This window comes from Aythya ferina, assembly GCF_964211825.1.
Source record: "Aythya ferina genome assembly, chromosome: 21".
NCBI lineage: Eukaryota > Metazoa > Chordata > Aves > Anseriformes > Anatidae > Aythya > Aythya ferina.
The window spans coordinates 1,344,580-1,449,945 of NC_140319.1; the positions used below are offsets into that span (position 1 = coordinate 1,344,580).

Consider the following 105,366-nt stretch of genomic DNA (forward strand, 5'->3'; position numbering starts at 1 on the left):
GGGGGAGAAGCGTGGCCGCGGCGTGGGGAGGAGGGCACGCTCGGGAGCCCTGTGCCGAAGCCCTGGTGCTCGCTGGGAGCCAGAAACCACCATCCTCCGCCTGCTTCCAGATTACAGACCATAACAGCATGACCCCGTGGGGATGTAGGTGTGTTCCCTGTCCAGCACAGGGCTCAAACCAGCTGAGCAGGATGCGGTGCCAAAATCACAGCAGGAGGCAAGCTCAGCACCGTGCCCAGTCTAAACCAGCGCAACCAGCGGCCGCAAGTGGGAAATCCAACTTGCAGCCTTACATAATGATCTTCTTTGGTAGACTTACAGGCAAATTCTTCCATGGGGGATGCAAGGAGCTCGCAGTGATTCTGCTTGGCAGCAGCTTTATGAATTTTAGGGGCATGTGAGCCCCTAAAACCCTCCTCTAGGATGTCTCAAAAGCCAACACGATTCACAAATCTATGAACCTCATGAGTTTGGCTCCTGATGGGTTTCAGGACATGGAATTTTGCTTAAAATCCCAAGCCAAGGTCTTGGAGAGGCTGGAAACACCTCTAGTGTTCCTCTCTCTCGAGCATCCTGCCCGCCCCAGCAAACTCTCATGATCTTATTAAAGCTGTGCTCGCGTACGAGACACGGTGCTGCTTTGCTGCTGCAATTAAGGTCGGAGCCCTTTAATGTAGACTTGCTTGGAGACGTTTAAAGCAGCTGCCGTGGTGCTGGTTTGATCTCACAGGGGAAGGTGCGTGCAGGTGGTGGCTCCCAGCTTGCCTCTCCCCCAGCAGAGGACGTGCAGCTCGGTGCAATGGTGGGGACCAGTCCTCCTTGCTCTGCTGAGCCTGTTCCAGCTCTTTTGGCTTGCAAGGGGTCCTGCTGCAATGAGGACTGTGCCATCCCTGTATCGCCCTGCCCCTGTTGCAACGAGATTCGGGATGAACCACAGCGGGGTTGTCAGCGTGTTGGGTCAGCGGTGATGGAGTTTCCCCATCTCCCTTTTTGTCTCCATCCGTGGGACATGCAGGGCTGCTGCCGCCTCCATCCCGGGTTGGCCCCGAAGCTCCTTCCCAGAGGAGCAGCAAGATCCATCTCACCCAGTTTTCCTCTTTGCCGTCTAGCGAAGTCTTCTGGGATCGCCTGGAGAGAGATGACTATCTCCTGAAAGCCATTTCTTCCAGCGACCGGGGCATTTCCCGTGGGAGCTTCACGCGCATTAAAAAAAAAAAACAATTCCCCAAATGCCGCATCCAAACAAAACACCTGAGAATCCCTAATTTCCACGGAAAGCCTCTTGCCTTGTTTTGCTTTCTTTTTTCTTCCCATCCCTGCTTGCCAAATAACCAGTTTTCCCTGCACCCATTTCTGTCCGTCGCGTTCATCAGGAGTTGTTATGAAGGGAAGGACCAGCCTGAGCAAACATTTCCTTTTGCAGCTGCAGCGGTGAGTGCCTTGTGCAGGCATTGCCCTAATGGGGTAGCCGAGGCCGTGAGTCACCTGTAGAGAGCCTGCGTGGAAAATTTGGGTTGTTTTAAAGAAAATGCTTCATTTTAATGATACCGTGTATTATAATAAGCCTAAACTACCATCCTGCATAACAGGAGGGGTAGAAATGTTTAATGCATAAAGCTTTGGAGTCCTTATATGGAGCTGTAAGGGAGGTGAGGGAAAAAGGGGAGAAGGAGCCCCGAAAGGGCTGGCTGCTGAGCATCCAGGGCAGGGCTGTGCATCCCCACCCCGTCCTGCCCCTGTGCCCCCTCCCTGGCCCCGCAATTGCTGCCTGGCCCTGGGGGCTGCCTTATCACCCGCATCTCGCGAGCGGGGCGGCAGCTTCGCGGGTGGCGGAGGTGGAGACGGCAGGGTCCCTGGTCCACCCCGTCATCGAGGGAAGGGAGGAAGGAGGAGTTAAATTCCCCTGCCTTTTAATCCAGTCATGCTGGTTCACCTACAAAGCCGGGCAGCCAGGCAGCAGCTTCCTTCACATGCGGCCGCCGTCCACGGCACACCATGCCCCAACGCCAGGTCGTGAAGATGTCCACCAGCCGCGCCAGCTACGGCGTCTGCGTGCTGGGCACCGAGGTCTTCCTTGACACCCACCGGTAAGGCTAGGGGGGGGTCAGGGCACCGGTGAGCATCCCTAGGGATGAAGGATTTTAGGGGGAGCCTAAAGGTGTTGGGTGGTTTTACTCTTTGCTTGGAAGCGATGGGTGTTAAGGGGGAAGATCTCTGAGCACGCGTGGAGTTTTCATCCAAGCTTGGTGCGCGGGGGACGTGTGCCCCCAGGTCTGCTTCAGGCGATGCCTCCCATGGGGAGGTGCGCCCGAAGGAGGGATGTCGGCCCCAGCAAAAGCAAGGCGTCGAAGCGTAGCCGAGCAATGACGATGTGCAGGCAAAGCCCATGCACACCCCGGCTAAGTGGGATCTATTTCTGGCTGCGAGAGCATTAGGCAACAGCAATTCAAGATGAGCAACTTGTCCGGAGCTAAACTGGGTTAAAGAACAAATGTGTGGCTCAGGCAGAAAAAATCCACGAGCGGGTTTGCACAGGCGACGTAACAAGAAGAGATTTTTCTGACGTTAAACATAGGGGTTGCTTTATTGGCTAGATATGAGGCTGTATTTACTCTCCTGTGACATTGTCATTATTTAATAAATCACGTTTATAATGATAGCGGCTACAGGCTGAGCCAGTCGGTGCAATTATTTGGGTTGTGCGTTGGAGCCGGGCCAGGAGGTGCTGACGTCCCCCCGATGGGGCTTGGACCCAGCCTCAGCTGCCCTCAAAAGCATTTCATTGTTACCTTCAGCCAGGTGGGAATACAAAAACCCTGTTATTTGCATTGTTTTTCTCAATCTGAAGTCACAGCAAGCATTTAAGCATGGGGCCCAAGACCCAACACGGGCTGATTTGGCTCCTTGGTAGCAAATCTGAGCTTTGGTCCAAAAAGACATATGGCAGATGCTTTTTCAACATCAGGGCTAAAAAAAATAGGAGTCCCTTCATGCCCGCAGGGCACTGGTGGGAGCGACAGCCCTCTCCATGCTGGGGGAAATTCAGTCATGGATGTTTCAAGCTTTGACCATGGCTTGGTTTGGTTTTGTTCAGAAAACCAAGCTTGGTGGGGATCTCGCAGAAGCTTGTGTCTCCGTGGGGTGACGCAGAGGAGCAAGGGCTGTGAAATCAGGGTGAATAGACCCAAATTTGAGATGTCATAACATGCAACAGCGTGCAGGTAGACTGCGGGTAGTCTTGCAATGTTGCACCCTGGTAAATGCGTGGGGTGACAAACGAGATGATACTTTAATCTCCCCATACAAGCTACTGCAGGAACTGGGGCTGCCATGCCAAGAGCAACGCCGGGAATAAATCCCTTCTGTGCTTTTTTTCTCCCTGGTAAAATTTACTACCGTGTCCCTTTCCGCGTGCGGCTGGGGAGGCTGGCTCCCGATGGCAGACAGGTTGGAGCACTCGCGCACCCCGGACGGAGGTGCCGGGGCTGTAATGAGCAGGTAGGCAGCACTTCAAAGGCGAGGGATGTCATACAGGTGGGGTGCAGGCTCTCCACGCTCGGCTTGGGGTTCTGCTCCACTTCGGGCATCTCTCAGGTCAGGGTATGCAACAGCAAAGAACCAGCTCCCCGATGGGTGACAGCCCAATGTGGTCCCGCTCTTGGTCTGGGTGTTGTGCTGGGATGCTGACGTTTTGGGGTTTTTCTCCCCGTCAATGAAGGAGGTTGGGTGCCCCAGCTTCAGAGATGTGCAATCTGGGCTTAACCACGGACGGACGTGCCAGAGCTCCAGTGGGAGCCCTGCTTGCTCAACAACGCCACAGAGATAATACTCGTAAAAATCAGACGACACATTTCGCCACCTGGAGATGGTTTCTTAGTCCCTGAAACCCAGCTAAGGCTGGATTTTAATTCCAGGAAACCAAGTTTAACTATTTGGGTCCACTGAGGATAACAGGAAAGACAACTCATGCTCTGTTTCAGATCTACCCCCAAAGGTGCCACATCATTTGATGTCCATGCCACCTCTGCAGTTACGGTCCACATCATCCACAACCCCATGACAAAACCCATGTTTAACTCCAGATGGCCACTGGATCCTGATATAGAGGTTGTAGTTACCATCGATGTCACGAGCAAGACCGTCAACGACAATAAGGTTAGTTCCTTTTTTATGAAAAATTGAGTCAAAATTTACAGGAAAGCAAGGCAGACTCGACACTTCCAAGCAGTGCTAACATCAGCCATGTTTCCTTAGAATAAGCTCAGAAACCTAAACAGAACCGTGTAATCATTGTGTACGAAAAGTGAAACTAAGAAGGAGAAGGAGATGACATTTTGTGCCCTAAAAAAGAGATAACAGTGATTGCAAAAGCCAGTGTCAGAAACTCCATGCCTGGCAAAAAAAAAATAGTCTTGCCTTGGCTTTTTCTATACCAGTTTTTGCGTTGAAGCATGCAGAAATTGTTTGGTTGAGCTATGATTAAAGGAGCAGAGCTTTGATGAACCTTCCAACACCTTGTTGTATGGCATTGCCGGGTCAACCCAATGAGTGGAAAGACCTACTCAGCATGACAGGACATGGGTCATGACGTGGTGATGTCTTCGCAGGTTAAGATTTCATACTACGGACAGGAAGAGAATGAGCTTTCGGTGGCTTGGTTGTATCTCACCTGCGTAGGTGCGTATTATGGCAACACTTGTCCGAACGCGGCCAGCCCATCCTGACGCCACAATCTAGTTGGGTTCAAGGGATGGGAGGTAACTGGGGGATGCAGACTGCCCATCTGCAATGTGCAGTGATGGTTTGGGTGTTCACGGCTTATGCTGACAAGCAGGAGGGAAACAATTAAAATGTTATTGTGCTGCCTTATATGGTGCAAAAAAGACGCAGGCTGGGCACTGTCCCCACCCAACGCACGCAATAAGCAGCCTCCTCTGACCGCTGAGACGATTTTGCTGATGGAGGAGAATCCAAAGATGACCATGTCACCCACCCTTCACTGCCGAGCCCCTCCTCGACCTCCAGTGCAGCTGGTGGAGAGGAATAGGCACCAAAGTGTAGTTGTCTGACCTATTTCAAGAGTTTAGGATGAGATGAATCATTCCCTTGAAATGCCTATTTTCCTCTGCTGACTACAAAGGGAGTCTAGACAACTAGTCTGGATGCAGAGTCTTCCACTTGGATGGATTAATTACCCTAAATTTGGGATTTTCTGAAGCACTCACATGATACTCAGACCTGTGTCCTCAAGTCATGTGCTTGCCTGCCAAAATTGCCCCTGAAGAGGCCGATGGTTTCCCACATCCCATGGACTCCACTGGAGCCATCCAGGGCCACCGCTGTCCACAGAGCTTTGACCTTACAAAAGCTCTTTGCTTGCTTAGATTTAGGACTTCATTTCCAAAATTACAGGCCCAGCTTCTCCATGTGCGCCTCTCTGCATCAAGGAGAAGGCCAATGTCAGCTCCAGCGCCCACATTTTACACGTGCTGTATATATCTCCTTCTCTCCAACTCAGTGGATATGTGTCTTAAGATAGGCTTTGCACAGATTTATGTAGGATATAGATGAGATCTCTGGCAGACCTCCAGTTTGGGCCCAGAAGAGCTCTCTAAGGGAAGTCCTTCTCAAACTTCACATCACCCCTAGCAATTATATAGTGTCCACTCACCCATGGTGAAGGCACTTTCGTGCCTTTGTCATGTTTAGGCTTCATGAAAAAGTGCTATGGTCAACATGCAATTGGTGAAACCACAAAAAAATGCCGTGCAGTGGGTATGTCCCTGCTGGGGGATCCGTGACGGGAGAAGACGGGTGGAGACCAAGTGGGGAAAGCCTTAAAAAAGCTGTTGGGTTGCTCTTCTATTGGTGTTTTGTTGGCAGCGTTGGGTCTGGAGCCACGCTGGGACATGAAGGTGGGGTTGGCTTTGGGTGACTCAATGCTAGCACCGGGGATGAGCCCAAAATGTCCCCGAGAGCTTGTTCCCATGCTGACGGCTTCCTTTTCACTCTGATGTTTCAGACATATCCCTGGATGTGGATGTGAGCCGTAATGGCAGAGTGAGGAGCAAAGGGAAGGACAAGGTAATGAGAAACGCTGCGTGGCTTTGGGCGAAGTGTGGTGGGTAAATGCGGGGAGCTTCTCTTTGCAGCCTCTTCCCTGCAAATCTCCAGGAGGGAGAGGGATTTGGGTGGTGTCTGAAACAGGGAAAATAATGTGGCAAGTTCTCAGCCTTCTAATTGAGGAGGAAAACACTTTATTTTTTTTTATTCTGTGCCAAAATCTCCTTCCTCTCCAGTCCAGCCCCAGGGATAGTACAGAAGAAAACACTTTTTTTTTTTTTTTTTTTTTTTTTTGATTTGAAACGTGCCACTAAATGACTCATCTGCAAGTTTTGCAAGCAGCAAGAGATTTACCCCCTTGGCAAGAAATCTGCATATGCCCAAGCACTTACGCCCGGGTAATTGTCTGCAGCCAGATCAGCAGCACAAATTGTACATCAAGATGAGATGCGTTTCTAGAAATGGGATATTCTCTTTCAAATGAGGGCTGGCAGATATACTCTGGCTTGTTAGAAGATAAGATCTGTTTGAAATAGTCCTTGCTGACCTGGCTGGAAGCTGAGGTTAGGAAATTTAGTGGCTTGAAAACATTGCTGCCCTCTCCTCACCAGCCCTGAGTGCACTTTGTGGGATCTCCTCCGAGCATGGATGTGGCTGTAGGGTTTTCCCAGTCCACCCACTACTGGGAGGAGGCTGGGAGGGAGAAATCTTGCTGGCTCTGCTCCCATCCCCGTTGGGTGCTTCTCCTCCAGGCCAAGTGGACATGGGGTCCGGATGGGCAAGGTGCTGTGCTGCTGGTCAACTGTGACAGGGACAGCCCCGGCGCGGTGGGGACAGACAGCGGCCAGGTGGACATACGGACCAATGCAGGTAGGACATATGGACCAGTGCAGGTAGGGCGTCATCCGCAGCACCAGGGGACCTGTAAGGTCACACCAGGGAGCTTTGCCTCTTGCAGCACCTCCATCCTTCTCTCTCCTGTCTAAGGCGCCATTCACGTGTCTGGCGATGGCGAAATGGGTGGCAAAAATAATATCTAGTGTAAGCAGAGCAATTAGAGATAGCAACAGCATTACCTGTTTCCCCATTGCAACAGAAACTGGCTCTTTTCCACATCTCCTTCCCCATTTTATTTTCCTGGACATCTCTATAAAATCTATAAGCGTCATCCCATCAGGTTTGCCCTATAAATCCATGCACAACCAGAGACTGCGTGGAGAATAATTAGCAAAGCGCACAGGCAGTGCTGGAGGCTGGAAACCTCCCCACATCCCCTCTCCTTGTTGCCTTCCCCCCATAGACCTCCAGGACATGTCTGTGATGCTGCTGCGGACTCAAGGTCCCAGCAATATCTTTGCTGAGTACCAGCTGGTCCTGCACGTCCCCGAGTCGGACGCAGACAAAGTGCGTGTTTTCCATGCCATACGTGAGTATTTCCTCCTCCCTTCCTAGATATCCAGGCCAGCCCATCGTGACCCTGGGGTGGGCAAACCCTTTATTTTATTGCTCGCTCTGGATAAGGGCTGCATGCTAGCACATGCTAGAAACACTTGTTTATCCCCAAAGTTCCTCTGCAGTTTTAGAAGATGAGGCTATATGGGGAGCTTAAAAATTGTGCAGGGAAAAAATAATTAAAAAAAGAAAAAAAAAGCTCTGTTGAGTGAGATTGCTGAAGTTTTGAGAGCTTCACAGGCAGATAACCCCCCAGTGGCTGCTGGCACCTCTGCGGTGCAGGCAGAGTCCCAGGCGCCAAAGCAGCCCATCTCGTCGGGCTGCACACTTTGCCTTTGAACACCCCGGTTGGTGGATCCCAGCAGTTCCCTGCCGAAAATCAGGTCAGAGGAGCCAAGTATATCATTAGATGCTTAACTTGAGACACGCACCTTGAAAGGGTTTGACCTGAGGGCATAGAGTCCTCTTTGTACAAGCAGATCAAGTGTGTTCCCCAGAGAAGAGCAGGCACACCCGCTCCTCTGCAAACCACGCTGGCATCAGCCACCTCCTCGCTGGTGCCTCTTTCCAGCCCTCTGGATGGGGTGGCCGCCCCGTGCCGGGCTGGCTATTTCGGTGTTTCTGCAGGGAGTGACTCACACCCCCAGTACAAACCCGTGCTGGGGCCGGGTAAGCTCTCCTATGTGCTAGACCGTGTCGGCAGTGGAGAAAACACCTTCTACGTGGAAGGGTTGGCTTTCCCTGATGCGGGCTTCTCCGGGTTGGTTTCCTTCAGCGTCAGCTTACTGGAGGTCCCCCATAAGGTACGTGGGGCCTGCCCCGTCCCTGTCCCATGCAAAACACCTACAGGGGTTTTCGACTGCTGCTCTCCAGCATTTTGCCTCTTGCAGTATTCACCGGGCACCCCGATTTTCACGGATACAGTGGTTTTCCGCATGGCACCCTGGATAATGACGCCCAACACCCAACAGCCTCTGGAGGTTTTTGTCTGCAGGTAGGAGGGATGGCACCCCATCGCTCCCCAGGCTTGGGGACTCTCCAAGGAGAAACTTTTGACCCTTCCTTGTTTTACGCATGCCGTACTGGAGCCTAATGTTGCTGTTGGTAGCCCTCTGGCACCGCCGCGCTCCTTGCATCCCCAAGGAGAAGGTTGAAGGACGTTCTCCAAGAGCTAACCTCGTGCACAGCTATTGCCCAGTGCACTAGGGATGAGAAATGCGCTGCATGGTTGGGATGAGAGGTCTTCTGTGGCCCCTCCTTACAGCCTTTGCTCCTTCCTCTCCCTCCAGCGTCAAGAGGGGCATAAACTCCAACGACGTCTTTCTGGAGCAGCTCCAGGCCCTGTTGAGGAAAGCCAACTGCAAGCTGACCATCTGCTCAGAGGTCGAAAGCCGGAGTGACCGCTGGATCCAGGTCATCCCTCGATGCTTGTAATACGCGTCTCTTCTGGTGCTTCTTACGGGCTCACGGGGCATGCAGGGTGTTGTCCCCAGTGCTGACACCCCGGGAGGGATGAGTTGCGTTGCTCGGGGGAAGTACATGGATGCTAAGAGATGAACTGGACAACCATGAGCTAAAAGATGGGGAAATGCTGCTGGTGGTGGCAACAAGAGTGTTGCCTGGGCCCTGGGGACATTGCAAGAGGGACCCCATTACAAGAGGGACCCCACTGCAAGACAAACCTTGTGGGGCATTGCAAGGGGGACTCCACGGGGCATTGCAAGAGGGACCCCTTGCAAGAGGGAACCCACAGGGTGTTGCAGGGGTGACCGTGTGGTGCCTCGCCAGCGGGACACCGGGTACGCAGGTGGATGGCCACATGTTCCCCCAGCAAGCCCCAGCCCTGCTCTGCTGGTCCTCGTGGCTGTGAATTGCTCACGTGGAGGGGACCTGTCCCCGGCGCCGCGGTGGCGGGCAGGGCGTCACCCGCGGTCCCCCCGGCACAACCAGGGAGCTCTGGGGTTTGGGCAACAGCCGAGTTGTGCCAGGATCTCCCCGTTTCCTGCTCCACCCTCACCTCATGCTTCGCCCAGATGGCTATCACCCCCAGGAGCCTTCCTCCTCCTCCTCCTTCTCCTCTCTTTCCCCAACAGGATGAGCTGGAGTTCGGCTACGTGGAAGCACCACACAAGACCTTCCCCGTGGTCTTCGACTCACCCAGGAACAGAGGCTTGAAGGACTTTGCTTTTAAAAAGATCCTGGTGCGGCAGGGCATTGCTAACTCCTTTCTCCCAAAAACTCCTCTCTTGGGGCCGGCAGCAGCTCCCATCACTGCTCCCCTCTTTTCCCAGGGCCCCGATTTTGGCTACGTGACCCGCGAGCCCCCTGGACATGAGGCCTCCAGCCTCGACTCCTTCGGCAACCTGGATGTGAGCCCGCCGGTGACGGTGCGGGGCAAGGAGTACCCCCTGGGCCGCATCCTGATCGGCAGCCCCCTGCCCTGGTGAGACAGGAAAGCGTCAAAAACTGTGGGGAGTGGCTGCAGCGAGTGGAAAATTCCAGGCTAACTCCCACGAAAGCGCAAATTTCACATGCAAACCGCGTTGCTGTTCCTTCTCCCTGTGCAAAATCCTTCGTGCACTGCTATGATTATTTCCCCCTCCCAAAATGTTGGTGCTTTCACTCTGATCCTACAGTACCCTAAGCACCATGCCTATTTTTCTTGAAAGGAAAAGCAAGGGAGTTCAGAAAAGGGTAAAACCTTGAATAACTGGAAATTGTTTTTGCTCTGCCCTCGGCAGCAGCTGTGGGCAGGGAACAACAGCACCCTGCAAAGCCCGCACAAAGGCGGCTCTTCATCCAGATAAACAACAACAGGGCTGAGCCCGGACAGGATTTGAGCCAGGACAGCAAACGGAGCAAGCTGTGCTGCTGCAGCACTCAGTGCCTCGCTTACCCGGACGGGAAAATGGGATTTTCCCAGCCTCGCTGGGGCCATAATTATCCCTTATTACAAGAGGTTTTAATTAATGTTTTCTCAGCCTGCTGCTGGCTGTCTAAGAAAATGTAGGGAGGGATTTAAGGCTCGCAAGGATGGGGTGAATTAAGCCTTGTGCCCATTTCAGGGGGGAATGTGCCGAAGCAGAATGGAGGAATGTAATGCACATATAGATATACACGGATAGGTGTGCGTATATTTATATTTATATTTATATTTATTACATTTATATGCAAACGTGTATGTGTATACACCTATATGCATATATCTATGTAGCAGTACAGTTATATGCATTTATCTTTGTAAAGGTACATCTGTATGTATACATCTGTACACCCCATGCGTTGTGTTAGCAGATTAGTGGGAGTTTGGGATTCGATGATTCGCTTTGGCCATCAGATCTGCTCGATTTCCCACCTCTTCCCTCCTGAAAGGGCTACAAGTGGGCAGAAATGCTGGCATTTCCCATCAAAATGGGATGTGCTGGTGTGACTTCTCCCCTTTGTGTCATGCGTTTTGGGGACAGATCTTACCAAGATCTCCTCTGTCTCCTCCTCCTCCTCCTCTCTCTGCCCCCAGGGCCTCCGGCCGGCGGATGTCGAAGGTGGTCAGGGATTTCCTTTACGCCCAGAAGGTGCAAGCACCGGTGGAGATCTACTCGGAGTGGCTGAGTGTGGGCCACGTGGACGAGTTCCTCACCTTTGTCCCCGCATACGACAGGAAGGTAGTGTCCCTGCATCCCCAGTGTCGCATGTGGCATCAGCTGCTGATGCAGAAAGCCCTTTATTTTGGCAAATCAGCAGAGAAAAAAACAAAAACAAAACAACTTGGCTTCTGAGCAAAAGGCAAGGCCAGCCCTGTGCATGAATCTCCTTCCTTTTGGGTTGGCTTCCTGGAAAAGGATGGGTGCCCCGTGCAACCCCTGGGGCTGGGTTTGGGCACGAATGGGCTAGAACATGAAAATCTCCTCTTTTCATGAAAAAACAAAACAAAAACACCAATCTTCTGGGCTCATCCACACAGGGTTTCCGGCTCCTGTTGGCCAGCCCCACCGCCTGCTACAAGCTCTTCCAGGAGAAGCAGAGGCAGGGCCATGGCGAAGCCACACAGCTCGTGGGTAAGGCGGCGGGCGAGGGCGTCCCGGCGGCAGCGGGTGCCGGCGGTGACCCTCACCGCGGCGCTGCCGTCCCTGTGCAGGGATGTCGGGCACCGAGCGGAGGAGCATCGATGACATCCTGGCGGATGAGGGGCTGAGGAACGACAACAGGCACGTGCAGGTGCGTGGGGGTTTAGTAGCCAGGGGTGGATTTGGGGAGCGCCCCTCTGCTTGCATGTGGCTGCCGGGTGGTTGATGCACGCAAGGGGAGCAGCTGCAAAGGGGCTGAGCACCCTTGGGTGCTGGCTGGGCCTCGGCTTTTGTCCCAGTGGGAGGTGTGAAACTCAAGGCAGGAGGATGCCTGGGTTGGGGGGGGTTCAGGAGGTCTCTCAAAAAGAATGCAATGGAGAACATGGGGCATGGGCCGCAATAGGGTCCACAGGGGTCTGTGTGGGGGGTTTTGGGAGGCAAGTCAGGGTCCCTGCTCTCTGCAGCGCTGCATCGACTGGAACCGTGACCTCCTGAAGCAGGAGCTGGGGCTGAGCGAGCAGGACATCATCGACATCCCCCAGCTCTTCATCCTGAACGGCTCCCGCGCGGACGCCTACTTCCCAGACATGGTGATACCCCCCCAGTGCCCCTTCTCCTTCCTCCCCACCACCTCCTCCCTTCCACACCCTCCTTTTTCACCTTCTGGGTGAAAAAAAAACCCTGCTTTTTGGTCTGTCCGCAGGTGAACATGCTGGTGCTGGGCAGGCACCTGGGCATCCCCAAGCCCTTCGGGCCACTGGTGGCTGGGCAGTGCTGCCTGGAGGAGCGCGTGCGGGCGCTGCTCGAGCCCCTGGGGCTCTCCTGCACCTTCATCGACGACTACTTCTCCTACCATGTCCTCTCCGGTGACGTCCACTGCGGCACCAACGTCCGCCGCAAGCCCCTAGCCGCCAAGTGGTGGCACGTGGTGCCCTGAAGTGCCCGGGCAGGGGCTCCGGTCCGTCCCGATGGTGGATGAGGGTGGATTTGGAGCATCTCAAAATAAAGTGTTTTGCCAATATGAGCACCGAGGTGCAGCATTTCCTCGCGGCCCGTCCTGTCTCAGCTTGGTTGAAAAAGCTGGGAAGCTGTTTTTGTTATCAGAAAGGTCTTTGTGAGCGTGCTGCATGCGAGGCAGCAAACATCATGCTGCCTTGGGGTCTGGGACCCCATCTCACCTATCCTACTGTCCCTTGTCCCAGCTTCACAGTGAATCAACCCCCAGAGTCCCCAGATCAACCCCAAATTCCCCTCCCATTTGTTGGGACACCTCTTACCCCGTGCAGCACACAAGTGAAGCCCGATGTTTGTGCAAAGCATTTCCCAGATGCCCATGAGCGCATTTCTGTTTCCCCTTTACGTTTACCCATTGCAACAGCTCCTTAAACATCCTCCTGCTGGTGCACCAACACTTCATGCACCTGATCCTGTCCCCTTTTGCAGCTGCTCCCTCCTCTGTTCCTCTCCATGTTTTCTTTGCAATCAGCCGCGGCGCTGCCCCGTGTCGTGTTTGTGTCCGTGGTCTGGGCCAGCAGGAAGTGGCAGCAGGAACCAAAACCGGCCCCGAGAGGCTCCAGCACATAGCAGTGCTGACCTGTCAGCTATTGTGGGGCTAAAAACACTTTTATGGGGCAATTTGCAGGCTGTGATACACGGTGCAAAGCACCAAAAGGGTCACACGTCCTGTTTCAGGGCCCTGGTTTTGGAAAAAAGGTGATTTCTTGTCCCTCCAACCCGATTTTCCCCATGGATGGGGCTTGGCTGAGTTTCCCAACTTCCCCAGCCCCAGCACGGAGGAGAAATATTGAATTTCAGCAGCGCGTGACCCCCACAATGCTGTGAGTTGGAGGGGGACAGGTGCATCAACAAAGGCCTCTCCTACGCCCCAAAGAGGATTTTAATTAAAACAAAGACGGGCCAAACTGCAGCGGGTTTTGCTGTCCCTGATGCAGGTGACGTCCCGGCTGCCATCCCGTGCAATGGATGGGCGAAACGCCGAGGTTGCACCCAAAAACCAGAAACATTAAAGCAGTTTTGTTGATTTTTCCCAGCCGGGAAAATAAAACCTTTCATTGTTGTCTGTGCGAGGAGCCCTGGGAGGAGCGTGTCGCGGCGGCACCGGGAAATAAAACCCCTCTGAGCCCTGTGCTGGCACACCACCAGCTCGGCTCTGGTGTCACACTGAATATTTTATGGCGTGGTGTTCTCCAGGGTGGCAGCATTTCTTTGTTATGTTGGGGAAAAAAAGCACCGTTTGGGAGAAAGCAGAGGCTGGGGGCGTTCTCGGGGCGCGTTCCCCTGCCGCTGATTCATGCTTTGTCGCCAGAAAGCTCAGCAGTGCGCACCCAGCTGACAGCCCAGAGGTGGGATCAGGCCAGGCTTTGGTTAATCCCCTCCCCGCGGCCAGGCTTTATAATCCCCTCGTGCCGCCCGTCACAGCACCCAAGGGTGCCCGGTGCCGCCGGCATGGCCCAGCAGCGCCGTGTCCACCTCTGCACCCAGCGCCCCACCAGCACCGTCTGCGTGCTGGGCACCGAGCTCTCCCTCGACGTCCTGGGGTAAGTGGCCAGGGTGTCCAAAAACCTGCTTTTGGCTTATTTTTTCCCCTCCTCCTGGAGGAACTAAAGGCTGGATTAGGTGAGGAGAGGGTAAAAATAGTGGTGGGTGGGCTGCGCCGGGTGGGCTCCCCAGGGGCTCTCAGCCTCTGAAGGAAGGGGATCGCGCCCACCGGTGCTCGCTGTAGGATGGGATTGCACCCACCAGTGCCCGTGGCGGGGGCACAGTGCTTGGGCTGCACAAGAGGAGTTTGCAAACACCAAGGAGAAAGAGCTTTTGGGTGCAAAAACCCCCAGGGAGCTCCAGGTGATGCATCCAGCTGCACTTCTCTTCCTCGCTTGAGCATCCCATGGCAGGGGCTCCTGCGCCCAACGATCGGGGTGAAGTAGAACGATTCCCCTGTTCAGGGGAGTCCAGAGAGTTAAACTCTGGAGGCACTGCTCACCGGGGCGTTACCTCCAGCCATCCGTGTCTTTTACCAGCTTTGCTGGCCCCAGCCCAGTTTCAAGTTCTTTCCAGCAGCAAGTTTTGCTTTTTTTTGTTTTCCAACTTGGTTCGGTTCTGCTTTTTCTATTGCTTCGTGCATCTCCACGCTGCCCAAAACACGGCTGCTGACCCATGGGCACCAGCAGCAGCAGGAAGGGGGGGTTCTCCCCACTCCTCACAGCACTTCAGCAGGTCCCTGTGAATGGATCCTGCCCCGGCCATGTCCTCTGCACTGGCACGAGTGATGCAGGCTGCAGCCTGCCTGGCTGCCGGCACTTCCCCCCAGCCCCGTCTTGGTTCTTGCAACTGTCATGACTCTGCTTTGCTCTGACGGGGACGTATTTGCTGCTGCGGGGCAAAATGCAAATGTTTGGGAGACCCCATGCAAAAATATTAATAATAAAAATGCTCCGAGTTTTTGTTGCAGTTGAATATAAAAGAATATTACAGCGCTGGTGGCATTTGGCAGGATTTGTTGCAATTGCATACAGCAGGATTTGACACAACTGAATGCTGCAGGAGTTGTTGCTGTTGCACATTGCAGGTTTTGTTGCATTCGGCTATGGCAGCGTTCGTCACAGTCGAATATTGCAGGACTTGTTGCAGTTTGCAGCGCTTGTTGCAATTGAATATGGCAGGATTTGTCACAGCTGGGCACTGCCGGCTTTGATTCAATGTTGTAGGACTTGCTGCATTTTGCAGGATTCGTTGCAACCAAACACTGCACATTGCCAGATTCTTTGCATTCTGCAGGGTTTGTTGCAGTCGCACCTTGCAGGACTTGTTACGCCTGCACACCTATCCCTGTAGCATGCAGCAATGCCCAAAGCACCCCTGTGGCTCTCACCGCTGCGCTCCCCCGCAGGTCGGCGCCCAAAGAAGCCGTCGCCTTCCACGTGCAGGGGACGCCGGGCGTGAAGGTCTATGTGGTGCACGAGACGCAGAGCGTGAAGCTGCCCTCCAGCGTCGGCCGCTGGCCCCTGGCCCCCAGCACTGAGGTGCTGGTGACCATGGAGGCACTCAGCAAAGACGTTGGTGATGAAAAGGTTGGTGCCGGCCATCCGGGAGGATCTGGGCCCCTCTCTGGATGGCGCTGAGCTCGCTGGCTGTGTTGCAGGTCAGGATTTCCTATTTTGGGGAGGCCAGCGGGGTGCCGGTGGGCAGAGCCATGCTGTACCTCACCTGCGTGGGTAAGTTGGGCTGCTTTGTCCCTAAAACGTGGTGTCACTGCGGCGCCCGCCCCGATGAGCATCCCTGTCCCCGCAGACATCTCACTGGATGCTGACACCAGCCGCAGCGGGTCGGTGGGCAGGACGCTGGTGGACAAGGTAACGTGGGGACTGCAGCCCCCGACCCCATTGCTGTCCCTGATGGTGTCCTCAGCCCCGCTTTGCTGTCCCCAGGCCACATGGACGTGGGGTCCTGATGGGCACGGCGCCATCCTGCTGGTGAACTGTGACCGCGACGACCCCAAGAGCGGGGTGATGGATAACAGTGACACCGCCGTGCGCTCCTACGAGGGTACGGCCGCACGCCCGCCTCCCTTTTTCTGCTTCTCCTTGCTTTCCATGACTTTCCTCCCCAACTTGTCCTCGCTGTCACCCTAGACCTGAAGGACATGTCGCAGATGGTGCTGCGCACGCGTGGTCCCCGCACCATCTTCACCGGCCACCGCCTTGTCCTCCACGTGGATTTCGGCGAGGCTGACAAAGTCGGCGTTTTCTACGGCGGCAGTGAGTGCCGGCACCAGGGTGGGGGGCCACGTAGACCCCCCTGTTAATGGGGTGGGGGTAAAATGAGAGCAGACACCTCTCAGTCGCACGCCAGGGGGTTGGATTTGGTGAGGGTGCTGGATGGTGGTGTGCTCACCACAAGGCTCCACGTGCATGCCCGATGCCCGGAGCAGTGGCCGTGGGGCGAGCTGCCCCTGTCGCAAGGCTTTAAGCGAAGAAGCAGAGGTGAAACCCTGTAGGTCGAGGGTGGGCACTCAAGGATGTTGCTTGTGTCTGCAGACAGCGTCTCGCTGGAGGAGTACAAGCACGTGCTGGGGGGTGAGAAGCTCGCCTACGCCGTGAAGCCCAGCCGGCACCAGGAGGAGAGCATCTTCTTCGTGGAGGGGCTCTCCTTCCCCGACGCCAGCTTTTCAGGGCTGGTGTCCTTCCACGTCACGCTGCTGGAGAGCCCCGAGAAGGTAACGCCATAAATCGGGATGGGTTTTTACACACAAAGAGGGGAGCGATGGCCCATCCTTGTGTCCCCTCGTCCTTGCAGGGCTTGCTGGAGATACCGATCTTCACGGACACGGTGGTTTTCCGTGTGGCTCCTTGGATCATGACGCCCAACACCCTGGCGCCGCTGGAGGTCTTCGTGTGCAGGTGGGTGGCAGCACGCGGTGGCCGCATCCTGCCCGGCTCCACCGCATCCTCAGCTCTGTGCTGCTTCACTTTCCAGTGTGAAGGACAATGAGGACTTTGTGGCGGCCGTCAGTGCCCTGGCCGAGGAGGCCAAGTGCCCCGTGACCATCTGCCCACTGCTGGAGAACCGCAACGACCGCTGGATCCAGGTGGGTGCGCGAGGGGGCTGAGACCCCCCTGGGGTGCAGCCCTGCAGCTCCATGGGGCTCCCCCCTCTTCTCTGCTGCCTCCACAGGATGAGGTTGAATTTGGCTATGTGCAAGCCCCCCATAAGACGTTCCCTGTGGTCTTCGACTCACCCCGTGACCGAGGGCTGAAGGATTTCCCCGTCAAGAGCATCCTGGTACGCACGGGACGTGTTCTGCATCCACCTACCTTCCTGGCATTAGTGAGGCATTTCACTGCACTGAGGCAGTCTGCAAGATGATGATGATGATAAATCACCATGGTTTAGTGGTGGGACTCAGAAGGTCAGGTTGATGGTTGGATGTGATGATCTGGAAGGTCTTTGCCAACCTTGATGAATCTGTGCCTCTGTAATGGATACATCTCTGTTTTTGCACTTATGGGAAGAGGATTAGCTGAGTCAGCAGGCACATTTGGTAAAGAGGTGCTGTGCTTTGGGGTTTTAGCATCCCTGAGAAGGGTTTTTAAAGCCATCCTTGCTTTTTCCCCCCCCAAGGGCCCTGATTTTGGCTACGTGGCTCGGGACGTGCAGAAGGGCGCCTCCAGCCTCGACTCCTTCGGCAACCTGGAGGTCAGCCCGCCGGTGACGGTGGGGGGCAAGGAGTACCCGCTGGGCCGCATCCTGATCGGCAGCAGCTTCCCCAGGTGAGGGGCCGGGTTTTTTTGGGGTACGCCGCCGAGAGGCGCCCCTCACCCTGAGGCTGTCACCCCCCAGGTTCGGCGGCCGGCGGATGGCCAGGGCCGTGCGGGATTTCCTCTTGGCGCAGCGGGTGCAAGCACCCGTGGAGCTCTACTCCGACTGGCTCCACGTCGGGCACGTTGATGAGTTCCTCAGCTTCGTCCCCGCCCCTGATCGGAAGGTGGGCAGCCCTTGCTCGGGGTGCATTTTGTAGGGTGCGGCCATCACACTGCTGCCCCCAAATCACCCCTCTCCATCCCCAGGGTTTTCGGCTGCTCCTGGCCAGCCCCAGCGCCTGCTACCAACTCTTCAAGGAGAAGCAGGAGCAAGGTTTTGGGGAGGCAGCGATGTTTCAGGGTAGGGAAGCTGGGGGACCCTGCCAGCCCCCCCTGCCATGTGTCCTCCCAGCATGGGGTGACAGACTGCTCCCCCTCTGTGCTGCAGGACTGCAGGCGGTGCCCAAGCCAACCATCAACGAGATCCTGGCTAACGAAGTGCTCCGGAAATTCAACAGCTACGTGCAGGTGAGGAAGGGGAGCGGGGAGATGCTCTGCACCCCCCCGGCTGCCCCACTGCCCCTCTTTTCCCCACCCACCTCCCTGTCCCTCTGTCCATCTCCCCACCTCCCCATCCTTCTGTCCATCCATCTGTTCCTCTCCCAATCTCCCTGTGTCTCCATCCCCATCCCAACCCTGTCCCCCCACTCCCCCACCCCTCCCTCTCTCCCCATCACCCCTCGCTCTCACTCCCTGCCCCCCGAGCCCCCCAGGCTCCCCCCCGACCCCCTTTCCACCCTCCCTCCCTGGCAGAACTGCATCAGCTGGAACCGGGACATCCTGAAGCGGGAGCTGGGGCTGGCCGAGCAGGACATCATTGACATCCCCCAGCTCTTCCAAGGCAATGAGCAAGCCGGCGCCAACGCGTTTTTCCCTGACATGGTAACACAAAGCTGCAGGGATGGTTTGGGGAGGATGGGGGAGAGGGCTCGCTGTGAATTTAGGGTTGCACATTGACGTCCATCCATCCGCAGGTGAACATGCTGGTGCTGGGCAGGCACCTGGGCATCCCCAAACCCTTTGGGCCACTGGTGGCCGGGCAGTGCTGCCTGGAGGAGCGCGTGCGGGCGCTGCTCGAGCCCCTGGGGCTCTCCTGCACCTTCATCAATGACTACTACTCCTACCACGTCCTCGCCGGAGAGGTCCACTGCGGCACCAACGTCCGCCGCAAGCCCTTCGCCTTCAAGTGGTGGCGCATGGTGCTCTGAGCCACCCTGGCTTTCCTCCTTTTTTCCCCCAAATCCTTCTCCCCATTCCTGCAAGTGCCTTCAGCAGCGGTGGCCCCCCCCCCAGCTCCCTGTTGGAAATAAACCAGGGCTGCGGCTTGCTCCCAGCTTCCTGCCTCTTCCTGGGTGCTCAGGCTTGAAGTTTTGCTGTAAATGGGGTGATTTTTTTTTTGTATTTATTTTTTTTGGACTCTGTGGTGCTCTTGGCACGATGCTGTGGGCTGACAGCAGGTGGTGGGACACTGGCATTGCTCTCCCAGCACAGGAATTGAAGACCTATCTAAAGGGTGCAGGAAAGAGAGTTTGGTGGGATTATGCAGTCCTGCTGCAGTGGTGCGTGTTGGAAAAGGCGTGTGCATGTGTGCAAAAAATGTCCCCATACATGCATGTACAAAAATGCACTTGCAGGCTCATAAAATATGCATGAATGCACCAAAAATATGAATGCCTAACACATGTGCATGTAGACAAAATACATGCACACAAGCACCCATGTAAGCACACGTATACATGCATGGGAAAAAATGCACAGATGCGTGCACAAAAACGAGTGCGTGGACAAGAGTACAGACAAAAACACATGTGTGGACAAATGCACACAAAGAAATGTATGCACAAAAATAAATGCACGCATGCACACACTGCTTTTTGCTTGCAAAATCCCAGGCAGATAGTGGAGAGCTATTCTGGGACTGAGCACCGTGTCAGCAGCAGGATGGTGCCCTCTAACGGCTGCAGATTTGCTTTTGGCGATACTGGGGCAGGGCCCGTGTTGCATTGAGCATCCCCGTCCCTTCTGGTTAAAAAGCCAAAGAAAAAGGGGGCAGGCAGAAAGGAGGGGAGATGCCAGGGCAGGGGACTGCTCCCAGCCAAACATTTGGGACTGGGGTGTGCATCGGGGCCGAGGAGCGGAGCCAAGGGGTGTACACAATGACGTTGTTTATTTAAACATTTACTCCAAGAAATATAAAAAAAAAACATGAAGAAGACAATTACAGCACTAAACCAGGAACCTGTCGTCTCACCTAAAAGGAACGTTGCTCAGAGAGCCTCGTGGTTTATTATTATTTTATTCTTCCAGCCTCCTCCTTCGCTCGCCCGCTGCCAGGACACAGCGGCACATGGGGGAGAACATTACCAGGAGCATCGATCCGAGCCTCAAATATTTTGTGTAAAAGCAGGACAAGCCCAAATTGCTTCTGGGGGGTGAAAGTGGGTTTTTGCTGTTTTTTCCACCCCTATCATGATAGGGTCTGCAGCATCCCCTCATGCCCATTTGGGGTAGGCAGCTGATGGTGATGAGCTTGAAATATTCATCGCAAGTAGAAAAAAATTGGGGGATAAGGCTAGAAAAGCCCCGTTGTGGGGTGCTGCATGCACCCACCTCCTCACCACCCATTTCTGGAAGGGCTGGGTGCTTGCAGCAAATGCTAGTATTGCTCAAGAAAACAGAATATCCAACTCTCCACCCTGCTCTCTCCCTGTCCTGGAAGTTTTGACTCTAACACACTGAAACAAACCCCAAAATAAACCCCAAAGCAAACATAAAGAACCCCCTTTTAATTCTTTTTTTTTTTTTTTTTTTTTTTTCCATAAAGTACTGCAAAATTCCCCGCAGGGCCACGTGGCGCACCAGCAGCAAACTGCCAGGGAGAGTGGAAAGGAATTTAAAAAAATCAAAATAAACCCTAAAAACTAAAAAATAAAATAAAATAATAAAAAAAAAACCACCCTTGGGTTTTGTGGAGGCAGAGCCGGGCTCTGCGTATAAAGGCACCTCGTTTCTCCAGCACAGTGCACAGCGTTGCCTGAGGAGGGGCTTTTGGCAGATACCAGGCAGTGGAAATAATAATAATAATAAAAATAACAATAATTAAAAAAAAAAAAGGAAAAAGCTTGCACAACGCTTCAGGGCCCGCTCTTCATACCTGAGATCGCCCTGGGATGGGCAGCGGGGGGGCTTGGGGGGCGCAAAAGCGGGGGGCAGGCGGCTTGGGGGCATCCAACCCCCAAATGATGCAGGGCTGGGGAGAGGACCCGCTTTGTCCCCCAAGAGTGAGGGGACAACAGGCTTGTCCCTAAATCCTCCTGGGAAAAAGGGATGCTGGGGATCAGAACCTCAGAATTACAGCACCCAAGGTGGAGGCTGCTTGGGAGAAATGCCAAAAAAATGCAATATTGTGGGGCAAAAAGGCATTTTGCAGTGTTTTGCTTGATTTTTGCTCTGAGCCCGCAACTGGGTGCTTGTGGGGAAATTTGTGGCTAGGAAAAGGAAAAATAATAGTAAAAAAAAATTGGACACCTGTTCAGGCGAACCCGGCACCTTCCTTTCTGTGCGAAACAGCAGAAAAAAAAAAAGAGAAAAACAAAACAAAACAAAACAAACAAACTACAAAACCAAACCGATAAAACAACAACGAAAAAGCCTGGATGTGCCAAAAGGTCCTGCTAGGGTCGGGATGGGAACTCAAACAGCCACGGGGGAAGGTCTTGGCCGTGGTGGTGAGGGAAAAACCCAACGCTTTGGAAATCGTAGGAGAACAGGTAGTTAAAACCGCGGATCGCTTGGAAAACCGGGGCGGGCGGCTCGGCTGCCCCCCGGCCCCTCAGAGGGTGCGGGGGTTGTACTCGGGCAGCTTGCGCAGCTTCTCCTTCTCGGCGTCGCTCTCGTCACGGGCGATCACCAGCGAGTGGGCATAGCCCATGGCCACCTGGGGGCAGAAGGGGAAACTGAGGCAAAATCATCTCCTGCTGACTCGGGACCCCTTTTCGTTATCCGGGGCCATGCTTGAGGAGCGTCCCATGGGTGGGAGCACCCAGTGGGGGGCAGCACCCAGTGGGTAGGCACAGCCCGTGGGTGGCAGCATGGCATGGGTGGCAGCAGCTGGGAGCATTACACGGGTGGGGACAACCCAAGGGTGGCACTATCCCATGGTTTGGCACCCCAAAGGTGACAGCATCTCAAAGGTGACACCCTCCCATGGGTTGGAAGCACCCAAGGGTGCACATATTCGGGTCCCTGCTCACCTGCTCCGTGTAGATCCCATCCAAGGTCTTCACCTCTTGGGCAGCCGTCGATGACTTGGGCTTGTGGTCCCCATAGCCCTGCAAAACGCAAGCACGATCCCTAAATAATTGGCTGTGGGGGGGACGCACAACACCCAGAGCCCCTGCACCAAATGATTTGGGGGGGTGGGGATGGGTAAATCTGGGTGCTGGATGGCTGGGTGCTGGTCAGTCCTTACCAGCTCTCCGAAGGTGGGAGATGGCCCCCAGCTGATGGTGCTCTCATCTGCCGCCACGATGATGCTGCTCTTCCTACAAGTGAAGTGCAAGGCAGTGACCCCCAGCCCCAGCAACACCCGCCCCTCCCAGCATGCCAAACACCAGGAAAAAGATTTGGGGAGTCCATCACTCACCCACAGGCCAGGCTGCGGATCTTCCAGCCGCACAGATCCTGCACGGCTTTGGGGTACATGGTGGACTCGCGGGAGGTGTTGGTGGCACCCCAGAAAAACAAGCCGCCTGCAAGCCCCAAAAACACACGGTCAGATCCGTGCCTCCCACCTCGAGCATCCCCACAGCGATGTAAATAACGGTGGATTTGCTTGGATAGACCAAAATTAGGGGCTCGGGGCGTGCCACCCACCCGTTTCACTGACGGCGAAGGAGCAGGTGTAGCCGGCGTAGATCTGCGCTGCCCCACGGCCTGGGAAGTCAAAGAGCTTGACCAGCCGTGGCACCATCTCGTCCTTCTGCTCCGCGTGGCCCAGCCGCCCGTAGCCACCAAAGCCCCAGGAGAAAACACGCTTCTGCGAGTCCAGGACGAGCTGGGGATGGAGGGACACCCATGGTGAGCTGGGCAGCTCGGTGCAGGAAGAGCTGCAGCAGCTGCAGCGACTGCACTGCAGCGCGCGCTGCAACCCCTGCTGCAAGCATCATCCTTAAACACACGCTGCAGTTCTCTATCCCTAAATACACCCTGCAAGACTGTGAGCCTACTCACACTGCAACTACTTGTTCCTGAGTGCACACTGTAAATTCTCCGTCCTTGAATGCACACTGCAAATCTGTCCTCAAATGCATGCCCCAAGTATTTCCTCCTAACCCACCCTGTGAATCTGTCCTTAAATAAGACACAGACCTCTACCCATAAATGCATGCTGCAAGTACTTATCCTTAAATGCACCCTGCAAATCTTTGTCCTTAAATGCCTGCTGTAACTATTTATCTTTAAATGTGCACTGTACTTCCTCCTAAATGCACTCTGCAAATCTGTATCCATAAATAAACACCGCAAATACTTACCCTTAAGTGCATGCTGCAAACCGTTATTCTTAAGTGCATGGTGAAAGAACTTTTCCTTAAATGCAGGCTGCAAAAATTTACCCGTAAACGCACCCTGCAAATCTGTCTGTAAATGCACGCCGCAAACTTTTTATCCCTAAAAGCGCACCGCAAACTTGTTATCCCTAAATGCATGCTGCAAATAGTGAGGGTGGGCAACTGCAGGGCACAGCTGGGTTTGCTGAGGGGATGTGTGGGTACAGAGGCCTGAATCTTCGATTGGCACCCCAACCTTTGTCCACACCTTCCTGCTCCTCCCCAGCACCAAAAAAGCCAAAGGGACGGGCTTAAGCCACAGCTTAGGAACACAGATTTGCAGAAAAAGGATGCGGTGACGAAAAGCAAAGCCCTCGGTGCAAAAACCCAAAGGAAAAACCCTATTTCTGACTCCTCACCGTGTGGTTGGCCCCGCACGCCACGTCCCGCACCACCACGTTGGGGACGGGCAGGATCTGCCCATCTTTGGTCTTCTCGATGAAGATGGCCACGCGGCGCGGCACCAGCTCGCAGTCGTACTCGATCCGCTGCGCGCGGGCGATGAACTTCCCGTCTGAGTTGTGCCCTGTGCGGGAGCACCGCGTTACAAAGCCAATCCCCTCTCCGCTTGCAAACCCTACATTTTTAGGTTTGCACCACACTTTGGGATTCACTTCTGCTGGCGTTACAGGGGAGCAGCACGGCGCAGGTCACGCTTTGCTGCTGCGCCAGCTGCATTTCAGCATTTCTGCATTTCATGGATGGGAAAACGGAGGCAGGGAACCCCCCCACCCCCTTGCACAGTAGCTCGAACCTTTAAAAACAGTCCCCAAAATGTTACCGTACCCAGCTGCCCATACTCAGGGCACCCAAAGGAGTAGAGGTTTCCTTTGCAGTCCATGATCATGCTGAATTCGGCCCCGCAGGCCATTTTGGTGATGGGCTGCCCATTGTACATGATCTGCAGAAGAAGAAAGGGGATAGAAAGTCAAGAAAAAGGCAAAAATATGAATTTCCTGCGGGAGGAAACATCTCTGGGAGCTCACCCCTACCCCAGCTTCTTTTCTTTGGCCACCAGTTTTCATCTCCAGGAAGATCCAGACCTAAAGTCCCAGGTTTTCACCTCAAAAAGGGAACCAGACAACCCCCAGGGTAGAGGTTTGGGCTGGTGGTAACGGGGAAACCCCCAAATCCTTCAGCATTTGTATCAAAGTTTTGAAAAATATTTCTTTTTCCATGTTGTGCTTTGTCCACCCGATTTCAAAGCCAGCTGCACCTTCAAGGGGAATGTCCTTGCACCCTACAGGGGTTTGGGCTATGCTAAGGGCTTTTTCAATGAAAAACCAAAAATATGGTGTTTTTCATCCCTCAAAAAAAGGGGAAGGCATGGAGAGGAGTGGATTTACCTGTGTAGGGCTTGGAACAGCATCCGTTTGGTTGCCAAGCCCCAGCTGCCCCATTTTATTCTCCCCAAAGGCGAACACGGAGCCATTCTCTGCAAGCCACGAAGAGGGGAAAAAAATAAAATTAGGGGAAAATGCGGCCGTTTTAGGGCATTTTGCAGGAAGCAGGAACTTCTCCCTTACCTGTGAGAGCCAGCGTGTGGTTCCGGCCACACGCTGCCAGCACGATGGCCTCGTTGCCCAGCACCTCGATGAGCTTGGGGGCTTCCACGCGCTTGGTGTCCCCGTGGCCCAGCTGCCCCTTCTCGTTGCGACCTGACAAGAACGAGTGGTTTGGGGGCTGCACATGGGGAGGACGAAGCCCCCCGGCGTGGCCCCGCCAGGTTTTGCATCATTTTTTTCAGGGGTTTCGCTCACCCCAGCTCCAGAGCTTGCCCTCGGCGGTGATGAGGAGGCTGTGAGCCGCGCACGGTCCCGAAACCACGCTCCGCACCTGAATCCCTGAGAGACACCCATACCTGTGTGGCCCCCACAGATTCTGGCCCAGGTTCCGATATGCAACTGGTGGGAAAAAGGCAAGAGATGAGGACGCACGGCACTAAACACTGCTTTGGGGCTGCTCTGCGACAGCTTCGGTGCCGCACACGCGGGGGCCGCAGCCGTGCCCATCGCTCACCTTGCTGCTTAGGCACTTCTTTGCGGCCGATCAGGTCCCAGTTGGTGGCTCCAAAGATCAGGAGCTGCCCTCGGCACTTGGAGCCCTCGAGTTTCTGCAACGGGCAGGGAGAATTCATCAGCCTTCCCGCGGCCACCTCGATCTCGTGGGGATTTTTTGCATGCGGGGTAGGATAAGGCTACAGAACACCCCAGCTTGCACGTGCTCTCCCCTTCAGTCCTCATTTTTGCATCCAAGCTTGCAATCAAAACTGCATTTCTGAGCTAAGTGGTAGGGGGACAAGGGAGATTTTTTGCAATTTGACATTAAAGCCCCCGCCGTACACTGCACAGCGCTGCAGCCGCAGAAGGGAACAGAAGCAAAACGCTCCCCTTTTTTGGCTCCCCCTCTTTGCACGCTGGCAAATGGGTCTGAAACGTGGGGTTTTGCTCTTTGCAGGAAGGAGCGGGGATTTGCACAACGCCCAGTGCTGGTTAATTATTAATTATGGTTTTTCCCCACCTAAAAGGATGCTGTGACACGAGGCAAAGCTGCGAAGAGGAGAGCACGTGCAGCATGAGCTGTCTGCACGGGGCGGGGGGGCAAAGGGTTAATCTGCCGGGTTCAGTGCAAAAAAAGTGGATTATTTAAAAAAAAAAAAAACAAAACAAAAAAAACTGCTGCCAGCTTGCCTCCCCATGCACGGGGTGGGAAGGAAAATATACACAGGGCTGCAAAAGGAACAAGAAAACCGGCGTGGCTGAAAACCACTCGTCTAAAGCCACCCAGGTCCGGTCTCGCACCAATTTCTGCAATTTCTGCTTTTTGCAGCAAGCGAAGTTAGAGGGAGCTATAAACAGCAGGAAAAGCGCAGGGCGTGGGGACGGGCAGACGGGTGGATGCGGGGTGTAAAAGCACCGCCGGCTTTGCAGCCGCTGGGGGGGGGTGTCCTATGAAAGCCCCCCCTCAAAATAATGGGGGGCTGCCTGGGGCGCATGCGTGGAGCCGTCTGCCCGGGGCGGCCACGCGGGAGCCTCCAAGCGCGTGCTCGGCTGCGCGTGCCCGCCCGGGGAACCCCCAAAATGAGGCGGAAAAGGGGAAAAAAGGGAGCGGAGCAGCGTGCTTGAAATGCAAAGCGGGGGGGCAGGCTGGAAGGGGGTGCAGAAATACGGGGGGGGCACTGCACGTGCACGCACCCCCACGCTGCACATGGGATTTCTCAGCGCTGCACTGGGTTAAAAATTCCCCAAATGGGTCAACTCTGACAAAACAACCCAAAAGCTATTTTTGGACTTCCCTTTGGCATGAATTAGGACAAAGGAGGGGGGGGGCTCCTGGTGCTGGAAAAAAAAAAGGGGAACCTGCACCCCCCAGGGCTGGCACACATTAGGGGTGCGATCTGAGGGGGGGAGTTGGGGGGCAATTTAGGGGATGCAAATAGGATGCAGCTTTTGGGGGGGCAATGAAGTGATTTTAATAAGGGGGGGCAAGCTGCAAGCAGAAGTCGAGGGGTACAATAAGGGGGGGGTGACTTTAGGGGCGCAAAACACATTTAAGGGGTGCAATCTTGGGCAGTGATTTGGGGATGCAGGTAAAGGGGCGATTTGGAGGTGCAATAAAGGGGATGGGATTGGGGGGGGTGCATTTAAGGGGTACAATTTGGGGGCATTTCCTAGAGGGGGTGAGGTGGGGGCATGCAATGAGGGGTGCTCCAGGGGAGTGCAATGAAATGCTGCGTTATTGGGGTGCAATGGGGGGGGTGAAGGTCTTAGGGGGGCATTAAAAGGGGTGCAAGGAAGGGGTGCATTAAAGGGGCGTAACGGGGTGCAGTGGGGGCCATTAATGGGGTGCACTGGGGATGCAATGGGTGTGCAGTGAGGGGGTGCAGTAAAGGGGTGCAGCTGGGGGGTGCATTAGGGGCTGCAAGGTGGGTGTGCAACGGGGGGCACTGAGGGGTGCCAGGAGGGGGGCCAAAAGGGGGGTGTTCACCGAGGGGGTGCATTACGGGGTGCCACGGAGGGGAGCAGTAATGGGGGCAGGGAGGGGTACAATGAAGGGGTGCCACTGGGGTGCAATGGGGGGAGCCCAGTATGGGGTCAGTAAGGAGTGCTATGAGGGGGTGCAGCGGGGGGGGGGTGTCCAAAAAGGGTGCGGATTAGGGGGTGCAAAGACGGGGTGTATTGGGGGGGTGATGGGAGTTCAAAGGGGGGGCGCAACGGGTGCATGAGGGGGGTGCAAATCGGGTGCATAAGGGGATGCAATGCAGGGAGCAAAGGGGGGTGAATGGGGGTGCAAAGGGGGGGGGTCCTTTAGGGGGCACAACGAGAGGGTGCATTAGCTGCAGTGGGGGGTGCGGAGTGGGGGGTGAGTTGGGGGGGACACAAAGGGGGGGATGCAAAAGGGGGGGTGCATTGAGGGTGCAAAGGGGGGGTGCAAAGGGGGGGTGCAAAGAGGGAGTATGCATTGAGGGTGCAAAGAGGGGGTGCAAAGGGGGGTGTTAAGGGGGGTGCAAAGGGGGTGTGCATTGAGGGTGCAAAGCGGGGGTGCCGGGGGGGGTTCTAGGGGATACAGGGGGGGTGCCGAAGGGGTTGCCCCGCTCACGATGCGCTCCTTGCTGTGCTCGGGCTCGCAGATGACCACGGCCTGGCCCCTCGCCGCCCCAGCGGGCCCCGTGCCCCCGCCGTTGCCTCCGGAGCCGGCCCCCCCGGGCCTGCCGGGCCTCCTCCCGACGGGGCTCCCGTCCCTCGGCCGCCGTTCCCGGGGCGCCTCCTCCTCGCTGCTGCCTCCGCTGCTGCCGCCTCCTCCTCCTCCTCCTCCTCCTCCTCCACCACCACCACCACCTCCTCCACCACCTCCTCCTCCTCCTCCTCCTCCTCGCTCGGGCCTCGGCCGTCGCCTCCCTCCCGACGACGGCACCGCCGCAGCCGCCCCGGGTCGCCGCCTGCCGGGGCCCGGCTCCCAGGGCGGCCCCGCCGCCTTCCTGCGGGGCATGGCGCCTGCCGAGGGAGCGCCGCCGTCACCCGTCGAGCACCGCCGGCCCGGCCCCCCCCCCCCCCATCACCACCACCACCACCAACCACCCCCACGGCCCGGCCCAGCCCCCCCCCCCCCCACACACACCCCTCCTCTTATCACCCCCCCCCGCTCCCAGCGCTCGGTTACAAAGAGGGGGGAGAGGGGCACGGAGCCGTCGGGGGGAAGCCCCCCCCCCGGAATGGGGATGGGGTTGGGGATGGGGGGGGTGTAAGGGGATGGGGGGGGTCATAAGGGGATGGGGGGGGTCAAGGGGGGTGGAAAGGGGGAGGAAAAGGGGTGCGAAGAGGGGGGGGTAAAAGGGGGTGCGAAGGAGCGGGGTGCAAAGGGGGGGGTGCAAAGTGGGGGGGTGCAAAGTGGGTGCAAAGGGGGGATTTGCAAAGGGGGGGGTGGGAAATGGGGGGGGGGTGCCAAGGGGCGATTTGCAAAAAAGGGGGTTGCAAATGGGGTGCAAAGGGGGGATTTGCAAAGGGGGGGTGGTAAAAGGGGGGGTTGGTAAAAGGGGGGGTGGGATTTGGGAAAAGGGGGGTTGCAAATGGGGCGCAAAGGGGGGATTTGGAAAAAGGGGGGGTTGGGAAACGGGGGGGTGCAAAGGGGGAGGAAAGGAGCGACTTGCAAATGGGGGGGTGCAAGGGGGCGATTTGCAAAGGGGGTGGTAAAAGGGGGGGTGCGAAGGAGAGGTTTGCGAATGGGGGGGTGCAAAGGGGGGGTTGGAAATGGGGTGCAAAGGGGGGATTTGCAAAGGGGGGTGCAGCTGGGGGGGTGAAAAACGGGGCGAAGTAAAGCAGGGGGTTGTAAAGGGAGCTTGCGAACGGGGGGGGGGTACAAAGGGGAGATTTGCAAAGGGGGGGGTTGCAAAGGAGCGATTAGCGACGATGGGGTTGAAAAAGGGGGGGGGGAGGAGGTTACAAAGCAGGGGTTGCAAAGGAGCGATTCGAAAGGATCGTTTGTAACGGGGGGGGGGGGTCGCACCCCCCCAGGGCACGGTACCGAAGCTGCGGGTGGAAAGAAAGAAAATAATAAAAGCCGCCCCCCCCCCCCAAAAAAAAAAATAAAAAATGAAAAGGGCTCCGAGACAAAAAGCCCCCCCCAGTCCCCCGAGGAAAGCGGAGCGGAGCAGTGCCCGCTGGGGGGGGGGGGGGCAGCGGGACCCCCCCCCCAGCCCCCCACCTGCTCTCGGGGGGGCCCCGCTTGTGCCGCCGCCGCCTGCAGCCCTTATCGGCCACTTGGCTGCTACTTTTTTTTTGGAGGGGGGGTGTTTTATTTTGATTTTTTTGCTTGCGGCCAAATCGTCGGGGGGGGGGAGGGCGAATTTTATAGGGGGGTGCAAAAAAATTCAAGCGGGGGCCCCGGGTCGAGCAGTTCGGGCCGCCTCCCCCCCCCCCACTTCACCCCCCCGGTGGCTCCGTCTCTTCCCCTCCGTCTGCCCCTGCTTTTTTTTTTTTTTTTTATTGATTTTGAACAATGGGATCTCTGTCTGTCTCCCATTAAACCACGTGGATCCGCCTTCCTTCCTTCTCTTTTTTTCTTTTTTTTTTTTTTTCTTTTAGCCCCCCCCTTTCCCTCCTCCTCCTCCCGCGGCCCCCCAACTTCGTGCCCCCCACCCCCCCAACCCCCGCGCTCGCCCCCCCGGCACGGTTGCAAACCTGTTTTAGGGCGAAGGGCGCAGCATAAAGAAAGCACCAACTCGGGGCCTTTGCAATATTTTTGGTGGTGTTTCCTGTTGCAGAAAAAGGAGGTTGTGTTTCTTTTTTTTTTTTTTTTTTTTTTTTTTCTTCTCCCTTTCCTCCCCTAGCGCCCACCCACCAGATGCACTTAAAATGTAAATATGAGCCGCCAGAACAAATGCTACAATACAAAACAGAAACACATGTACGGGCAGGAAAAAAAAAAAAAAAGAGAAAAAAAAAAAGCGCTTTGGAGAGGAAGAGGCTGCGAAGTCCGGCTGTGCACGCACAGCTCCATCTTTAGGACAGGAAGACTCCGGGAGGGCATCGCGCTTTCCCCTTGTTGCAAAGATTATTTTATTTTATTTTATTTTATTTTATTTTATTTTATTTTATTTTATTTTATTTTATTTTATTTTATTTTATTTTATTTTATTTTATTTTATTTTATTTTATTTTATTTTATTTTATTTTATTTTTTCCTAAGGAAAGGTGCACAGCACTTATTGCAAAATGCCCTCCCCCCTTATTGCAAAGCATTTCATTGCATTTTTGCCAAGGAAAGATGCACACGCTCACTGGGTTGTAAGGAAATTCTTTTGCAGGTGCAGAGATGCGCTCTCTATTTACTGCAAAGAGTTTTCTTGCCATGGAAAAAGACTCGTTCCTTTTATGGCAAAAACTTTTTGCAGAGGAAAGATGCATTTATTCATTTATTCCCCTTGTTGCAAGCAAATATTTTTGCAGAGGGAAGATGCACTCACTGCCCTCCTTGCAATGAGATTTATTTTTTTTTTCCTGGAAGGAAAATGCACTCATTCTCTTTATTGCATTTTTTTCCCCTCTTTTCCCAACAGAAAGATTCCTTTTTTTTTTTTTTTTTTTTTTTTTTTTTTTTTTTTTTTTTTTTTTTTTGTGCAAAGCTCTTGCAGGAGGGAAGATGCACGCAGCTGCCCCAGCCCTCCTCAGCAGCTGCATTTTTGCCTCTCGGGCCCAGTGCCGTGCAGGCTGTGATGCACGTGCAATTTTGGGACTTGGTCCCAGGGGCCGGCGGTGGGCAACGACTCCTGCTTCCTGCCATCTGCAGCACTTGCAAAAATGCCGCAGAAGGCCAAAGCGGCAGCAAAAACTCAGCGTTACCCAAGAGAAGTCGTTTTTTGGGGGTGTAAAAAGGGAAAATAAAGTTGCTTACTGAATCAGCCGCGCCGCATCTCGGAGCGGCGCCTGCCGGTCCCAGACGTGATCTGGGAGATCAAAGGCGAAACAGAAGCAGGAAAACGCCGTCAAATCATCATTAAAAAGCGGCTGCAACGCCGGGCTTTGGAAAAGGCGTTTGCTGAGGAGGAATAACTTTGTGGTGATGCTGCCCTGGCTGCCGGGATGGGTCTCGGCGTGCATCCCGGGCGCCAGGGCCAAGTTCCCCTCCTATTTACCTGCTCGCATCTGGACAGCCTGCAACAGCGGCGGCTTTTTTTTTTCCTGAAAATCTCATGCATGGGGAGGCTGGCAGTGTCGCGGCCCATTTTGGGGCAGCTTTGTTCTAATTCCAATAGGAATCAGAAATGAAAATTAAGAACGGCATTTGCAGGAGCGTGGGGGACCTGGTTTATCTGAGGGCTTTCCAGGATGCAATCCCTACCTGATGTGATTAGAGGGCTGCTGGCTGCTTGTCCCTAAAACCTTATTTTTTCCCTTGAAACTCCAGCTGGGTTAGAAAGGCCTTGGGTAAAGGGGAAGGTTTCAAGCCGAAAATGAAGTTTCATTTATCTTTAGGGCTTTTTGCACCCGCCTGGGCTGGCTGCCTGCCTGGGGGGAGCTTGGATAGGGTTTACTCGAGGAATTGTTAATTCGGGAGGGTTTTTCCCCTTTTTGGTAAGGGCGGCAGCACCAGTTGGTTGCGTCAGGCCGGGGGTTAAACTGGTTTTTCCTGGGATAAGGAAAAACAGGTCAGGCCTGTTACTTCCCAAGAGTGTCTTGGCTGGGGAGCAGCTCACCTCACATGGCTTTGGATGGGCTTTGGCATCCCCTCCTGGATCTGGCCGTAGGCTTTGCATCCCCAGCGGGTGATATTTGGGGCATCCCCGGACTTGCAGCAATTGCAAAAAGTGGAAGGGGGGTGGGCGGGGGAGTGCTTGCTGCAAAAATAGCCCCAGCACGCTGCAGTGCCCCGGGGAGGGGGTGGATTTGGGCACAGCGTGGGAACGGGTGCGCAGGGGGGATTTGCATGCCCTGCCTGCGGGATTCACCACTGCTGCGGTGAACACGAGGCCCTCTTCGTGCTGCTCTTGCACCTTTGCTGTGCTGCTGGAGGAGCCGCATGAGGTGCATTTGGTGTTCGCTGAGTTTCTGGGAGGGGGGTCAGCTCTGTTCTGGCCTCCGGCCCTGGTGAGGTGCTGGGGGCAGCTGGGGCTTGAGGAGCGTTTTGCTGCCAAATGCCCCATTTTGCTGGGATTTTCACAGCTGGGATGAAGGAAGAAACGATGAAGCTAAAGAAATTAACGCATTTAGTGCTATAATCCCTGTTCACACACAGACAAAATAATAATTCACAATAGGTGTAATTTAAATTTCAAATAACATGGAGCTGTTTGGTTGGTGCACACAGCCAAAGGCCCCATCTTCATCTCATCCTGGAGAGCTTTGCATCGCAGCAGGATTTGCAATGATGAAACGGGCAGGATGGTTAACTGGCTAACAAGTATGGGATGGCAGCGGCATTTTGGGGGTGCAGGATTTCCTTTCGAGCTTGTACCCGACAAGCAAACCCAGCTCAGCTGCTTCCTTGTGCCCTTGTGCGAGGCAGTGGGAGGTGGGCTCAAGGAGCAGTGCCTTCACCTAGGGCGATGCTGCACCATGGTTTCGGTGCCTCCCTTGCAAAAATGCACGGGGGTTTCCTGCAGCAGGTGCCCCAGAATTTCCCAGGAGGATGCCAGCAGAGGGCATCCCCCGACCAGCTCCATCACTCCCAGTGCACCTCCATAAATACCGATATACACTCATGTGGAGTGATTTTGTGAAGTGCACTCTAAATAAACCCCCTCCCTCCACAAACACCAGTTCTGTCCTGTGCTACTTACAAGCACGTGGTGTGTTTACAAGGCTAATTAAACTCCAAATATTTAAAGTTCCTTGAGAACATCTCCGTTCCCGCGGTGCTCAGCCCCACGGAGCTGCGTGCACGCCCACAGCGCCAGGTTGGCTCGAGTCGTGCTGCTACGCACGCCATAAAGCTTCGCGGGCAGGGCAGGAGCACGGTAGGTGCTGGATCTGCTTGGGAAGGGGTTGCACCGGGCACTGAGTTTTTGCTTTGGTGTGATTTTCGTTCTGCATGGCTTTGGTTGTGCACTGTTTTGGTTGAGCATAGTTTTGCTTGTGCACAATTTTGCTTGTGCACAATTTGGTCGTGCACAGTTTTGCTCGTGAACAGTTTTGCTCGTGCATGAAACCTTCCTGTTACCATTTGTCGTTGCAAACGAGGCATCTGTGTCCCTTGCAGGGGGTGCTGCAGGGTCAGACCAGCTGGGGTCAATGACCAGTGATGGGCAAGCTGCTTATTTAAGTGCTGGCCACCACAGCAAGCAGTTTGCTTGCCTGCTTTTCCTCCAGGTCCTTTCCTGGCTCTATGAAGGTGTCCATCCCTGTTGCATCCTTGCAAAATGTCCTCTGGCAGGAAGGATTTGCTGTCCCAGGTGGATAAATGAAGCCCCCTGCTTTTGGCTGGAGCATGCCCCAGCCCTGCAGTGTGGATGTGGCCCTGCTGTGCTCCCTCTGAACCCTTGTGGGTTGAACCCTCCCTACCCCAATCCCAGCCTAGGTGCCAGACTGGACTTTTCTTTGGCAAAGCAGAGATTTCCTATGCTTTCCCCACCTTCTTCAGGCTTTGCTTTATGTGGTTTTTCTTTTTTTTTTTTTTTTTTTTTCCTCTCCTATTTGAGTTGAAATCACCGTATGAGGGACTGCTTGGCTCCAGCACCCCAGGGTGGCCTAGCCCTTTGCCCTGCCCTGTGTGGGTGCATCTGTGGCTGAGTCAACGTGGCCGTGGCACATGCAGGGCTCCCACCCTGTGCCGAAATGCAGCCGCGGCACAGGGCTTCACGCTGGGAGGCTGCTCGGGAGGACTGCAGTGAGCAAACCTCCCACTGCTCCCATTTCTGCTGCCTCCCTGGGAACTGGGGCGTGTGCGGGATCACGCCCTTGGCCGAGCTGTGCCCATAAACCCTGGCATTGCTGCTGTGCTGACACACCTCAGCAAGCGTGCCGGGAGGGCTGGAGCCTCTGCAGCTGTTTGGATGCAGGCAGTGCAGTGCAGAGCCCACTCTGGGTGCGAAGCATCCCCTATAATTGCACCAGGACCCCTCTCTTTGGTGCTGACCGTGCCTCCCATTTGGTAGGTACATGCACTTCTGCTTGGCTGGTGTAAAGAAACGCAAGCAGCCTGCAGAGGGTGGGTGTTTGGGGGGCACTTCAGCCGTTCCGTCTTTGCAGAGCTCTTTTTGGGGTGCGGGAGCCGCTCAGTTTGGCAGAAAGACTTTGAGTCCTTGCTGTGAAGTTTCGGAGGTGGCAGATGGAGCTCTGGACCCGTGTAGCAGCACTGTTTTCAACCAACCCTTACCTTCTGTGGCTGGGAAGGCCTGAAAAAAGTCAGTTCCCATGATTGGATGCTTTGGCTTTTATCCAGACATCGTGACACCGGGGACAAAGTCCTCTCTGCCGCGCTGCTGGGGGCACCGATGCTCCCGTGGAGCCTTGTTCCCTCCTGCAGTGGGGCCTTTCCAGCAGGATTTGGCACCTCTGTGGGCACAAATACCTGGCGGGCAGCAAACAGTGATGCCATTATCTGCACAAAAAGGTGTTTTTGGCCTCTGTGATGCAGCTCCCAAGTCATCCCAAGGGCACTGGGGATTTTCTTTTTTATTTATTTATTTTTTTTGTCAGGCTTGTTCATCCGGTTGGGGCTGGGATTGGCCTTGCAGCTGCTGGGTTTGTTTGCAAAGGGGCGTTCTGCAGCAGGGCGAGGTGGCAGCAGCTGGGGTGTGACAGTGGGAGAAGCTTCCTGCAGAGTGGGGAAAATGTGGCCCTGAACACCGATGAGACAGGTGAGGCTGGTGCAGTTCGTAGCGAGGATGTTGTGTTTAAGTGCGTGCACGTATGGAGTGGTCTTTGCACTTCTCTAACTTGCTAGGTTTTGCCTGTGTGGTGCTTTATGGGGAGGGAGGGATTTTATATATGTTTTTAATTATTTACTTATTTATTTTTGCTGTTGTGGAGCACGCTGTGAGTGGGTTTTGGTGCTGGGTTTGCAGAGTGACTTTGTAGTGTTTTGCTTGGGGTCCCTCCTTCAGGAGGCATCGCTGTCCCCTCCTAAACCCAGGAGGGGTGCCCATGGCTTGTTTGAGGCTGGGAGGGAAGCAGCTGTCTCCTCCCAGCCCTCTGCTGGGGCTGGAATTGGTGTCAGGCATGAGTGGGTGCCCTTGGAATGAGAACAGGGGTGGGACTGCAAATTTGCAGCTTTGGTGGGGAAAATCCCCCCAAAGCAGGAACAGGGCACATCTTCCCTGGCAGGACAGCGGCTGTGTTTCGGGGTTGCCACCCGCATCCTGTGGCTCTGGGATAGAAAATTCCAGGAGAAAACCCTTCACACTCGGAAATTTGGGAAGCCCCCCCTGCAATGCCCCTCTGCCACCCAGGCTCTGTTTTACACGAGCGGTGCTGTCAGCAGTGAGAGGGTTAAGCAATCCTGTGTGCAGGGGGTCAAAAGGCAAAGAGGGGCCAGATCCTGCTGGGGGGCATGAGTATGTGTGAGTGGGGGGACACATTTATTAGGACTGGGAGCACTGGGGGTGTAAATCAGTGCTGCTCTGGGAAAAGAGCAGGGGGGGGATGCTGCCCAAATCCCGGCATCCCTTGCTGCCTGCTGCCGCTCCCAGCTGGTGCGAGCCCCACTGCGGCCAGGATTCGGCCCCGGCCGAGAGGCAGGGACCTGCTGGGAGCCCCCAGCCCGGGGATGGGGACCCCGCTGCATGGCGTGGGTGGGCGCGGGCAGGATTAGTCCCACCGCCACCAGGCTGCTGCTCCCGCGCCGCCCCTGCCGGGGCCCTGCTCGGCTGATGCGGACACAAAGCCGGACGAGACGCGGCCTTCCCAGGTCAGCAGCGACCCTCTCCCCTTCCCTCCTTGCCTCCCACCTCCGCAGCCCACGTCTCTCTACGTGGGCGCCGATAAATTTGCCTGGGTTTGTGTTTATAGGGTCAAGATGGCCCCTTCCATGGGGAGGAGGTGGTCTGTTTTCCTCCCTGCTCTGGCCGGCAGTCAGGGCTTCGCAGATAGATATGAAAGAAAAGCGCCTGTTATTGCTGTTATTACTTATAAATATCGGAATTCAGGCTGGGGATGGGAGGAGGAAGAGGGTGGTGAGCATCGGCGTGTTGTTGCTGGTGTACAAGGCTGTTCCCGCACCCATTCCAGTTTATTTTCCTCCCTGATTTCTGCTCCGTTTGCAAACTGTGCAAAGGTTGCAAACCTTCCTGTGATTCCCCTGCTGTTTCCTCACGAAAAAATGAAGCTTTGGGGTGCTGAGCACCGACCCGGGGCACCCCTTGCATGGGGGAAAAGTTGGATGTTGCTGTGCTTTGGTGGCGTAATCCAACTGCAGGATTTGCACCCACGCAAACATGTTTTTTTTTATTAATTTTTTATTATTTTTTTTTTCCTGCTGTGTCCCTGTGAGCAGATTTGGAAGAAAATGCCCCAAACTGTTGTGTATTTTTTCTTTTTTTTTTTCTTTTTTTTTTTTTTCTTGGCAGCCTTGAAACTGCTTGTGTCATTTTTAGCAGCAAGGAGGACTTTTCCTTAACCCCCGACACATACAGAAAATATTCCTTGATGATTTTGGTGCGTGGCTTGCTGGGAATAGCAAACACGACATGTCGTGCTTGGTGCTAATCGCACTTTCCTCCTTTTTGTGATTTTTTTTTTTTGGGAAGGGTTTGGACACTGATTGCATTGGGAGAGAAGGGTGTGCACTGTGGGGATGTGAGGTTTGCAAAGGGGGTAAAGTCCCTGCAATGTGTTTTTTTTTTTTTTTATCTCCATTTGGTCTTTGTTATGTATAAAGTGTGGTTTAGTGGCTGGTTGGTTGTGAAGGGCAGGGTTTTCCCCAAAAAAACAGGGGAAACAGACAAAAAAAAAAAAGTGGAAAAATGCACTCACAGTGCAGAAAAAGCATCTTATGGTGTGCTTGAATAGGTCTTGGCATAACAGGTCTGCAGGGGACAGACTAAGAAAATTGGAGAGGGTGATCTCAAGTACATCAACATCACCCTCCAACACTGATTTTGGGCACTTTTCAGGCAAAATAAGGGGAAGCAGCAGCGGCCCATGGCGGGAAGGGAGGCTGTTTGCGACAGTGGTGAGAAGTTTTGGTTCAAACTTTGCGTGGAGGCAAAGTTCAGAGCTGTTGTGGCTTTCAAGCTGGAAACATTCCTGGGAAGCGGGGAAAAAAAAAATCTGCTCATTTGTTATTCCTGATTCTGCTCTCCGAGTCCCTTCCCAGGGCAGTTCCATGGTGATGAGCTGCGTTGCTCTGCGAAGCGATAGAGCTGAGATAGGCATAGGGTCGGTGCAAACTAAGGCTGCCTTGCTGCTTTTTGAAGCTGTTTGCAAGAAATCTTTGCAGAACAGGCTCTTTTGTGAAATGCCTGCGCCTTCCCGCTGCAGGTCACAGCCAGACCCAAGGCGCTGTTTTTTTTCCCATGGCCTTTCTTTGCCTCGGCATTAGACATAGACAGACCCCAAAATGCCAAACCGACTCCGAAGGATGCATGGGCTAACTATGTGCCTGCCAAAAAGCCACAAAATGGCTTTATAAGGGACATAATTTTGATTTTTTCTGATTTTTGTTTTCCATTTGCACTTCTCATGGCGCAGGCTGGATGAGGAGCGGATTTTCCGGTTCATCAGTGATGTTGAAAAGCAAAATTAAAAGGGAAGCAGCAGCAGTTCAGTGCCAGGTCTTTGGGCTTTATCTGGAAGAGGGCAGCAGCAGGGATGTTTGCCCAAAAAACCCTGTTCCAAAATGAAAGATGGAACCACTTTGCTCAGGAGAAACTTTTCCCCCATAAACTGATGGCTTGTGGCAGAGGCCAGCTGATAACAAATGGCAAAATATCCTTGGATTTTGAATTGTCATTTGGCTGAATTTTGGGGCTGGAAGCCCTTTTGGGGGGAGAAAACTCCACTTTCTGCCTCATTTCATTCCCAATGTTTACTCATCTTCCCCTTCTGGCCACCTCCACCAAGTGCTGCTGGATTGTTGGCCCCAAAACCCCAGATTTGGGCACTTCTGAAGACGCAGGATAACTTTTCCTTGTTGGGGCCCATCTTTCCACCCAATGCCTTCAAACCTCTGCATTTCTTTCCTTGGAAAGCTGGGAAACTCAGCATGCAGCCGTGGAATGCACTGCATGGACCCAGTTAGGGCTTAAAAAAAACTCTTCATGCAACCCTTATTTCGCCCCTGCTACTATATCATTAATGCTTTCCAAGTGGATTGGGTGAAAGATCAACCCTGCAAAACTCTCCATGCAAATAACCCAAGTTGCTGGCTTGCACATGTTTTTGGGGGTGGAAAACCACCCGGAGGAGAGCTGGGGTGACAAAAGCCAGCCCCGAGGTGGCAGTGGGACGCAGGGAGGAAGCAATAGCGAGGCGGAGGAAACAGCAGTGGATTCTTATTTCTTGCTGTGCCTAATTTATGGGTGATTTATGGGCCGGAGCTGGAGCACCGCCTGCTTCCCCGGATGGATATCTGCTCCACTGCCTGCTTTCAGGAGCCACATCTGGGGTCTCCGGGTCTGGATCTGGCCACCCTTTTGTCGATGCCATTGCAGGTAGTGCTGCGCTGGGGCTGTTTGTAAGGTGGGATTGATGCAGTGGGGCTGTGGAGAGGAGCCAGAGGGATTCCCTGGTTGAATCCCAGCTGCTTTTGTGCATTTCTCAACTTTGGGCTGGAAAAGTGGAAATTTGCTGTTGTGTTTGTTTTTTGTTTGTTTGTTTGTTTGTTTGTTTTTCCTAACTTTCACTGCCACTTGTGCTTCACTTCACCTTGAAGCAAAACCATGCGCCGAGCCGCTTGTGCTGGCACTTACTGCAGGACACAGCGCTCTGGGAGGCTTTAACCCCCTTTTTTTGCCCCCTCTGCCCTTGAGAAGGGGGGCAGTGGGGCTGGGGGGGGCTCTGGGGCCGGGAGCCTGCCGTGTCCCCAGGCTGGCAGCTGCACTGGCAGCTGGGCCCTGTCGCTCCGCCGCGGGGGCTAAAAATAATGTGATGGAGCAGAATAGGTGCCAGCCCCCCGGGAGAAGGATGCTGCGGCCGGCTCGGGCTGGCTTTAGCAGGTGGCCCTGCTTTTCTGGCTGCAGGGACTTTATTTATATCCATCTCTGTTTATTTTCCCCAGTTGGGAGGGAGACAGTGTGGCGTTTAACTCAGTCTTTCCAAGGGTTGTCTCAGGATTCGCCAGCATCCCCATCCTGCTCCAGGGTGCGTTCCCTGGCAGGGCAGCTTTCCCCCCCTGCCCTATCCCATGCGGATGCATTTTGCCGGCAGGATGTTCCTGCCCCCGTTTTCATTTTTTGCTGTGCACAGCGATGCCTTAATTTCATTTTATCAAGGCTCAATTAAAGCTTGGGGCCGGCTGGGTTGGAGAGCAGGCATTCGCCTGTTAACTCTCCCCCACAGCGGGCATGCTTGCAGATGGGAAAATAACCAGCCCTGGGACAAATCGGGCAGATAGGAGCTTATGTCAACTGTCAAAATGGTAAGTGACCTTATCCTGCAGCGCCAGTGGGATAAAATCGGGGCCGAGCTGGCTTTGAGTGCTGCCTTGGCTGTGCGGCGTGTTGCCGTCCTCCTCCCTAAAAGCCAAAAGCCGCTGGCGTGCCGGGCAGAGGCAGCAAGCACCCAGGGTCCTGGGGCATCAGCATCTCCCCTCTCGGCTTTCCCTTGTGCTCAGGTGGTTTTTAATCCTTTGCGTTTTGGGGGAGCATCGCTGTGGAAGTGTCTTCTCTGTCGGGTCCCCCAGCGGGCTGCTGGTTTGTGGCAGGTTTCTGGCTCAGCTGGCAGCTCATCCATAGGGGCAAGCCTGGAGCTTCCCGCGGGACAAGGTGAGCTTGCAAAAGGGGGGAGGCAGGAGAGTCGTCTGCTCCTCCAGCCGCTAGCAAACGCTAATGGGCAGCAGATTAGGTGACATGAGAGCAGCCTGCAAACACGCCTTGGCTGCAAAGCGCTTTCTGTTCCGAGGGCCAGAAAAAGAGTTCAAGGAGGAGAAAGTGTCCCTGGGTCCTCCCTCCGAATAAATCACCCCAGCGTGTTTATGCAGGCGTCGGGCTGCTTGCAAAAGTGGGTAGAAGAGGATATTTACAGCACTGTGGTGGTTGCTTGGAGAGCTCAGGTCAGTGAGGAAAAGAGGATTTTTTATTTTTTTTTTTTTTGTGTGTGTGCTGGGAAAAGGCCAGATGCGTGTCAGCTCGGTGTTTTGGGGGGGTTGCAGCAGCGCAGGGCTGTTCTTCCAAGCCCTTTGCAAGACGCTGTCTGTCCTTGTGCAACCCCGAGGCTGCGAGGAAGCTGTGCCCGCGTGGGGGAATTGCTGCTGCTGGCTGCAGGGGGCTTGGAGCTTGTTCTGCAGGTGAAATGGGAATTTGGGCGGTGAACATCAATACCGGGGTGCAAGACCCTGGGCAAGTTCGCAGTGCTTTTCTCACTCTGGTGGCGTGGGTGTTAGCCTAGCCTGTTTCCCAGGCTAAAACACCAAATAATCAATGGTTGAGGTCAGAAGAGGAGGAAAAAGAGTCCCTTGATATTTCCTTCCTTTTCCTGTGGCGGGGGAGCCTTGGGAAGGTTGGTCTGCTCTGACCTTCCTCATTCCTCCCTCCTCCTCCTCTCCTCCCCATGGCTGTGCTGTCACCTCCCTTGGGGGGCTGGAGAGGAGCAGGAGAGCTGTAGGTACACCTATAGGAACACCTATAGGAACGTGCACCCATGTGTGTGTGTCCTTGGGGCTGGGGGGCTTGCTGCAGGCCCCCCTGTGCTGCAGCTCTCAGGGCTTTGGGGCACAGGGGAAGAAACAGATCCTTTTTTTTGGGAACGTTTAGGGTCTGTGCATCCCCTGATTCTCACTCCTGTGGGAGATGAGGGTCCAGGTGAGGGGGAAGTGGTTTCATGTGGTGAGTTGGGGTCAGCTCTTCAGGGCGGGGTGGTGGCATCTGGCAGATGCTTGGGACCGTTTTGCTCTTTGCGGCTCCCTGGGCTTGCCCTGCTGCGATTTCTCTCCCGTGCATCACGCCTCGGGCTCAGGGGTCTCTGCTCCGTCCTTCCTCTTCCTCTTGGTGACCTTTCAGGGCGCCGTGCTGGGCGTCTCGCGTTACCGGAGTGGGTGGGCCATCGATCGCAGGGAGGACGCTTGGTGCTTTCCAGCCTCTGAGCACGGCTGAGCCCCTTCGGCTGGATGCTCGGAGCTGGCAGGGATGGATTTGGCCCTGCAAGGTCGCTGGGCACGGGGTGGATGTGGCAGCGTGCGTTTACACCCAGGACCGGCGTTTCTTTCCTTGTGAGAAGGTTCTGCAGCAGCCAGAGCAGGATTCGTCCCCCCGTGGGGTGCCTGGGGGTCTCTCCACGCTGCCCCCTGTCCAGGGGGGACCTGTGGGGCTGCTCCACCCTCTGATCCCATCTCTTCTTCCTTCCCGCAGGAAAGGCTCGGGGACGGGCCCAGGCAGAGCGTCCGGACCCCCTGTGCCATGGCTTCGTCTGAGCTGCCCCCATGCCCTGCAGTAGGTACTGTCACCAGCCGGAGCTGGGTTTTTTGGGGGGAGGAAAGCCAGCCCTGTGCAGGAAGGGGGGACATCACCCAATTCCCCATCAGAGCCTCGTAGTACCACCAGACCACCAGGGGCTACTGCAGGGGTTTTTGGGTGGCGATGCTCTCTGCCATACCCCACATCCCTCTCTGCTCTCTGGGGCAAATCCGTGCTGGGGTGACACCGGCCGATGGGGTTCCTGCTCGCAGGTGACCGCCTCGCCCCAGAGGCCCCCGGCGCACTGCCCCACGGCGAGGAGGACCTGGGCGAAGCCTTTGACTTTGAGGACAGCGACGAGGAGGACGACGAAGACTCGGCAGCCGAGGCCGAGCCGAGCAGGGGTGCGGTCCTTCAAGCACCCCCCCGCAGGCGCCGTGCCACCAGCTCCAGCATTGGTGAGCCCCCCCCCTGTGTCCCCAAAGTGTCCCCTTTGGGTGGCCGAGCCTGTGCCGTGCTGCAAGCTCGGGCACCGACCCCATTTCTCTGTTTTGTCCCTTTGCAGAGGGGCTGGTGCTAGAGACCCAGGAAGGGTAAGTGGGGTTTTGGGGTGGTCTGGGGAGAAAATGCAACTTTGGAGGGGATCACCCTCTCTTTAGCATGTCCCAGTCTTGTGCTGTGCCTCGGTTTCCCTATTTTATTCCCACTGCTCACAGCTTGCAAAAAGGGCTGGATGCGTGGGGTCAGGGCCTGAAGCAAGCAGACCCTGGGGGTTTGTACGTGTGTCCCCCCCCAGAGAATGCAGGGGGTACAGCAAAGGGGCAGCCCCCACAGGGGTGGGGACCCCACATCCAGCCTTCCTGGTGAGTCTTCCCCGTGCCTTTGCAGAGCCAAGATTCAAAAAAGCCATTTTGGGGACTTGTGCATCCTGCCTGTGTGGGTTGCCTGGACTAACTTAAGCCACGGTAACCCTAAAAATTTGGTCCCCAAGCCCTGGAGGGCGACAGCAAAGCAGCAGACGTGCAGTGGGATGTGCAGAGTCCCCTGCAGGGCCAGACCCACGTGCAGCCATGCTCTCCGTAGGGTCAGTATTAATAGCAACCGGTGGCTTTGAGGCTGCAAGCTCCCTGCTGGGGCTTTGCAAGCATCTGGAGGCGAGCAAAAGAGCACGAGCAGCCACCAGCACTGCTGCCGAGCACGGCTTTTTGAATTATTCTCTTCTTACCTTTTTTTTTTTTTTTTTTTTGGTTTTGTTTTAATTTGCATTGGGGTTGCGTTTAACGAACGAGCTCATCCTGCTGCTCCGGAGGTGCGCAGAGCCCCCGCGCTTGCATCCCACCCCCTGATTTCGCAGCTCACATTTCTGCTGCCGGAAAGCCGGAGGCATCGACCTTGACTTTTTAACGCGTCTGCTTTTCTGGCGGCGCGAAACTTCCTCCGTGGGCTGCAGCTGGGTTTGCATCCCGGGCAAGGCAGGGGTTTTATTTCGCTGCTGTGCCCCCAAAGGGGGTGTGAGCCCCATACGCTGGGGGGTGATGGGGTTTGGGGTTTGTATGCATCCAGCCCTGGGGGCTTTGGCACCCCAGGGTGCTCTCTGATGGTTCTTTTGCCCTCCCTGCAGGCTGCCGGCGGGGGTGAGCAATGGGGAGGCTGGTGGGGCCCCCCCTGACATCGGCACCCAGACCTGGAAGAGCAAAAGCAGCCACCGAGGTGGGTTAAAACACGTGGGGAGAGGGGAAAAGCACAGCCTGAGCTGAAAAACCCAGCCTGGCCTTGGGAACAGGGAATGATTTTTGTGGTCCTGGCATGATTTTTGGGGTCCTGACACGGGTCTCTTTTCTTGCTTCCCCCCCAAGGCGAGCGCTTCGAGTTCCCAGCAGTGGAGGACGATGTGATTTACGACGACGTCCCCTGTGAAAACCTTGATGCTGACCAAGACGGTAGGGGCAACCTTCCCTCCTGGGGTCATCTTTTTGTGGGGGGTGTGAACCCATTTCACAGCCAGGCAAACTGAGGCACCGGGAGGGGAGCATCACGAGCAACGGCCCCGTTCTGCCCCTCCAGAAGAGGCTGCCAAGGGGCAACACAGCGGGAAAACATCCAGGATTGGGGAGGGTGCTGGGTTTGCAAAACCCTGATCTCCTGGGATCCCTGGGGAGGGAAAAGAGCGACATTTTACCGAAATGTCCCAGGGGCAGAGCGCAGCCTGATCTACGAGGACGTGCAGCGAGGCGAGGGGCCGCGGGCGGGCGAGGATTTGGGCTGGAGCTCCAGCGAGTTCGAGAGCTACAGCGAGGACTCGGGCGAGGAGAGCAAGCCAGAGGCTGAGCCGGCCAAGCAGCGGGCGTCCTTCCAGCCCAAGGTAACGCTGGCGATCCCCTCTGCCTTGTTAGCTTGCAACTCACTTCTTTTTTTTCTTTTTTTTTCTTTCTTTTTTTTCATGGGTTTCCTGGATATATCTCGCCTAAAGGTCAGGGGCTGCCCCGTGCTCTCAAGCAATACGAAACCAGCACAGCCTCATGAGCTGCTCTTGGATTTTTTTTTTTTCTCTATTTACTCTTTTCCTTCCCTTTTTTCCCCCCATCTGTTGCATCTCGGCATGTGGCTGCCGCTCCCTGCCTTTCCTGTGCTTGCTGCCCTTCCCCGCTCAGACCAAGCTGGATTTCGGGAGCACATTTCCCCGCGCCGTGCTGCTTTGGGGTGGTTTCTCCTCTTGTTTTGGCTGCTTACCTGAATCTCTCTTCTCTGCCCTCTCTCGCATCCTCTGGCTTCTCCTCCCGCCTGGTTTGCTTGGGGCTCAGCTTTCTCCAGACCTGAATAGACTAAAGGAGAGATACGCCAGGACTAAGAGAGACATCCTGGCTTTAAGAGTTGGGGGGAGAGACATGCAGGAGCTGAAGCAGAAGTACGATTGGAAGGTACTGTCCCTCCTCGGTCCTTTCCTGTCATCCCCTAAATTTCCTGGGGGGAGGGAGAAGAAGCCCTTCCGTAGGGATGTGAATGCACCCGGGCTCGATCCAGCCCCTTTTGCCCACCAGCAGAGGAACAGTGCTGCGCTGCGAGCTGCCTCCTGCGTGTCTCGTGGGCATGGGGACATGGGGACATCTCCATTCCTTGTCACTTTCCCCATCTCACCTGCATCCCCTGCGATGGTTACTGGTGCCTGCATAGAGCAGCTCCCCGTCCCCAATCTGCCCAAACCATCTGCTTTTTGGGTTTTTATCTTTTTTTAAGGGGCATTTGGACAAAGCGAGGTTCGGGCACACTAGATGGATCTGAGAAGGTTTTCCCCGATACGGGGTCGGGAAGGAGGTTAAAGGGAGTGCAGCTCCCTGCAGATGTAGAATCTTATTGCAAAGCCTTTCCCTGCCCCAGACCACTCAGGTTGGTAGTTTACGGCCAGTTTGCACTGGGATTTTAGCAACTTGCACTAAAAACGTTGCAGTTTCAGGTGTGAAGGGCAAACGCCCCTTTTTCCTCTTGCACGGGTGCACACCAAACCCCGCTGCAGTGGGCTGGATGAGCTCGTGCCCATCTCCCCTCCCTCCTCTCTGCTTTCACTGCATGCTCACGCTTTGCCTGCGCCTGCTTGCAAGCTGATGGCATGTGACTGCGTCCCCACGGAGGGGACAGAGGTGCAGGAGCCGACCCCTTTGGTGCTCAGCTTCCTCCCTTCCCTCCTCTTCCTCATCCTCCCCGCTGGCCAGGGCTGGTTTTCTGTGGATAGAGGATTGGGGGAGATGCTGAGGGCAGTGTCCCTGAGGGGATGGGGTAGAGGGATGCAGTGCTGTGCAATCTCAAGCGCCCCGGCCCCTCTTGCCCCCTGCCCAGATGACCCAGCTGATGAAAGCGGCCAAAAGCGGCACCAAGGACGGGCTGGAGAAGACCAAGATCGCGGTCATGAGGAAGGTGACCTTCCTGCACCGTAAAGAAGCACCAGGTGAGCAGGCTGCCAGCAGGGAGCCCCCTTTGTTGCCTTTGAGAACCAAAAAAGCCCTTTTGGAAAGCATATAAAAATCCATGTTTTTCGTCTTGACTCCATATGGCTTCTAGCTTCTCTGTTCTATTTTTTTTTTTTCTGTTTTATGCTTTTAAATGTATTTTCCCCGTTGCATTCCCAGCTCAGTCTGTTCAGCTCCCTCCTCGCCCTACCCAAAGTCCCTCCGCCTCTCTGGGAGCAGGGTGGAGGGGGACACACCAGGCCAGCACCCATGGGTGTTCCCAGTGGGACAGCGAGCGGGCAGGTTCTCCATACAGGATCAGTGCCAGGAGCATTGGAACAATTTAGGAAATGATGAATTTGGGTAGAACTGACTTTTGGGGTGTTTTGCGATTTTTATTTTTTTTCTTGCTCAATCCTACAAAGCTCCAGGGTCAGGTTTGAGGGGCAAACCCTCTGAAGCGTGAAGGTCCTTTCCCTGTGTGCTCATCCTTTCCCTGAAGGTGTTTCCATGTCTCTGCTTTGTTTTGGCTGCTGCTTGTTCCCTGCTCTGCCCTGGGATGAGGGGAGCAGCACCGTTTTCTAGACAAGGGGTGAAAATGCAATTGTGTGTGTGTGTGTGGTGGTGGTGGGGGTCCTGGAGCAAACCCCAGCCCCAGCTCAGTGCCCACAACCCTTTGGCTGCCCCATAGGGGATGGGGAGCGTAGGAGGAGGGCGGCGGAGGTGGAAAAGCTGCCGCCTGCCCCCAGCATCTCGAGGGGGTTCCTGGAGCATCGCGGGCGAGGTAGGATCCTGCCAGGAGGTCCCCCTGGCTCTGCCAGGCCCCCCCTGGGGATCTGCCATGTGTGCCCTGGCCTCGCTGCATGGCCCCGTGTGGATCTGTGTGTGAATTGGGGTGGGAACCTGGAGAAAAAGATGCTCCGAGCATCCCATCCCCACGGCACGGAGCAGCGCCGTCTTCCTGGCAGGGGGGCAGCAGCAAGAGAGCTTGGGCAGCCCCCGCAGAGCCGGCAGCGAGGCGCTGGGATCCTCCCTGCCAAAATTAGGGAAGGAAAAAGGTCACCCGGCCTGCAGCACCCTCCCCTCTGGTTATTTATACGCAGCGGGGATGGGAGCGGGGCGGCGGGGCCGGGGCGGCTGGAGCGGGGCGTGAGGCCGGCGCCATGTGGAGGAAGGAGCTGTCCCTGCCCCACGACCCCATGGCCCGCTCGCCCTCCTCTTCCTCAACTGCTTCGGCCTCGGGTAAGGCCTGCTTGGGCGCTGGGGAGCTCACGTGCCCCCGTTTTCTCTGCCATGCTGCTTTCAGCTGCTGTTTTTTTCCGCTTCTCCCTGCTCGCTCCCCCTCTTGGAGCAAGGACGTGGGGGGGTTCCTCAAGCCGGGTCGCTTTTTGGGCAGGGTTTGTGCTCCCCCCCCGGGGCCCTGGCTCCTTTCTGGCTTGCAGGGCCTGACTCATGCTGGTGTCCGGTGACAGCGGCGGGGCTTGGGGACAGGCGATGCCGGCTTCCAGCTCTGCTTGCAACTGCGAACCCAAGCGGAGCCCCTGGAGCATCAAAAAAGTAAAATATTATTTTTTTTGGTGTTTTTGTGGGTTGCTTTTCCTCGCAGGGGACTCAGAGGAGGAGGACACGGGCTTCTTGGAGGTCACCGTCTCGGACATGAAGCACCCACCACCGGAGCTCGGCCCCATGCCCGCGGGGCTCAGCCCCCAGCAGGTGGGTGCGTCTTTGGGGTTCGGGGTGAGCACTTGGCTTCCCCTTCCCCTTTGAGCAACCCAAAATAACAAAGGGCTGAGTCGGCAGAAAGCAGCGCCGCCGTGTCAGCAGCCGGGTGGGGGGGGGGGGGGGGGGCACTTCTGCATGGGGGTTCTCACCCCCCATCAGTTATTTGCGTGCCTTTCAGGTGGTGCGGCGACACATCCTGGGCTCCATCGTGCAGAGCGAGCGCAGCTACGTGGACTCCCTGAAGCGCATCCTGCAGGTGGGGGACCCTGGTTTTTGGGGTGGGGGGCGCAGGGCTGCGGGATGCTGACCCGCTGCCGTCGCTTGCAGGATTACAGGAACCCGCTGATGGAGATGGAGCCCAAGGTGCTGAGCGCCAGGAAGTGCCAGGTGGTGTTTTTCCGCCTGAAGGAGATCCTGCAGTGCCACTCCATGTTCCAGATCGCCCTCGCCTCCCGCGTGGCCGAGTGGGACTCGGCGGAGAAGATCGGGGACCTCTTCGTGGCCTCGGTAGGAGGGCGGTCGGGTGCTGCTGCCCAGCCTCTCCCAGCCCTTTCCCAGCAGTAGGAGGGGGTGGAGGAACCAAGTGACACAGCCCCATCACGGGGTACCCCCAGCATTGCCCCAAAATGGCACAAGCCCCCGCAGCCTGATTTTGGGGGGCCTGATGGTGCTTATCCTGCCCTCTCCCCCCATGCCAAGTTCTCCAAGTCAATGGTGCTGGACGTGTACAGCGACTACGTCAACAACTTCACCACTGCCATGTCCCTCATCAAGAAGGCTTGTCTCACCAAACCTGCCTTCCTCGACTTCCTCAAGGTCAGCGGGTCCCAAGTGTGGGCACACGGGGCTGCTGGTCACTGTTTGGGGTGAAAACTCCCCTTTTTATTGCTTTTTCCCCCATGCACAGAAGCGGCAGATGGCCAGCGCGGACCGGGTGACGCTCTACGGGCTGATGGTGAAGCCCATCCAGAGGTTCCCCCAGTTCATCCTGCTCCTGCAGGTATGGGTGAGGGGAGCCTGTGCCCATGGGGCACCCGCTTTGCACCCCACTTTGGCAGCCTGGCTGCTGCAGGAAAGGGTTTAACAACAGGCATTTGATTCCTTTTTGGGGCTGGTAGTCTGCTTGTGGGGCTTTGGGGACTTTCTCCCTTCCCAAGGTGGGATGTTGGGAGGCTTTTCCTCCAAACTCTTGATTTTGCTGGTGATGCAAGCCATAGCATCCCCATTCACAGCCCGATGGGGCTGGTGTCACCCTGGTGATGTTTTTCCCCCCCAGGACATGCTGAAGAACACCCCCAAGGGCCACGCGGACCGCCTGTCCCTTCAGCTGGCGCTCACAGAGCTGGAGACGCTGGCGGAGAAGCTCAACGAGCAGAAGCGTGTGGCTGACCAGGTGGCTGAAATCCAGCAGCTCTGCAAGAGCATCAGTGACCGTAGCAGCCTCAACAAGGTTTGTCCTTCGGCCTCGCCGCTCCTCCTCATCCCCTGCTGACAGGCGGCTTTGGGGCTGGGTTTCCATCCGTCCCCTCTGGCTGGTGTTTGCAGAAGTGCTGCGGTGCTGGGGCTCCCGGGAGGGGGTTTTGGAGAAGCCAAGCTCCCGTCTTCCCTGAAACACTGTCCCGTAGCAAAAGCAAAAATAAAAGCCTGCCGTTTGGAAATTCCCTTCCACCCCCACCCTACGGCACCAGCCCTCCAGGAGAAGGCTGGAGGGGGGTGAGCCAGGGCACGCTGCTTTTTTCTTCTGTCGCCTCCTCCCCTCCATCCATCTGCTTGATTTTGCAACCCCTGGTGGAAAACCATGCGTGAAGCTATTGCAACACATCCTGGGCCGTGCTGCAAGCACGTGGTGGCCTCCCCAGCCTGTCCCTGTGGCTAGGACTTGAGGACAGAGGATAAAGGGACTCAGAAGGGGCTGCAAAAGGGCTGCGTTGATCCTTTTAGGGCTCTTTGCTCTCGGTGGTGTGAAATGCAGGGCGTAAAGCTGTGGTGCAAGGGGGCTGCACTGTGCAGAGTCGGAGCACTTTGCACGGCTGTTTCTGAGGAGCTGGGAGCAGCGACTGCCAAAACTGCTTCCCATTATTTTAGAGGACCAAACCCAAGTTGTGAAGGGAAAACCCTCACATGAGCACAAAGCCCCCCAAAAACTGGAGGGGGTGGGATGCGGGCAGGGCCCCCAGGGCTGAGCCCCCTGCCCGCTCCATCCCCTCTACAGCTGCTGAGCTCGGGGCAGCGGCAGCTCCTGCTCTGCGAGACGCTGACAGAGACGGTGTACGGTGACCGGGGGCAGCTCATCAAGTCCAAGGAGCGCAAGGTTTTCCTCCTCAACGACATGCTGGTCTGTGCCAACATCAACTTCAAGTACGTGCCGGCCCCCCCGCACCCCAAAATCACTCTGCAGAGTGCTGGTGTGGTCACCTCCCAGCACCTGTCCCCTTCCCCACCTTGGTTTTGGGCTTAGTGGGTTCTGCTAGCTTTACCCCCAAAACTGCTTCTCGTTTTAGAGGAGAGAGCCCAAGTTTGGGGCTGCTTTGTCCCGAAAGCCTTGGGCAAAGCATCCGTGCCGTGATGCTGTGGGGAGCTCCTGGGGGTTTGGGGACCTTGTGGCTCAGACGTTGATGCTGCAAAAGGGGGGAAGGAAACTCTCTCTGGGCTCCCAGTGATGCTTTTTTATTAACATTTCCCCCCAATCCAGGCCGGTGAATCCAAGGTAGGCACTGAGTGTGGTTTGTGTTTGCGTGCCCCACGTTTGGGGGTGCAAGCATGACCCAGTGCATGCTGTGGGGTTGCAAACAGAGGTTGGCACCTGCTTTTTGCAAGGGGAAGCGGTGGGGTTTGCAGGACGAGCAGCACCAGCTGCCGATTTACTTGCTTTTTGCCTCCTCCCTTGGCAGAGGCCAGCTGGAAATTAGCAGCCTGGTGCCCCTGGGCCCCAAATACGTGGTGAAGTGGAGCACGGCCCTCCCGCAGGTGCAGGTGGTGGAGGTGGGGCAGGAGAGCGGTGCCTATGACAAGGACAACGTGGTCATCCACAACGCCGGCGCCAAGAAGCACGCGCCCACCGGGCCAGCCTCGCACAGTGAGCACCCAACCCTGCCTCTGCACAGCCCGGGTGGGATGGGGAGCAGGGACTGCTGCTCATGAACCCTGTTTCTTCCTTTTCCACCTCCCACCCACCAAGATAAAGTCTACCTGGGGCCGCCACGGCTGTTCCAGGAGCTGCAGGACCTGCAGAAGGACCTGGCGGTGGTGGAGCAGATCACCCTTCTCATCAGCACGTTGCACGGCACCTACCAGGTACCTAAATGCCAAACCGGGGGCAAAACTTAACATTTAGGCACAAGCTCCCACATGCTGTGCCTTGGGGAGCTGCAAGGGGGCTGTCGGGACACTCTGCTAACCCCATGGGTCCCGTCACCCTGTTCTGAGCTCCACAGCCTCCCTGTGGCTAAAATATGGGGACTGAGGCTCTGGAGGTGCTTCCCTGAATTCTCGCTTCCCCCAGAACCTGAACATGACGGTGGCCCAGGACTGGTGCCTGGCTCTGCAGAGGATGATGAAGGTGAAGGAAGAGGAGATCCACTCTGCCAACAAGTGCCGCCTCCGTCTCCTGCTGCCTGGCAAGCCGGACAAGTGGGTTCCCAAATGCTCAGGGAGGGGAGGAGGCTGAAGACAACCCACTGACTGATTTCTTCTCCCCCCCACCCAGGTCTGGCCGTCCCATCAGTGTCATGGTGGTCTTCATCACTCCCAGCCCCCTGAGCAAGATCTCCTGGGTGAACCGTCTGCACTTGGCCAAGATTGGGCTGCGTGAGTAGATGGCTGGGGTGGCTCTTGCTTCTGAAAGCAAAATCTGGGAGCAGAGAGGGGTTTGGGTCCTGGTGGGGGACTGGTAGGAGGGAAAGTGTTGGACCAAGGTGGTGGGAGAAGTTTTCAGCTGGTTTGCATGCTGGCTGGAAGTGGGAAATGATGGGAATGGTGTTTCTCCCTCAAAATGCTTTGTGTTATGACGCTCTGGGGTAGCATCTCTGGGATGCTTGTTGATGGATCTCAGCTTGACCTTGTGCTGGTGCTGACGTTGCCCTGTTTTTCCATGAAATGGCACAAATAAACAAGGGGGGAGCCCTTCGTCCTGACACCTCTGTGCCTCTATTCCTTTTTAACTCCATGAGCCACTGCAGGAAAAAAAAAAAGTTTAATGGAAGAAAGAAAAATCATTCCAGCCCAGGGGGGATCTAAGCACTCAAATACGATTTCAAATGATTTTTGATTCTCTTGTTTTTAACAGTTTGTGTTGTTTTTAATCTGGGATGCCTGGGGCATAATCCTGTATCTGCAAGTTAGAAATGAAAACACATTAAAGCCTAATGTGAAGAAACACATTAGTGGTTTCTTTTTCCTCCCTTACATATATAGTGTTTGGGGGGGGGGGCTTTTTTGCCTCTGCTCAATGCAGTTGCTTGGCTGTGCACTGCAGTGAGGTGCAAGAGTTTGGAGAAGGAATTGGGGTGTGCCCCCAGCCCCCTGCAGATGTTGGTGGCTTGGGGTTGGGAATGTGAGGCTGTGCTGGGCATGGGGTGTTTAATGCATCCCAAAAGCTGGTGCTGGGGTGGGTGATGTGGCTTCCCCTGCTGCACCCAGGCTTGCTCATTTTGCGAGGGAGCTGGGGGTGTCCTGGCCATCCTCGAACTACTCTGCTCCCCCCCAGGGGAGGAGAACCAGCCAGGCTGGCTCTGTCCCGACGAAGACAAGAAGAGCAAAGCTCCTTTCTGGTGCCCCATCCTCTCCTGCCACATGTCCGCCTTCTCCTCCAAGGCCCTCGATTTGCAGGTAAAGGTGATGTCCAACCTCCCCTCCAACACCTGAATTGCTTTTTCCCCTTCACCTCCATGTGCAGGGAGGATACAGGCTGAAATCCCACGGGGGGCTGGTTGGGAGGGGATGGCTGAGCTGCTTGCAAGGGCAGAAATGGGTGCAATCCATCCTGGTTGGGGGATGAAAAATAAGGAATGCCAGCTGGGTTTGGGCTGGGCCCTGATTTTGGGGCATGTGCTGTGTACTGTGCATGAGCTGGGATAAATGTGTGTGTCTCCTGCAGCTCGGCGCCGCGGTGCACAACCCCGTGCAGTCCTCGCTACTGGGCTTCTCCGCCATCAGCACCTCGCTGCCACAGGGCTACCTCTGGGTGAGCAAAACGAGCCCCAAAATGGGGTGAAAAACACCAGGTTTCCTCAGGAACCCATCAGAGGAAAAGCTAAAAACGGTTTTGTGGTCCCTGCAGGTTGGGGGTGGCCAGGAAGGCGCAGGGGGGCAGGTGGAGATCTTCTCCCTCAATCGCTCGGTGCCGCGGACGGTCAAGTCCTTCCCGGTGGCCTCGCCGGTGCTGTGCATGGAGTACATCCCCGAGGCGACTGAAGGGGACACAACAGGGTCTGAGGAGACCCGGGCAGGCACCGAGCAGCCCCCTACAGCACTGCACCCTACTGTTTGCTTGGGACTGCAGGACGGCAGGTGAGCACCCCGGAGGGAAGGCACGGGCAGGGGTGCGTGCACTTGTGCGCATGCGCTGCTCTTGCAGCCCTCCTCCGTGTGCAATTGCTGCAAAGAGCTTTGCACTGAAATTTTATGGCAATGAGGACCGGTACTCCCCGGTCCTCATCCTGCTCTCGCATCTCCCCTTTTCCCACTAGCATCGCAGTGTATGGCAGCGTGGACACGGGGACACAGTGCTTGCTGACCTGCAAGAGCCCAGGCATGCAGCCTGTCCTGTGCCTGAAGCACAGCTCTGAGTACCTGTTTGCGGGGCTGCAGGATGGCACCGTGGCTGCGTACCCCAGGAACAACGGTGAGGGCACCCCCATGCATGGTTTTGGCCCCAAGACAGAGAGCGGGGCACCTTAGGTGGGCTGGCTGCTAAAATAGTGATAGAAGCACCATTTTATGTTTTTCCTTTGCTGTTTCATCCCCTGCCTTGCAACCCTGGGGTGCGTGTGGTGGTGGTTGTGGGGGACATTATTTTGTTTTGCCAGGATCAGTGGGGTTTGGTCTGAGGGAAATGTGCAGTGAAAGGTCCCAGTGGCAAAGGGCTGATGCAGCATGAAAGAGTTTGCTTGGAGGGTGGCAGCACCTGGGGACTGCTGGATCCTTCCTGGGTGCACAAGGACCCCTTGGAGCTGTTTGTATGGGGAAAAAATCACCTTTTTGGTGCTATAAAGAGAGACAGTCCCCTCAGGGGGATGATGTGCATGAGCCCTCTGCTTTATTGGATTGATTTGGGTTTTATTGTCGCTGGCTCCAGCTGTGCCAGGTGTTGCAGCCCTGGTGCAGCTTGCTCAGAGCCTTGTTCCTCGGAGGCTTTTCCCAGCTGTTTTTTCTCTGCTTCGTCGCTAGAGGGTGGGAAAGAGCCTCAGAAACGCTGCCCAGGCCCCGTCCGGGGCAAAAGCTCCAGTTTGCTCAGATAACCTGCAGGGAGAAGCACCAAAGCTGCTTGTATTGCATTTTTGGGTGCTGTGCACCCCCCTTTCCAACCCTGGCAAGCAGGCTGGCAAATTAACGGCGTGGCTTTAATTTCCCCTTGATTGTCCAAATGCATGTGGAAGGCAGCAAGCTGCTAGCAGGGTTTTTTTAAAATCTTATCCCTACCTTTTGCAAATTTGCACGTGGTGGCACACCTGCTGCACGGCTTTGTTAGAAAAAAAGCTTTCCTGAAATAGCTTGGTTTTACGTGGAGCTGCGAGCACCAAGATGTGCTCGGGCTGAACAACGGCTCGGTTGCGATGCTGACGAGAGCAGAGCTCTGAGCACCCTGGGGCTCTTTAATCTCTCAGATCGTGAAGTTTTGTTGTTTTTTGAAATTGCCACGGAAGTAGGATGCCTGCTTGAAAGTGAGAGCATTTATCCACTGCAGCCGTCCAGCCTGCTGGAGGTGGTGAATTCATGGAAACCCTGCTCGGATGTCTTTCACAGACATTCCGCTTTGACCCAGACGAGCAGTAGCACTTTAACAGCTAAAAAAATAATAATAATAATAAAACAAAAGATTAATCTGGGCTTTTCCAGCAAGGATTGGGTGCTGTTGTCATGCCTGAGCATTCGTTGCAGGTGGCTGTGCAGCAGTGGCACTGTCAGGCTGTTAAACCCAGACGCTTGCAGCTGCTGAGCCGTTGGCACAGGGGTGCTGCAGAAGGGCTCGGGGTGGATACCGGGGTTGGTGGCTGCCCATGGGTGTTCCTCTGCTCTGCTCTGTCCTTAATTCTTGCAAAGTGTGGGGGGAAGAAGACAGCGTGGTGGGGAGGGGTGGCTGTGTGCCCCGGCCTTGGGTGCTGCTCATGTGGCCCTTGTCCATCTCCCTGCTGGTGGCATCGAGGTGTTGGGGGCACCTGGGGCTGCGTGGGGGGCAAGAGGTGACCCCAGCACCCAAAGGTGACATCTGTGGGTGGCAGGGATACCTTGTGCTGGCACCTGCTTGTGCGTGCCCGTGCCCTGATTGGATTTAAGCCACTAGATGCATGAAAAGATGCTTTTTTTTTTTTTTTTTTTTTAAGTTGTTTTTGCTTCCCCTATGGCTAAGCTTCCTCTCACCCTCTCCCGGCCTCTCTGCTCTGCCCTAGGGGGGCTGTGGGACCTGGCTGAGCGTCCCACCTGCCTGACCGTGGGCACTGGCCCCGTGCGAGCCCTCCTGACGCTGGATGAGACCGTCTGGGCCAGCTGTGCCAACCAGGTCACTGTCCTCGACGCCTCCAGCCTCCGCACTCAGGTATGGTGGGGGGGCACTGAGCACTGCCAGCACCCCTGGGATGCACCTTGGGGGGGGGATGTGGGGGTGGATTTTGGGGAGTCTTAGTAGTTTGGGCACAAAAGAGTGTATGTCCAGCACCAGGGGTGTATGTGCGATGCCCAAACAGTTTTTATTGCTGCCTTGCAATGCCTTTTGGTCCCTCGGTGGGTCACAGGAGTCCTGTTCCTTCCACGAGGCACCAGCAGTGTTGCTGAAACCTCTCCCACAGCTGCATAAGCAGGGAATGCTGAATAGTCACTTTAAAAAAAAAAAAGGGGGGAAAAAAAATAAAAAACACTTTATCCCACCTTTAATTTTCTCATTTAGTGTCCAAACTTAGTTTGCATGTATTAGCTGTCGTAAATCCATCCCACCAGCAGTGCCAGGGATGAATAATGCATCGGAGGGCTGTATTAGTTTTCTGTCTCCGATCTTATTTATGACAGGAGCCGGTTGGGAATTCTTGCAGAAGAAAAGCGTGGGGGGAGCGCAGGGGGAAAAAGGGAGGGGGCACATCCTGGGTGATGCAGTGTGAATTGGCAATGCAGGGGGGGCATCAAAACAGGGCGTTACAAGGGGCTGGGGAGGGGGTCCCACCCCTGGGGGCTCAGTGCTGATGTTAGTGTGCAAGCAGGGGGTGGCAGCCCAAATCAGCTTTGATTCCCACCGGGAGCTTGCACCTCCCCGTCCTCTATAACAGCAGCTCTGCAAACCCCCAGCCCATAAATAACGTTTGGAGAGCTGCGTAACGGGCTCTGGGGTCTGTGTGAATGGGGCCGGCAGCTTGGGGATAAACCACCGGGGAATAAATCCCACACTGGCTGGGAGTGAGGGGGAGATAACCTAATAATCTCTGTCCGCCTCCGTTCTGTGCGAGCTCGTGGGGAGATTGCACTATGCCGGTGCTCTCCAGGGAGGGATCAATAGCTGCTCCTTTCCTTTAAAAAAAAAAATATTCAGAAATTCAAACCCATAAGAAGTGAAGTTGGAGTGTGTGCGTGGAGGTGATTTCAGCCTGCATCGTGCTCGCTGCCCCGGTGTGATTTGGGCTCGTTGCTGCGACGTGGAAAGCAGGAGCTGCATTGCAGCAAGACCTCGGGGTTGCAATTAAACAGCAAATCACTGCCCGAGGACGCGTGCACGGTACATGCCACGAAACAGCCGCTCTCCTCCTGCTCCCAGCAGGATTCGATTTTAACCTCCAAACCTCTCCTTTCACCAGCATCGTCATGCTCCAAAGTCTGCTTTGCTCTGGAACATCCCGTGTCTGCAGGCTTGAGCTGTTCCCAACCTGCCTTCAATGCTAATACCAGTTTTTATGCCTTGCCTGCTGCTTGGGGGATTTTCAGAGAGTTCATTTCATAAAGATGTTTCTGGGTACATAAATCCAGCGCTGCTGGAAGTGTTTGCGGTGCGATATTCGGGGGTTTGTGAGCTGGGGCTCCTTGCAGGGGCTTGCTGCAGGAGGGAGAGCTGACAAAATAGGTAAACAAGGTGTTGATGAGGATTTTAGATGTGTTGGAGCATATCGGGAGCAGGAAGGGATGGGGCAGCACGGCGAAAAGGTCAAGTTGAGGTTTTCAGCTCTGTTTTTTTCCCATCTGAAAGCAGAGACGGGAGATGCAGCAGAACTGAGAAGGTTGCTCTCCACCTCTGACCTTTGAAGAATCAGCTTTTATACCAAAGCAGCAGATATTTTGTTTTCTCTTCCCTTTGTCTAGAAGTTGTTGTACAACAACAGTCCCCAAACAGCTCTTGTGCAGGGGCTGAGCCTTTGCTTGCTGGTTTTGGGGGCAGGAGGGAAGCAAAAGTTCTTGTCCCACCTTGGCACGAGCTTGGCTGGTGCATCTACTCCAGCAAATAAGCCTTTTAAAGAAGAAATAAAACCTGGAGGGTTGGGAAAGGCTGCGTTACCTCCCTAAAGAACCAAGAGGAGGCTGGTGAGGCGCTGCTTTTGGTGTGCTCTGCAAAAATCAGAGCTGGTGGGGAGGGCTGGCACCTCCAGGTCTCTCCTTTCCCACCTCTGAGGGTTAGCAGCCCTAAAAGCAGCTGCTAGAGAGCCCGGTCCTGCAGCGATTCAGGGAGCAAACGACTTCTATTGAGATTCCTTCTCTATTTTTTCATCTTTGCTGTCTGTTGGCAGCAAACCTTCGAGGCCCACCCGGACGCGGAGGCCAGCGTGACGCACATGATCAAGGCGGGCAGCGGCGTCTGGATGGCGTTCTCCTTGGGCTCCTCCATCCGCCTCTTCCACACCGAGACGCTGGAGCACCTGCAGGAGATCAACATCGCCACCAGGACCACCTTCGTCCTCCCAGGTGGGCTCTCAATCCCGATTAATGGGAGAACCGGGGTGCCCACCCCCTAAGATGGTTTTGCTTTGCTCGCGGTCGTGTTGATTTGCAGAGGGATTGTGCTGCAAGGGATTTATCTAGCTCGTGGTGTAAAGTTTGGAGCTTTGCCCTGGAGCTTGGCTCTCCCTTTATAAGCTGCAGAGATGGAGCTGGGGGCATCACCCTGAAGCTCCAGGGCATTTTTAGCAGGTGGCAGAAAGAATATCTTGAGAACTCCCAAGCAAAATGCTAACATTTTGCAGAAGGAGGGTGTTCTTAGGCTGCGAGAGTAGTTTTTAGGCTGCAAAAGCTTTGGGATGGGCTTGGACAGGTCTGAGTAGGCTGAATGTTGGGCAGATGGAACCCCTTCCCTTCATCCATGCATCCAGTGTTTGCACTCATGCACCCACCCCATTATTGTGTGTGCATCCACACCCCATCCCTGCACCCATGCGTGCCTCCGTGAACCCCATCTTTGCACCACTGTGTGCATCCTTGCATCTCATCCTTGAACCCATCCGCACTCCTGTGCGTGCAGCCATGCACCTCTGCACCCCTGTACCCCCTCGTGCATGCACACCACAGCCCCACTCTCCCCTTTTCCCCCCCACTTACCCTCCAGCACAGTCTCCCCTCTGTGTCTGCCCGTTTGGCTCTCAGCTGCCCCGATGTGCCGAGGAAAGGATGAGGCTCAGCCCTGAGCTTGCAAGGTTGCCTCCCCCTTGTTCCAGCTACAGAACGTCGTAATTGTGTAATTAGTTATAAACGCAATACTCGTGTAAGTCACTCTTTCTTTTTTTTTTTTAGGGCATGTTAAAATATTTATCACTTCCTTTTCTTCCTGGGCGAGTGAGCGTTCGGTATTAATGCGTTTTTGAACTCGCGCTCCCTCATCCTTTTTAACTAGACAGGTCATTAATAAAGTTCTCGCAGAGAACTGGAGTTGCATCTCTGCAGATATATTGCTTTGCTGAGTCTGACGCCGCAGCGCTAAGTCTCTGCAATAAAATATTCATTTGCCATTAGAAGCCTCGCTTCTTTTCGCTCCTCGTCCTTCTGTTTTTTATTTATTGGTATTTTCAGCATTTTCCATGCATGGAGGTCTTCACACAAGGGTGGTGCTCGGTTCTGAGGGGGGCTCTGGTGTGTGTCCCCCGTGTAAAACTCTGGGGTGTGTGTGTCTGGGGGAGGGTTGTCCACTTTTCAGTGGGATGCTGCTGTTGCTAAGCCCTTGCTCACCCCTTTTTTTTTTTTTTTTTCCCCTTTCTTCAGGACAAAAACACGTCCGTGTCACCAGCCTGCTCATCTGCCAGGGCTTGCTGTGGGTTGGCACCGACCAGGGCATCATTGTGCTGCTGCCCGTGCCCCGGCTGGAGGGCATCCCTAAAATCACTGGTGAGCACCCTCAAAAACTCCCCTGCTCAGCAAGGTGATGCATGCAGCCATTTGGGCTCTTCTTTAGCCAAATTCCTCTGTTTTTCAGGAAAAGGCATGGTGTCTCTCAACGGGCACGGCGGCCCCGTGGAGTTTTTGGCAGTGGCACTTAGCACCCTGGCCCCCGACGTGCTGAAGGGCAACCAGGAGGAAGAGGAGGGTGAGGAAGAGAAAACCCCGGAGCTGGATGGCCCCCCGCCACGGGAAATGAGGAAAAAAGGGATTTTGCTGCAATACCGCCTGCGCTCCACTGCCCACCTCCCTGGGCAGCTCCTGTCCGTGCGGGATGCTCCGGCGGGGACCAGCGGCACCCCGGAGCACACGGAGGAGGACGGCTCCATCTACGAGATGGCTGACGACCCCGACGTCTGGGTGCGGAGCCGGCCCTGTGCCCGTGACGCTCCCCGCAAGGAAATCTCCTCTGTCGCCATCATTTCGGGGGGCAGGGGGTACCGCAACTTCAGCGCCGAGCCGCAGCGCCGGGGCGGCGAGGCTGACAGCACCCTGCTCATCTGGCAGGTCCCGCTGATGCTATAGCCCCCTGGGGACCCCCACCCGGCACCTACCTCAAAACCACCCATAAAGCTGCCGGGGGGTGGTTGCACCCCGGGTATGGAACCCCCGTTTATTTTTTTTAAGGAGAAACAGGAAAAAAAAAAAGGAAAAACTTAAAAGTGGATTCTTTTTTGTCCCCCAAACCAGCTTTGTGCAATGGGAGAGGGGAGTTTTTAAACTTGGGAAATGGCGACCTCCCTGCGGGCTTTGGAGGCGCTGGGATTGTGCTGGGCTCTGGCCGAAGGCATCTGTGTGTATGCGTGTTAATATATATAAATATATATAAATACGGTGTATATTATTACCTGTATAAAGAAGGAATCTGTATATATTGGGGCACTTGGAGATGCAGAAATAAAGCAGAGGTGTGAACATTCACCAGGTGCTGGCTGTGCTGAAATGGGGTTTTGCTAAAATAACCCTTTTTTTGACTGTGGATTGAGGATTTGGGGTATTGAAATCCCATGTTTTGGGAGCTGGTTTGGGGATTTCCCACCAAGCAAAGAAGCTGTTTCTACATGGAAGACAGTTTGGGAACTGCCAAAACTTCAGCCTGGAAATAAATCCCATAGGAATAAATCCCATAGGAACCAGCGTGTTTCCATATGAGATCTTGTAACCCCATTCAGCTAGAGAGCAGATGTTTTCCTTCCATTGCAGCTGTCCCTCCAGCTTTGGTGACAGCACCCCAATGGGTTGATACAATTCTCATGCTCAAAGTTCAACAGGAAGCCCCCAAATTGCTTTTATTTTGCACAGAAATGGTGTGGGATGGAGTTTCTCTGTCCGTGCCAGAGAAACTCAAGGCCAGGGAGGTGGAAAGTTGTCCGTGGACTAAATCAATTTATAATGTGATCCTCTAACTGGCTTCAATTTGATTTTCATTTGTAGCACTACAATTATCAGATTGATATTCCCAGCAACTCAACCTTGAAATGGGACAGCATGGCTCGTGCTGCTGGCGAGCAGAGATTATCTGCCCTGGACCAATTTTTGAGTATTCTTCTAATTAGCCATAAAATGTGCTTTGCCCCCCCTCCCCCCCCCTCCCCTCCCCTAAGTCTTTTCTAATTAATTTTTTTTCCCCATCTCAGCATCAAAGTGCAGCATGAATGGGGCTGGCCAAGTCCCAGACCAGCCGTGCAGCTGATGGAAACCAGTTTGGCACTGGTGGAGAAGGGTGCCAAGGAGGTTGTGGCTCTTTTCCTACTGTGTTCCCCCTCCTTTTTTCTTCTTTCCAGTTTCAGTGCATTTGGGATCAGCAAGCAGCAAAGCAGCTGGTCCCCCAGGGGTGTTGCTGCATTGCATGGATGGCGACAGGGAGCTCCTGCACTACGCTGGGCAATTGCAACCCCATGGTTAAATCTCTCTTTACTTATATTGCAATGCTGTGTGCAGTGCCAGCTGGGGAATTACTCTGCATGTAGCATCAGGATGTTACAGAAATCACTTGCAGGAGCCCAAGAGGTTGTAGGGATGGTAGGTGGGCACCAGAGGAGATGCTCTTAACCCATTTGGGGATCCTGCAGCACCACAGGAATCTTTTTAGCCACAAAGTGCGCTTCAATGCATGTAATGCAAAATATTTCTAGGCAGACACCCTTCATAAGATGCCTTTTGTAAGGTTTGAGCCTGCTCCCATAAATCCGAGTTGGTGATGGGTGTCCCGAACCGAGACTCATCTTCCTAAGCTTTTTATTATTTACTATTATTCCCCTTTTTCTTCTCCACATCCCTCTTAATGATTGCTTCCTTCAGCCTCGTTATCTTGCTCAGATGCTAATGTGCTGGGGCAGCCCGCATGCTTGTTGCAGATGATGTTTGCAAACTCCCAGCAAATGCTTAAACAGAAAGTTACCTTTAACAGCTGTGCCCCCAGGGTGAATATTTTTCGAAACAAAACCCCAGGGCTCTGGTTTAGGGGAGATTTTGTGCTACTTCTCTAATGCAAGCTCACAGTGGATTGCTGTCATTGTGCAGGGGTGCTGCAAGGGGCGGATGGGGATGGGGGTGGCAGGGATCCCACTGATGCCATCCTATGGAGAACAAGAGAATTTGGTTGCTGTGACAGCATGGCAAAAAAAAAAAAGGAATGGGAAAATATCAGCCATCCCACATGATGCTTTAATCCCTTCAGATTTGGAAGCCTCCACCTAAATCCTTGGCTCTTTTTCCATCCATAGGCATCTGGATTTATTCCTTCCCACCTTTCTCCTTCTCCATCCATTTTGCTTTGTGCCAAGCCCTGCTCAGACCCTGGCCATCGATGAACTTTGGCCTCCATCTGCATTGCAATGAGCATGAAGACTGACAGCTTTGCGAACTGCTGCCCTGCCAAAGCCCCGTGAGAGGTTTAAAAGCTCCCCCTGCTTTGGTCTGGATGGTGGCCAGCACCACGCGGCTTTCCCCATGAGGGATGTTGGAGTCACGCTCTTGGTTACAGCTCCTGGCTGAAGGTTGGGGGATGAATTACGCACAGGCACGTTTTCTGTCAGCTGGAGCTGGGCAGAGGGACGTGGGTATGCCAGGGGTCCAGACCCCTGGTGGGACTGGGGCTCAGCTGCTGGCTGGGGATGTGCTGCAGCCCTTGGGGTGAGCTCCTGCTTTGGGAAGAGGCTGTGGAGAGCTTTGGGGGGGTACCTTGGCCCCCCAGAGAGAAAATGTCTGGGGGGGGGCTGGGGTTGCATCTCCTAGGGGATGCTCATGTGTCCCATGGGTGTCCTGGTGGCATCTCCTAGGGGCTCCCTGTTGGTCTGTCCCCAGGGTGTCCCTGCTGCCTCTCCCAGGGGATGGCCTCGTGGCATCTCCTAGAGACATCAGGACATCTCCCAGAGATGTGATATGGATGGGGAGGCCGTGGCTGAAGGCTTGGGAAGGGTGTCCTGCTGCAGACAGGGACGAGCCCTGTCCCACTGTCACCAGCAGCAGGTGACCCCGGTGGCAGCTCGTGGCCATTCCCCAAATTACAGCATCCTCTGGGCAGGGAGGGGGCGGCCAGCTCCTCACCTCCCAGCTGCGGCTCCTCAGCCACCACCCTGCTTCCCTTGCAATTAGCGAGTCATTAGGGAGCCGGAATGAGAAATTAATGACCAGCTCCCCTAAATGAAGCTCCTCGCTCTCCCTCGGGGCTCGCTTTTAGGGCAAGCACATAGGGAAGGAGCCTTGCATTGCTAGGAGGATGCTGGAGCTCCAGGATTTGGGGCAAGGGATGAATTGGGTTGCTTTGCTCACCAACAGATGCTTTTTTTGGGATGCTGGGCTGTGCAAATAGCAGCCTTGGCCTTGTTTCAGCCTGGGAACAGTTGTTGAGCACTTTTGCAATGTAAATGCAACTTGACAGGGCTGGGGAGGTCTTGGAGATGATCTGTGGCCAGGGTTTATTTTGGGGGGAGAGGAAGCAGTGTTGCAAACCCACGCTGTGGGGGTGGGTTGGGAAGGGACAGAGCAGCCCTCAGCACTGGCTAACCAGCACAGAGGCTTCCTGCCCCCCCAAATGGCACTAATTTTCTCATTTTCCTGATAAACCTTATGGTGTGAGGGGTCTCATGGCTTGGAGTCTAAGGGGAATGCGAACTTCTTTTTCCAAGACAAATGACATAGCAGCAGAAAACAGTGTCAAGGGTTTATTTATTTATTTATTTATTTATTTATTTATTTATTTATTTATTTTTCACTGTCTCTATCAAAGCCTGCAAAGCTGGCGCAGCTGCAGTGGGATCAGCTTTCCTCCTCTTTCAGTCACGTCAAACTTGATTCTTGCCCTAGCTGGTGTGTGTGGGCAGATTTAAAGACATTTAAGTGAGGCCAAGTGGTGTTTGTGCCCCACAGAAGGTCCTCGCTCGTGTCCCGTGCCATCACTGCTGCTGATTTAGGACTTCCCTGCAGCTGAGCAGCAGCAGGGGGCTGTGCCACCCCCACCCCCACTCCTGCCCAGAGGTCCCAGCTGTGCACGTGCAAATAATGCAATTGCAAGCAGTAACATCATCAGGTCAGCAAACACGGGTATTTTGCTGCTGGCGTGACTGTCCTGGCCATCAAGGCTGTGCTACTGGACTACTAGAAGAGAAACTTTCTTCTTCCCCACGGTGGGGTGGGTAATAAATCCCTGAGAGCTACAGCTTCCAGGAGGGGTCTGTGGTCCAGCTGTAGGATTGCAAATAGATGGGGCTGCTCTAAAATTTGTTTTGCTTCCTTCCTCTTCCCTGTGAGATGCAAGTGAAGCCATTTCATTTCCATCACTTTTAATCAAGTAGTTTTGAAGCCTCCTAGTTTTTCCCCCCCTCCTTGGTGACCTTCCTCAAGAAAGAGGCTTTCATCTGCAAGATGGGATAATGTGCGGGGGGGGGGGGGGCACTTGCATTGGCAAGGGCTGGGGACATCAAAGGGTCCCCGTCTTCCTCCCTGGCAAAGCACAGAGGTGACTCTGCCCCCGGGACATGCTTTGGAGGAGAGTCTTTAAAAAAACATATAGAAATCTATAATAATAATAACAAGCGGCGTGGGAGCCCCAGGGGGGAAGGAGCAAAGGAGAAATTGCTTTGAGCTGCAAAGGCAGGACTGCTCTGAAGACAGGCTCGCCTGAGACTTGGGAAGGGATGAGAAACCTGCCTTGAAAGGAGCAATTAAAAGAGGAAAGCAATTAACTTGCTGCACAAGAGCAGGGTGCGTGAGCTGGGGCTGGGTGGTGAGGGCTGGGTGCTGCAGCCCTGGCTGATGCTCCCCGCTCCCCCCAGCCTGTATATTTAGGAGCATTCAGCTCATACACCTCTCCATTTAAATACACACGTATACGTGAACTGCTAGCAGAGCAAGCTTGCCACAACCCCCCTTATTTCACCCTATGGCTTTGCACTGATGCTTCTTTACACCTGCGGGCAACCGGACCCCCTTCTCTTTCTGGTCCCCTCCAAAATCCCCTAGGTGCTTGGGTGTCCCTGCACACCTCCACACCACCCAGATGCCTGCTGATGAAAGGCAACAGCAACAAGCCCTTTGCAAAGGAAGGAGATCGTGCATCCCAGGGGCATCGCGCCGGGAGCCTGCTCCAGCACCTGGCTCGCTGTGTACGCGTGGGCATGCACGGTGCATGCAGATGGAGCGAGCAAAGGCCCCTGTGCTGCTGCAGCGGGGAAGGAGAACGGCGTTTCCCCACGATGAATTTGGGGTCTCTCTGAAGGTGTGTGGTTATTAAGTTCTGAGCTGCTGGCAGCGAGGAGGCGAGGTGGCCAGAGGGCTTTTGGTGTGGAAATTATTCCATCAAACGCAACAAGTGGCTGCCGGAGCAGGATGAAAGCAAGCTGTGCTCTGAAATAAATACTTGACAAAGCAGACCTGCTCTGTGAATGATTTCCTTGCTGCAGCAAGCAGTTAAATCCCCCAGGCTCAGCGCTGGCATTGATGTCTCCCCTGACAAAATCCCCTAGCAAGGGGGCACCCTGGGCAAGGGGAAAAGAAAGAAAAGGATGAAAGGGGATTTCAGAGCATCTTATTTCTTTCAACGAGGACCAAGCACAGCACCTGTCCCCCCAGCCATGCCCTGTGCTCCAGCAGTGTGCTTGAATGCAGTCAGAGTTTAGTTCTGCTTGATCTGCAGGCAGGTGAGTCTGTCTCCCCTCAGGGTAGGAGAGGCTCCAATTTGCCCCTGTGCTTTTGCTTTGGGGGATGTAACCCCAACCCTTTATTTCAAGGGATCTGCTGGCATTGGGCAGATCTTAATTATAGCAATAAATTAATTTCAGCTTGGGTTCAGGGTGGTTTCGTGGGCAGTCCCTTTCCTCTGTCACGCTCATGGACTTTGCATCGGGACAAGAAGTGTTTGAGTTGGGAGCTGGTACATCTAATTATATATTTATGCATGTGCCCTATTTGGGCTTAATTTCTCCAGAATTCACCCAAGTGAAGGTAAATCCTTCCACATCGGGCCTTGAACCCCTTTGCAGCAGCCCCAGGCTTGCACTGCTGGTGCAGGGATGCTGGCATGCATGCTCCCTATGAAAAGCAGGGATTTGGAGCAGTTTACATGGGAATCAGCTGTTTATATGTATATATATAAAAGGATAGCTGAAGAGTGGTTACACATGTACAGCCGTGATAGAGAGGTTTATGCAGCACTCCTTCCTCTTACGAATATCAACATATATACATCCCATGGCTGTAATGCATGCCTAACAAATGAACGGGCTGGCAGTTGTCATATGCAGGCAGGAAAAAGGCTCAGAGAGGCTTGTTCAACTGGGGGGAGGGAATAAAAAAATTGCTTTTTGTTGATTGTTAGAATCAGGGCCCTCCTGGGTAGGATAAAATTGCATTTTCTTTCTTCTTCCTCATCCTCAGTCTTTTAAAAATAGGTTAAGAAATTGCTGCTCTGTTATCTGCGGAGGGGATCAGGCAGCTAGTGACAACCCTGCTAAGGGGGAGCTGGTGCCAAGCTATTGCCAGGTGCAAGAAGAGCAAATATTTGCTTGTCTCTGGCCTCCACATGGCCCAATCCTGCTTTGACTCACCCCCTGGGGCATCAGGGCTGGAGATGGTCATGGTCCTGTATGCGCTATGGTTGCAAACACATGGGGTCAGCTGCAGGAGGACACTGGGGGCTTTACAATGCCCCCTTCAAAATAAAAACCTCCTGCAAAACTTGCAGTCATGTAAAATTCCTAGGCCAGGTTGGGAAAGATGCAGCATCAATGATTTGCCTGCCTGGGGTGGCGGGGGCTGCCCTGCAAATCTTTGGGGTGGCCCCATGGTCACAGCCCCATCCCTGACCCCTATTTCTGCCCCCCCCCTTCCCCTGCAAACTTCTGCCAGCACCTTCCCACAGTAACTCAGACGGCAATGATTAGCCAAATAAAATTTCCATCTGTTGAGGACTTTCTGGGAGTTATTACCAGCAATAAAACCGATGCGAGGCGAATGATGTATCCGAGGGGGTAAGTGCCTTCCATTATGAGCAAAAGTGACTTTTAAATAAGGTTACAGACTTCCTTATTAGCCTGCCCAAACCCCTGGGAGCAGCATCCCACAGGAAAATCTGTGCTAGGGAATGGCTCTCCTGGCTGAGTTCATTGCTGCAGGAGGTTTTCAGGTTGGTGCTTGGGTGCTGCCGCACTTTCAGGGTCCCTCAGGATGCAGTTTTACTGCAGGTGGTGCAGCACACGCACCAGATTTTTGGGAGCCCAGCTGTGCTTGGAGACTTGCAAACCTGCTGGTGTGCAGTGCTCTGTCCCCTAAATCTGCTTCCCTTCCAGAGAAGTCAAGGAGCTGGTGTCCTTCGCCCAGCCTTTTTGCTTATCTGCCCTGATTGAGGCTAGCAAGGTTGGCCATGCAAAGCAGGGGGTTAACCACTCTGCTTCTGCTGCTCTTTGAAGGCAGGCACGGCTGGGATCAGCAGGGAAATGGCTGCTGCTGGAAAGAGATGGGATGCAGAGCTATGCCTTACTGCTTCAACGGGTTTTTTCCACCTGGTGCTTGCTCCAAATGAGCTGGCAGCAAAGCAGGATGCCCCAAAAGGGCAGCTGGAGGCTTTGGGGTGGGCAGCCCAAACCTCGTCAAGGGAGGAGGCAGCGCCTGCACGCAGAGGGATGGGTGCCAACGTGCAAAGCTCATTGCAGGTGGATGCCTGCGTGCTTCAATCAGCTGTACTGCAGGGGGGCTTTCTGCCTTGCAACAACAGGGCCGGGATGTTTCAAGCCTCAGCTGCATTTCTGGCTGGTTTTCCCCAGCACGTGCGGCCGGCTGCATTGCAAGTGCTGCAGCATTCGAGCCGTGCCCAGGTTGCGCTGCTGCAGGGGGTCAGCCCAGGAGCATCGCTTGTAAAAATGGCCGTGTTTGCACAAAAAGCTTCAGCTAAACAAAGCGGCAGGGGGGACCGATAGAGAGCAGCGGGATGGAGCTGCCTCCTGCAGCTAACAGGCAATATTCGTGCCCTCTTAATTCCTACAAGTGAATTTTCTTGGCAATTTTGAAAGATTAAACCCAACCGAACAGCAGGTAATAATCCAAATGCTGTTGAATGCTTAACGAGACGGGGGCCAGCTGCATCCTCAGGAGCATCCCAGGTTTGTACAAGGCAGGGCTGGGCTTGGTGACCGCTGCGTGGCCTGGGGCAGCTGCAGCCATCGCAGCCCCTCTGCACCTCGCCTCCAGAGCAAAGGAGCTGGGTGGCAGCTCGCCCACTGCGTGCCCCATGGGTGCTTGCAAAGATGAGGGTGCTTCTTATTGCTTGAGCTGTAGCAGCGAAGGGAAGTGATTTCCAGCTCCACACCTTTCTTCTTTTACCTTTGCAATTGCTGAAGGGCAAAGATGCTGCAGCAGTGAGGCAGGGAGTTGCAGCCGGAGCTGGGGATATGCCAAGGATGACAGCTAAGGGGTGGGTTATTTGGGGGGACCCTGGCTTGGGGGGTGTTTTTGCAACGTGGAGGTGACATAGGCTGTGTGCACAGGGGGTGCAGGTGCTTGCAAAACCACATTGCAGCCTCAGAGCTGGGTCTGCATGGTTTTGGCTGCCAGTTAAGCATGCAGCTCGGCTGAGATTGCCCTCAGGCCCTACTCAAAGTGCTCAGATTGCCTTGAAACTCAGTTTTACCCTCTTCTTCGAGCCAGGCTTGGCTTTCCCAAAGGAGCAGGGTCCTTCCCCAAATGCCTTGTTTCCTTCAGCTATGTTCATTGCTCTTGCTGGAGCTGAGAATGGTGCTTTGGGCTCAGTCCCAGCTGGGATCTGGGGACGCTTGGGGTTTTAACCCCCAGATGGAGCAACATGCCTCCACCTGGCAGCAACACCAGCAAGGAGTGATAGGGAAGAGCAAAAAGGGATAACAAGCCTTGAGTCTTCCACTGGCAAAGTTTAGAAAACATCCGCCTACCTGCCTCGCATCTCCCTGCGAGCTGTCAGCCCTGCTCATAGCATCCCCAGCACGGGATTTATTGGAGCTTTAGCACGGTTGTGACACACAAACAGCTCTTGACATTGCTTCCCATCACCATGCCCCTGACATTTCCAAGGCAATCTTATTTTTTTTTCCAATAATTTACCTCTGGTGGGTGAAGGAGGGTGCATGGACACGCATCACTGGGGTGTGCCTGGGCCTACGTGAAGCTGTGAGGATCGGGCGATGGTGGGGCTGCAAGGGGCAATTTGGGGCTGCAAGGGGCATGGGGTCACCATTAGCTGGACCAAAGGCTGGGTGGGTGTTGCTAAAAGTTGCTTTGCAGATGGACACCATCCACCTTTCCTCCACGCCTTTGCAGCCCTTGCTGGCATCTGTGCCTGCCGTTAGGGATAAAGCAAGGCGAAGAGCAGCTTGCACAGGGTGAGCGTGCCCTCCTAGTGCTGATAGCCACCAAAGCCAGCCGCAGGCATTGCCGGCAGCAAACGCTTTGGCTCAGCTTCCCCCGACGAGCCGCAGACGAATTTCTGATGCAAACTATCCCCTGTGGCATCTTTGCCTTACAGAGCAGGCAGGGAAGCTAGCGGCCCGCCGGGCTGCAGCTTTCGCTATCAAAGCCTTGCTACGTGGCTCAGGCACAGAGAGCAGTCGGTCCTGGGAGCGATGATAAAAAACCTCCCCAAATCTGTGTTAGTTCGCAAGCTTCTCCTCTCGGCTCTGCCCCCAGGGACCTGGTGAGTGCGAGACATCAAATACAGCGGCAGAGAGGAGCAAAGCAGTGGAAATAAGCTCCTGTGAAGGCAGCTGAGGCTGAGTTCAGGTTCAGTCGGCCTCAATCAGCTCAGCTGCAGCCTTTCCGAGTGAAGCTCCGTAAGCACTGGCAGATCCACCACAAGATCAGGGCTCCGGGCACTAAATCCTGCTTTCTTTTTTTTTTTTTTTTCCCCCACTTTTTTTCAGGGCATGCTCCGCTGCGGGTGATATAAATACTGGCTAATTGCCTCTGCCAAATGCAATGCTAGCAAGCACGGTACCCGAGCCTTAACCAAGCGATTAACCCCGAAGCAGCGGGACAGACCTGACCTCTGCTTCCAGTTGACTTCTGCCGTGAACGCGGCATTGAAGGAGCATCCTCAGCACGAGCCCGGATGCCAGCTCCGCTCCTGTTGCCCGACGTTAATTTGTGGAGACACCGTACTGCTGCCAACACCCCGCAGCTGCCCTGATTTCGGTCGGTCCTCCTGCAGTGACACAGGGTGATGGGTGTGGAGGGGAGGGGGGAATGAGGTCCCACCACGTGCACTGGGGGTTTGTCCCCCTGGCTCTCTGGCCACTCTGGTTTTGCAGCCCCATAACGGGCTCTGAGGGAGGGAGGGAGGTGCAGGGGTGATGGGGTCGTCCCCATCCAGGCGTTTTGGGGAGCCCCACGTTGCGCTGACCAGCTGCTTCTCAAAGCCAAGGGCTTGGTCTTGGAAACCGTCACCTTGATTTGGGAGGAAAGGAAGCAAAACACTTGAGAAATGTCAAAACACAGGCTGTTCAACGGTGATTTGCTAAACTAACAATTTGGGCTGCAAGAAGAGCCGTGATTGCCCTCTTCAGCTCTCTTGGATGGGTTTGTTTTTCCTCCTGGCTCCACGCCCTCCAGCAACATTTCGGGTTCCAATTCCTTTCCTCGGAAGCCGTAGAGGGGAGGTGCTGGCAGCCTCCGGGATGCTCTCTGGGGCTCACCGGGGACATTTCCCCATGTTTTAGCATTGCCGCTAGCCCCAGCACGGCTTGGGGTACCCCCCACAGCACCGTTGGCATCAAGCAACCGGTAATTGTGCTGGCGCGGACAGGAGCGGCTGCAACCCAAAGGGATGCAAATCCACCCCGAGGGCCCTCCTGGCGTGAGTTAGCCTGGAATGAGGTTTCCCCGCTCTGGTGCTTGCTCACAACGTGCTGGCTTGCTGAGACAGGGGCTGACCTCCTGCATTCAGCTCGGCAGCCTTGCCTGTAGCCGCTGTTTAGCGCAGGATGGCCGTAGGCACCACGCCAGGCTCTGGTGTTGGGTCGGCGGGTTAATTTTGGGGCAACCCTCGCCCCTGACTTGAGCAGGGCTATCAGGACCCACTGTCTAGCGCGTTATGTGATAGCCACGCTGCGTCCTTTCCAATGCCCCGCTCGCTGGTATCGGGTGCCATAAAATTGCGCTTAAATGCTTTCAACATTTCACCCTGGCACTGCTCAGCTGCTTGTTTGCCCGTTCACGCTGACAAACAAGACTAGTCTGCATCCAGCCAATTTCATGGTCTGATTCCTGCGCACTAGCATAATACAATAGTGTCCTGGCTAAAAATAATGCAACGTGCACTATATTAAAGGCTGATTCATGATGTCTCTATGAAGCAGTTGCTCTGTTACCTTTGCAGGCAGGGGGTGGAGAATCATGCCATAGCTGAAGCGTGACTGTATGCAGCTCGTGCTTTTTCAGCAGTGATACAGGGATGCTGTCCTGCTTCTGGCTGCTTTTTTGAAGGATGCATCTGCAATGCAAACACCTTTTGGTCACCCTCCACGGTGCTGGCAGGGCTGGTGGGCATGCAGGGAGCAGGGAAGGGGGTGTTGGATGTGAGAAACTGCTATGGGAGCTGGAGTTTCCCCTTCCTGGGGCAGGATATTAGGCAGATGTCTTAATCAGGCAACATTGTTTGTGGGAGCTGGACCTCCGCACGCATTGCTATTCCTGGTGCGAGGGCTGTGCCAGCAAAAGTTGCCAAGAGGAGAAGTTGGGTGAGCTGAGAAGTAGCTGCTGTGGTTTGGCATCACGGGGCTGGGAGACATGGAGGGAGGTACCAGCTGGAGCAGAGCCTTCGGGGTGGCTCTAGGCAACCCCCTCTATTGCTTGGGTGGCCCAAGCTGCTGGCACTCTTGCTAAAAGAGGGGGAGAGATGGCTGAGGGTGTTGGGGACTACTGGTTGCAGCCTGTGCCTGGTAGCTTTAACAGAATCACAGAATGGATGAGGTTGGAAGGGACCTCTGAAGATCGCCTGGGACAACCCCCAAGCAGAGCAGGATCACCTAGAGCACCTTGCTCAGGATTAACCCCACATGGGTCATTGTGCTCGTGGATGGCAGTGACTGGGACCAGTAAGGCTGGAGAACTGGTCTGAAGAGTCCAGGGTCTACTCCCTGCTTGCTGAGCTTGCAGCCATACCCCCCAAACACGGCTCCGTCAGCTTCCCCAGTTAATGAGGCTTGGTGAGCTCCTCGTACCCCTGGAGAGGAGGGAAAAGCCGTCAAGAATTTATTAGCCTAATTACATTTTCCTAATGCAGTTGACCCCAGCCGCACAGCAGAGTGCTTATCAAAGCTGCAATCTCCTGGACATTATTGGACTCTTAATAAGAGTCAGTTGGTTGCTGCTCCTCCTCGGGCTGGATGTGGCCGTTCCTGGCAGCTCAGGACCACGGGTGCAGCAGTGGGTTTGCTTCTGCACTGCAGTGCTGGGCGGGAGGGCTGAGAAGCTTGGGGGGCTGCAGGGAGTAAGGAGGGGGATGCTTGAGGTCGGGGAGGGTGAGCTGGATGGGATGGGGACAGCGGTGCATGGTGGGGAGAGAGACGCACACCAGGATGTGGTTTGTGGTCAGATCCCCGCTGCCAGCTCAGGGCAGCACGCTGGATGCGAGCCGTCCTAATAGGATTGCGGGCGGCAAGGGAAAAAGTGCTCTTGCAGCAGCCTCTCATGGAAACAAGGCTTAAACGCTCTTTGTGCCGGAGCTTTTTGAAGTCCTTGTCAAAACGACAATTTTCAGGTTGTTAGCCTGAAACCCCCCTCTGACAAACCCGAATCTGTCAAGTGGCCGCATCCTTCCCAACCCGCCTCGGCAAAGCTGTTGTCATCTGCAGCAAAGCTCAGGGGGGCTTGCGGGGTCTGCTGGCTCTGGACCCCCAAACCCTTGCAGAGCTGCACCCCACCGGGACACACAGCCGCAAGCAAAGCTGGGTCACCCCCAAGGGATGGAAATCTGGGGGAGCAGGGGGCTGATGGTGATGCTTTTGTGATTTTTATCCCTGATAAACTGCTTACAGATGTGCACGCAGCTATTTTGGGGGTGCTGGTGTGAGGCATTCCCCCAAGCCCTGCTCTGTGCCAAGGGCTGTGCTGGCCAGGTTCGGATGCAGGCAGCAAGTGCCTCTGCACCCCGGCCAGAGCTGCGGTAGTGGTGGGAAAAATAAAATCCCCTGGGGGGGACAGGGATGAGGAGCTGGGGGTGCAGGGTCTGAGCTGGGTGCAGGCACCTCCTCAGCAAGGATTCTGGAGCTTGAGAGGTAAAATCCTGCCCCCAGCCTGCTGTGGGGGAATCCTTGCTCATAAGCAGCCAGGTCCTTTGCTCTGGCTGGTGGTGATGCGCTGCCCATGCCAGCATCGCTGTGATTTGGGGGCAAAGCAGATCTGGGCTGCACCCCTCCTATTTCCTCCTGCTTTCTATTAATTTTGTTCCTGAATCCAAAAAAAAAAAAAAAAAAAAAAAGGATTTTGGTTGGTTTGGTTACCTTGGTGGGGGGGAGGCTCAATGGCCCCAAACTCAGCTGTGTTGGAGTGATTTGATGTGCTGGCTAACCTTCCCCCTCCAGCCCTGCTGCCAAACTAGGGGGTTATTTCGATGAGGGAGGTCTGCCCCATGCTGCCAGCCGGCCCAAAGCATAGCGAACAGCCCCAAAATCTCAGCCTGTGGGGCTGGGGGCTGTGGTATCTGCACGGCGATACCTCAGCCTGGCTCCCCTATAGCTTCCTGCGTGGGGCATGGGACATTTCCAATTGTAAATGTATCCCCATGTCCGCAGCCAATGGAGGGAAAGCATTTTATTATTATTTTTAATCTGCTGACTGGTTTTCGGGGGCTTAACACAGCAACACTCCCTGCCTGGCTCGGTTTCAGGTTCCCTGACAGGCTGTAATCTGTTCTTCTCCAAACAATTGACAATCTCTGCAATGGCATGGAACAGACAGCTGCAACTTGCTGAGAGCTTTCTCACCCCAAGGTGGGGGACGTGGGCTGTGCATACAATGGGAGCCCCCCCCAAAACCTGTCCTGATGGTCCCTGGTGTGGTAGTGATGCCGGGCAAGCCATTCTTTCCATCCAAAGCCTTTTTGGGGCCAGGGTGCTTATGGATTTGGGATTCACCCACCTTCACCTTGCAACAATTCTGCTGCAGAGCATGGGTGAGGGGCATCACCTCTGAGAGCGTTTTTTTCTCCCTTTCCCCCCACAAAATGTGTTGTTGGGAAGGAAAATTGAAGTCTTGCAGAGCACCAGTGTCCAAGAGTGAAGCTGCTTTCAGCACCTCCTATTACCCTATGGATACCCTATGGCTGTTTAATGGTTTATGAGGGCTTTTTTTTGGCATAACATTGGTTTTGGTGGGTAGACACTGTATGGAAGCCCAGCTCCGGGCTGTAGGGTGCATGGATCTAGCTGAATCCCTTCTGGCTTGCCAAGAAACACCCTCCTGCTCCCAAATACCTTGCTGTCTGGGTGCTGTGGATGCAGTCCCAGCAACTGTAGCTCTGCAGGATGTCCAGGAATGAAGAAATCCTCCACCTGCAACCCCTCGAGATCTCCTCCCTCTCACGCTGGAAATCTGGGGCTGAAATGAAGCAACAGGTCCGTGGGGCAAGCGGAAGCACGGAGGGGCAGGGCTGGTGGCAGGATGAGGCCCTGGGGGCTGCAGGGTGTGCAGGGATGCTCCAGCCCCTGCCTGGCAGCTCGCTGCTCGTGCAGGAGGCACGGGCATGCCGTGGCAGGGCAGTGTGTTTTCATGACGGGCAGCTGCTTCGTCCTTCCCGGGCTATTTTTGTCTCGTTCCTTAAGCAAATGTTATTTAAATTGCTTCCTCCGGGCCAGTTTACTCCCATCTTTATTTCCCTGTCACTCTGATCTGCCTTTAAACTGGCTTTAAGGCTGGTGGCTACCCGAGCTGAAACTCTCCCGAAGGCTTATCCCTCCCGCCCTCGAATTTTGACAACCCTTTCAAGGCACGCAACCACTCCACGTCTCTTTCTTTCCCAGATAATGAGATTAATTACAACCAGATATGTGCTCTCCGCGATGCTTTTGGAGGAACTGGTTATGTATTTTGACTGCTTTGCTTTCCTGTCCCCTCTCTCTTTGTCTTTGTGCTCCTTAATAGTTCTGTCTGCAGTCTAATTAGCGCTCAGGGGGTAATTGGGGCTGGTGCTTTGGGGGCGATGGTGGCGCAAACCTGTGCGGCTGGTAGATGGAGTAGTGAGGCAATTTTGTAAATTGCCATGCTGCCGGAGGGATGCTGGAGGGGTGGAGAAGCCGACCCATAGCGGTGCTGTTCCCAAATGCCTCACTGTGCTACAGGGCCACGTAGCACATTTGCCCCCTCCGAACCTTGGTACTTGCAGTGCAGAGGAGCCCTGCTTTCCGCCCTGTCCTTGCACACCTCAGGGCACTGATGGCAGTGGTGATCGCTGGCTTCTCGTCAGGGCTCGAGCCTGGGACATTTCTCCTCTTGTTGCCAGCATCAAAGCTGCATACAGCTGGGGAGGAGGTTAGCCAGTCCGTCCGTAATTACAGGGCCAGAGCCCATGTGAACATCAAACCATTAGTCTAATTTGACTATCTAACAAGGAGCTGTGATGTTTTATGCATGGTGCCTAATTTTACCCTCGCAATCTCCTGCTATATTTAACATCATTAATCATTGATTCCCATGGGGTTGGAACCCTGATTAGTGTCAGATGTATTATGGGAGGAAAGGGATTTAAAATAAACCCCCTTTCCGTTCTCCTGGGGGAGATGAAGCCGGTTCACCAGCGTGGAGCTGCCAGTCCTTGCCTAGGTTGAGCCTGCAGAAGTAGCTGGAAGAAAATGCCATTCTCAATGCCATTACCTGGGGGAAAAAACAACAAAACAAAACAAAACAAAACAAAAACGGGAAAAAAAAAACAGGCATGTGCAAGGCTGGGGGACAAAAGAGCAAGAGCTGGGCAATGCACGCAGGCATCGCAAGCTGGCGGGACTGCTGCTGCGAGGAGATGGGATGGGAGATGAGCCCTTGCTCCAGCACAGCACGGCTCATCTCCCCGACCATGCCTCGCTAATTAAACACAGCTCCCGCGGATGTGAGATGGCGCCGGTTCCTCGCAGGTAGAGCTTGCAAAGCTGGAGGGCATCCAAGAGAAAAGGCACGAGCTGAGCCGTGGCTGCTTTTTCCACAGCCACCCTGTCTGCTCCCAGGGCGCTGGCGGGATGCTTTCCCCTTCTCCGCTCCCTGCCCGAATCTTATTAGCTCTGTTTACATGGCAGGGATGTCAAGCGATTAATTTTTAATGGCTTGGTTTATTGCGTGTTTGAACGGTTTATTGAGTAATTCCCACATTTAAGTGATTAATTCCCCAGAGTTGGGAGCGACTGGTTAGTTTTACATTAATCAGGCCGTCTGCATGCCAAGGGAGGGACAATCGATCAATCCCCAGTGCCAGCAAAAGTGATGTTAAAATACCTCAAGGTGCAACGAGGTTAAGGGAAAGGAGTAATTAAGGCTCCACGTCCCCTTTGGAAACCTGGTGCCTGGCCAACAGCTGGTCTCTCCACTCCGTCCTCCTGTTCCCAAAGCAAAACAAACCCCGTTAATTAATTTGGAGGCTTGTTGGAGTCCCAGCTCTTGTGGCTCTGTAGGGTTTTATAGGGTTGAGAGTGATTTGGAGTGAAAAACGTGCGTGGAGAAGATGTTGGGCTATGGGCAAACATGGCAGAAAGGGAGGGTGCTGTGATGTGCGAGACACCACGTAGTCACTCCTTCCCATCCACTGCTGCCTTCAGAGCCTGCAAAGGCTGAGCTGAGATTGATGCAAACCCCCTTCAAGGTGAAGTGTTTGATGCTGGCTCGTGGGAGAGACAGCCACCTGCAGGGATCTGCTCTGCCCAGATGCTCCCGGGGGTAGGCAAACGGCTCGTGCTGTGTGCGGCGGATGGTGGGTTGCTTGGGGAAACACCAAAGGCAGGTCCGGGCACAGGGGGTTCCCCAGCAAGTCCATCGGACCTGGTGCTGTCCCTCCATGCACCCAGCAATGAGACCTGGCTGGCATCCCGGAGCCTCCTAAACCTTGTGGAGTTGCCCAGCTCCTGCTTTGCTCCACCACATTTGGCCCAAGAGCCTTGTTTCCCGTTCCTTCCCTCCCTTTTAGCTCCATCCCCTGCTATTCAGCATCAGGGCAGCTCTCTCCTTTCCCGCACATCATTTTTAACCCAAGCACTGAAAAACCCACCTGTGAAGGAGGTGGGAAGGGAGCAAACAGGTGTTGTGCAGCAAATCCCAGGCTGCTGCAAGAGCTGCTGGGCTGGGAAACAAAACAAATGAAGCGGTTTTTATTTTTTTTTATTTTTATTTTTTTATTTTTTTTACACGTCTCATGGAAAAGGAGCCGTTTGCTGCCAGCCAGGCAGATGCAAGCTGCTAATGATGGCTCCCGATGGCGCAGGGAGCTGCTGTCTCCTGCCTCATCAAAGCGGGCGGTGGCGAGCTCGGCTCCGCCGAGGTATTTTTAGCAAAGGCTTTGCGCTCGCACTGCGACTCGAGACGTGTGTCTTTGCCCCCCGAGAGAGCAACAAAGCTGGTTTTTTTTTTTTGCAAGGGATAGGTGGAGATCAATGCCTTAATGGTTAAAAAAAAAGGGGGCTTTGGGGACCCTACCCCTACACTGTGCAAGGGCTGTGTTGGAAATGCAGTTCTGCCACCTGGTACAGGAAGATGGAGGGATGGTTTTTGTCATTTCCAGCAAGGACATAATTGTTGGTTTGGGGAGCAGTGAGTACAGCAAAGCCTCCTGATTTCTCCCTCTTCAAATCACCAGGTTATCATCTCCTTAAGACTTTGCTTTTCCTCTTCTCGGCTCCTGCCTTGTGCGGCCAGGCTTTCCCTGGGTGGGGAGTGGAGCAGGGATTTATGGTGTGTGGAGCGATACTTTCACTCCTACCTGGAGCTTTTACAAAGCAATGTTCAGCCTTTAGAGCAAAACAGAGGAAACCCTGGTGATTTTATGAGGTGCACAAAATGAATTGAACTGCATGGAAGAAATGCTTCTCTTTTTGCTGTTACTGTCAGCAGCTGGGGCCAGGTCACCCACTTGTTTATTTAAGCACTGGGAAAGGCTGATACATCTTGCTCCAGGCTTGAAAATTCATCCCCATTAGCATCTCTGCTCTTGTTTGAACAGTCTGCAGCAGCAGTTAATAGTGCTGGCATTGATGGTGTGACTGTAACTCATCAGGGGACTGACTGCACGAGTGCTCTGCAAGCAAATGTGCTTCCAGCCAGAATCAGGTGCAACCCCCTTCCCCAAATCTGCCGCTTTTAACCCGATTTTGGCACTGCGGCTTGGCCCCATTGTGTTCTTGCCTGTTTAATGGCCAAGGTCTTCCTGCTGTGCCATCCTGCGTGCAGTGTGGGGATGCACCGGGGGACATGCATGGTGCAATGGGATCCTGCACCCAGTTGGGTGCTGCTTTGCCACCAGCATGCTCCATTACCCATTTTCTGCAAAACTGCCCCAGATTGGAAGCACCGAGCCTTGTGGCTAGCGGGCTTGAGTGCTCAAGTCCTGGACTTAGGTGAGCTGGTGGCTTCCCCGCCTACCCCAGCATGGGCTGCACCCTGATGGGGTCAGGAAGCGATTTTTGCACCCCAGGCTGGCAATTGCTTTTGCATTTAGCAAAATGCATGTGGAAATAATCCATACTGTGTTGCACCAGTGCACAGGCATGTAGTAAACTGAGCAGAGCATGGAGTGCTTGGCAGCATCCTCGATCTCAGACCACAGGGGTGAGACACAGAAAGGGTGCTCAGCCTTCAGTGGGAGGCTTCAGTGGTCTTGCACTGCAGGTTCAGGGAAGGCTTGGGTTGGGGGAGAAAAAAAGAAGAAAAAAATAAAACTCCCCTGCAATTTCTCCAGGGAAGGAAAAAAGAGAAGGAGAGGAGAGGGGAGGAAAAAAAATTAGCAAAACAAGGGATGGAATCACATCCTCCCAAAGCACAGATGGTGCAATTAGAGGACAGATCCTTCGCTGAAGAGGATGCCACTCAAGGAAAGCAAACAGTCCTGTGGGGGGTCCTTTCTCTTCTTTAAAATGCTGCCAGCAGCATGTAATTCCTTGATGGAAATTGTATATTTAAGTACTTAGGACAGTTACAGAGGACACAGCCAAGAGAAATGAATTCTTTTGCCCTAAAACGTTCAGTGTGGCTGCAGAAAACTCTGTCCTCCTGATTATCCATCAGGTCCAGACCTGTCCCCACTGTGGTGATGCTCTGAGCTTGTTATGCCTCCACCCTGATGCTTTGCAAGAGGAGAAAACCCCAAAGCAGGCTTTGCATCCCTACAATGCACCCGGATCTTTTTGCCTTTTTTCCTCCTTTTTCCCCACATATTTGGGGTAGCCAGTCCTGGTGCACAGGGCGCTGGGTGGGGATGCAAGGGGAGGGCAATACAGCGTCCTCAGGGTGCACTCCACAAATGGAGAGCAGAGATTGACCCCTGCAGGTGATTTCAGGAGGGCAAAACCCAAGGAAAACAGCATCTCCACCCAAATGAAAGCCTGCAGATGGATTTTGGGTTTGGGGTTGCAGCTCCACCTCCCCTCTTGCCTCTTCTTGGGTCGCCAATTCGGGCTCTGGAGACCAGAAACAATTTCCAAACGCTTTAAATTAAGCACTTCTTATATGAGAGTTTAATTACCACATTATAGGACAGTTACTGGGCATTAGGATTTTTTTAATAATTATTAATATCATATTAAACAATGAATTATCGCGAACAATTAGAATTAATTACATTTCTCCAAGTTAATTAAATTATTCCTATAGCAGGGAGATGAGTCTGCTCCACCATAAAAATTAGTGTCCCTAATGGGAGTTGAATAACATGTCACTGGCAGGAGCTAGGATGGGTTCGGTGCTCCCAGATTTCTTGTCTTAGCTCTTTCCCTGCTCATCCCAGTCATATTCCCATGTCATTCCAGTGTCCTGCTGGTGTGGACTTGGAGAAGGGTGCTTTTTTTTCAGCTCTTTCACCAAGAAAATATTAAAAATGGGTATCTGCTGAGTTTCATAGTAAAGGGGATTTTTTTAGTAAATGATTTTAACTAAGCTGCTGGAGGCAGGGCGTGAGCAGAAGTGAAGAGAGCAGAAGCAGGAGCAGAGCAGCAGTCCATAGGAACACATTTGCATCCCCTAACACCCCTAATTTGGGCAGTTTGACCCCACATGTAACACAGGCTTGGATTTTCCCAGACCAGCCTTGCTTTGGACAACTGCTCTTCACCAGAATGCCCTGGGGGTATTTGGGGAGGCTCAAAACTCCCCACAAAAACATTTTCCCGGTGCAGAAACACGACCACATTGCACCCCCTGGCCCCTGCTTTGCACTGGCTCCTGCACCCTTGCAGAGGCTTTGCTTCCTGTTACACGCACTAACTCAATTAAAACCCCAATTTATGTCCTGCTTGCATTTTTCAGGGGGAAATCTGCCTTTGCTGTACCTCCTTGCACAGCACACGCATGCACTGGGATAAACCCATTTGACCTTCCCCGCTCTTGGCCGTAATGACAGTTATCCTCCATCATCGCTTGGAAATAACTCGCCGTCATTACGTGCCTTCTTGCAATTTTCCCCCATTTACCCGATGGGCTGGCTGGGCGTGGATGGGATGTAATGGCTTTATTTTATTTTATTTTTCTCCCTTCTGTGGCTCATGTAGGGCAGCGGAGGTTGCTTAACCCTTTGTGGGCCCCCGGGGTTTGCAATTTCCATCCCATAACGTGATGCTCTGGCTCTTCCCACCCCACTCCACCATCAATGTCTGCTGTTTTGTGCAGCCTCAAATGACCCCAAGGCTCCTGGCCTCAGTTAAAGTTTCTCTTTGGGAACAGCTCCTGTGTGCTTTTTTTTTTTTTTTTTTTTTTTTTTTCCTTTTTCTGAATAAATTTGCAACAGGGTCCAGGAGTGAAAAATAAAAGCTGCAAGCAGCAAAAAAATGAGATTTCTTTCTCTTTAAGACTGTAATCCCCTGAGATGTAGCAGTGCAACTGTCGATAGGATGGGATGCTGCTGCAGATGAAATAAGCACTTTTGTTGGGGTATATTCAGTAGCCTGGGGGTGTTGCAGCCCCCAAACCAGCCTGTTTTTGGTTAATTTGGTGCCTTGCTCAGAACTGCTCGTGCTGCTGGGCTTACCCACTGCCCTGAATGTATTTACTTCAAGGGCTTTCCTGGTGAATGACATGCTTGAAGTTGCTCCTGGATTTGCCCCATCTGTAATGTTCCCATTACGCAGACAAGGGGAAAGAAAAAAAAAAAAGTGCCTTCCCAAAAGGCACATAAATGCTGAAAATTTCACTCATTGAACTCATAAAGTGATCCAGCAAAGCACTTAAGCACCTCCGTGGTGATGCTAATGCTGCTGCTGCAATTAGCAAGGACTAAATACATAAATTGCTGCTGGATCTGGCCATTGTCCCCTCTCTGCTGCTCCACTTGCTGAATTACAGCTGCCCAAAAATGAAGCCGCTCTCCTGAGCAGGAACAGGAGCACATCCTCATGCCCAAGAGCAAGGCTGCCCTTGTTTTACAGCCTGACCTATTTGTTTCCTTCTGTTGAACAAGGCGAGCATCGTGCTCCTATTTACGTCGGTGTCACTGAGGCAGTGACACGAGTCAGAGCCAGCCTGGGGAAATGAAAAAAAAAAAAAATCTCTGTTAATAAAGTGCCGGGTGTGCTTGTTTGGCAAATGTTGGCTTTATTTCAGCAAAACATAGCAATATGGTATTTTTTATTTTGCAAAGGGGGGGTGGGTGGGTTGCAATGCAGCAGAGAGGGAGAAAAAAATATTTTATTATTTTATTTTATTTTATTTTATTTTATTTTATTTTATTTTATTTTATTTTATTTTATTTTATTTTATTTTATTTTATTTTATTTTATTTTATTTTATTTTATTTTATTTTATTCAAGAAAATTCCTTAAATTTCCTGCTCCCCTTTATAGTGCTGAGACTGGGGGAGGGGGGGGGAAGCATGCTGCCTGTTAGTCTCTCTACACAGTTCCTTGATTTATCCCCATTTACGCTGGGTTTGTCCCTTTGCTGTGCTGGGCACCCCGAATTTGTGTGCTGTGCTCTCCTTGACCTGGCAGCTGCAATATTGGGGAAAAGAGCTGCTGAGTGATGACCTCCCTGATCCCTGCACCCCGCTGGAGGAGCTGAGCCCCATGTGGGGCAGGTTCAGGTGCTGGGTTTGAGCTCTGCAAGAGCCAGAAATCCTCCATGGGGCATCAGCAAAAAGTAGGGCGCAGGTCCTGCTGCGAAGCACCTGAGCTTTGCACCTTCCCCTTGGTCTTCCTATTTTCCTCCTGGTGTTTTTTTTTTTTTTTTTTTTTTTTTTTTTGTCTTTTCCTCCTTGTTTTTGCACCATCCCCTGGTTCTACAGGCAGCCTGGGGTAGGGGCTGCAGCTTGCTGCCCCCCGGCTGTGGCCATCACCTGCGGCTCCCTGGGGCTGGCCAGGTGGCAGAGGCTCTTGCTGCTGGTGCTTTGGGGCTTTTTGCCCCCAAATTCACAGTGTGTGCTGCTTTGGGACAGAGAAGAGGCAGAGCGTAGTCCCAGCCTGCTTTACCCTGTGCCCTGGAGGAGACAAAGTCCTGGCGTGCTGCATTTTGGAGAGGGGAACCTGAGGCCTTCACCCATGGGAACCTCCGAAGGACACGGATTCCTGGTATGTTCCTCAAAAAAACTAATGCTATTTAGGCCTGGGGTCTTTTGGAGAATTTTGGGTGTGGGATTTTTTTTTTGTACAGTTTTTTGTCGCAGGTGAATTTGAGAGAGGGGCCTGTGCTCTGCAGGGCCTTTGGAGAAGGTGAACACGAGGAAGGAGGGTGTGCTCTGACCCTTACCTCTCTGGGATGGTTTTTGCATTGCCTGTACGTCCTGCTGCCTTCCAGTCCCTACAGCTGCTGCTGGTGGGGTTGTTTTTAGCATTGAAGCATTAAAAGCAGGGAAAGGACAGTACGAATCAGCACTTCAGGCTTCACAACCTGAGCCTGGGGTGGGGTTGACCCTGTTCTTCGCAGCCCTAAAACAATCCCCATGGCTGCTCGGCATCCTAGGGTGAGGGCTTTTCCCCTGCAGTTCCTGGCAATGATGCAAACGGGGTTGTTGCTGGCAATTTTTGGTCACTGTACTCTGTATTTTGCGACCCCAGCCACCATCCACAGGTCTGAGGTTGTTCTCTTCCTATGGGACTTGGCTGGGGTCAGTCCTAGGGGGTTCAGGCCGCCTGCTGGAGCTACTCTGCACCTCCCAGCCTGCTCCCCAGCTTTTCAGAGCCACTCGAATCCAGGCCTGTGGTGCCTGGTGGATGGGGCACAGTAGGGGCCAGGGCAGGGTGGGGTGGGAGGACACGTGCCCTGTTACGTTTTGTTGCAGTGCCATATGCCTGGCTGTCACCTGGGGGCATGTTTCTCATGAATGTGAGTCTTGTGTATTGGATTTTAGGGGAACAAGCTTGAAATAGGGTCTGTGGTGGCTGTGGGTCATTCCCACATCCCATCCAGCACGAGCTGTTGCACCGTGATTGAAGCCTGGGTCCAGAGTCAAGCCCTGAACCCCCAGACCTGCTTTTTGGGTTTCCCTATAGTACTAATATCCTGCTTTTGGGGCTCTGCTCTACTTCACCCTCCTGCCTGGCCCGATGAGCAGTTTTATGGGCAGGCACCATACTTGGGGCTCTGGGCCACGAGGTGGGGAATGCCACTTGGCCTTCACTCTTGACCTGAATGTTTAAGGGAGCATCGGGTCCCGTGGTGCTCAGTGCCCCTCGGCCTCGTCCTGCAGCCTTGCTGTGCTCTCAGGGCTCCAACAGGTGAGCACCAGCTCTCAATGCCCTGCTTGTGGTGCCTTGCACCAGCCCAGAGCTGGCACGCGTGCAAAAAAACCTGCAGCAATTGGGGGTGGGGTGGGAGGGGAGCGGAAGAGCACCCTTTTTGACCCATTTTCATAACCCAGTTGCCAGGCAAGGTGCAAAACGTGGTGCAAAACTGATTTTTTTAATTTTTTTTCTATGAAATTCACGTCAGGACAGGGAAACAAAGAGATGGCTTTGCTAAGCAGTGCTTAAGCAGGGCCCGGTGGGATGGAGCTCGGCTCATTGATTGCAGCGGGTGTTTCATCTGCAAGCCTCTTGCTTTTGAAAACTCGCTCAAAGAAGCAGGTCTGCTCTGCAACAGAGGGATTTGCTTTGCCTAGAGGTCTCTTTTACCAAGAATTTGCTTGTTGGGGCTTTTACCAAACCAACATGTAAAGTACAGCAGGCGCAGGGCGTTGTCTCACCACGCATCAGGGCTCCTCGTGTTTGCATGCAGATACTGGTGCACCCTTCACCAGCCTCTGATTTGTAACTTAAAGGCTTGAATATTGGGCTGCGAGGGAGGAAAATGGTGCATTTTCTGCAAATTTAGGTTCCTTCTTCTCTGCCTGCTGGCAATGCAAGCTATTGCTCCTGGACTGGAAAACACCCTGGGGAATAGACAGCCAGGAACCAGCCGTGCCATTTGGAGCTATTGCTTCAAGCTTAATTTGTTTCCCTAATGCTCATGAGGAAAGAAACGTAGTGGTGCGGGTGTGCAGAAGGAAAGTCGCAGGGCTTCTGCAAGTGGGGAGGGAAGAGCAGCAAATGGGGGAGTCCTGAGATCTCTGTAAGCTGATGGAGCCATTATGACATGAAGTGCCCAATTAGTGGTGTTTTTTTTTTTTTTTTTTTTTTTTTTTCCTAAACAGCATGGTGCTGGGGAACTGGGTGTACTGGGGACTTAATGCAGGCAGGTGTCAAACTTATCCAAACTACATGGTCTGGCTTAAGGGTAATGCTTTGAGAAAAAAGCTAAAGCTATTTTTCCAGAGAAGATAACTGTCCTTCTTCAGTACCATTTGTATCTCCCTTTGCAAATCTGCATTATCGAGTTATTTTTCCTCTCCTGCTTCGCATCCTGGCACTGACGGAGCAGGACAGCAGAACTGTGAGGCCAGCTGCCCTTTCCACCCCATTTATACTGCCTGTGCCCATTGATCCCCTCTGTGCTTTCCTCTTCTTCTCTTCCCCTTCATCTCTCCCATACACCATGTACTGTGCTGCTAGATCAGCACGGGCACAGGTACGTAGGCACGGGTGGAGTTAATTTATAGGCAGCTGTTCTCATCTCACCCTTGACCGCAAACATCTCTATAAGCACTTGCACCCTAGGATTTTCAGTGCCCTGCCTTGCCTGCTTTCTCCCCTTTTGCAGTTTAAGTGTTTTATACCAATGCTCCTCAGTTCCTGGACTGAATTGCTCACTTCAAGTGCTAACTGGGTGATGGCAGGAAATAAATGCAAGAACCAGGCTTTTAAAGAGGGAAATAAAGCATTATTTCATTAAATTAAAATCCAGCAGTGTAAATACACTTTTGTTATCAGCCAGGAAAGTGCAGACAAGGCAAAAGTGTCTTTTAAATATGAGCGTGCCTTTATCTGGAGGTCTGCACGCAGGGCCGGGGGGAATGGGAATTGCAGCTGTCAGAGCTGGTGCTGCTGCAGCGTGGGGAGAGCAGTCTCCACCATGGCTTTCTCCTATGGGGTCTGGGAAAATAGGGGTGTGCCCATTCTGGTCCATCTCCCTGGCACTGAAGGAAAAGCAAGCATGTGGCATGAATGCAGAATGATGCTCTGCCCTTAATTTAGGTGCAGTTTGGGATCTGTGTTGTTTATGGGGTGTTCCCAGCCTCCTTCAGCTCTTCTCTTTCCCTTTTGCCCTCTGCATTTTGAGTTTTTTGCTGCTCCCTCCCGATGGCTGCATTTGAGTGAGGAGCTCTCTCCCTGCTGCGGCTGTAAATGTGGCTGTGGCAGTGATATTAGCACCGGGGCTGGAGCTGGTGGCTGGGCTGTCTGTCTGTCTGGGTGGGGACATCGGGGTCTGGGAGCTCGGGAAGGTAGAGAGAGAGACCAGGCTGCTTCCCCTTCCCCACCTGCATTACCTGCTGCTATTTTGGTTGCCTCGGGGGGGATCTCAGGGATGGCTGGTGGGACAGACTTGCCTTCTTTGCCCATTTAGCCACCTGACCCCATCTTGCTCCTGGGTTTTGGGTTCCCCATTGAATGTGAATATGTGCAACCATAACAAACGCTCCTTAAAGATCTCTTCCCAAAGCAGAGCCAGCCTGGGGGCACCCTCTGGGTGCAGGATCCGTGCCAGCTGGGAGTGGAGAAGGGCTTCTTTGCCCAGCCTGCTTGGGGGGGGGAGAAATAAACGGTCCCTTTGGATGCGCCGCTTCATGCGGTAAGTGGGTTAGCGGCGGCTTGGTGGGAATTAGCTGGGCTGGGAGATAACAAGGAAGAACAGCTGCACGCAGAGGGTCTCCCCGTTTATCTTCCAGCTCGGGTGCGTTGTGGTTGAATTCCCAAGGTTTTCTCTGCAATCACAAGGGGGAGAAACTTGCATCTCTCTTCCCAAAGCCTGAGATGCTGGCGGGATGATGAGATGCCGGGAGCTGAAGCCTTAAAAACATCGTAATCACGAGAGCTGTCAAACAGCGCATTAAAGTAAAGAATTACAAGCGTGGAGAGTTCCCAACTCCATGCACATTTTAGCTTAAAACAATTTTTCATACAAAAAAAAAAAAAAACACAAACAAACACAGATTCAATAGATTGTTACCGGCTCTACTCACAACCCTTTTTACGCCTAAATAACCCCTTAAAAAATTCATTAAAGTCTTATTGCGGTGCCGGAGTCATTGTGCTGAAAGTGTGCTGGGCTGCATCGACGTGTTCAGGAGGATGCAGAGTCAGCGGCGAGGTGGGGGCTTGCAGGCATTGCCAGGAGAAAGCCAAGAGGGGGTTCTGGGGACAAAAAGGCCAGAAGGTTTGGTCCTGAATGGGTTTGCAGGGATTTCCAGCCTGTTCGTAGCCCCAAGCCTGCTCCATGATGTCTGTCTGCATGCACAGCGCCCGAGGACCAGCTGTCCCCTGTCAGAGAGCAGGGATGCTGCTGCACTCAATCAGGAGGGAAAAGCTGGGGTTTGGGACATTCCTAAGCCATAATGGATCTTTCTCCAAGTCTTTGTGGTCACAGAGCAGAACGATCCGATGACAAAAAGCCTCAGACATGTTTGGAAGCTGTTAAATTTTTGAAAACAATCTTTTGATTTGGGAGGAAGGAGAGCAGCTTAAACCTTGTCAGTGTGTTGGAAAGATTTTTCTGCGAGTGCCTTTGTACAGGTAGGGAAGGGTGATTGACTGACAGCAGCGTTACTTTGAAGACGTTTTCGAGTGATTGCAATAGATTTTTATGTTCTGAAATTGTCAAAATGGAGCAGCTTTGTAGTTGCAAATGATTTGCTTTGGAAATCTAAGCCGGTTACGGGAGGAAATTGAAATCATGAATGCGCAGGACTGTGCCAGGAGCTAGCATGCCTCTAAGCGATGCAAATCCATCACCCGCTGGGGCTCTTGGTGCAAGGCTGGCCTTACCCGAAGGCTCACGAGTGACCCCACACCCTGTTCTCAGGGCTGCTTCAGGTGATGATGGCATCTTCCCGACACCAAAAGCCCTGGCACGGTGTGTGTGTGGCCTTTTGGTCTCCACGGGTGGCAGCACTGTTGGCAAGTGTCCCGGGGAGGTGGCTGCTTCCCCGTGGGCTGCACACCCAGCCTGGTTATCTATGTCCTAGTCTGGGGACATTTCTGCTCATGGCAGGGCTGGGAGCAGTGTCAGCTGTGTCATTCCATCCTCCTGCAGCCGTCCGGCTTTGCTGTGCATTGCCCATTCCTGTGGTTTTATTTTATTTTTTTTATTTTTGCAGGAGATGCATTTAATAGTGCTGTTTGCAAGCCTACTTGGGGGCAGTAGCCATGCACTTAACTCCTGCACCAGGATTTTGCCCAATAAACTTTTTCTTCTCCTTTTCCCAGCAGAATGAGGCTTGCTGGTGCTCTGAGAGCTGAAAAACGCCTGCGTTGTGCTTGCACCATGAGCAATGATGACACCAGAGCTGATGTGGGAAACTCCAGCTTGTAATCTTCCCTGTTCTGGTGGGGGCAGAAAAAAAATCTGTGAAATCCTGCAAATTGGCTCATGGTTCACTAGAAAGGGGTGTACAGCAGCGACTTTTGCCAATGCAGCTGGGTTTCTGTATATGATTTTGGGGAAGAGGTGGCTGAAAGTGGTGCATTGAGGTGGGAAGTTTTGCATTGCTGAGCCCATTGGTTTCTCTTGCTTTGGAATGAAAAATGGCTCTAGTTTAAAAAATAAAATAAAATGGAATGTCTTTTGGATAAATGACCTGGGAAAGAGTAAGAAATAACAATGTTTTTTAACAGATGCACTATTGTCGAGCTGGTGGTTTGTGAGCTAGAAAAATGGCAAAATTTGCTAAACAGGGCTTAGTAGGTCACACTGCAGCTTGTTCCCATCTATGGGAGCTGCTCGTGCATCAGAAATGCTGGCAGAAATCATTGGGAAGACATTACAGCCCCAAACCACGAAGCCAGGCAGCAGCAATGGTCTGCCTGCTTTTGTTTTCCCCCCAAGTCTCAGCTTCCCCCACAGAAAGCTCTGTGCAACTGAGCCCAAGAGTGGTGATTTAGTGTTCAACCCTTGGAAGGGCTCCTGGGTCAGCCTGAGCATCTCCCTCTCCTGCTCAGCCTCTGATTTCTGGGAAGGGAAGAAGGGGAGAAATAATTCTCCCCATTTAAGGGATAAACCTGTTAATGGGGTCAGAGGCTTCAGGAGGACACAGGCACGCCATGGGATGTGCAGATGCTGCAGTGCAGCCCCTATCCCTGCCCACACCAAGGTCATTAATGATACTTTAGAAGCATCCTTCCTCACTGTATATGCTAAAGAAATGGAGAAAATAAATGAAAATGAAATGCAAGGCTCTTGAGTACAAGTGGTGCTAGGCAAAGCCCCTTTTGAGGCTATTTTGCTCCATCTCGAGTGCGTGGGATTTGCACGGCTGTTGGCTGTACCTGCTCTGCGTGATGTGGATTTAAATGGCTTTGGGGAGAGGAGCAGTTTTGGGGTGAAGTGCTAAGGTCTGGAGAATAATAGTTTGGTACAGGGCTGGTGCTGCTTGGGGCACTGTACCCATTGTGTTATATTTCTCCTTTCTACCTCATCCCATGCTCGTCCATTTTTAATTATTTTTTTTTTGTCTAATATTTTGCAGATGTCCTCGTGCTGCACTTATTGCCAGTAACCCTACAAAAATAAGAGAGATTTCCTTGTGGGAAGGGAAAACTTTGCTCGTGTTGGAGCATCACTGTGCTCACTTTGCCCAGCCAAGACCTGCTTTATTTCCACGTTCTTTACCATTATTTAACCTTTTTCTCTGTTCTTTGGCAACATAGCTATTTGTCAAATACATTTCACCACGCTCTGCTCTGACACTGCTGGATGTCACGGATGGCCTTAAGGCTGCATTTTCCTGTCCTCAGTGAGGCCACCTCTCCTTTTCCAGGTGACAACCCCCTTCCCACCCAGATGCCTGTGTGCAGAAGCAGATTTTGGGCCATGGGATCCCCACTCCAGCGCCGCCGCGTCCTGCTGCACATCTTGCGTCTAAATTATTCACGCCGCTCGCAAGCTGTTCCGTGCAGCCCGGAGTCGTCCTGCGGTTGATTTTAAGGCATGGTGACAGGTCGAGGACTGGATCAGTAGCGTTAATACACGAGCACGGGGCACGCGGCGCCAGCGGAGCAGATGTCGTGTAAGTCACAGCGTGTTAACGCTGCGATGAGGCATCGCGGTGACGCTGCTGAGATGATGCCACCTTGGAGAGCAAACGGGGCGTAGTGGTAATCAAGGATGCTCCGCGCTGCTTCTCCCATGAGCATCTCCATCGGTTCTGTTAAATCTCGTCCAGGACCTGCTCTGGGATGCTGTGGGAGATGGGATGCTCTCTGCCTGGTTTTTGGTGCCTGGAGTGAAGTTATCGGTACCCGCGCAGGTTGTGCATCTTTCCTTAAAGATCAGCACAGAGAAAGAAATGCCTTCAGGGGGCTGTTAGCTTGTGCTAGTGTAAAGCAAGAAAGCAAAGATGAAGGATGTCTCCTTTTTTCCTTCTTGACTGTTAAGGTCGTGAAGGTCATGGCCAAGATGTGAATACCCAAAAAAAACATCTTGGGTGATGAAGTCCACCTTGGGTTTCAATTGGGTTGGATGCCAGACTGGCCAGAAAGTCAAGAAGAAAAAGGCCTGGTCCCTTTGCTGCCTTATCTGACTTGCACCTTGCAAGGAGTGAGTCAACTGGAAGGAAGCAAAACCTTGGACTTGGATTCAAAGCCAAAATCAGGTTCTGTCACTGCAAAGCTTGGAAAAGCTTGTGGTGTCTTTCCTCCCGTCGTAGCACGGGGGTTCTCTTTGCAGCCTTCCCACCCTGCCAAAAAGGGAAACAAATAAACAGACAAACAAACAAAAACCAACCCCCAAAACAACGGGGTTACTTGAAACCTCATGCAGGATGGCTGCATTTTTTTTCCAGCTCCTTTGCAAGGGCTGGGATCCTGTCTGCAGTGAGAGATGGGTGGCGTGCTCACCCTCGTGCAGGGGCCCATCAGCCTCTCCAGTTGCTTTTCGGGGTGCCCACAGGGGTCCCAGGGTCTTGCTGGGGGCCAGGGCAGCTTTGCACCTGGCAGGAAGGGATTCAGGGAGGCGGCAGCAAAAGCTCAGCCAGCATGCCAAAATCCCCATTAAAGTCTCATGAGCTTGGCAGTATATAAATATGAAACTTGGACAAAGACAGCTTTTTTTTTTTTTTTTTTTTGTCTGTTCCCCCCGTCGCCAAAGTACAATCAATTTCTTCAGAGTAAGTAAGAGCATCTATATATAGCCATGGGGAGATGCTGAAGTGTTGCAAAAGGCTCTGCTCAGGCAGCAGTGTGCACTCCCCAGGCATGGTGAGTGCCTGAAGGAAACCTCCAGGAGCTGGGAATGTGGGGCTGAAGTCCCTTTTCTGTGTACGCTGGCTCTGTGAAGGTGGCTGTGCACCCTCCAGCACCCAAGGTGATGCCTCTTCGCTCTGCTGTAAGAAGATAAAGGAGCCCAACAGCTCCTGGTTTGAAGGAAGTCGAAGGGTACTTTTTGCTTTTTTTAATTTTCAAATCGGATTTTTATTTAAAATGGTTATCTATGAAAAGCAGGAGCCCATAAGAGGGTTAATGACTCGGTCACTGGTTCCCCACGAGCCAGCAATAACCTGATAAATCGCTGAGTACACTCAGGCTCGCATCGCCTGAGTCTCAGCTCAGGCTATTTCCTGTGCGGTGGAGACCTCTGAGTAGGTCATTACTGCCTAATTACTGCCTAAACGCTCTCATTTGTCCTCCCGTTGTCAGCCCAGCCATGGCAGAAGTTCCTCCTGGCCTCCCGTGTCTCTCAGACCCAACAAAAAAAATGGTGAAGAAAGACAGAAGCAAGGCTTTTTTCCCCCCATATTGCAAAGCAAACTCCTTCCACTCCAGCATGTGCTGGCACCCGGCTTTTTCCTTCGTTACAAGCCGGGGATGAGCATGACACATCTTGGGTGCTTGCAGCAGAGCTCGTCCCTTCTCCTCGCCTCTGCTGTTGCATTTGATGGCTTGGTTGTGAGCACCCATCTCTTGCTCCCACAGCCAAAAGCACTGCCACGTCAGCATCTTCCCCAGCCTCGTGCTGTTTGGGCAGAGCGTCAGGCTTCGGGTGGGTCCTGTTTTTTTTTTTTTTCTTTTTTGTTTTATCCTATCCCCCCACCCCCATCCCGGTCCCTCTCTCCTTGCTGCTGTTTTTCTGCTTGCGGCCCTGGCTGTCGTCGCTCGGTGACAAGCTGATGAAAGCTGCTCCAAAAAGAGGGTGAGGAGACAGATTGGTGCAGAGAGGAGGAGGAGGAGGGAGGGGAGAAAGGACGAGGCGTCGAGATGCCACTTGGCTGCCGACGTTATTCAACTGCATCTCTTCCATGCCTAAGCACACACTGTGACTAATCCCCTCCTCCATTTGTGGTACCTTTTCCTATTTTTATATATATATGTTAAATTTTAGACATCTTAAATTTATATATATATGTGTTAGAGAGATGTACATGTGTTATATATTTATCTCTGTATGCGCAAGTGGCACCCATGTGACGTGGGGACAGGACAGACCTGGCTCTGGGCTGATCCCTTACTCATGGCAAAACGCAGCACAAAATGTAACAGGGCTGCTGTGGGTAAAATCCAAGGCAAAATAGATTTATTATTATTTTTTTTTTCCTGAAAATATTGTGGTTTTTCCTTCTTCCCCCCCTCCCCGAGAGGGTAAGAGCTTTGCAGGCCAAGTTAAAGCTTTTTTTTTTTTTTTTTTTTTTTTTTTAATTAACTAAGTTCTTAGTGTAAGCTCAGCCATGGGAAATGGTATTTAGGACCCAACAGTTTGGGGATTTCTAGCAGTGGGGCAAAACCTGCAGGGAACTGCAGTGGGGTCCATGGAATTATTCTCCTTATGCTTCCTTGGAAATGGCTTGGTGCGATGCTTTTGCAAAGGATTGGGTTTCTCTCGGCATGGGAGCGGGAGGCAGATGAAGCAGAGAAATGCAGCTTATCGTACTTCTTTTTTTTTTTTTTTTTTTTTTTTTCCCCTTTCTTCTTACCTTGCACTTCCTCCAAGCTGTCGTTGGCAGCAGCCTCCTCCCCAAAGGCAGCGGCACCTGTCTCCAGGATTATTTTTACAATCTCTTTTTGGCAGCGGCGTCTCCTCCCGCACAAAAGCCTTTCCTATAAATAACTCCCGGCTGCGCTCACTCCCCCTCCCTCTGCGTCACTTCATCTTGCCTTCATCTATCCCCGGGCTGCGGGGACGAGTTGTTTCAGGAGCCCAGAGCAGGACTTCGGCTTATTCATCGTCCTCGTGAGTGCTTGGAATGGGCCGCATCCGAGGCTTGTGTGGGATACCCTGTAACTGGGTCACCTGTGGAATACACCACCTTGATTTTCTCCCCAGACCCCGTTATTACATTATTATTAAATTCATGTAGATGCATTCCCTCTCTTTGCATCCTCTCTGATGCTCCGAAGGCCGGGCAGCTCCACCCTTAAGCTTTGCCCCCATCCAGGAGTTGCCTAGCCCTGCAATGCTGACCTCAAAAAGGCCAAAGCTGAGCTTTTCCTGAAGGAGGACGTGAGTTTGGTGCTTTCCAGTCCTTTCTGTCCAACTCAGAGCCTGGCTTGAGTAGGTGAGAGGGGAAAAATCTGCATCACCCCCTGCATGTGCATTGTAAAAGTGACCCCTTGCCCCATTGGAATATTTTGGATTTCTGGAAAAAAATACTGGAAAGCAAAGTTTCAAGAAACAAAAGTTGCCCTAGTGGAAGCATGTTGGGTTTGGACCCATCAGGAAAACCGAAATGAGCTTCGAAATGAAAGCTGAAATGAAACGTAGGATAAATCCAGATTCAGGCCCTGGAAACCTTGCACTGGGTTACCCACACCTCCACCCTGTGCTCCCAAAAACTGAGGGCAGAAAAAAGGCAAATGCCCTGGGGAGGGGCACGAACCCTCCCATGGGTTGCAACCGTGGTTTTTATTTGGGATTTTTGATGAGATTTGCTCGGAAGGTGGTGGTGGTGGGGGCACAGTCAGTAATGAAATGCTGCTCACGCACCCTAATGAAGTGCCAAAAGACTCAGTGCAGGGCTCACGGCAAATTAGATGTGGATTATTGGAGCAATGAGAATTGAACGACCCGAGATGTTATCGGAGGGGCCGAGTAGGCGTCTCCTTGCCTTACAGCACCCAGCAGCCTGAATTTAATTACCTGCAATGGAGCAAAAGGTGTACCCCCCACCCCAGAAGTTGCACTTTTGGGTTGCACGATGCCTAAGTGCGTATCGCGCGTGTTTGCGAGCAAGCAGTGCTGCTTTGTTGCATTTGCACATGCTTCAACCTTTTCCTTGCCTATATATCAAGGTGCTCGTAGCAAGCGGGAGGCGACTGGGATTGCCCCCTTTCTCCTTTGCAGCCTCCCCCCAAATGCCTGGGAGCTCTGCCCCTGGAGGGCAAGTCGGAGCTGGGTGTCCCCTCCACTGTAACGCAGGCTCAGGGCTCATTAGAAAGCCAGCCCCGTCAGCAGAGAACAAGCAGATTTAATTAAACGTAACCTTCCCTTCAGCAAGAAAATAAACCATGTTCTCCTCATAGAACAATTAGTATTTACAGCCCCCCCTTACGGTGCTTCCCTCCTCCCCCCCCCTTTTTAATACTCTCCTTTATTGTCCCTGGCTGGGAACAGGCATCGTTTCATTTCCATAAATTAGCATGGGGAATTGGGGGTGGAGGAAGAGCAAGAAATATAAAGGAAAGAGCAGGGGGAAAAATGGATGGGCTGAGGAAACTCTGGGGACAAGTGATGCTATCAGCCCCCTCCCAGGATGGCGATTTGGGGGGTTTCTCCCCTTTAAGCGATGGCTGGAGCAAAGCTGGGAAAATGCGATTTTTAAGTAATGAACTCGATAGTGAGGAAGAAACAACGCCTCTCGCCGGCTGGAGGAGGGAGCTGGCAGGAGGAGGTGGGAAACGAGGATTGTTTTTTAAAGTTCACCCAGTCCCTGGTGTTTTGCAGGAGATAAAAGCTTTCAGCGGCCTGGGCAGGGAGCCAAAACCCGTGTTTATCTGCACACAGATATAAAATTCGATCTGCGCAACAGCCGCTAATTCCTCTTTGTTCGTGGGGACGACCCGGCAGCGTCTCCGCGCCAAGGAAATGTCAACTCGCTGAAACGCCGGCAAGCACCAGGAAGAAAACCCCTTCGGCAACGCCACCTCCAAGGTCGAGCTTCAGGGAGGGCGTGAGCCCAAACTTGCTGCTTCAGAGGTGTTTTGTGGGCAGGCTGGCTTGTCCTGGGGGTTTTGGTGAATCCCCGTCATGCAAGCATCACCCAGGCGGAGGGGGATGCTGAGCATCGAGGACCACGATCTCTCAGATGTGCATCTGGGTGGTGCGAGTGCAACAAGCCAGGTTTATCCTCGTTGGAGGTGTGTTGAATATGAGTGACTTATGTCCTCATTCAGATGTGGAAGCAGGTGGGCAAGGCTGGCTCCCAAAGCTGCTCTGCCCTGACCTTAAAAAAAATCCTCTTTAATGTCGTTGCGACGTTGACCTGCTTTGCCGGAAGATTTCACAGCTAATTGCTGTTAATGGATTAGTTTCAAGATCTGGGATCTTGCATTTTATTCTCAGTTTCCAAAGCAGCTATGCTGTCGTTGCAGGATGTGCTGGATTTGTCCCCATGGATTCATCAAGCTCCTTGATCCCAATTTTCGGGTCTCAGGCTGGAGCTGGTGCATCAATGCTGGGGCTCCTCTGGAAGGATGCTGTTGCATTGCCTTCGCATGATGCCCCTGTGTAAAATGTTTGCAACCACAAAACATTCATGACTTCTGCTTTTAAGACAGCCTTCCAGATATCAGAGCTGGATGTGGCATTGCGGGCTGCTGCTTTCTTGGGTAGTCTTCCTCCCGCTGGTGGTTTCCAGGGGTTAAGATCTGGGGCTTGGCGCTCAGGGAGCGGTGGGGCAATGCTGTCTCTGTCCCTCAAGCCTGCCTGTTGCCACCAGCTGCCTGTAGCCAAAGCATCTTTACATATCTGATGGCTCAATGCAAAGGCATCATGGACTGCAGTGCACCTCTGGACGAGGACAGGCTGTATCCAAGTCCCATATAATCCTGCTGAGACGTCCACATTGCTGAGTGGTGAAACAACCCGATGAAGAGCTCCCAGACAAACACCTCAGAGGCTTTTCTGTCCCCGCTGTCGCTGCGTTAGTTGTTTGCTTCCCCTTAAAACACACTCAACGGGTGGAAAGCGCTATCAGCACCGTATCTGTTTACTCCCTCTTCCCAAGCCGTCAATCAGCTGTCCTGATTATGTAGGTGTGATTGACGGGTGCGTGGAGGTGACATCACGGCTGCTCACAACATCTGGGGAATAATGAGTGGCTTGCGGTGATTGATGCCGGTGCCGGAGAAGGCGCACGGGCACGGCAAAACCCCTGCTCCCAGCAGCATCCCTGGAAGCGAATTCAATCTGTGAGGTTTCCAGTGGTCCCTTGCTTGTTCGAGTTACGGTTTATGTGTTTTGGTCTGTTTTGAAGGCAGGCGGGATGTGTAAAACAGCTGAAACATGTAACTGGATTTCAGTAGTTATTACAGGAGCACCAGGATTCAATCTGCTCTAACCCGAATGTGAGAAATTCCCAGAAAGCCAATTTAATTGACACGTCTGAATGAGCTTTTAGTTAAAATTGCTTGTAAATGCCATTTTCTTATTTTAAATGACCTCAGCTGTAGACAGCTAACCTGATACTAGCTTTTTGTTGCCCAGCCGGAGCCTTTCCTGTAGATATTTCCGTATGGTGATTACCAAAGTCAGCTTCCCCCATCACTTGCAGTCCCACAGTGAAGGGAGTGGAGGGATGTCCTTTGGGAATAAAGGATGGAGACACAGAAATACTTTTTGGGGTGGCTTTTCTGGTCTTACTCTCCCACTGAGCCATTTCGGGGGGAGGGCAGGGGGCAGGCACTGGAGCATTTTTCCAGCTTCCCTTTGCTGAATTTCTCTCATTCCCTAGGAGATTTCAATTTGGGCCACGTATGCCTGGTTAGGTTTTTTTCCACCACCCCCAAAAAACCTGAGCTGGAAACCTTTAAATACCTTTTGTGTTTTCTTTTATTTTATTTTTCATCTCTCCAACTGGTGCAATCTCTCAGCATCCCATCCAACGTGTTATCTTTTGACAAGATGTCCCTGGTGACGCCTGGCACTTGCACATGATTGCCCTCGAGGGGACAAGGCTCAGCACAAGCCCCTCTGCTTGCAGATGGAGCCGTCTCCCTCTCCTAACCCTCACTAAAGGTGTAGGGCTTTGCAACCACAAAGGACTTTTAAACAGGCAAGCTGGAGGTGAAAGCAAATGCCCCTAGCCCCACAAGTGTGTCTGTGGGGGTGTTTATAGCAAATTTTCTTCATTTTTAATTTGAATATGAGCCTGCTTTTCCCTGTGGAAACCCAGTCCTTGTGGGTAGTGGCAGAGAGAGAATGAGATTTTTAGAGAGAACCCCCCCAGCTCTGCCCGTGGTCCCTGGGGACACACACTGCTCCAGCACAGGGAAGAACACCCACGGGGGAAGAAAAAGAAAAAAAACATCAGAAAATGAGGGGGGAGAGCTGAAAGGCTGGAAACTGCTCATTTTTATTTTTATTTATTTATTTATTTGGCATGCTGCTGTGCTCAGCATCCCCAAAAATGCCTCATTTCCCCCCCATTTTGCAGGACACCAGCTGGCTTCTCCTGTTGCTGAACTTGCCCTCTTTTTTTTTTCTTTTTTTTTCCATCTATATGTATTTATATACACACACACCCATCTCTCTGTGTGTGCCTGCAATTTCCCCAACCCTATCTCTTTTATTTTTTTAAAAGTGAGTTGATTTTTTCGCTTGATAATCCTTTGAATGTCGCCTCTCTTCCCCACACAAATCCCTGCAGCTGTTAGGACTTCAAATCCTTCATCCATCAAGAGAGGCAAGGAACGAGGAGGGCAGTGGGGGGGGAGTGAAAAGGTTCGCCTGGCACGCACAGAAGCAGCAGAACCTGGAAAAAGGCCCCAGTGATGCGGTCGACGCATAAAATGGGGAAAATTTCTGGCACTCGTCATATCATTAATCTGTCTAAAGTGGCTTTGATCTCTTCTGCTTTAATTAACTTATAATTATAATGTGATTATATAGATTTTTTTTTTCTGCACAAAGTGGTGGTGCAGAGGGATGGGTTCCTTCCGCCCATCAGTGTCCCCACAGCACCCACATGGTGGCATGGGGACAGGTGGCCCTTTCCTCAATGGCTTTTGAGCAGCCACTGGGGACTCCTGCTCCTAAGCACCTTCCAAAAGGCTCTTTATCAAGAAAACACTCGCGGTGGGTTGAGTTTTGGGGTCACAGCTGGCATGAACAGCGGTTGTACCTGGGAGCTGTTGAGCTCGTTGCGACTTTTGGCACATTGCAATTTTGCTGTGAAAATGTGATTTCGTGAATTGGTCAAATTGCTAAAATGAAAAGGAGAGGAATTGGGGTGAAGCAAATGGAGCTGCCTGAGCATCCCCGAAAACCCTGCACCAAGTGTAGCCCTTTACAAGAGGAACCTCAGGAGGATGGGGACCAGTTCATGTGCATCAGTAGCCAGACGGAGTTTTTGAACCTTATTTTGGGATCTAATTCTGTGTTCCTGCTTTCAGTCTCTGCATCCTCTGATTGGTTTAGGAGCCCGAAGGCAGGTATTTGGCTTTTGCCAGATGAGACACCTCTGCCGTGTGAATTGGTTCCTGTTAGGAAGAATGAATGGGGACCCCAGGGCTAAGGATGAAAACAAAAAAAAATAAAAGCATCCTTTTTGCAGATGTCAGTGCATTAGCTGTGGGAATGGGAGGGGTGGGACATTGATGGGTAGTTGGGTTTCATCATCATGTTGGATGTTACCCCTTCAGATGATAGATATTCCCCCAAAACTGCTGTCAAGCAGCTGCTTTACACCGGTGTCTGCATCCGTTAAGGGAAAGGGAGTGTGCAGAGATTTCAGCTCGTGTGGTTTCCCATTTGCTGTTTTTTCCCCACTCATTGGAAGGTTTTTGTTCAGGGGCTGGGTTTTGGTGCAATGGGGAATACAGAGGATAGAGCAAATTTGCACCTCAGCGCTGCCTGTGGAGGTGCAGAGCTGCTTTGTCCTGTTTTTTTCCCTTGTTGCCTTTCCTCATCTGACTGACCTGGTGGGTATTAGAGCAGGAACGGGAGAGGGGAGGTGTATGGAGCTGTGTTAACTTCCTACAAAATACGGGGTCACTTAAGCAGCACCTGCTAAATGCAGAGCCCAAATTAAGGTTGGGTTGGGTCTCATCTTCTATAAGCTACGTGCCTGTTTTCAGCCCCTAGCATGCCCTTGACATGCTGCTTTCTGCTCCTTTTCTCATCACCGATGCACAAGTGGTTTCTGCATCCAAATTGTGAATTAGCGTAGGCGGTCGAACAAGCAGGTATTGATCTGCTTTGCACACCTGGAACTTGCTGTGCCTGGAGTGGCCCGTGGAGGAGGCAAAGGTGGGCAGGAGAATTAGGGGGCTTAGCAGGTAATGCCCTCGGTGGGCTGTGGCTCACCCTGGCTAGCTCTGTGCGAGGAAAGCCAAATGCATCCCTCCAGAAACCTCTCTGCATGACCACGGGCTCAGGGCAGGGCCGTTCCCTCAGCATCCCTTGCTGCTTGCAAACTCCTGAAGTCAAGAACTATCAATGCTGTCTATTCAAAGTGTAACCTCACAGCTGGGGCATCTATCACATCACATAATCCCCATCCTCGTGTGTTAGAACAATAAATCGCCAACTCCCGTGTTTCTCCAGCTGTCCTCCCTGCAATGAGCACTTGGGCCTGCCGGATGCACTCAGAGCTGGTAGCAATGGTGAGAGGCTGTGATTCGGCTGGAGAGGGAGTGAAAAAGTGACATTTACTTGAATTCAAACTATTCTCGGTGCTGAAAGCATCTTGCCCTCAAATCCATGGGCTGTTACACTCGCCAGAGTCCAGATCGACCTGTGCCGTCTGACCACGATGGGATCGGCCGTTTGTCTGTCTGCACTGCGGCCCCAGCACAGGAGGATGGGTGGAAGTAGTGTGCGCTTGTCTGCGCAGCCCAGAGAGTCAATTAAAACGAAATGCCGATTGATTTTTGCAATCAGCATTTCAGGAGGATTCCTGTGTTCACTTGACTGAGATAATCAGCAGTGTCAGAAACCTGGAACTGCGCAGCCTTGGGGGGAAAGAGTGCAAAGCTGTTGTGCTTCCCATTGCTTGCATGGAGTTGTCTGAGCAGGGTAATGTGGCCAAGCTGCACCTTGGCATCTCCTGTGGATGCATTTGACGATATTACATCTTTTAGAGCATGGAAAATTCAGCCGTTCCCCTCTGTTGCAGTGCGGTGATGCCCAGTCCCCAAACCCCATCTTGTCTCTCCACACAGAAGCCCAGCAGGTTAAAGCTTTGAGGAGCTCGGGGTTGTCCCAGCTGTTTGGGAGACACCGACACCAGCACCAGGGTGGCCATGGGTCCGGGTTGAGCTGCTCTGGCTGGGGAATGCTGGTGGCGAGGGGGAGCACGGGGCTGTGCACCTGGAGTGCCGCTGCGCTGCCCATTTCCAGGACCATGACCTCTCGCTGGAAGATGCTCGTGGAGCGAGTTGCAATGAAGAGCTCATTCGCACCTGCCAGGCAGGGCAACAGGCAGCTGCCAGCAGGCAAAATGCTGTATCTCACCCTGAAATGGTGTTTATTGGTGGCAGACAGTGCTGGGACCACTGTCAGGTGGCATAGGTGAGACTAACAACCAAGGGACAGAGCCTGTTCTCATCTTCAGACCTGCTTTGTGCAGGCGTTGTGCAAAGGTCCCACTTGCAAACAGCAGCAACGAATGCACTGGGGTGCATTGATACGTCAGAGTTATAACTCAAAATGAAGGAGCTGGCTTCTAAAGATGTATTTTGGTCCCCAGGCAATTTTTGCTAAATCTGACATTGGAGGCAGACTTGCATGGGTTTTTATTAAGGTGAATAGTGCAGAGGTTTGGTACATCCAGAGGGGTTCTTTCAAGCTGGCTGGAGACACTTCGATTGAATTATAATCTATAAAAATCCAAATACTTTGCAAAAATGCTGCTGGTTTCACCAGGGTCCCATTTGGGAAGATGGGTCCAGAGAGAGCAGAAATACTTTGTTTCATCTTTTCTTTCAAAAATGAAGCACTTTATTTATTTATTTCCCCTGCTTTGAAGCATTTGGTTTTCAATTTGGGTTTGAAATGTATAAGAAGACATTTCAGAAAAGCCTAAACTGCAGCTTTTCAGACAACCCAGCCTGCTGCTCTTGGTGGAGTTTTTCTCTGGAGAGATGGAGAAATCTGTATTTTCTTTGAGGACAACAGTGAAATCCAATTTCTGCATTCGCGGGACACAGATTTCTGACTTGGTGGTTATCTGCTCGGGATAGGTGCTGCTTGTTGGGCAAAAACCTGGATTTCTTGGTGCTGCATGCAGGAGATTACAGGCATCCCAAATGACTCATAGCTGAGCAGATCACTCTGAAAAAAAGAAAACCAGCTCCTCAATTCCAGGCTCTTTCTTATATATATTTTACATGAGATAAATATGCATATTTTTGGTTCCTAGAAGCAGATGACAAATACTGAGTTGGTGACATTCCACCAATGGCTGTGAATTCGTTCTGCTTCTTGGCCATCAGGAAGACCTGGTTGGATTTCCACCAGCTGGAGCACTCACCCATTAAGCAGACCAAAACGGAGTGAATTTGCAATATTTTTAGACAGAATGTATTGAAATGTGCAGGGTAGGGGACAGGGAGGGAAAATGGACATTTTCTTTCATTGCCCAAAAGCATTGGTTCAAGTGCAATTTGGCCTCGATGCTGGCTGGGTGGGAGGTATGGTGCAATTAGCAAAGCCAAAAATACGGCGTTAAATGGGAATATTGGGCCGGGAGAGATGGAAGCTCCCAAGCACAGCAGCAATTTTCATAAACTGGATAGAAGCCATCAGGGTACATTAGGTCGAGAGGAAGGGGTTTTGTGGACTGGGAGCAGTGCTCGGCCCCAAAAATACATCTGTAGCTCTGTTGTCCATGGGGAATCAAAGTTATTAACTAAGAGGAGTCCGTGGATATAGAGAATTGAGTTTATTAGGTGAAAGGACTCTTTCAGCCCTGGTAACAGCCAAAAGAACCTGAATATTCATTGCCTTATAAGCAGCCGCAGGAGTGTGGGATGCTCCCATGCAGCAGAGAAGTTGCCGCAGGCTTGTAGAAAAGCTTATTTTTAGGAAATCCACCCTGAATCGATGCGGAAAGCTGGCTGTGCAATGACAGCTGAGGTTTAGCCCCCAGGGAAAAGAAAAAAAAGTTACCGATGAGCATCGCCCATCCAGGAGATTGAGATTGGGAGCAAAATGCAGGGGGTAAAGCAGCAGGTGCAAATAGGAACTCCTATTTTCATGGGAAATTGGGATGGAGGGGGGATGCCAGGGGTTGTGCCCATCCTGCTACCTCCTCCCCAGCCAAGCCTGCTTCCCTGCATGTGCCCAGCCCTCGTTGCCTTCTTATTCATCATTATTAAGTCCTGAAATTGGCCGAAGACAGGGAAAAAGGTGCCAATTAGAGGCTTTATTTCAGCTATCTGTCTTCCTTTCAGGCGCTCAGCTTACAGGAGCAGGACTCGCTGCAAATGAAGAAAGACTTAAACATACCAGAATGACTTACAAAATGTTTAAATAAGATTTCCATCCGTCTTCCCTTTTTGACCGGGTGTTTCGGCGTGATGGGAAGAGGATGATTTACAGCCCACAGCTCCCTAATGGGCTTCGCTTCGCCTGGAGGCTTCGAGGAAGGGGGGGGAGGCTGAAGGTTAACGGGCTGGGGACGTGAGCTGGCACTGCGTCCCCCCCCTCGAACCTTCTTCTGGGTGAGCAAATCCATCCCAAAATCTTTCTCTGAGGTTCATGGCCCCTTTTTGGTGCTGAGGCTGATTGGGTGGGGATGCAGCACAGGATAAGGCTGGAAGCCATCAAGAGGTTCTGCTTTGCTCTTTTCAAATTAGGAAGAACAAATCCGCTCCAGGACCTTTCCCTGCACGCCCATGTTTAAAATTTTGGTTTCTTTTCCAATGTTAAGAAAAAGAGTGGGGGGAAGAAAGCATGAAACTGTTAAAGCAGAAAAGCAGAGTGAAATGCAGTGACTGAACTGATCATTTTTTAAAAAGCTTTCAGTATTCAGTATTTCATGAGGTTATGACATATACATATGTATTTCTCCCCTTATTCAGAACAGACCCATTTTGCAGTATCCTGCCAATCTTCTTTGCAGTTCTGTCCTCCTGGGGCAGAGCTGGGCATTAGGAAACAGAAATGAGCAGCATCTTGTGATGCTTTTAACCCAAAATGGGGGTGGTGGTGGGCATGCTTACACCCCTTAACTCATTTCTCTCTATCACCTCTAGGGTTATTCTTGACGTTTGTTTTTTCTCCCAGTTGAATCTCAATTAAGAAGATTTGCTGGGGCTGACTTTATATGGGGCAATGCAGGAGTCTCTTGCTTAATGATTTAGCTTTAAAGGTGAAGTTTTATCCCCAAATTACCCCTTGGCAGCAGCTTTTCCTGCTGTTCTGCTGTGTAGCTTTTGGGCTGAGCATCTCCCATCACCCTGACTGAAGTGTGGCACAAGGTGTTGTGGGGCTCTTGCAGCCGTTGTTTAGGCTATGGGGACCATAAAGATGTGTATTTACACCCCCAGCATGCTGCAGTCTCAGCTTTCATTAAAGCTGCCAGGGCTGCAGGTTGGTGGGGAAAAAAAAAGAAAAAAAAAAAAAAGAAATAAAATCCATCTACTGGATGGAAACCCTGGAGTTGCATTTGGGATGGGGTGCCAAAATTAAAATGCTTTGTGCAGTCTCCAAGCCCCCTCACGTACTCTGTGACACCAGACATAATATGCCAAGGCAGATACTGGGGGAGAAATTGAGAAATCTGCTGCATGGTGGATGGTTATGCAGACACCTGCGAGGTGTCGGGATGTGGGAGCAAAGCTTTTGTCACTGGAGTCCATCCAGCTCCATCGCTCTTGCCCCAACTTGAATAAATCACAGCTCCCTCGGTGTCTCTGCTTTTCCGTACTAAACCTGAGGCATGGGGAATTTGCTGAAAGACGTAATATTTAAAGGCTGAAGGATTTCTGCTGCTCGAACAGCCTGCTGTGCTTCGAGAGCAGTGGAAGGAGAGGGCAGAGCAAATCCTCCGGCGACCGATTGCAGAGCCAAGATCATCAGTAACAGGAGCGAAAGGAGCCGGAATAAATCTCACTGGGAAATTAATGCAGCTTAGGAAGAGACAGGAAGGGTCGGGGGGGAGAAAAAGTCCATTTACTTCATTCGGCGTCTCACTGTGAAGCTCCCTAAGTGAATGAATCTGAAATAAATCTAAAGCGAGGGCTCCGGGAGGGAGAGCGTGGTGAATGCGATTCTGCTGTCCCAGATGAAGACAAAAGCTGCAGAGCGATACCCAAGTGCCTGTGCACTGGCTTCATCTCACCTCTGATTTATGCCATCCCCTATGCACTTACCCCATCACACCTTCCCCTTCCTGAGGCCAAATTCAGCTTTCCTCCCCAAATTCCTCTGCGTGAGTGGGTGCAGGGGGTAGATTTGTGCAACGCTGGCTTGCAGGGGGGTTGCTTTCCCCCTCTCTGCTTCTTATTTATAGGCAGCCCACGGGGGCTGAACATCTTAATATCGGGGCTTATATAATGCCTTTCGTGCCAGAGTGCTCTGCGACGTGGGAGCGGCTTCACCCACCAGCAAAACGCAGCCGTGCAGGAGTGGGAAGCTCCTGGGAGAGTGCAGAGCATCATCAGTTCAGGGGGAGATTTGTGCTAATGAGACCATTTGGTCAGCCTAATGAGGCAAGGGTGGCTTTCTCCTGCATGGGACCGCCTGTGGTGCTCACCCACCTGCTGGAGCTGGGGAAAGGGGAAGGTTACAACGTTCCTACAACGGTGCCGATGTAGGAAGAGTAGGAGGGGAGAGGTTTATCGGGAAACTCGGTTAGGCTTTTTGCTGTGCTTTGCTTTTATAACACAACTCCTTCGCACCGGTGCGGTGACAGGTCCTGCGTCATCGTGAATCCGAGACCATCAGAGGTAGGATCTTCTCCCTCCTGTGATTAACCTGAGCCCAGTGAGGAGAGGCAGTTGGCTGAATTTGCACCCTTGAGAGCTGCTGTTTGGGCTCTCTGGATTTCGAGGAGCAACCCCACTCTCCTTACAACCTTTGGGGCATTGTGCCCTTGCTGGTGGTGCAGATGTGCTGGGGAACCAGGGTGCTGAGCCCCGATGCTCCCGTAGCAGGAATGGGGCTTTCTAAGCACGGAAAAATCCCATTAACTCTGTCCCTAGGGGGGCTGAATTCGTTACTGGGAGATGAGGGATTGATGGGCCTGGTCCTAAATGGAGCATTAATGCATTAACAGCACTTCTGCGGAAAAGCAGCGGAGTGGCGGCCACCCTAATGCGATTTCCCAAGGCTGTGGCAAGAGGCCAGCGGGCACCAGCGCAGCCGTCTGTCCCTCCCGGCCCCAGTTCCCCCTTCAGATAGCTGACACCATATTCCCTCCAACTCCATGCTCTTGTGCAGCTTAGGACGTGTTTCTCAGCTTTTGGAGGCATCCTGTGCCTGGCTGGGTTTTTTTAATTCCCCTTTGTATTTGCATGCGTTGAGGAAAAAAAAGCATTTGCCTAAAATATTTTTGCTCCTTGTAAATCAGACTGGCGTGTCCTTGCCCAGGCAATGCTGAGCTAATCAGACAATTACTGCATGATGGATTTTAAAAAATACTCAAAATCCAAAACAATATCTAGCAGAGGAACTAATTTGGCAAATGTTTGACTTGGACACCGTAATTCTCCCTTTTCCTTCTCGATGTCAAAACCGGCGCTGGCTAAATGGACTTTGAGTAATTTCATATTAATCAAT

General features: G+C 53.3%; 4 protein-coding genes and 1 long non-coding RNA gene across 8 annotated transcripts; 4 read left to right on the forward strand and 1 right to left on the reverse strand.

The window, feature by feature from the left end:
• Nucleotides 1-1,995: 1,995 nt before the first annotated feature.
• On the forward strand, nucleotides 1,996-12,564 carry LOC311422339 (protein-arginine deiminase type-1-like; the record flags this gene model as incomplete). Its single annotated transcript, XM_084495270.1, has 16 exons — nucleotides 1,996-2,087; nucleotides 3,981-4,155; nucleotides 4,608-4,677; nucleotides 6,023-6,084; nucleotides 6,816-6,933; nucleotides 7,364-7,489; nucleotides 8,143-8,318; nucleotides 8,406-8,509; nucleotides 8,805-8,928; nucleotides 9,609-9,716; nucleotides 9,807-9,958; nucleotides 11,033-11,177; nucleotides 11,477-11,570; nucleotides 11,651-11,730; nucleotides 12,044-12,169; nucleotides 12,283-12,564. The coding sequence occupies 16 exons, from the start codon at nucleotides 1,996-1,998 to the stop codon at nucleotides 12,514-12,516; spliced, it is 1,986 nt and encodes a 661-aa protein (XP_084351396.1). The 3' UTR covers nucleotides 12,517-12,564.
• Nucleotides 12,565-13,896: 1,332 nt separating this feature from the next.
• On the forward strand, nucleotides 13,897-19,301 carry LOC311422261 (protein-arginine deiminase type-1-like). 2 transcript variants are annotated; one of them, XM_084495141.1, is made up of 16 exons: nucleotides 13,897-14,137; nucleotides 15,487-15,667; nucleotides 15,739-15,811; nucleotides 15,888-15,949; nucleotides 16,025-16,142; nucleotides 16,229-16,354; nucleotides 16,634-16,812; nucleotides 16,893-16,996; nucleotides 17,073-17,184; nucleotides 17,271-17,378; nucleotides 17,718-17,866; nucleotides 17,937-18,081; nucleotides 18,164-18,257; nucleotides 18,345-18,424; nucleotides 18,710-18,838; nucleotides 18,931-19,301. In XM_084495141.1, exons 1-16 carry the CDS (start codon nucleotides 14,046-14,048, stop codon nucleotides 19,162-19,164), a joined length of 1,986 nt encoding a protein of 661 aa, XP_084351267.1. In that variant the 5' UTR covers nucleotides 13,897-14,045; the 3' UTR covers nucleotides 19,165-19,301. The 2 variants fall into 2 exon arrangements, with proteins under 2 accessions (XP_084351267.1, XP_084351268.1); XM_084495142.1 differs by lacking the exons at nucleotides 18,164-18,257; nucleotides 18,345-18,424 and having other exon boundaries at nucleotides 18,749-18,838.
• An 802-nt stretch (nucleotides 19,302-20,103) lies between these two features.
• Nucleotides 20,104-30,477, reverse strand: RCC2 (regulator of chromosome condensation 2). Its single transcript, XM_084495146.1, has 13 exons — nucleotides 30,243-30,477; nucleotides 28,165-28,559; nucleotides 25,585-25,678; nucleotides 25,326-25,469; nucleotides 25,092-25,223; nucleotides 24,912-25,000; nucleotides 24,352-24,466; nucleotides 23,925-24,091; nucleotides 22,832-23,012; nucleotides 22,602-22,707; nucleotides 22,428-22,500; nucleotides 22,210-22,287; nucleotides 20,104-21,893 (listed from the first exon to the last, which is right to left on the reverse strand). Exons 2-13 carry the CDS (start codon nucleotides 28,552-28,554, stop codon nucleotides 21,789-21,791), a joined length of 1,674 nt encoding a protein of 557 aa, XP_084351272.1. The 5' UTR covers nucleotides 28,555-28,559; nucleotides 30,243-30,477; the 3' UTR covers nucleotides 20,104-21,788.
• Nucleotides 30,478-33,854: 3,377 nt separating this feature from the next.
• Nucleotides 33,855-60,186, forward strand: ARHGEF10L (Rho guanine nucleotide exchange factor 10 like). 3 transcript variants are annotated; one of them, XM_084495143.1, is made up of 29 exons: nucleotides 33,855-33,952; nucleotides 42,005-42,089; nucleotides 42,322-42,507; nucleotides 42,615-42,642; nucleotides 43,671-43,759; nucleotides 43,906-43,989; nucleotides 44,242-44,411; nucleotides 44,851-44,967; nucleotides 45,881-45,989; nucleotides 47,597-47,703; nucleotides 47,891-47,968; nucleotides 48,040-48,219; nucleotides 48,412-48,528; nucleotides 48,620-48,712; nucleotides 48,989-49,162; nucleotides 49,925-50,070; nucleotides 50,405-50,419; nucleotides 50,604-50,788; nucleotides 50,891-51,006; nucleotides 51,215-51,342; nucleotides 51,419-51,519; nucleotides 52,418-52,539; nucleotides 52,808-52,894; nucleotides 52,991-53,220; nucleotides 53,400-53,554; nucleotides 55,320-55,465; nucleotides 57,630-57,804; nucleotides 59,092-59,214; nucleotides 59,303-60,186. In XM_084495143.1, the coding sequence occupies exons 1-29, from the start codon at nucleotides 33,920-33,922 to the stop codon at nucleotides 59,788-59,790; spliced, it is 3,867 nt and encodes a 1,288-aa protein (XP_084351269.1). In that variant the 5' UTR covers nucleotides 33,855-33,919; the 3' UTR covers nucleotides 59,791-60,186. The 3 variants fall into 3 exon arrangements, with proteins under 3 accessions (XP_084351269.1, XP_084351270.1, XP_084351271.1); XM_084495144.1 differs by lacking the exon at nucleotides 50,405-50,419; XM_084495145.1 differs by lacking the exons at nucleotides 44,851-44,967; nucleotides 50,405-50,419.
• Nucleotides 60,187-82,193: 22,007 nt separating this feature from the next.
• On the forward strand, nucleotides 82,194-90,245 carry LOC311422107. The gene is made up of 2 exons (XR_014685190.1): nucleotides 82,194-82,472; nucleotides 89,252-90,245. It is a non-coding gene; the product is annotated as an uncharacterized lncRNA (long non-coding RNA).
• Nucleotides 90,246-105,366: the final 15,121 nt, after the last annotated feature.

Bases quoted from the DNA above. Each gene is read 5' to 3' on its own strand.
- LOC311422261 (XM_084495141.1), top strand. From the start codon at position 14,046: ATGGCCCAGCAGCGCCGTGTCCACCTCTGCACCCAGCGCCCCACCAGC. The intron at 16,355-16,633 runs GTGAGTGCCGGC...TTGTGTCTGCAG, and splicing joins CGGCGTTTTCTACGGCGGCA to ACAGCGTCTCGCTGGAGGAG. The intron at 18,082-18,163 runs GTGGGCAGCCCT...CTCCATCCCCAG, and splicing joins TCCCCGCCCCTGATCGGAAG to GGTTTTCGGCTGCTCCTGGC.
- RCC2 (XM_084495146.1), bottom strand. From the start codon at position 28,554: ATGCCCCGCAGGAAGGCGGCGGGGCCGCCCTGGGAGCCGGGCCCCGGC. The intron at 25,679-28,164 runs GTGAGCGGGGCA...TGCCCGTTGCAG, and splicing joins AGCACAGCAAGGAGCGCATC to AAACTCGAGGGCTCCAAGTG. The intron at 23,013-23,924 runs GTGAGGAGTCAG...CTCCATCCCCAG, and splicing joins CGTGCGGGGCCAACCACACG to CTCGTCCTGGACTCGCAGAA.
- ARHGEF10L (XM_084495143.1), top strand. From the start codon at position 33,920: ATGTCCTCTGGCAGGAAGGATTTGCTGTCCCAG. The intron at 51,007-51,214 runs GTACCTAAATGC...CGCTTCCCCCAG, and splicing joins CGTTGCACGGCACCTACCAG to AACCTGAACATGACGGTGGC. The intron at 53,221-53,399 runs GTGAGCACCCCG...TTTTCCCACTAG, and splicing joins TTGGGACTGCAGGACGGCAG to CATCGCAGTGTATGGCAGCG.